Source organism: Hetaerina americana, unplaced genomic scaffold (assembly GCF_022747635.1).
Source record: "Hetaerina americana unplaced genomic scaffold, ioHetAmer1.1.p SCAF_3, whole genome shotgun sequence".
In the NCBI taxonomy this organism is placed as follows: Eukaryota; Metazoa; Arthropoda; class Insecta; order Odonata; family Calopterygidae; genus Hetaerina; species Hetaerina americana.
Window position 1 is genome coordinate 38,589,174 of NW_027286874.1, and position 144,179 is coordinate 38,733,352.

General features: G+C 37.0%; 4 protein-coding genes and 1 long non-coding RNA gene across 9 annotated transcripts in view; 2 read left to right on the forward strand and 3 right to left on the reverse strand.

Annotated features, from left to right (window-relative positions):
- The first annotated feature begins 338 nt into the window (after positions 1–338).
- Positions 339–34,621, forward strand: LOC139689998 (meckelin). The gene is made up of 18 exons (XM_071587163.1): positions 339–408; positions 3,709–3,837; positions 3,911–4,090; positions 12,742–12,881; positions 13,473–13,676; positions 13,755–14,024; positions 16,106–16,417; positions 17,769–17,890; positions 18,499–18,664; positions 19,858–20,193; positions 20,986–21,258; positions 21,793–21,933; positions 26,099–26,229; positions 29,072–29,285; positions 29,579–29,743; positions 31,127–31,229; positions 34,299–34,441; positions 34,525–34,621. The coding sequence occupies exons 1-18, from the start codon at positions 339–341 to the stop codon at positions 34,603–34,605; spliced, it is 3,180 nt and encodes a 1,059-aa protein (XP_071443264.1). The 3' UTR covers positions 34,606–34,621.
- Positions 32,951–59,581, reverse strand: LOC139690026 (uncharacterized oxidoreductase YjmC-like). 2 transcript variants are annotated; one of them, XM_071587207.1, is made up of 11 exons: positions 59,145–59,303; positions 56,521–56,712; positions 55,003–55,191; positions 50,594–50,655; positions 50,221–50,274; positions 47,165–47,260; positions 44,056–44,251; positions 41,249–41,403; positions 39,467–39,577; positions 38,078–38,184; positions 32,951–33,579 (listed from the first exon to the last, which is right to left on the reverse strand). In XM_071587207.1, exons 2-10 carry the CDS (start codon positions 56,681–56,683, stop codon positions 38,134–38,136), a joined length of 1,077 nt encoding a protein of 358 aa, XP_071443308.1. In that variant the 5' UTR covers positions 56,684–56,712; positions 59,145–59,303; the 3' UTR covers positions 32,951–33,579; positions 38,078–38,133. The 2 variants fall into 2 exon arrangements, with proteins under 2 accessions (XP_071443308.1, XP_071443307.1); XM_071587206.1 differs by lacking the exon at positions 59,145–59,303 and adding an exon at positions 59,338–59,581 and having other exon boundaries at positions 32,952–33,579.
- An 11,626-nt stretch (positions 59,582–71,207) lies between these two features.
- On the forward strand, positions 71,208–84,670 carry LOC139690650 (uncharacterized oxidoreductase YjmC-like). 3 transcript variants are annotated; one of them, XM_071588139.1, is made up of 11 exons: positions 71,208–71,349; positions 71,410–71,558; positions 71,788–71,957; positions 72,069–72,257; positions 72,808–72,869; positions 73,861–73,914; positions 75,888–75,983; positions 78,576–78,771; positions 79,596–79,750; positions 80,746–80,856; positions 84,314–84,670. In XM_071588139.1, exons 3-11 carry the CDS (start codon positions 71,795–71,797, stop codon positions 84,374–84,376), a joined length of 1,089 nt encoding a protein of 362 aa, XP_071444240.1. In that variant the 5' UTR covers positions 71,208–71,349; positions 71,410–71,558; positions 71,788–71,794; the 3' UTR covers positions 84,377–84,670. The 3 variants fall into 3 exon arrangements, with proteins under 3 accessions (XP_071444240.1, XP_071444241.1, XP_071444242.1); XM_071588140.1 differs by having other exon boundaries at positions 71,792–71,957; XM_071588141.1 differs by lacking the exons at positions 71,208–71,349; positions 71,410–71,558 and adding an exon at positions 71,559–71,637 and having other exon boundaries at positions 71,792–71,957.
- A 25,136-nt stretch (positions 84,671–109,806) lies between these two features.
- Positions 109,807–115,898, reverse strand: LOC139690768 (uncharacterized). 2 transcript variants are annotated; one of them, XR_011701508.1, is made up of 5 exons: positions 115,811–115,898; positions 114,858–115,104; positions 113,638–113,714; positions 113,015–113,141; positions 109,807–110,146 (listed from the first exon to the last, which is right to left on the reverse strand). It is a non-coding gene; the product is annotated as an uncharacterized lncRNA (long non-coding RNA). The 2 variants fall into 2 exon arrangements; XR_011701507.1 differs by having other exon boundaries at positions 114,858–115,096; positions 115,752–115,893.
- Positions 115,899–121,050: 5,152 nt separating this feature from the next.
- grh (grainy head) overlaps positions 121,051–144,179 on the reverse strand; it is a 448,313-nt gene continuing 425,184 nt past the window's right edge. Inside the window, exons 13-18 of the mRNA XM_071587167.1 lie at positions 132,560–132,612; positions 130,996–131,023; positions 130,823–130,920; positions 129,101–129,470; positions 125,796–125,860; positions 121,051–124,873 (exon numbers count right to left, since the gene is read on the reverse strand). Coding sequence (XP_071443268.1) covers positions 124,744–124,873; positions 125,796–125,860; positions 129,101–129,470; positions 130,823–130,920; positions 130,996–131,023; positions 132,560–132,612 — 744 coding nt within the window. The 3' untranslated portion in view covers positions 121,051–124,743. The remainder of the gene's footprint in view (positions 124,874–125,795; positions 125,861–129,100; positions 129,471–130,822; positions 130,921–130,995; positions 131,024–132,559; positions 132,613–144,179) is intronic.

Genomic DNA, 144,179 nt, shown 5'->3' on the forward strand with positions numbered 1-144,179 from the left:
GTTTAGTGTGTCACATTATTGTAAGGAAAAGAGTTGTATCGCCACATTATTCATATTTCGTTGGACATTACAGAAATATTTTACACACATACATATTTATCGAATTGATTTTGTGTAAAAATTAAAAATCTATTCAATTAACTGCAAATTCATAAAGAAAACCCTGCACACTAAAATAAATTGGGTAGCCTGCCTACTCCCCTGAAGAAAAAAGAATCTTTTGAGCGTCGTGAACAAGTATTAATCTGTAACCTGACACATGAACTTCCATAAGATTTACCAACATTTTTTTTGAATAACATAAATTTATTAATTTTTTAAATGGCAATGGTTCCAGAATGGCCTGGGAGCTCCACGCAAGCTTCTTTCGGATTTTGCTCCAGAGTTTGGGTGACCACATTAATACACGTATGTACGGAAGTTTTGTAAAAAATATACTCCTTGTGCTCTTTAATTTTTTCTAGTTTATCATTTTGTTGGAGTGCCATTACCCATTTGGTTAAGGATAGTCTCAAATCAAAGAGGATATGTATCCCTTGTCAATGACTGTTATAAAAGATGACAAATATAACAAGTTTCGCAAAGAGTTCATTCAAATTTCTCTGAAGAATACATGTAAGCCATGTCTTATAACGCCTCATTAAACTAAGGTTAACTTTAACCCCCAGTGAAGACCAAAACTCAATTTTATGACCACTGGTTAGGTTCAAAACTGACTGCTAAACTGCCCAACAGCTGGCAGAATGTGTTAATAAGGTTATGATGTTCACATTCACAAACGAGCAATATTCTTTGTTTGTATAGTCGGTTTTATCGATAGCCATCAACCTGAGTTAAAGTTCACATTAACTAACGACTAGATTCAACGAGACATCATGAAACGGAGTAGAATAACAAAAGAAAATTGTGCTACATTTTTTAACATTTAGCTAAAAAATAGCTTTATGAATTTGTTTGTAGCTTATCGAACCGAGATAATGTATGTCATTCCTTCATAATCTTTGGGCCTTGTGACAGATCGCATGAAAGCTGATTGAAGATTACTTATACAAAGAGCTGGGTCTCCTATTTCAGATCAGGATGAAAATATGGAAAACTTTTATCTAGTGCCTAAGGTGTGTATAAAATACTTTTACGATATACCGACTCAGCATTTCAAGTTTTTCGAACTCAGGCGCTAAGCGCATGAACATATGCCCAATCGCTTTTGTGGAAAAAAATAAACAGAGTTTTGCATCGCCGAAGAAAGAATTTTTTGCAAATAGCTGCATGCGCAGTATCCTATGACTCTATAGACCCAATGCGCCTTTCGGGGGTTAAAACTTTACTTCCAGTCGTGAGAGCACTTTTACGATGAAATGTTTTAATGTTCGGATATTAACAAACGTGAATTTAATTCACTATTTAAAAACAAATGTGTTCTAGATATAGGTATATCTCATCTTAATTTTTTGCGAACCTTCTAATGCAAGTAGATTGAAAAAATTTAAAAAATATTATGAACAAATAGTTGACTATTAATATTTAGCTTAATAGCTAAGAAAGAAATAAAGAAGGAAACAGGGATTAACAGATTTTGTTGATACATCGTCGTCATACATATTCACGACAATAGCAATGAGTTACTTAAGGACAAAGGTGCGCGTCATAATCAACGCCTATTACATTTATTCAAATGAAAATCCCATTTAAATTCCCAGATCAATGACGTTGATGGCATGAATATATTTTCTTCCTGCTGTGAACTGCGCGCCTCGGCACTATCCATCGAGCACTCTTCAATATCGACCCCCAAGGGGTTATCACCCGTCAACAGCGCCCATTTTCTCTTTTTATCGCCACTTCCCTACCCAGAAGGACGTAGTCGAGTGAAAGGTCGCTCTCCTCACACAAATAAATAGAGTAATAATAAAAATCCAGTGATGCGACCCTTGACACCTGATCTCCCCTTCCATCCCGCCACGCTCCCTTCCCTACGCGCAGAATGTGGCATTGGCCGACCGTCCTGGGAGATCGTACTGATTCCTCAGCAAGGGGCGAGCATCCTAACCGCCGCAGGAAAAATACGATTACGGAAAAGGGCTTGGAAAAAGTCTGTAAAGCTAGCAATTGTGTTCCATGCAACTTGTTTTCTTTGATTTTACTACGAAATAAGTGGTCACGATAACTACACAAAAATTATTGTTGCGAATGAGATCATTTAAAAGTCCCTCTTAGTTTTTTCTCGCAATATCAGAATTGTTACATAATCAGATATTCACGTAATCAAAATGATTTCATGGTAAGGAATGATCACTATCTCATGATCAAAAATAAATATAAGAATGTATTTCTTTCAAAAAGATTTAACTTCGAAGTTTCAATTTGTTATTGTGAACGGGTAGGACCAATGGTAATTTTTAGCATTTTTCAGTGGTACACCGACCCATACTTGGGGTACTGTGTGGTGAGCACTTCAAGCGGAATACACCATCCGTCGGAAGGGACGTTGAACTGTGGACTCATTGGCGTCTTTCGTTTGAAATAGGCTGATGCCAACGCCGGATTTCTTTCCACCCTTTCACTGATCCCTGAATTCCTACTTCTTCCAAATTGCTCCCACCTATCTCCAATGGCGCAATCGACCTTAGCTGCTCATCGTCTCCCCTGATAACAACTACTATTACATTTGCTTAATCCTTAAAAATGTAATTTTTTCATTGTCTTCTCGCAATATTTTTCTCTAACTTCAAAAGTAAATTATTGAGCAACTTCTTCAAGGTGAATGCTGTTAAGGAATCCATCAGTTTTTAAACTCGTGCTTTCCAAAACTTTGAAACTTAAACTTTTAATTCGGAATACTCTGAGTCCATGCATCAACATGTAAAACCATGAGGAATAGCTCAGCAACCTCCGATAGGGAGATCATTTGAATAATATATAATGGGAAAGCTATGGTGCATATCTGGAGACTTCTTATACTGAAATTTTCATTAAATTTTAAAATTTCCCGATACAATTGCGGGTCGCGATAATCCAGGGGTAGAGCGTTGGAAAACTGACCGGAGAGCACGGGCTCGTTTCCCGAGCAAGGCTTTCTTAACACCTTACCCCAAGCGTGATTTTTCCAGATGTAGATCTTCCTGGGAAACCATAACCGGCACTGGGAAAGGAACTTCTCCTACTCCGGTAGGTGTAGGTACCTTCGAATACTCGAGTTTAATATGATTGCACATATTTTTTCCTTCCACCAATATCCCTAAACATTACTTTTTTCGACCTTCATAGGTTAATTATATTCCTGTGGCATTCATTAATATACTATATATTAATTCACATGGATATAGATATAAGGAAAAGGGATAGGAACACATATAAAAGACAAATACAGGAGAGGTGGGGAAGGCGGAATCGAGGGGATCGCAAGTGTAACAATATATCCTTGACTGGGACTTGAACACCTGATCTATCGAGGAAATGTGATTTAAACCGGAATCTCCTGGGGGTTATGAATCAGGGCACTTGGTCGCATAATATGTATAAATGAAGAACCTCATCCTCATTTATAGAACGCGGCTAAATAATTCGGTCAATCGAAGCTATCGATATATTTCACCATGAATCGAAAGATCGACCAATGCGATATAGCAGTTTATTCGTTTGAAATCATGAGAAGACCATTGCGTTATGTGTCATTTTTGTTTATTACTTCCCTTTTTCCCTTTGCAGTTTGCTTTTCAGGCGAAATTGTTGAATTCGTCGTTCCAAGTCAATGTAGTGAACAAGAATATTTTAGTATAATCAAGTTACAATGTGTCCATTGTGATCAGGATGCTTATTTACGACCCGATGCAAATGGTGAGGCAAACATTATATTGATTTTTCTGTTATCTATTATCAGAATTGAAAATAACCGAACTTTCATGTGCAGGACATTCTTGTACGTGTGAGGAAAACGCTATTTTAGTTTCTGATTCGGATGAATTCCCCAAGTGTCGCCTTTGTCCATCAAATCACAGACCCTCTACTGACCGGAAAAAGTGCCTTCCATGTAGTGACAATTCCTCAGTGGAAGCAACCTGTGACTACTGCGAGGTTGGCGAAATTCAAGGTAAATAAATAAAGTCATAAATTAGTAAAGCATGTTTTTGCCTTTTTTTTCACAATCAATTCCAATGGTGTACATTTCTTTTGGGAGTCGTCGCTTCACGCCAAGAGGTTACAAACCTTTTAAAAAATTATGATCTTAAGTTCCATTTTCTTTTGTATTTCATAGTATGGGTGAAGTAAATCCTACTATCCTTCAATCACACACCTTGGAAACCAGTATTTTCAGAATTACATGTACTTATTGTTATTTTTTATATTACATGTATGCATTTGGTTCGGATTAAATAATTGGTGTTGGAGTTATGTCATCCATAAAAACATGTTTTTGCCTTCGCAATTATTTGTAAATTTGGCGTGGTACTGTGAGATTTGATTTGTATATGTTTACCGAATTTTTAGCATAAATAATTTGAATACGAGTGATATGAATTCCCATGACGGCGAAAGATATGATAAATGAACTCCCCACATTAGTGTGAAAAGAAATTGAGGCTAACTGGAGTCCCATGTAGAATTGATTGGTTTTTTCTTCATTGTGTAAGATGGTGTCTTTGTATGTTGATTGATGCCACCTAAAGTTATTTAATACCTGAAGTTGCTGGGAAAGTGAATGGAAGAAATATTGAAAGGTGATGAAATTTGAAGGCTGTTAAAGAAGGTACAAAGCTGGTTCAGTGGGGTAGAGTAAGGAAGAGGATAGGTTTTCTAGACAGCATGAAGGCAGGCAGAAGTTATGAAAAAATGAAGAAAGAAATAATTTTGGTTAAATAAAAGGCAGTTATCGCAATACTTTAAGGTTAATAGTTATTAGGAACCATCCAAAACCTACCTCTAAATATGTAGAATATCTTAAATGAAATACCTCGACTTTTTTTTAGTCTGTGAAATAATCCAAATTAGTCTTCTGGAAGTTTTCCGGTTTTTTTTACCTTCTTAGTTTCCCTGGCTCTTAAATGATATTGTGGTCTGGTGGCCAGAGCATTTATATTCACACTGGGACATTAAAGTTTTGGGTAAAATTTAAATCACAGTGAGAATGTCCTTCTAAACCTGTGAGAAGTTAACAAACTATTGGATTTGTGTACCCTACATATTCTATTAGGAGGAACGCTAGTTGAAGACTTGCTTTGGTGGGTTACAAAAGGATAGTATTATTATTAATGGGAGGATATTAACATATTCCTTATGCTGGCAAAGATTTATTCCTGTTTTGTCATGTGATCTTATTCTTTCAAGTAGAGTTACAAATTGATTTAAATTTCACCTAAAAAGTATCTGTTATTTTGCATTAGTTGGTTGATACCCAAATGCACTATTATGTTCCTTTGGCATAGCCGTGGTCAATAAATGCAATCTTTTATTCATGAGAGATTGTGGAATAATTGAAGTCTTTTACTGTAAATAAGTACTACAGGAGATAATTCACTTAATTAAAATATTCCTGATAGTTGCTGAGGTATTAGTTAACATAAAATCTTTTATATCCTCCCTGTATATAGTAGCAGATAAAATAGCTGAGTATTTAATTGAACTCTGACTCTAGAAACAGGATTTTCAATCCTGTACCAATAAGAGCCTTTATGCATGCAAAATAGTAATAGTATTGGGAGATTAAAAGAACTCGCATGGTATTTTTAACAGAACATTTAGGGTGGTTTTAAAAAGTAAACTGGAAATTTCATGAGAAAAATCTAGTCACCATGAAGAAGTAACTAAAGCATATACAAAAGTTGTATTTGATTGCTTTATATTAAAAGATTTTGTTTGATTTGTTTCACTTCTCTCTGTAAGTATTCTATCTTCTGTTATTGGTTAACAATGCTGGTGTGCAAAATAGCTGTGATAAATATTTAGTTTCAAAGCCATGCTTAAGGAAAGTGGAAAAGCGTTGTGTGAGAAAAATCTTTTAAACTTCTAGTGTAACTCATGGGTTTCATATGAAGTTAAATATAAGCATGGCATTTTTATTTCTTCTTCAATATACCTGCTATAAGTATGTGTATTTTTTTACACTGGAGGTAGCACTAATTATTAAAATTCTAATCTTTCACATGACATAGGAAAACCAAACAGCTAATGGGAATACACTTAGGTGCAACCATTCCAGGAGTATACTATAATTTGTTAATCTCTTTAAGCCTAGGTTTTGTGGCTATCTAAGGGAAGAGAAATCAATAAAAAACTTCCGAGATCTCAGCGCTCACTGGTAATTTATTTTCTAATCTCTGCTGTGGTCCATGAATTTTATTTTTTGTAGGTGGTCTATATTTTGTGCTGATATACTTGGTGTGTACTTTGAAATCTGTTATGCATCATTATGGGCTTTGAAAACACTTTAATGTTACAAAAATGCCTCTTGCCTTCTTTTTTTGTGTCTATTTTATATTCATAGCCATGCCATCAAAATTCTGATTCTATTCCTCCATATTCTCAACAATTGTAAATTTTCAAATATTTTCTAACTCCCCTATCCACTTTCAATGCCTATCATTATTTTCATATTGCCAGTAAATGGTAGAAATAAATCTGGAAGTAATTCCATGCTTCAGAAGATTGAACTCGATAATGATTATGTCTTTCTTACCTTGAAAAGGAACTTTTGTGAAAAGAATAAATGTGGAACGAAATTCCTTCAGGATAATGTTTGCTTAAAGTTGTAACACTGTAAGAACTTGCGGAACATCACACACGCACACACACACGTTACATATAATGGCAAAGGTTAGAGTGGTGCTACTCCTGCACTTCAAGCACAAGGTAAAGGCTATAAAGTGTGGGCACAATGACCTGTGGCATTGCATCACTGAACAGCTCATTCTCGATCATGTGGTTTTTCCCCTCCACTCCTTTCTCCCTACTAAACCTCATCCCTCCCCACTTTACTCCATCCCTCCCTGTCTCTACCATCCACTCCACTGCCCTGCTGCCAGTTTTGACCTTCAACTTACAACTGACTTGCAAGTTTCCCAGCCAAATTTTATGTTGTATGACTTTAGACTAGTTAGGATATTCTAGTTTTGTGTGATAAGGCTATGATTTGTAATATTAATATGACATCTAATGATCTTAGCTTACACAAGTGAAACTTGTATGCTTTGTTTTTTGAACTTTTCTGCTTTATTGAGGTACATATTAGTGTTGAATGTGCAAAAGTATGTGTTGCTAATTTGAGATGATATTGTTAAACCTTCAGTCATTTGTTATTAGTGCTCATTTTTGTAATGCAATCTGTCAGTATTTAATGGTATTTGTATTTTATTAATGTATCTGTAAGTGGTTAAAATTAACCGACTTGCTGTCATTTTGCCATTATTAGATATGATATATACAAAGAGACTCAATTGGTATTATTGTATTGAATTGTCTTAGATAAATACAATCTTCTATTGTTGGAAATTATTTCCATTATAACTGTGTAAGGAAAGTGAATTCATGGGCATCATTTTAAATTGAGCTATGATGTTAATTCAATCGCTCTTGTAAATAATGTTCCATATTATGCAGCTGTCCATTTAATTGATCCTTAAATAACAGGCTTGATTTGTGACATAATTTTGTGAAGTAGTTATTGTGGATATTATTAATTATGAAGAGGAAAAGTAATTACAATTTGCTTGATCAGAATTTTTAATCACCAAAATTAGTTATCTGGCTGTCACCCTATTAGTTAAGTTTGGAATCCAGTAGACATTTTTTTGGTGAAATGCAAACAAATTAATATCCAACATTTTTTCCTTGGTTACTTTTACTGTCTTTGTGTAATCCTTTGAACATTACTTTGTTTATTTGATAAAATAAATGATAAAGATAGGATTGTGTTAAAAACTTTTTGGGAGCAGATTATTTTGCTGAATTTATTTTGTATGTACTTATCTACTCTTATTGAAATTATATTATTCCCATAATTAACGTACACCGTTTTCCATGGACTAATGTTGCAAGATGGCATTAATCGTCGCATTTAAAAATTTCCATTTTTCTATCAGTTTAAAATTTGGCTCCCCAAAAAGTGTTATGGGAGAGGTTGATATCATGAAATTTTCAACGGTTCCTGAGAATCAATTTTACCAGACGTATTGTGTCTGTTGCTGTCGTACGTGGAGCTCAAGATCTGCTGGTACTTATTCACAGATGTGTGGTTGGTAGCGTGAATCTACGACTTTTTAAACCCGAGGGTTGCGGACTCGAATCTTGTGTCGGTCATGTTTCCTTGTTAACTAATGCACGGTCCATGGTACCGTATGACCTCACCCATAGGAGCGATTTCCGATAGTCATTTCATGCACCGCGAGAAAAAGCCGACCCCTTGCGTTTCGTGATTCAAAACGGACGCTTCCTTGAGGGCCCCTCGTCGACAGCGTGACTCGTCCGCATTTGATCTCGAGTGCCTGGGAATATCGGCCCGCAGTACGTGAAGTGCGGCAATTTTCACGATCGCGGTCGTCGGTGGGTTGTTGGGGGAAAGGAATTCGAAAGGAAAATTGCTCCGAAATGTCGCGAGACGCAGTCATCATTCGAGGAACCGGGTGAGAGATATGGGATAGGGATGGTGTAGGGATGTTCTAATAATCAGACTACTTCCTGCTTTACGGCGACCCCCAGTTGGAAGGGGGAGCGAGAGCGGCGGAGAGGGTGCCGGCGGGTGTCGTGGGGGCTTCCGAGGGGAGGTCTTGGGCTCCTGCCCGTCGCCGCGGCGCCGACTCCCTGGTCCTGCGGATTGTTGGCTGAGAGGAAGGGGAGGGGAGCATGATGAATGGCCTCGACTCGGCCGTCAGAAATTTAAATCCTCTGCTCTTCAGATTTAAAGGTCGATGCGAAAGGGTGGATGACAAACGTGCGGCTGCGGGAAGATGCAATCGTCGCTTTTAAGGGACATGTTCATACGCCCGTGATTGCCTGATTTTCCACCCATTCCACCTAAGAAATTGTCTTGCAAAGTTGGGCATGTAATGTATCCATATTAGTCAGTAAGTCCGTAGGGGAGTTTCTTTCCTCACCAAAATACTGAATCGTGCTTTCCTGCTATTGAAGGCTTGAATTTTCTCTGACTGGCTACTCTGCCGTTGTCGTAATATTGATGAAGTGGTGGTTGACTGAAAGTATGGCCTCATGCTCCTTGTTTAAAATACGATAAATAAGCAATTTATTACTACCTGTCAAGTGACGTTAGAATAGGAGCTGTGAAACGTAAAATCTTAAAAACACTGTCGCTTTAAAAGGTAAAAATAAGATTGTATCAACTCGGCACCCGGCGAATGCGTGGGATCACAATTTCGTTATTCGTGTGAAAATAAAAACCGATGCCTGGATAATTCATTGACGTATCGAGTTAATTCCAGTTTTAATGGTGCTTTTCCCCTATTTTATTTAATTGCCGTGTTCTCGTCCACGGCTTTGTACCATGGTACAAAGAAAACCGTTCCAGATAACAAAAGAAAATCAGTTTATATTCGGCATATAGCATTCACCATTGATTTTTTAGCCACGGTTACCATTCAAGAATCACTTCAAAAAAAGTAAAATTTTTATTGAGATTGTATTAAACTTTTTCGCATTATAATTTTTTTAACTGGAGTTTTCGCCAAATGCTACTTAGCAGTTTTTGGTCTAATCTCTATACGCTGAACATTTTCGGTGGAAGTATACTTGTTTTTTTTAAGAAAATCTTTTACTCGTACTGAGAACTTGGCCTCTTTTCTACTGTTTATTGGATTTTTTCATTCAAACTAGGTTTGTTGAATTAGCTCAGTTGAACGAGGAGCAACTCTGGTTTGTAGAAACATCTCATAGACCCGTAAAGTTTCGTCTAGACCTTGTCCCGAAAAATTTCATTATGCATGCGGAAAAAAAGGAACGAAGGGAATACGGAAGACCATGCGTCGGAAAGATAAAAACTGACAGATTTTTATTTGGACGCTAATTTGTATTTACATCGCAAACTTCTGATATCGAGATGATCCCTCATTAATCGTTTAAAAGTTAATCTTACGCGTTTCGGAACATTATCCCCGGGGGGATCCGCGTTAATTTTGCCGAATCGAGTCAATCAATTTCTCGTGTCAGAATAATTTTCTTTCGGTACACCCCACTTCAATTTAAGATTGGCAGTTCGAGCAAAGTTGCGGCCATCTTCAAAGGTCCCCCGACGGAGCTGCATCGTATGAATAGTAAGTGGTCTGGACATTTAAGTAGGCAATCATTTTCTCCTCCCGCCACCTCACGTTAGTCCCAATCTTAGGTGCTGCTTCCGATGACGTAATAACGTAGTTGCACGGCCGCTAAAGGCCTCAAAGATTGCCGCCCGGTCATCTCTATTTATCTGCAATTTTATTGCTACGTGCATCCGTTCGTGATACCATTCGAGCTGTTGCGTGACATAGTTTCATATTTGTCCTCGTGTAATAAATACTCCAACCCGTGACTGGGCGGTAGCGCACTAGAGAAATTCAACTCGATAAATTAATTGACAGTAAAATATCTATTTGTTGGTGTTATCTAAAATTAATCGGTCTTGCAGATAAAATTACGACCTAGAATTCAGATGAAATATAAGTGAATGATGAAGCAGCAGCGCAGTTCCCGGAATGCGCGTTGGTTGTAATCTAAGAGAAACCGAAAATAGATCACAGTCTAACCCAAAGGTGGGTAAAACTCATGGATCTACCTACTTGTTAATCTTAATGTTGTCTTTGTTTAACTCAATCCTTGATGGAGACTGGAAAAGCTGATTGGTGGATAATAAGCTTTTGTAGCCTTAAGTTACGGTTTGGAAGCCTTTGATCACATTGCGTGATTAGGCAGGCATATGTTTTCATTCTGACCTAATGGCAATGAATTGTGTCAGTAGTTGGAATTCCTGGGAGGTATAAAAATTGTCTGCTATCAAGAGAGCCTTATGCACGTTCCCAAAACTTTTCCTTATATTGAATGTACTGATACAGATTTTACTTTGTTATTCATATTGAATTAGGTCTATCTTTAATTTCTAAATATCAACTTTTATGAAAGGGAGCGTTCATGTTTATGGGTGAGTTTGACAACCTCAAGGGCAAATATTTACGGAGTGAACAGAATTTCCTCACAGTTATTGTGAATGAATTTGCAAATTTTTGAACTGTTGTCCATTAGTAGTTTTATGGAATAAACATGCATTATAGTATACAAATTTGCATTCATAGAGTAAAAATAGCATGGCATAAGACAAATGATAGTGAGAAAAATGAACTGCATTTATGTTTATTATTTATTGTCTTCTATTGAGAGGTCTTTGTTCCATAATGTTCCCCAGGGTAATATGAACTGCACCTTATTGGGAGGTGTCCCCATTTAGGAGGTGAACATTTAGGGAGGTTTCACTGCAGTGCTATGGTTGTATGTACCAACAGAAAGAAGCATCCTTAGATTTACTAGACATTTTTCTCCCTATGTTTAGTTGACCCTATCACCTACTAACCCAAAGGTTGGTACAACTCATGGATCTAACTACTCATCATTGTTAATGTTACCTCTGTTTAAATCCCATCCATGACGAGCACTTTGGTACAGCCCATCAGTGGATAATTGCTCTGAGAATTCTCTTTAAATCCAAAAGTCCAAGTCTATTCCTGGACCAGATGACATCTTCTGAAGCATCCAATGAGATATGAAAGGCAATAGTTGATCTGATAGCTTAGGATAGTTTTCTTTACTAAGCAATGTTTGATACCTCATAGTTAGGCTAGAGGGAATCTCACCTTTCCCTTACGAGTTATTTCTCTGGTAAATTTAATTATCAAAATACAGTGCTGCAGTGTTTTGTTGATCAGGAAAAATTACCTCAGTTGTTGTTATGTCTAGGGCCAAGTTACTTTTCCTTTTCTTTTTTCTTGACCCAAAAGATGCTAGTAAATTATAAATTTTCACTGTTTCCATTATAATTTAATCTTAATCAAAACACAGGATGGTAAAAGTATGTTTTCGTGATAAAAGTTAAAATCATTCTATTAATGTTTTTTCTCTTCCCTTTCATTGTTACTTTTGGTATTAAATTAAGTTTTTTTTAGCAATTTGACTGAAAGAAGATGCCTCCCAGGCTGTAATTAATCAGATAATTTACAGGTATCTAATTTTGATTTTTTAATAGTTATGAGTATATTCTTAGAATGGGGCATGGTAGTCTAGGGGTAGAGTTTTGGACTACTGACCAGAGCCCGGGTTAGATTCTCGGGCATGCTTCTCTGGGCATCCTCAGCTTCACCTGAACTGTGTGATTTTTCGGGTACTAGAACTTCCCGGGAAATCTTAGGTAGCATAGGGGAAGGATCTGGCCCCCCAAATCAGATATGTAAATTTCACATGCTGTTGGGCTTGGTATTCAGTGAGCTCTACCGACACCTACCAAACCAACCCTTAGGGTTGATTATTGTGTTTATGGTTTATTCATAGACTATTCATTTCCTAAAAAATAATCTCTCTTAGAATATCATGAACTGTCTTTATATTGTAGAACTAAGATTAGTTGATGATCAGTCATTTTTATAAAGAAACATATAAAGTGAATGTATTTATAACATTCTTGGGGTAATGAAATGAATGCTGGGTGCTAATTTGCTTGCCAACTGCAAATTGTTACCTAAATGCTGGAAACATTAATTCTATTTTGTCTCTTTTCAGTGGACCGTGAAGAAAATGGGGATTGGCTGAAAGTATCCAAATGTGTGGAATGCAACTCGTATACTGTTTCTTCTCCTGACCAAAGGTCATGCATAAAGTGTCCTTTTGAAGTGCCGCTTGATGAAGAATATGATGAAAATGTAAATGCCCTCAAACTTTCTTAACTTATTACTGTAAATGTTATTTAAAGTACCTTATTAATGATTATACATGCCTAAAATTATTTTGCTTACTCATTTCATCCTATTTACAATAGAATGTGGAAGTTATCATGCTGGAATCCATTTTTCTTTGTTGATTTATATACATTCTAACCATGGTAATTGAGGAAATTATAATTTGATGGTTTCTAATTCTTATAATGAATTTTGAAATATGGGAGGAGCCAGCGTATCATCAACTTTTTATGTACCTCTTTGAAGGATATATTGTCTTTGTTGTATTCTGTTAAAGTAGTGAAATTCTAAGCACTCTAATTAGCATCCTTTGAAACCTCTAAAAGCAAAAATGAATATCTTGAGCATTCATTAACATCTTTCTAATCTTAAGACTTGAATTAGAATTAAAATGTGATGAACAATTAAATCATTTCCATGCATTTGTGTGTCAAAGAAATTATGTTCCAGAGTATGAATATTTAGTCATCTGTGTGATTTCATTTCTGAGGGAACATTTTCTTACTTTTTGAAAGTGGTTGTATACATATGCCATCATATTTCCTCTTTTTTTAGATCGATAGTATGAACTGCACCTGCCCTACTGATACTCATGAATTGCTGCAGTATGGCCCATCCAGAATACTCTGTATCCCCCTCAGGGATATTGCCGAGTGGCCAGATGAAATTTCATCCTATACAGTTAAATATGCTTCTGGAAGAACGCAAGTATCTCGTCATTTTCAGGAAAACTTTCGACCTGCAGCATATCTTTGTGTGGTAAGTCTTTAATTACCTTTGTATATTAGATCAATAAAATAAAATTCTAAATGATCGTCGGACAAAATTTTTTTTTAGGTAAAGGGAGAAGAAAAAGCATGTCAAGCCTTAGCAAATATGTGTGCAATGAATAGCTATCATATAGTTACTAGCACAGCCTCTGACATTCGACGGAAGGTTTTTGGTAGCCAACGCTCTACCATTGCTCCTGGCCCTTGTCATCCCTTCCAACCAATGTCTTCATCTCTAGATGGCCTACCTTGGATTTTTTATGGAGAAGGAGAAGCACCTTCTGTAATTGGAAGGAAAAAAATTAGTTCCCAATATGGAATGGGGCGCAAGGCTCAGGTACCAATCTCTTTCATATATAAATACATGCTAAGAAGATAAACAATAAAAAGGAACAAATCCAGTGACTTTTTATTTCAGTTGGATAGAACATTATTTGAATGAAGACATTTAGGTATTTTAGGAAGTAAATAATAATGCTGAAATGACAGGTACACTGATTAATTATTAACAATTACTTTAAACTTCTAAATTGGTGGACCTTCGCTATTATTAGGATATACTAAACAGTACAGAGGAAATTGTCTACATGTCTTACATTTTATGAGGCATTCTGCATTTCACATATTTTTAAAAATCAGAGCAAATTTTTAAGATGTGGTGAAATATGAGCAATGTATTTTTGATTTTATGCTGGCTTATTTAAGGCATTGCAACGCTAAGATTCAAGGGGGTCGGTTGTTAGATGCCCTTGCATCTAACAACAGATGCCCTTGCAGAAGAAAACGTTCTTGAGAAATGATAAGTTGTCAAGTTCAGTGAGAATGGTATTTTTTCTGGTACTCCATTGCTGGTTATGCTGATTCATTTATGCGCATTTATGATAAATGGCTGATGCACTAACACCTCTCCACCATATACCCTTGCAGCAGCTCACTGGGTATTGTGTAACTGTAGGTGAACCATAATCATTTCATTCCTTTCAATAAAAATATTAGTTATTATAAATTTTATTCAAAACATTCATTTGCATTTTTATAGTTTACTCAAGGATATACATGCGGCTGTTTGTCACTGTGATTTTGTATTTGGGAAAATCTTAATGCTATAATTAAGGGGTCTGTCCTTTTTTCACATATCAATCAAATATAAGTATATACATTTATGATCAATGAGGGCTGTCAAGGAAGAACTTACGTTTCAGCCTATCGTGGTGGTGGGTAGGGCTAGAGCCACCATCTTGGTGTTTAAAAGTCTCTACAATCAGTATGATTCCTGGGGTGAAGGCCGTGGTTCCTCTACTTTGCTCACAGCAAATTGTGAAAATGTGTGCTGCAATTGAAAATCCCATGAGTTGCCAGCAAGGGCTGTCCAGAAAGTAACTTACGCTTTGAAATTAAATATGAACCTAATGAAAAGGCAGAAGTTTCAACACACATTTTAACAGTTTGCAGTGAGCAAGGTAGAAGGACCACAGTCTGCACACTACTACAGCAGGATGCGTACTGAGTGTAGGGACGTTTAGACACCAAGATGGTGGCTCTAGCCTTATCCACCGCCACGCTGGGCCAAAATACAAGTTACTTTCTTGTATTTCTGAATTTTTTTAGGAAGTATTGTTAAAAAACATTAAAGCTCAATTGCTTACTTCTTGTTCAAAACATTAATTATTGAAATTTTTGCTAAAAGCAACTATTTTCTGTGCCTGATGAAGAAAAAATACTCAATATCCAGTAATTTTCCCGGGGAATCAGTTAAAGATTTCTAGGATGAAGTCATTCCCACATACCTTTGGTCCATAAGTATTAGGAAATGTATATCATTCTTCTGTACAGCACAAGATATAAACGTATTCACCTTTTATCTTCAATTCTTGATTCTTAGGGAAAAATATTAAAACTATTGGGAAGAAAGTGCGATATAAATGATAACCCCATTGTAAACCTTCCAAGAAAATATAATACTATGTTTATGTAATAAAGAAAACAGCATTTCTCTGAATATCCTGATGTTTGGATATTCTGGCCTATAGAATTACATGTGAATGTTTTTTATGTAATTTATGCACTAAACCATAGCTAATGTCATTGTCAGATGAACAAAGTACAGTACAAGTACAGCATACTATCAAAGGGTTTGGGAAAAATGCAAACTTCATTGGACTTCTTGTTAGAGGCAGTCAGGATCAAAACCTACCCTCTCCTTCTATCCCTGGATCCTATCCTGCTACATTGGTTTATTTATTCTAGTAATCTCCAAAGTAATTTTCTGCTCTCAATAATGGCTTACACAAACTACTCTAATTGTGGTCATTTATTCATATAATTATTATTCAAACTACTTTAATGTTTGTTATGTAAATTGTTAATTGATGCTAAATATGGATTCAACATTTTGAAATTTATATTTACATTTTTCAGAATGCTTGGTTAAACCTAACAGCTGCAACATATGCTCCTGATGGCACATTCATTGACCTGGGTTCAGTTCCTTTATCCAAACTCAGCCTTTGTCCTATGGCTGCAGTGATAAATAATGAAGACTTCTTTAGATTTGGAGCACCTAATAAATTGTCCTGTGAAATACCTCTGAGATATCTAATGAATCATTCAATGGAATTCATGGACCTCTTCCTTAGCTACCAGAACGGAGATGGTGATGGCTCAATGGCTTTGTATGCTCTGCCAATTCTGAGCCATAGTGTTAGAGTAGATGGCAGTCTCATTAACCAGGTGAGCTAGATATTTACGTATTTATTTTATGGAGCTATATTTATTACTCGAAATTGCATCTGTATGTGTAATGAAAAATATATTCTTGTGACCAATTTTCAATTAACAATAGTGGTTTTGCTAATGTTACTGTGGATGAAGAAAGGGAAAGAATAGGCATCACATTCTCACTGCCTAAATTCATCCATTGGCTGCTTTTTAGAATGGCTCTTTTCAATTGGATCTGTGAGAATCTCCAATGATTTGAAAACTATGAAGGATGACTATAATGGTTGCCTTTTTCTGACCGATTGTACATTTCATAAAAGAGTTTGTTGTTCTTAGCATTGCATATTGCATAAAACAGTTTGTAGCTCTCATGATCATGAAAATACAATGTGTTACAAAAAAATGAATAATGATTAGATTGTGTGGGGGGTACTAGTCTATGACTGCCATTGTAATGAATGTTGTTTGTAGGTACCTATTATAAAAGTAGTTAATGAAGCTGGTTGCTCTATAACCTTGGCTAATAGACTGTGTTCCATGATATTATTTTATGTTGATATAGTTGACCTTTGAGTTAATGACCAATAGTTGATCAGTATATATATATATATATAAATATAATCCCCCCTACCCTGATGTGCTGGTTGCTCTATAACCTTGGCTAATAGACTGTGTTCCATGATATTATTATAATATATATATATTATATATATAATATATTATATATATATTATATATATAAATATAATCCCCCCTACCCTGATGTGTGAATTTCACACTCCATAGAGGGCTTAGTACTGGGTGATCTCTATCATCACCTACTAAACCGACCTTCGGGTTGATTACTGTGTTTATGGTTTATATATATATATATATATATATATATATATATATATATATATATATATATATATATATATATATATTCATTTGCTGACTAAATCTGAAACACTAACTTAATTATTTATCAGGAGAGACAGCTACTCTTACCAACTGATATTCAGACAATAATTGCTTGTGCCAACTTAACTGCCTTTGATTTTGAACCCACTGCCAAGCCAAACTCTATCATGCACAATTCAGTGCAGTACAGTACAGTACAGTGCAATAAAATTATAACTCTTATATACTCCTGTGCACTCTCCAAAATTTGATTTTCAATGTGTATCAAGTAGTTTTGATTTATCATTTGGTAATGTGTCTAATATTGAAGATAAATGCAAAAAGCAGGATTTCTTTTTGCTGTTATGCATTGATGCTTCTAATGGTCGTATAATAAATTGAAAAAAATTTCATGACTTAGCAATGAATTTATCTAAATCTGTGATTTACATGAAATATTTTAATATGTATTCATTTTCAGGGGCATGAGGAGTCTCAATGGCAGCTTGTCCGAAGGATGTTTGTTATTGATACAGCTAGTGGCATCAAAGCTGGTTCTAATTTCCCCTCCATAATTCAATATATGAAGTCATGTCACATTAGGTAATTGTAATGCATAATTTTTAATCTTTGCTGTGAAGGACTATTTCAAGAAAGTATTTGTACATATTTAATCCATTATTACAACAAGAAAGTAAAAAATGATTGAATATTAAGAGATGAAATAAGGGTATATACCATTTGTACTGTTGAGAACTTGAATTTTTAATGTTAAAGTGCTTAAAAAATTCCTCTGTTGAGTGTCAAATTTTGTAAATGATGGGCTTCATACATGTTAGCCTGAACATTGTCCTGCTAGTAATAAAAAGGAAACAGATTAAAGCCTTTCATTAATGTAATTTCACATAAAATAGGGCATTATAATTTCTTTTACACAACATCCAGTCTCTCCATGATTAAACTTAATGAATTGGCTTTAGGATCAAGAAGACCAAAATTATTCTTCAGAGGAATATTATAGAGGGAAGTATATAACAATATTATAGTCCAGAAAATAAAATTGTTATTATGATCATTACTTAAAGTCACCGTTTCTGTAAATATGAATAAGAATATCCATCGTGAACTTTAAATTCTTGCTTTCTTCCTAAAGTGTGTATAGGATTCGAAGTTTCGGTGCTCATTTATTTTGTTGCTTAACTTTATCTTAGAGTGAAACTTCGTGGGAGGGAGGAACTGGGACTGATATTCCCACCACTGATTAAGGTGAAATATGAGGAGGTAGATTTGGAAGATGGAAATCTTGATCAAGTGGTGACCACCAGTTTCTCCATTGACTATGAGCAACAAGATGGGGCTTTGATGAAACCAGTGGAGGTAAGATAGTTAAGGTTGCAACAATATGTAGATTGCTACACTTTGGTGGATTTTCATGGGTAATCTGAGAAATAATACCTTTTAATAATTAAACCTGCATGGGATCAAATAAAAATCATTACCTCATCAATGAATTGTAACTGAATGCTAATCCTGATAGCAGGGTAAATGGTGAAAACAAAATTGCATTTTTTTAATCAAGAACCACTGGTAACTATTTGATTCATGACTAATTTCTACTCAAACATATGATTAATGATTTTGGGTGTATTTTTATCAGTGGTTGCTGCATTCATTCAAAGAGAAAATAAGTTCAACAGATTCAGGCTTGAGGTCGTGGAAGTTCATCATAATGAAATAAGGACAATTTGCACTTTTCCACAGTTTATTTAACGTACGACGCGTTTCAACTCACAGAGTCATCATCAGGTACAAGACAAACTAAATAGTAAGGAGACCTTATTTATATGTACAGAAGATGTGGTTGGGGAGGGAGAGTCGTGTAGGGGAGAGGAGGAGGGGGGGGGAGGAGAGGCGGAGAGGTTATAAAGAGCGAAAAATGGGGGGTTAATGACAGGAAAAACCGCAAAGTGGGGGACAAGGGGCTGGAGTATCGGGAGCGGGTTGTTGTATAGCAGGGGGTTAAAGGCTTAAGGACATAGGGAAGGAATTATCAGTAGGAGATAGTGGGGGGGGGGGGAAGATGGGTTAAACAGGTAACTTTCTGGGAAGCAGAGCCCACTGCTGGTTTTAGTGGAAGGGATGATGATGACTCTGTGAGTTGAAACGCGTCGTACGTTAAATAAACTGTGGAAAAGTGCAAATTGTCCTTATTTCATTACAAAGAGAAAATGTTTGATTAGAAAAAATTTTTCTTGACAGTGATAAATGTAAAATTTTCCCCTTCCCCATTGTGAATCCAAACAAAATTGGAAGTTTCCTCTTAAAGGAAATTTTTTTTTGTATATTTAAAAGATTTTCTGAATATCTGTGGAATATCCGTGAGACGATTGAAGTTTTGTGTTAGCTGAAGATCAATGTGGTGCTGTTAAAGCTGCCTATTAACTTTTGTAAATGACTGTACTGCAGTGGAAAATGTGATCTATGCAGTTTTTCAGCTGTAAAGATGACAACCTTGATTTTGAAAACTTTGAAATTCAGCTCATTGGATTTACCTTTGTTTTGCTTCATAGGTGTGGTCTGGAATCCTTGGTGCCCTTGCTGTACTGATAGCCTTACTCCAAGCATGGTCATCCATGAGACGAGATTCGGTCACCTTACCGACTTCAGCTGCTGCACCTATATGGTTCATAAGGTGTCTCTGCCTGCATGCTGCAGGAAGACTGGCTGATGCTGCATTGATTGTTGCAGCTGCTGCTTCACTCAGAACTTTCATACTATATAAGGGACAATCTGTTCCATATATCACTTTACCAGTTGTGCCATCAGAGACTGTGCTAACAGGAGAGGGAGTACCTGAGGAAGATATTCTTATCAAGACCTATATAATTGTATCATTCAGTCTCAAGGTAAGTTAGCTCAAGCAAGTCATGGTAGTCCAGGGGTTAGAGCGTTGGACTGCTGACCGGAGGGGCCCGGGTTCGATTCCCGGGCAAGGCACTTTGGGCACCTGCAGCTCCACCCAAGCTATATGATTTTTCGGGTACCAGATCTTTCTGGGAAACCATAACAGGCACAGTGAAAGTAACTGGCCCCCCTACCCTGATGTGTGAATTTCACACACCGTCGGGCTTAGTACTGGGTGAACTCTACCATCACCTACCAAACCGACCTTAGGGTAGATTTCCGTGGTTATGGTTATATATACACATAGCTTGAATTGTTGGTATAGGTAATGGGTATTCACCTTCTTCCCTTTGGTTTCCATTATGTGATTTTTCAGGAAAAGTATGGTTGTACAGTCATTAATTTTTGTAGGACTAAAATTATCCATATCTTCCTACAATAATTCTCTCAACATCAACTTTATTTCTGGTATGATTATTCTGGTTCAGTCTGATATTAGTATACATCTGTTGCCTAAATTTGTTGGAAATAAATGTTTCAAGTAAAATTATATGGCTCAAATCCTGAAGGCAGAGTTTTTCAATGGTATCCATACTTGGAACACAAGTTTCAATTTTAGTGTATCTCAAAAAGATTAAATCTTTCATGTTATTTGTAATGTTGTATTGGTAGTTTTCTCCTTAGTATTACCATGAGAGACACCAAACTGAATTATGATAATAGCTTAAGGATGTTTGCTAAGAGGAATAAAATTAATTACTAATCATGCATGAAATTTTTATTTTACTTCGCAGTGTGTTGAAATTCTTCATATGCTTAGCATACAGGGGTCTATGGATATATTTTTTTTGGATTGGGAACGACCTCGCCCCATGGGTACAAATTTTTTCAAAGAATCGGATCGTTCAGGGAAAAAATCTTTAATTGGTGGAGGTGATACAAGCTTCATGTCTCATCCTGTGAGTGCTTGGAGGATGTGCTTTGTGGCAAATGAATGGAATGAATTGCAAGCCATAAGAAAGACCAGTACCTTATTTCAAATCATTGGAGCCCTCTTCTTTCTTAAGGTAAGTTATGCTAAGAAACTACAAAGGAAACTCAATTGCATTATTTAAAAATTTATTTATGTATTGTAAACTGAATTTGCTGAAATGTGTAGTCAGTCAAGTAAATTGTGGTAAAGTGCAGTTCTTTCATGGTATCCTTCCACTATCCCTTACTGAATACAGTTACCTCTCTAGGTAATTACAATAGAATTCTATAAAAGTATTTTATTAAGCATTTTTGTTAGTAAATATCCATTATGTTTTTATTTTGTTGAAATAATAAATAATCACAGTAGAACCATGAATGTAATCATGAGACATTGTTTGTATGCTTCCACTTTCTCTTTACATCAAATTTTCTTGGAAATTAAGTGGTATTTGCTAATTTTCACCTACATTCTGTTACAGATACAAGAACACTATTGTTCTTTTCTTTGTAATCATGATTTGGATGCCGTAATGCTTAAGACAGTGTTGTGCTAGAAAATTGTAATAATATATCAACTTTTTCATCATGTTATAACATACAGGTGTATCGCATTTATTTTTGAATAGGTTATTGGACTTGAGAATTGGGCTTCATCTCACCCTGACCTGAGAATATATCCTACCAGCATGATACAAGAGTCACCTGTTAGTCTTTTGTTTCATATAGCTGTTGGAATCATTGTATACATTTCAGTTTATTTATGCCAGGTGAGTAATTTTTATTTTTTAAATAGAAGATTCAATTTAAAAAAAATTTATTATATGGGTAGAAAGTGGGGTGCAAGCAACTCTTGTGCAGCTTGCAAGCTGGATAGCATAAAATGCAATGGAAAGGCTGGAGAGGGTGCTCATGTATTTCTAAAATCCTTAAAAATGTGACTTACAAATAATTTATTTGTTAAATACCATGCATTTCTTGAATACTCTTCAGAAAGTGCTATTACCTCCTGCAAAATGCTGTGGAATTATTTCGTAATTCTTCGGTTAATTATGTATTACATTATTTTGATGTTTATTTTTATGGGATATACCAAACTTTTTCTTTTTGAAAGGAGAGGTTCAAAAAGAAAAAGTTTGGTATATCCCATAAAATTGGAAAAACATTTTGCATTGACCTCTTTAGTCATTACATTACATTGTCCTCTTGAAGAGATTCTATTGCAATAATAGTCTCAACTGATGGCATTAGGTAACTAATGGCCCTGGCTTACTATTGACTTAGTGCCGGGTATCCTCCTTTCAGAAGACAACAGAAGACTCAATGCATTGGAGATCATCCATTATTCCAGGTACAACGTTCCATTGGCTAATGAGGAAGTGCTTTCCTCCTATTTTCCCGTATTCTCCATCCCACCACAGCACCTAAGTCATTAAATGAATACAATTCCTAGATATAGATATACGAGGGTATCACTGTTGTTTCCTTTACTTTCCCCACATTCTTGGGCCTCCTTTCCGGAATTATATCATGATTTTTTCCCACCACCATAAGTTCTCCTTCCCAGGAAAGCTATGCCATAAGTTGAAATTGGGATCGCAGTGGTACCTTTTCAAGAGGATAATGCAATATATTTTTCCAATTTTATGGGATATGCAAAACTTTTTCCCTTTGAACCCCTACACCCTATCTCATTCCAATCCCAAAATACCTCCTTTCGCTCCCATACCATTGCCCCATGACCAAAATGTATGTATTTGGAAGTAAAACTTGAAAATGTTCTTGAAGATGAAACTGTGTATTGAAACCTAGATCGTAAGATTAAGTAAAACATTGAGTGGAGTCAACAAAGTCACAATTTTTCTTTCCTTAATGAATATGTTCCAGTAAGTCAAGCATAAAATTATTGATTTCATACTAATGTGGTGGCTGTTGATATTTCTTTTTGCACAAGGGATAATATATATAGGAAAACCAGAAACTCAATGCTACAAACACTTTTATAGTTCCTTAATCAACTGCCATGTTTTTTGCTCAAGACTAACCAGCTATTTAATTGATAGAGAAGTTTATTTTTTGCAATGTTGCAAAAGAAAAAGCTAAATATGTCACTGCTAATACCAAAGAGGGCATGTAATAGGATTGAATTAAATTTTTATGAAAACCATTATCTTTCAAATTTCAAGCTCAAAAGGAGCACTGGGCACTGATAGAAGAAATAATTTACAAAAAATGAAGTAAATAAATGTCTTGGCCTATCAAAAACCAGATAAACAATTTCGCAGAGATTTATCTGCCTGGGCCCAATGTTGGTGGAGTAACATGCCATGCCTGCTTACCCAGAGGTCAATATGCTCAGTTCCCACCTTGATGGGTTTTCTCTCCATAAGTAGAGCTTGACTATTTGTGATTGCTCTTTTCAGTTGTGCTTCTAAAATGGTTAAATGTAATATGATGGTGATCCCATAAGTACCCTGCCTGACCCAGAGATGGTGGTAGTTGTTTGAAAAATGTAACTATATTAGAAAGTATGCAATCTATAAAGCATATGTTCGAAGTTTGAGGACACCACGCTCTTTATTATCTGTTTGGCAGCCATCAATAGTAAACGTTTTCATTGAACTTGTGAAAATTGAGAAAATTGGTCATCGTTATGTGATACAATACTTTTATTTGAAAGGCCTCAGCCCAACCAATATAAAAGGTGAACTGGATTCTACTCTGTGTGAGTCTACTCATTCGTTTACAACAATAAAATATTGGGTGGCAGAGTTTAACCGAGGCCGTGCGAGCTGTCAAGACGAGCATCACATTGGTCGACCAAATGAGGTGACAACTCCTGAAACACTTAGGAAAATCCACAAATTGATACTGGTCGATCATCGACTGAAAGTGCATGAGCTAGCAGGCATTTCAAAAAGCATGGTACATCACATATTAACTGAAAATTTGGAAGAGAAAGCTGTGTGCAAAATGGGTGCCAGGTTTGCTGAAACTCGAACAAAACCAGCGTCGTGAAGATGTTTCACTTGAGCATTTAGCAAAGTTTCACGGCAACAAAGCAGAATTTTGTGCCTTTTCATAACCATGGATGAAACGTGCATCCATTACTTCACACCCGAGACAAAAGAGCAATTTAACAATGGATTCAAAAGGGAGAACCGACGCCTAAGAAGTCAAAGACCGATTCATCTGCAGGCAAGGTCATGGCATCAGTTTTTTGAGATGCCCATGGGATAATTTTAATTGACTATCATTAAAAAGGACAAACTATCAATGGCGAGTATTATGTGAACTTATTGCAATGTTTGAGCAAAGAAATCGAGCAAAAGTGGCCACATTTGGCTAAGAAAAAAGTGTTGTTTCATCAAGACAATGCACCAGCTCACAAATCCGTAATTGTGATGGCCAAAATTCATGAGTTAAAGTTTGAATTGCTACCTCATGCACCCTCTTCTCCAGATTTAGCCCTCTTGGATTATTTTCTGTTTCTGAACTTGAAAAAATGGCCCGGTGGTCAAAGATTTTCCAACCATGAGGAAATGATGTCGGCAGTTAATGGCTATTTTGAGGAGCAAGACAGTTCTTACTATAAAAAGAGTATCAAACTTATTGAGCATCGCTGGGAAAATCATACAGAACTGAAAGGAGATTATGTTGAAAAATAATTACATTTTTTTCCAAAATTTTTGTTTTCTTTGTTGGGTCCGGTACTTCTGGGGTCATCCTGGTAGAGGGTTGAATTGTTAAAATGTTGCCATAAATAAAGAAAATATTATTATTATACTCCATCAGTATGCTGTTGCCAACATATCAAATAAACTAGCAAAAACATGAAAAAAAATAAATATGCTAGAGAAGGCTGGCATATATTAGGAAAGCCTTGAAATGCTATCCAAAACATCATTTGGTTTAAAGATCAAATGCAAGACTGATAAAAGTGACACCACTTAATTGCAAATTTGAAGGGGCCATAATTTTCTCATGGCCATTGTATGAAGGGAAGATAGGGTTGCATATCTGCAAGGGCTTTCGCAGTTAATAAAATATTTGGTAATATGCTCAGTATAGTGTAAACATGCAAAATACTGTTTCAAAATTAATGTCATACATGCAATGCTTGAAGTTCAGTTGTTTCTTGACTGCCTTCTGCTCCTACTATTTTGAAAATATAGTGCAAGAATATAAGCTGGTAGAACATTACTATGACTGTAAAATGATGATTGGCATTAATGCTCTAGGCTCTAATCTTTGGTTAGATATAATAATTCTAAAGATGTAATAGCAACAAAACAAGATAATGGCTTACTGCATTTATACCTATCAGTGACAATAATGATGCATAATTAACATTTTTAGATAACCTATAAAATGTGGTTTCAGTCTTGATATAAAAATTGGCTTATTTATTTTTACAAGTGCTCCGAAAAAAACAATTATAAAAGAAGAATATATTTAAGACTGGTATTGCTGCACATTTGAAGATGAGGCTAGACAAATTATCTCAGATGTTATTAATTTTTTATAAGTCCATGGCGCGCCATTAATGCAAAAAGGGAATGAAATATTGTAGTACAATATTCTATTTGGTATTTAATTTGCCTAGTAGGCACCATTATAATAAAATCACTTAATATTTCAATTTATATTTCCATTGTTATAAAATTTTCGATTTGAAAATTTGCTGGGTAATGGTCACATATCACAGCATGAAAGATAGAGAACTGATGTACTGCAGGTTAATTATCTCAGATTCAAAGAGACTGATCTCTCATGTGCATAGTTTGAATCAAAACCATTTGAAGAAATGTCATTCTTATAATGGAAAGTTAGATTATCAATTGAAAAATGTGCAGCCAAATTCTTCTACAGGCTTATGGACCCTGCAGTACATATGGCAATGTATCTCTGACCTATTTCTTGATTTCTCTACAGATTCTTTTTGTAGTGGTGTATGAACATTATGGCAAGAATAAAATACAGGATTTTGTGGACTTATGCTCAATGGCCAACATAAGTGTTATAATATTACCTTGGTTACATTTTGGCTTTTATTTGCATGGAAGGTAAGCCTTTATAAAATCAGTTTGCTAGTAGGATTTTTTGTGTATATTTATGATGAAAAAGGGAGCATGCTTTCTTAATCAATTCCTTGCTGAGATAGTATAAAATTGAGCTTAAGTGGTGGTATGAGGCACTGAGTATTCTTATATGCTGCAATTCTACCTGCACTTCTATGCATACATATATCACGAGCACATATACAAGAATAGGTCTCATCTAAAAGTAAAAGAAGAAGAAATGGAATGAATGTAAACCCACATCTGCTTACTCAGGTACAATGAATAGTCAAAGGCTATGAATGATTTGTGTTCTGATATGTATCCATTTCATACAAGAATGAGCTCATAATGTAAACTTATTCATATGTAACCATTACTACTATGGTAACTTCTGTAGATAATTCACCAACATATAATTACAGTAAAAATGTAGTTATATGTGACCCAAGTCTTGTTTTGTTGTTATTGCATGTTTACAATTGAATGAATGGATTATTTTGCCAATGACATAACACTGCACCAGCACTGAGGAGATGAGATTACAATTACTTGTGATTACTTATAAATAAAACATTTAAATGCACTGGGAAGAATGGAAAGCATCAGTGAATTTTTATGTACGAGGTCTGTTCAAAAAGTATCACGACTTCTGTGTTTTTTCAAAAATTATTTATTGATTCATGAATATGTATTTTTTCCTCTTCAAAGTAATCACCATTAGATAAAATATACTTGTGCCAACGTTTTTTCCAATCCTTGAAGCACGTCGAAAAATCATTTTTTGTGATTTTGTTCAGCTCCTTCTTCGAATCTCGTCAATCGTAGCATAGCGTTGTCCTTTCATGGACCTCTCATCAGTTTTAGGAGCAAGAAAAAGTCACCGGGGGCCAGATCTGGGGAAAGGGGTGTCTGCGGCATCAGAAGTGTGTTGTTTTAGGCCAAATTCATGCACAAGTAACGATGTGTGCACAGGGGCTTTGTCATAGTGCAAAAGCCAATTTTTGTTCTTCCACAAATCCGGGCATTTGTGGCGGATTGCTTCGTGCAAATTGTGCATAACTTGCAGGAAATTTCCTTATTTACCGTTCTACCCTGTGGCAAGAACTCATGATGTGCCACGCCCCTGCAATCAAAGAAAACAGTAAGCAAAACTTTCTCATTCGACCGAACTTGGCGCACTTTTTTCGGTCTTGGCTCGTACTGCAACTTCCTTTGGAACGATTGAGCTTTGGTTTCCACGTCATAACCTTAAATCCATGATTCGTCACCAGCTATGACCCTCTGAAGCAAATATGGGTCGTCGTGGACAGAGTACAATACCTCATTAGCAATGTTAATGCGTTGCTGTTTTTGGTCGAAATTGAGCAATTTTGGTATGAATTTTGCGGCGACCTGTGTCATGCCCAAATCATTGGTAATGGCGCAAGCCAATCATTATGTTTAGGTCCTCAGCAACTTCTCTACTGGTAATTTGGCGATTGGCCAATACTATTTTCTTCAATCATCAATGTTTTCGCCTGTCGTTGACGTACTCAGGTGTCTGTCTGGCACGCTCTTTGCCCTTCACATCTTCTCAGCCCTCTGAGAACATTTTGTGCCACCGATAAATGTTGCTTCGGTCCTTATGCCACAGTCAACATTCTAAATGCATCCACGCACTTCATTTCATTTTTCACACAAAATTTGATACAAATTCTTTGATCCATTTTTTGGAACAGCAGAAATCGAAGACAAGCCAAAAATTAACGGAACATTCTAAATGGTCGAACTTTTCGGCATAAGGGAGAGACATAAGTACCATATTTAATGCCATGAAAAAAAAAAATCAAATATACGAGGGTCATCCGGAAAGTAGTACCCGTTCGTGCCGCATGAAGTGCTGACGACGCGAGTAGCCGCTGGACGAGGTCAGATTGCTTCAGTGGCTTGTCTGCCTTCTCTGAGCCAAGTTGCGTGACGCTAGCATTGCCTGTGTTGTTTCTGTGATTGTTTACAATGTTAAAAAAAATTGAGAACGCCGCCAGTTGTGAAGTGAGGGCAGTGATTAAATTCCTCAATGCAAGAAACGTTCGCCCATGTGATATTCATCGCCAATTAAAGGAGGTGTATGGAGACAATGTAATGGACGAGTCGTCTGTTCGGCGGTGGTGTCGCAACTTCAACATGGGGAGGGGGAACACACACGACGATGAGCGTTCGGAGAGACCGTCTGTCATTACAGACCAACTGGTGAGCTCAGTTGACGAATTCGTGAGGAACGATCGGCGCGTCACAATTGATGACATCTGTGAGCATTTTCCCAATGTTTCTCGAACAATTGTTCATGAAATTGTTAAACACCATCTGCATTATGCAAAAATTTGTGCAAGATGGGTCCCTCGCGTATCTCAATGAGCTGGCGGCGAAGGACTATGCAGCAGGAATACAGAAACTTGTCACATGTTATGACAAATGCCTTAATTTGCTTGGAGATTATGTTGAGAAGTAGTTTAAAGTATCCTCTTTCAAATAAAATTTTTTATGTTTGTTAATATTTACTTTTGTGTCTTTATTTCACGAACGGGTACTACTTTCCGGATGACCCTCGTACGTAACCTGCGGAAATTCAAAATTCACGATACTGTTTGGACAGACCTCGTGTGTGTATATATATTTATATATTATATGATGTCTGAAATTATTTTCACATTCTAACATCATTATATGTGAGGAAGTTTTTTTTCTTCTCTCCATTTAATTTTATTCTGGAAAATCAGTCATAACTGGTAATTTAAAAAGTAAAAGCTGTAATTAATATTTGCATTATAATCAATCACTACTGTGTTGTTATGCTTTTTCATATCAGGTCAGCCCATGGATTTGCCGATACTGATTTGGCATCACTAAAAGAATATTTGAGGAAAGAAGCCGAGGATGCATGTGGCACAAGAGGTCTTGTTCCAGATGGAATGGAGCGCCAGACATTTCGTATTGCTGTCCCATCATCCTTTCGTGTCTGTTATGATAGACTTTTAACTTCTTCTTGGTCAAGTCCACCCAATATTTCATCTACAGTTACGGTACTAGTAATTATTCCATACTGGTATTTTCTTTATGCATACATATATATTTTATCTTTCATATTTCTATACTCTTTTTGAGTTTCTACCAAAATTAATATTCCTCTGCTAGAAAACTTTCATTAATTAGTAGTATTATTATATTGTATTGAAATGTACTCATGGAAAGTTAAAATTGATTTTCCTATCTGTTATATTCTAACATTTTTGAAAACTTAATAGTAAACTAAGTTTGCTAATACACTTAATTACTGCTTTTATATTGATGCCAATAACTGTTTACTATTCAACAGGCAGGAACTTATCCATTGGGAAGACGAGCCTCTCCATCAGGGATATGGGGTGGAAGGGTTGGTGGTAATGGGGTGCCTATCCCAGGGCCATCTACTGGATTTATTGATGGAAGCAGCCAAGCCTATGAGGGAATGAACAAATTTTTATCTGCTTTTTTGGAACATGTAAGCTGCCATTAAGTTCAACTTGTAAGATTTGTTTATATTTCCTCTTAGATGAATTACACCTGGAATATGAATTCAACAAAGTTGCACTAGAAACTATTCATCATGGCTGTTTCTCTGACATCTCTTCCTCCAATTGCACTGCAAATTTGTTTGTAATCATGGATGATTCTCTCACAGACAGGATTTCCAATGGATGAAATGTTGAAATTATTCAGCTTATGGTCTCTCCGAAATAAAAAATCTGTATGACATCGAAAGACAGTGACTGATTTCAATGGGTTATCTTATGATGTTGGCGGAAAGTTTAGCTTAATGTGCTGAAAAAGTTATGTTAATTTTACTGCCAAAGTTGCTTCCTCTCCCTGAGTGCCATAATTGTGGACTTCTGTGCTTAGGTGCAGGATAATTCAATATTAATGCCAACATTTTTCAAAATTATCACCGTTAATTATTTTTTTAATGGTTTTCAATAGAAAGTTGTATTGTGGCATGATAATCTATGGCTTAGGAAACCTGAATGGCAATATTACCAACACTTGCACTATTTGTTATCATTAGCAGAAACAGTAGCAAGTCAACTCTGCGGTTGGGTATTAAATTTTCAAGCATGTAAAAACAACACATTTGACATGAAATAAAAAATACAAATAAAATTGAAACTTAATTATATCCATTGAAATTTTAAATTTCATTCAAGAATGTTTATTCATGTGGGTAATGAAAAAATCAAGAGTAAAATTAATTACAAAAAATAAACAATTTTTCGAAATTTTGTGATTTATTGATAGTACAAATTTTTTCAGTAGTCAATATGTAAGCCATGATGTTGAGCATGTTCAATATTTAGTATCAAATATTGATTATTTCAATTCCTCTGCATATTGTTTCTATGTGAAAATGTTCTCCTTTGACATCCCTTAGAATGGATTGTATTTATGAAGTAGCTAGTGTCCTCCCAAGCTAACAGTTATGTTTGATTCCTGGAAATGGCTGATCATGCATTGTTTTTCCCTTTCAAGGTGTAGTTTATCAAGCACTTGAAGTATAGTGCTCTGTGTGTTAGATGGGATGATAAATTGTGAATACTCATAGTATCTTCTCTCAACAATTGAGCTAATTATGGTAATTCCAGTGCTGGGTTTAACTTCTGCCTTCTTCCTTATCTATGATACTCACTTTAATATGCCTATTTATGTAGTTATAAACCTTTCCATTAATTAAGGACTTTAAAAAAGCCATATCACCAGGCCTGCAAAAATTGCATTTGTAATATAAATAATTTGGCATAATTAAAAATATCTGATTATGTTGACCCCATCACTCTGAATGAATTGATTGATTTGGATTGATTAATAGTAATGTGGTATTTATTCTTTACAGGCACTAAAAGATATGGACTATGAAGTACGGGATAAGGTATTCATTGAATCCCTGCTTGATATTGAAATGACTGAACCATTGGAGCATGGTATCTTTTACAATGGTATTTAAATCTTTACTTGTTTAAGTTACGTCATATTAGTTTAGATTTGTGTATGATAACCTTTTATATATTATGACTGCAGAGATAATATGGAAAAAAAGATAGCAAATGTTCCATTCTCTAGAATAGAAATAGACATTGAATGTAATGACGGGGTACATTGAAAATACATTAGGGTTGCTCAGATGTATTTCTTTTTGTGGTCAAGGTGAATGATTTTTACGCTCTGAAATTGTTGCATTCTTGAAGGCTATTGCCTCAGAAGCCTTTTTTTCATGCAGATGAGACATTCTTTTTTGGCTTATTAATCACAAATTCAGATGGAAGTGAGAACCAGCCATTAGTTCTTGGTAAATCAAAGAGTCCTAGGTGCTTCAAATATGTAAAAAGTGTTGCCCACTAGATACACAGTGAATTCTAAAACATGAATAACTTTAGAAATATTTGAGGATTAGCTCTGGGTGCTAAAATTGATCAGTGCCCAAACCCATCCATGGAATGTACAGTTGAGAAATGTAGAGTTACGATTATTTCCTGCTAACTGTACTAGTGAGCTCATACCACTGGATTTAGGTATAATTCACTCATCAAAGGTGAATTATCAAAGAATGATTGCACAGAAATGGATACATCTGCATGATTGTGGTAGGAATATAAAGGCAATCAAATTGTGTGTACTGGACAACTTACACTACATATCATGGGCTTTGAAGCATTCCATTTTGATGGTTTTTCCCTACCTTAATCAATTTTTCCTTGATTTTGTGCTACTAATAACTAGTATTTTATGTGTATGTTCTGTTAAGGAAGGGGAATACAATTTACTTTACATATTTAATGAATCCAAGATATTGTATTTTTGTTATTTTCATTGATGTATAAATAAATGAGGAGAGCTATAGTTTAAGAGATAAACAATAATCCTGCTCTTTTCCAGTTTGTCTGTGTCTTACATTAACCTTTATCTAGTAGTTAAGCATGTAGAAGTGTAAATTCTTCCTTTTTTGCTATTTGTATTTTCATGCAATTTTCACTTTTACCCTGGTGTCCCCAGAAAAGGGTAAATAAGATGCTCTACTGTTTACTGATGTTGTTATGTATTTGCACTAAATCAGGGGTTTTTAATAAGGGGTTTGCATTACCCTGGGGGAATTTCTTATTTTCTAGGTGGGAATGGCGACCATTATTCATGAGTGTGATGCAGAATATGTGCAATCTGTAAAATGGTACTTTATTTTACCCAATTTTTCTGCTTTGCTCAATACAAATGATTGAATTTTGGATAGTGAAATTGATATCTTTGAAATGCACTTTTTGGGTTAAACTATGCAAGTTGGGTAGGAGGGAATGTTATTCTATACTATGATGAAAGGGAGGAATGAAACAAAAAAGCAAGAGAACCACTGTACTAAATTTTAGAGGTTTGTGAGATACCATTTTGATTTTGTTCTGAATTACTTGGAAGCCAATTTGAAATCCCAGAAGTTAAGAACATTGACATTGATGGATGAACCCTACCAAGGGAAATGGTAGGAGAGGATGCAATTTTTAGCACGTGTTGTGTTTCCTTGTTTTTACTTTTGGACATATCCATTGCCTTGAGTGCTCTTGGCTCTTGTCATTCTTCAAGTGTACATTTGTCTTCTTCCTTTCACCACTAAATAACAGACTCAATTCTTTGTTTTATGTATTACGTTTTAATGTTTATTACATGAACGTGACATAATTTAAGTTCACAAATCTTTGATACTGTATAAATATTATATTAATGATTATGGCACATAATGTTTAACAATTAAATTTTTTAAATTTTCTTAATAATCATGTACCATGTATATATTTTACACTTAAGGTATAAAAATTAAATCCATCAAAATGCATAAGGAATGCTCTTAAGTACCCCTGAGAATGTGAAAATATTACAGTTCTTCGTAGATTTTTAGTTGTATACAGATAAAATTCCTATTTTATTTTTGTCAGTGAGGCAGATCAGATATTGCCTTCTTGTGATTTCAAGTAGATGTAACAGTAATTATTCATTATTTTTAAAGGAATTATTGCTATGGGATAAATCAAATTCCATTTTATAACACTTGTAAATTTAATAAAAAAGAATCAGAAAAACTCATATAGAATTGTTCCCTGATCTATCGTCAAATGCACTGAAGCATCATGTTTTAAAAAGACTGGTGCAGGGTCGTGGATCAATGTCTAAGGATTTCATTGTCAGCTTCCTGATGTACCTCAGTCACAGTATCAATGTCTCAGTATGTATGTGCTTAAAAAGTACTTTGGCTCAGTGTAAGGACTATGACAGACCAGTCTTCTCATTAGTTACAGCTGTCATTCCCTAAAATAGAACATCATTTATAAATTATCTTTAGGTCCATATTGTGCAAATAACATTAGATAATATTTTTAAATTTAGAGGCAGGGTATGTTCAAAATTTTAATTTTTATCTCCAGTTTTTATAAAGTATGGCATTAATCTGGTAATTATTTAATATACAGAGTACATACATTCATGAACTTCAATGACAATGAGAACTAAATTAATAGTTGAGATAGAGATTATAAAGGTATATATGCATGATGAAAGCACATTTGAAAACCAAGAGTTGCTAAAGTAATTGCATTGAAATAGTAGTTGGAATTGTGTGGGTCCCTAAATCTGTTAATATTTTACATTGTCAAACAGGCAGAATATTTGCTAAACAATGAAGAAAGTTCAGTACAATTATTGAAACAAAAGAAAGATGTATTTTACATGTGGTAGATTCATGTAAACTAAAATCTCTTACTGTCTAGACTTTTTGTTCAAACTTTTCCTAAATTCTCAAAAAAATAAAGCTTCTTCAGGGTTAAATATTTGTCAATATCTGCAAAGTAATTTTCTGACTCATATTGACCTAACTGGGGAGTTTTTGTGCGTTGATAAAACTTGGAAAAGCCTATTGTCATGTTTTAATACAACTGAAATGCTTGGTATATGTGATTAAGAAAAATACTAGTAAATAATAACTACATACAATTCAAGTGATTTTATTCCAGTGTACGTAACATTTTCAGATAATGGACATTCATTTGATCAAGTTCTTTTATATGGCAATGAAATTACTTTGACCACGTTTAACCTCCTGACTTTCATGTTCATTGATGCCCTTTTCCTGGACTATACCATTGCTGCAATTTCAACTATTGTAATTGATAAGGTATAGATGCTTTTTAAATTTGAACTTTCTTAATATTTTGTACATGCATTATACATTTGTAATTATGTACTCCACAATTTCAGGTTATAATATGGATAAGGAGTACCATTGGAAAGAAGAATATATCTCAGAAAGGATTAATTGATGAGAGGTTCCTGATATAAAAATTGTAAAAATGGGTTTTAAGATATTTCCGAATAAAATCCTGTGCTGTAATGAAATTCCAGTCACTTATGTTTTTTTTTTGCTCTTATAATCTATCTCAAATTACTTTACGTAAGACCTGTTTGATAAAGTGTAATCATTCATTTTTTACTTCCATAATTTACCGTGCAAAAGTTTAGTTATATTTTTAGCTTGATATGTATTGTATATGTGGCATAAGTTTCATTGATTAGAATCCATTGATCAGATTAGATTGGGTGCTACCCTCATGCTGAAACAGAAAAAGTTCTCATGAGACATGTTTGTGCCCAGTGGGTTTCCAGACATCTCATACCTTAGCAACAGGAAGTTCATTTGTGGATTTATTCACTGTTAGATAGCTACAAATAGATGCTACATGAAGATGATTTTATTTTGAAGATTATTACCTCAGGTGAAACTTGTTTACATTATTTTGATCCTCAGTGCAAACAGCAAGCTGTTGGTGGATATCTTTAAAATCACCAAAATATCAAAAGTGGTGGCTTCTGGTGGGAAAGTTATGGTCATATCATTTGTTGATATTAAGAGACTGGTGTATTAACATTTCATATCAGCCCACACGACTGTAAATGGAACATACTACGGATTATGCTGAAAATTTTCCAAGGCCAGATTCATCTTTAAGGGCCAAGTTTCAAACGGGCTGGAGACTGTACTATGATAATGCATGACCACACAGCACAAATGTTTTGTGGATTAATATTTCATGAAAACCTATGTGAAGTGTGTTCATCATTCTCCCTCTACTCCAGACCTAGCTACATGTTGCATTTACCTCTTTCCCAAAGTAAAGGAACACCTTAGAGGAAATATTTTTTCATCATCGGAAGCAGGTGTAGGTTAACTGAATGTATTTCAACATGCAACAACTGGCTACACTAGTGCTGCAATGCATAAAATATTATGCTAACAATTGGACCGAAAATTAAATTTTTGTCCATTAAGTATTTTATGATCGCTCTTTATCATTGTCTTCAAATTAGTATTTTTCTGAAATTTTGAAACATTTCTTGGTGTTATGAGTTGTGTTTTAACAAATCAAATTACTATATAGCAGCCATAGTGGATAAATAGCATTTCAGAATTGAGTAATATTGATGAGTTGAGCAGACTTTTTGTTAATGATGAAATGTCAATGTAACAATTTTGGTGTAACCCTGTGTAATCAAGCTAGGATTGTTCATTGATCTTCATTAAGTTCAATTTTCATCCGAAAAAAAATTATTAATGATTTTACTTAATTGAGAAGTATTTTTAATATTTTTAGTATAATCATTAAGATCATTAATACTACTACAGTGCCAGGTGGGGTTATTCTGTATGCAATTAGTGGTGCATTTATCTCCCCTGGTAAATGGTAACTTGCAGCAGATAGGTAATATTGATTTTACAGGTAATTTGATTGAAAAACAGATGTGGGAAAGTAACATAAACTTTAAAATATTTTCTCAGTGAATATGCTATGCCTCTATCTGTATGCGGTACAAAAACTATATCCAGACAATTTTAATATTTAATTATTCCAAGAGTGCCATGGATGAAAAGTTTTTAAGAAGGTTTTTTTATGGCGCTATCCTAAAAACACATTAATTTGTGATGTGAATCAGAACATTCTTGTTTCACTTAATTTATTTCAGTAAATGTAGTTATTATTTGTGTTTTTAAGTTTTATAATCAATAATATATATGCTGTATTTTTGTGAGATATTTTAATCTAAAAAATATTTGCCGGTAGTTTGATATATTGTTTCATTAATGAACTTTTACCAAGCACACTGCAACCAGTATTTATTAGAAAAATACTTCAAATGTGATTGAAAACTATTATTTATCATAGTGATGAACAGGATTATGAAGGTTTAAATTAGCTAAAATTGGTTGATTAATTTGTTTAATATCCTAACACCATTATTTTATATCTTAAATCTATTTTATTTGAAAAGTACATTTTATCACTTAGAATATGTATGCCTTAGATTAATTATTCTGAGAATCATTAAGTACCATATCATGAAAAAACATGCTGTCCCTAGGTAATTGAACATCACTTTCTTATCTATTCCCAGGATAGAAATTGCTGTATGGTTGAAGTTCTAGCTACAAGGGATGAGTTACATCTGTTTAAATCAACTTCTTCCTGTGCATCTTTCGGGAAGATTTAAACATTTGTATTGTTATGATCATTACTTATGTAATACATACATTCTATGGAAGACCTATTATAATAATACATAATATAAACATTTTAATTCAAGATAACCAGACTATCAGCTGAACAATTCATTTTCCCAAAACCTATAAGTTCTGGGATCAACCCCTGATTTAGCTATGGGTGTTATGTAAATTATGGGTAACTAGACTGCTAGGAAACTTGACGGGCATTAATGGCTTAAGCAAACACCTCTTGGTCATATGGATCATCAAAGCTTATGAAATGCAAAAAATCATCGGAATATATATCTTAATGTATCAAGCAAAGCTTTATTTTTGAACTGCTTGAATGTTTTCACCTTTAATCATAGTGATATTATGATGAGATCATGCATTTATTGTTTCAGGGCTACATTTTCAGGAATAGGCTTTATTAAAAGCTGCATTAGTGTGTGAATAGAAAGAGGAGGTAGTATGATGGATTGAAGAGGAGACAAAATTGGTAAAGATAATCTAGGAAAGATAGGCTAATGGATTATGGCTATGCATGAGGAAAGAGTGCCTGTTGAAGACTGTCAGAGAGGAAGAGAGGCTGAGGGAGAAAGAATTTTATGATATTGGACATAATTAAGATTGGGGGAAGAAATGAAAAAAATGGTTCAAGACAGGAAGGCATGGAGATCAACCATGATTGAACCTCCCATGTGGCAGAGCAACCAGTGATGATGAGTATATAAATAAATTTTATTTCCATATCAATAATCTTTGTTTATTTAAAATGAGTGTAAGAAATTTCGATGCAAATATGTTAATGCGATTCAATATAACTTGTTGCTAGGTATGCATTTACAGAATTGTAACATGTGTAGAAAGTATCATCAAAGTATGGTGAAGATTTTTAAAAACGTTTGCCGCTGAAATTACAAAATTATATTGATGCTTATTTAGTTCATTTATCCATTTTTTACTTATAGTAGAAAAAAATGTTGTATTTATTTATACCTATATTAACCTCTTAAGGATAGATGGCAATTTATAATGCAGCTTACCGCATTCAAGTAATGAAAATGAATATTATGAAATGGAATATTATCTATGGAATGTAAGACACTGTCTATGGCATTCCTTGAAGGAGGTCTTTCATAGTAAATGAATGAAGACTAACTTTGCAATTTCTACTGGACTTTTTATTTTTCACCACCATGGTTTCATTACAATGCAACATTATCACCTCCACAAAGTTAGTCTTCATTCTTTTATTATGGAATGTACACTTACATCTTATCTCCTTGTTAAATGTTCAATTTTTTTAAGCATCTAAATTCTAGTTATTGTCAGTTGACAGCCTTCATTGGTGCTATTTTCAATTTCTGGGCCAGCTGCATCTGTGGAAAGGCATCAAACTTTGTGTTAAAAATTAAAACAGGTTTAATAGGTCGGATAGACATTTCATCTTAATAATGTTAAAAAATAAATATTTCTGCATTAGAAAGCTGAAAATCATAACATGAACAATTGCATTGCCCTTAACAAAATACTAAAAACACAATATATGGCCCTATACTGTAGATTTTGTTGCAAAAACAATTGATTCAGACCTTTATTATAATATATATTGAATAGACAGCCAATGTGAAAACAGGAGAGTGCTTACAGTGGCTCTAAAAGAGGGACAAGATGGCAGGGACCCCCACATAATTAGCTGGTTGATGATTGCTTAGAACTTATATTGGAGGCTAAGTGGTGCACAAAGAGAGGTTAACTCTTTCGTGTTAAATGACATTTAGTGTGTGATATAATAAGCTATGCTATTGAGTGAGAGAGTTGCTTTTAGGCGGGTACAAATGTAATGTACATATGGTGAGTGTAATCAAGAATTGGATATCAAAGTCTATTTACTGGGTTGAAAATTTCCTAAAGGACATATATTAATTTTTTACTAATAATTCACTCCCTATTAATATGTGTCAACTAGCATCAAAACAGGACTCAGTATGTACCACTAAATTAAGGGAATAACTGTTGCATCTCAAATACACTGCTCAACATGCTTAATAACAAATAATGAAAGATGTAATGGCAGCTCCTGTAGAATGTTCTAATTTTCTTCTTGATAATATTAATTAGACTACATGAATTTCATGCAATTTCTTTGGTTTTTAATGATGTTTACTCATGTAATTAGCTTAGCCAGGGTGATATGGAGAATTACCTCCTTAAGTATCAGCTAATGATTTTAATGGCATTAAATTTAGACAAATGGCATGCGCAGTCTCTCAAGAACTTGTTTTATTAGTATTTATAAGCATGTGGATTATTAAATAATCTGTCAATGTTAATAGCAGTCAATTTTCTCAAACTTGCATATAACCTTAGTACTTTTCCTTCTTTTTTGGGATCCATTTTGTTTCCGTATAGAAAGATAAAAATGGTTGACATTTTTTCAACTTTGGACTATTTACAGCATTTTTCTAGCTGATTGTTTGCGTAAATAAATTTTCATGAGAAGAACAATAGTCCTGCGAGTAGACCAGTTATTTCAAACTTCTGCTTTTCCAAAGAAATAGGTTTAAAATTATATGGGTTTGCTTTAGAAGGGCTATTTTTCATAGCATGCACTAGGGATGCATTAGTAAATTTTGAACAAAATCAAGAATTTTCACTTACCGAAGAATCAATTTGGTTTTTGTGATATATAATGCCTCCTTGCTCATCCACAATTTTCATGTGCCATTTTTCTGGATCTCCTGGTACCAATACTTCTTTCTCAGGATTAGCCTTGGAAAAAGTGAGTCAAGTTCTTTTTATTGATTATGTAATGTATAGGGCAGTATCAAATTAGCTTGGGCAATTTAACTAGCAAAAATTAGCATTCAAATGGCAAGTGCATTCTATCCCATCAAAATGTATGATTTTCCATAGCTTATGTTTTGTCAAATTTTATTAGAATGTTTATACTGCATCTTGTGGCCCTTTAAATGCATTACAGTTACTCCTTATTTAGTTCATTCATATGTCTATTGTGAGTTCAAAGTTTTTTCTACCTTGACTTGAGTTCTCATATTTTGTTCTGCAGGTAATTTGCAGTAAATGAGGCATCACTGTAGTCATTTTATCCAATGATTTAAAACTTTAAACTTGTAGAATTAAAGCATCAAGTATTCCATGTTTGTTTTATGAAATTGTTAACATCTAGGAAGCATTTGAATTAAGAGGGCCTATAATTATTTTATAGCATTTCAGAAATGAGAATTTAGACAATTTATAAAATGTGCATCACTCGGATGCATATTCAAAATTGGAAAATGGGCTACAGTTATTAAAAACAAATTAAATTGGTGCTAATTTTTCGTAAAAATATGAAAGAATACAGGCAATGATAACTATAAAGTCCATTTGTATTTTATAAAGCTGTATGAACAATACAGGGGCTATGTTTTGAATCCTATGCACAATGAATCACCTACTGGAATTGAAAGCACATACACCTTGAGAATTGTTATGAGACTAATATGTTTTCCACCTACTTGAATTTCAACTGGGATAGTGATGAATTAACAATACTTGAAAATATCTCTTTATTACAGTATATTTTTTAAAGATTTATTATAAGTTATTTGTATACACAAATAATTCAGGAATGTTTAAAAACAATTTATTTACCCATACTGCGTATCAATTACAGGAAATATTTATTCCTATGAAATATCATTCATGTACACAAGTATTGTAGCGGTACTTGTTCACGTTATTTAATTAGTGAAGCCTCTGAATTAATTTTTTTTATTGTAACTGGAGCATTATTGATGGTACATATATAGAATGCACACTTTACATATTGCAATACTTTGATCACCATTTTTCGAGCATAACCAATAATGTGTGGAGACAACAGCCATTTCAACATTCAATAAGTAATTGCTTGAGCGAGGTGAATGAATACAGGAATATGATTTCTTAATCATTCCATGTTGAGATATTTATTTATTTGCATTATGTTGATAATGCTCCTCAGAATATCCCTCAATATACAAATATATAGGTCCATTCCAATGAATTAATGCTACATGATGAAAAGGTAATGAAACTTAGGACTAAAATGCTCTATACAATCCTAGCAAAAATCACACAATTTAGTTCTTTCATGAGATTCATAGCATAACAAATTTGAAAAATTAGAAAAAGTTTGAACAATGTATCATAAAAATCTTTTTAAAACATTTAATACTTCAAAACTGATCATTTTTTGTCTTTGCACATGAACACATTCTCCTGAAGTGAAGCTAAAAAAATTAATCCATGCCCCAAGAACAGTGTTGAAAATTTTTAAGAAATATGTGCTCAGTGAATTTTGAGAGTTAGTCATTACGCTAAAGTAATTACATTTGAAAACCTTAAATATTAGATAACTCTACATAGAATTCTTAGATATATTTACTGCTGACTTACTGGTTCCATTGCTCTGATGGTTGATAGAAGATGAGAGAGTCTATCTTCAAAACCTGAGTCAAATGCAGAATGGTCGAGGGCAATAAAACATTGACCAAGATTTGCTTCCTCTGAAGTATTTTTCCAACTCCTAATAAATGGTCCATATTTTGATCCTTGAATGAAATGTTAAATATAGGCGATATTAATTTTAAAGGAACTAATATTATTAGACTAGTTCAACGGGAACTAGAATTAGATATATTAAAAAAGAAGGTAATCGACTTATGTGCGATATTTTCTGCATGTACACATTTTATAAACTGCTTATCAGTACAAGTTCAACTTAAGCATCCTTCTTATATTAATGTAATTATCGAAAAGATTGTCCGATGAGCACTTATACATTTCGAATTTTGCACAGAATTTAATTGTAGTGGGACTGGTTTTACCATCTATGGTATCATCAAGTGAGCAATTCCGTATAACTAGCCAGTCACAGACGACCTTAACCAAGTGAAGCCCCCTTCTCACCAACCCTTACCCACCATCTTGACTCAGGTGCTCATAGATTTAACTGTATATTTATTTATATATGCCAGGAGGCTTGAAAAGATATTTTGTTCCTGATGATGCCATAATAGACGAAACTGGATGCCATTGATACAATTAAATTCTGTAAAGTGTTCCTTATACTACCTTTTTAATAAGAAGTTGTTTCACCAAGTTAAAGTCCTTGAAATCCTTTGTTTTGATTAACTTGTGGAAACTACCTATGGAGTACCTACTTGAATTATTTTAATTAATTCATAAATTTGCATGATATAAATCTTGATAGTATCAATCGAGATTGGTCAGTATTGTTTGTCAAGCATTAGTTATTTTTGTGCATATTTGTATGTTATATCGAACATCGATGGACTTAATCATGCATGCGATATTTTAATTGATTACTCATCATCATTTTTGGCCTGTATTTTCTTTTTGATTCTTAGTTTTTGAGAGGTGTTTCTAGAAAGGATTTGGAGGAAATATGATCATATTTGATGGGCTCTCATAATAGTTTTAGTAGGAAGTAATATTAATTCGTCTTTTGATTGCCTGCCGATGTCAAGGTACCTGGGATCAACTGTGTCGATTGATAGTGTATGAAATACAGGGTACAGGTTGCTATGTGCAATTTTTTCTCCATTCATAATTATTCTCCTGTGTCAACACCAGAGGTTGGAGATATTATAGAAAACTAGCAACTCTTGTATGTAGCTATAGGCGATTAGTTTGCTTCAATATTTTATTATATTCTATATATATTATTCAATATTTTACTTCAATTTCCTGCTACCTGCAACGTTGGGTCGCCTTTTACAGACTCTTTGGGGGTAGAGTGTTTCGTGGTGCATTTTCATGTGGTAGTGATGTTTCAATTTCTTGCTTGTTGTGTCCTGGCTTCCGTGTTGTAGGATGGCTTTCGTGCTGCATCACGGGGTGCAGTTTTTTAAGTTGTTTTGCGGTATATGTGTTTGCATGAGTATTGGATGAAGGGATTTTTGCATGAGTGTGCACGCTGCTGTGGGTGTAATTTTCCGTGTTGTTTTTTTTTGCATGTGGTATTTTTCCTTTTTACGGTTGGTGACCTAACACCCCCCGCCACACGCCCTTGCGGCGGCTGATGTAGAGTAGATTATCCTTTTAGTCCCCTCTCTAAACGATCCATTCTTACATATTGCTTAGAAATAGATTTCGCGTAAATTGAACAGGACAGAATTGACGAACAATTCGTTCTCTTTGGAGGAAGAGTTACGTAAATTTAGAGTGTGAATCACAAGGAAAAAATAAGCTCAAAAATTGACGTAAGAAATTGTCAGAGCGAATGCATAACTTTGGGTGAAATCTTTCTCCGTAGATTCCATGTCATTTTGCATCAGATCCACTAGTTATGGACACATCCATCATCAACATTAAAGTAATCCCATTTGGAGTTAATTTAATTGAAATATATTCGCTTGGTTTTACATTGCCGTCGCTCATAATTATAATTGTTCCATTTTGAGGTTCTCTTCATATTCACAAAGACAATCGTCAATCCCAGGATCATTTGAATGGACCCTTAACACTAGTTTCTCTTAGTTTCACCGTCTTAAAACTGTATTTATCTAATTAATTTGGACATTCACCTAATAGAAAACGTGGGACTTGTGTGCCACTTGACACTGTCCATCTAAACACGCATTTTTAATAATATTATAATAATTAGCGGTATAGTTCAGTGATAGAAAAAAAGTCATTCTTTTATTCCCGCGGGCTTACGATTACATTTTCGTGCATAATTTTTCTAGCCATAAACAGTGCGTGGTTTCTCATTTGCGTTCTCGTAAATATATGTTATTTCTATCGGGCAAGCGTGAGGTGATAAATGCCCTGGAAAAATCGTGAATTTGATTTGTGTAGGTTAAGTCAGGTACCGAGGTGGAAACGTAATTCATAAGGAGCCACTTCCAGATTTAAACATGCTTTATAAGAAGTATTTATGCGGATGGAAAGCCATAACGGACATGTTAAGTTCACATTTTTATCCATAACAATTGCACTCATTTTGAAGAACCTAAAACCAAGCGCAGTTACTTTAAGTTGAATGCATCCATCCACCCGATATCATACCGTGAAGATAACGAATATAAGTGTTGGAAGCGTGATAAATGTTATCATATTGGAGGAGCTCGACAAACCATAGCAGCATGTCCATGAACTTCACATGGAGAATGTCATTGTTTGCATTAAGGTTGATGACATACAGAAGGGAGCGTTGAATCCATAGCTTCGATACTCACCCGAGAGAACGCCACAGAAAATCTCGACCATGAGTGCAAGCCCTGTTCCCTTGTATCCACTCGTTTCTTCCGCTCCTCCCAAGGGCATCAAACAGCTCGCTTCCATAGCCTTATCTGCATCAGTTGTTATATGCCCTTCCTTATCCTGTGCCCAACCCGGGGGGAGAGGTTCTCTCTTACGTTGTTGCATTTCAATCTGTTGGGCACGAAAGATAAAAAAGTGCTCTTTGAACTAGAGCTCGGAAAACGTCGAGTGAGCACATAAAAAGGCACCATTCCCATTTCGACATAAATATTTTTTTATTCATTAAAGTTGATTATTTGTATTTAAAATCAAAGCACAAGGAGGGCAACAGAAAAAGTATATGCGCTTTGGTGCAACCAATTATGATGAAAATTTAAATTATTCGAAGTGTATCTGACAATGAGCTATGTGTATCTAACACACGGCTCGGCTCTATTAGGGACGAGGCGTGTGTTTCGTACACTCTCGGAGACGAAATTACGTATTCATGCGCAATAAATCATGCGTCAAGAAGGTGGACCGGCACAATAAGTGCCTTCCAATGGTACTGAAGGCGAAGTAAAAATACGAAGGTGGTCTGAAAAGTTTACGACCTAGCAAAGATACAAGACATTTTTTCTGAAATGTTTGAGGTCGGAAACTTTTCAGACCACCCATGTATAAGAAGCTGTAAAGTCCTATTTTTGAGTGTCGCATTCTCCTCGTTTCCTATATAGTGACGTCATTTCTTTCGACTATTCAAGTAGATTGGCGTCTCTTTCGTTTGTAAGCCAAATGTTCTACATCCGCCAGACTACCGTGGTCAGCTTATATGCAGTAATGCATACATGAACGGCTATTGAATTATTTAACTTAATTTACTTTAGGTAGTTTATGAGAAAGTTCAGTACTTCGCAACAACACGATTAGATATGTGGAGCTGTTACGGCCATACTAGGATTTTGTTCTCTTAATATTCTCTATTATTTCAAAGCCGAAAAGATACGTTGGCACCTTCTTCGTATTTTGATGCTTTTAGGGCGCCAGCGGTTTTAATTCCTAGTCCAAGTAGTTCAATGATATGATTATTTTCTTTCATAAATGATTTTTTACTATCATTCGAAGGATTTCTTAGGAAAACTTATCGCTTAAATCACCCCTCTAACTTTATATTAATTTAATAAAGACAAGGAAAGAAAAGTTTAAGCTAAAATAGAATGAAAACTTAGATGGTCAATTATTTAGGATTTCAATTGTTAACTCCAGTTAGATCTATGATGAGACATTAATAAAAGATTAAATGAAACAATTTAATGACGAGCTATCAAAAGCTAATGTTTCTGGAATTGCATATTTTCTTAAAAAGATACCAAAATCCTTTTGAATATGTCTTCCAGCTGGGGAGTCTAAGGCAATATGAGAGAATCAGGCAACTGGGATAGCCCTCTTTTGTATACATACCTAGAATTTCTTGCACAATCGAGATACGCTTATGCACATTAATAATTGTTCTCTTAGTGACTGATTAAGGAAAAATACCTAAAATATTTCAGGTAAATGTTTGAGACATGCCAGCGTTATTTCATCTGTATTATGCTCAGATAAAATCATTCATATGCTGAAAAAATCCTCAATAATTCGACTAGGACTTCTATAACGTGACGTGAATTTTAGGAGCGCTCGTTTCCCTAGCATAAGGTTATTCTTTTTATTTAATTTCGTCGGAAAGTACACCTCCACGACTCTTTTCCAAATCCAACTCTCTCTCTTCATGTTCGTCTGTAGCTGTTGTAGAGCCATCAATACATGTAGATTTGGTTGATCTGCTCCGGCCCTAGCAATACAGAACGAGGGAGTTTAAGTCAGATGGCCATACATAATTATTCGTAAGATTTTCCAATTGTTCGCCATAGGATTTAAAAATTCCTTATTCCAAATTGTGTAACTAGAGCTAGTTTACAGACATCGCAACCTCGTTAATATTCATAGGACATATGATTTGATAAAATAAAATTATAGTTATATTTTACGGTCTGTATGCGGTGCGATTTTCGTTTTCGCTGGTTTCCATCTTTTTTTCTACCTTTCGTTTTCGCTGCCTGCCCAAATTTCATCGATCCTCTGAAAAAGGCTCAATAAACTGCAGGGCCGCATAACATGACCTCTTACAACCTAATAGATGTTAGGGGTGAATCTCACAGGAAAATTTACCGTTCCTCAGAAGCATCCAACCTCTTTTCTGTTAGTCTTCGCTCTTTTTACAAGAATGTTATTTTTTCTTCTTATTGTTTTTTATTTATCAGTGATGTTTCAGTGGTAGTGATTATCATGGTGGGAACAATCAAAGGACAAGATTATTATGAATAAGAGCCATTTAGCTTAGGAGAAAATGGTAAATCGATTTGGGTTCAATAAATTTGATTAATCATTTGCCCTTAATTTTAATATGAAAGTTAACCAAGTTTGATCGACAGTGCAAATTAAATACTTAATGGCCATTATAATAGGTGACCCACATGATTATATGGCTATTTTTTTATAGGTGTTAGTTAGATTCATTATCACGTTGGAGATAACTTACATTATCACTCTATTGATAGCAAGTGAGGGCAGAGTTTTTTATCGCAATACGAACCGGAGCGGACTGGGATTTGACGCTTATTTCCATTAAACCCTTGGGCTTTGCCAAAATCACCTTAATCGAATCTCTTTGACTTGATTGGCTTTCATATATCATCTCGACATCTTGGTAAGTAAAATTACCACATGAAAATGTTATCTTCTTTTCACGTTTTTATTATACCGGGCGTGTATTCACACATTTATTGCAACGAAAACATTTGAACATGTGTTTTTTAAGTTTTAGAAACATTTCAAATTTACATGAAAAGGATAAGTAATTTTCCAAATTTTTAATGCAAGAGAGTAAACGCGAACACGCCCAAAAAGAACCGCAACACGGAGTATGTTAATTTAATGCTACATTTACTCTGAGTAGATGTGTCATTGGAAACACAAGTTCCGTGTTAGTATGGTATTTGATTTTACTATTTCTGTGGAATTATACACCTAATTTTGCTTGACTGTAAACCACTGATGTCATACCTTGCCAACCGCCACTGTAGATGTTGCCATATCCAAGACGAAGGAATCCCCTTTGGCAGGAGCTGCTAGGGTTATAGGATTGGTGCCAAGTGCCGCCTAAAAACGCGAACGTTAGAAAATTAATGCATGAATTTTTACTGTGAAAGCAAATATTACATAGCTAAATGGACTGCTATGGTGAGTAATCATTAATACACGAATACAACGCAATACAATTGGTATGGCGATAGCAAATCACTTGATGCCATTAAGACGCTGATTTGAATAAAATTCAAAACGCTAAAACACAACACTCATAAATAGTTGTATATACCAGACATATTCCGGAGTAAGTTGCATTTTCCTCATATGAAATCAGCTGTAGCATCCAAATACATAATCCTCTTCCCTGTTTTATTCTTTCGAGTATGATATTTCTACAGGTATGCCGTTTCAGTTATTGGAGCTTGAAAGAACGACTAGTATTTGGATCAAATTTTAAAGATACACCTAATCATAGTCTGCCCCGAATTTTATACTTTATTGCAATGGCGGGAAAAACTGAGTGAAAATAAATGAGTCCCCGGAGACGATTACTTTTTTTAGATGCTTTGTACTCTTATTCACGGTTTTCAGGAAATAACGATAAAATCGAGAAATTTCTCGTTACTTTTTTATTTACCTCGCATTATTAATTCAAATTAAGTTTTTGCATAATCCTTTCCCATTTTTTTTAGGTGAAGTACTATCGATTTCGAAGCCCTAAGTTTTAAAACGAGCCCTCTCCAAAACTTTAAAATAGCATGGCCTGTAAAATTTAAGCAGATCATAAATTAATCTTCGAATCCGTACCTGTAGTTTGATTAAACAGCTAAAGAAGTTTCTTGTATCATGCATCTGAATGTTTTAACCCAAGTAACTATATTTGAAAACAGTACACATAACATTTCTTTTCCTATGGAACTCATCTCCTAGACCAGATTTTAATCAAAGCAACTGTAATATACTCGTAACTAGTTAAATTATGGAAATGTAATTTATGCGGGTGCATATGATTACAACTTTAGTAGCGGAATTGAAATTGAGCCTAGTTAATTTTCCCATTTCTGTGTTACACTAGTTAATTGATGGCGTCATTGGATATCGTTTCGTTGTCACTCCATGGGAGCAACTGGCCACGTTTTAGTATGGAGTTTCAGATTTCTCAGGAAGTCTACACGTTTTAATCGTAATTTATATCGTTAATCTTTTCAACCAATACTTGCTGACTTGCGTGCTGCCTAAGTTTTGAACAATGTTCATTGAATAACACGAGAATCGAATTTCTTATCTTTGAATTACCTGGATGGTAGACGGGATCATTTTCTTTAATAACTACCAACTATGTTTCATTATTTTTCCTGTACAGACAAATTCACTCGCAGAAATCAACAGATTTAAATGTCATTATTTTAAAAATACTAACATCTCACCAGGAAAATAGTTTATTTGCCAGTATTTCGATAAATAGGTGGCAGGAGATAATAAAAAATCAGCCAACATCCAGAAATCTAAATTGGGCGTTCGGCTACTGTCTGAACCCTCCGGCGTTTAATTATCGGATTAATACGAAATCGTACGAAGTAATACTCGTAGTTTGTGGCTATCTGGAGGTAACGTCCAGGCGTTATTATCTCTGGTTACTAAGGTGTCATCACGAAACTCAGTGATCTTACGTTTATGGTGAAATGGCCTTTCCCCATGGCATATAGGGAAAGTCCATCTCATTTCTACCTTTCATATTGAAATGCTCCTCAAACCGACGGCCACGAGGTGCCAGATTTGACCAATAAATAAATTTGGTTATTCTCTAGAAACGTGAAGATCGAGAAGTTTCGTAATAGACGGGCTAAGCCTATGGAAAACCACCCCATGAGCAATTGTATTATCCCATTGAATGCCTCTTCATTAATAAAACCACCATAAAATTCAATTCAGATATAAGCTCCATTATATCTCCCCTCTTTAAAGTATATCCTGCCAGTTATCCATTTGAACCCCATAACAAAAGAGGCTCGCGCATGCTCGCTCACTCCACTCACACTCCCACACACATTAACGGCCTTCACACACACCACTTTCACATACACTAATACCCTCTGCTCTCCATAGCTACACCTTGAACCTTCCGTTCTCCCCTAAGTTCTCCTTCCTCGGCTCACCAGAGCCCTCGCTCGAGTAGTGAACAACATCCAGTGAAAACCTTTGGCTCAGGTAGCCTTGTCGTCGCGTTTTTCTCAACATTTTTATTTCCAACTTTCCCGTTGATTACTATACCACTTCATCAACTCGTATAACCCTACCTAGGAGCCATCATCAACCCATCATAATTCAGTAACAATCACCTACACGAGTGTATGACTTCTCCGTCGAGCATCTGTTGACGAATTTCCAAATAATCAAATCTGTTCCTCATCACTTCAAGGAATAACCTCGTCCGATATTACTACCAAGAGGCAAGTGGATTTTTGCTTTTATCTTACCAAATTCCTCAATGCTTTAGAAAGGGGGTGTGGTATTCCAGTGGGTAGAGTGCTGGGCTACTGATTTACTGAGCTGGGAGGCCACTGCATCGATTCTGGGAAAAACATCTGAGCACACACAGCTTTGCGCAAACTGTAATTTTTCACTAAAAAATCTTTCTGGGAAACCATAGGTGGCACAGGGAAAGGAACTGGTCTCCCTACCTTGATGTGTGCAATTCACACACTACCAGGCTTAGTGTACGGTGAACTCTATCATCACCAATCAAAGCATCGTATAGATTATCGTGGTTTTCATAGAAATCGGTCCATTTCATTCATGAAGGTACCTGGACATTAACTGACCGACCACAGAGTTTTAGTCTTGCCAGGAGCATGAATGTTGCCTCACGTTCGACGACTTGACGGGTTTTTATAGTGCGATCAATTACCTCAACTGCCAGAGCACCGTGCATTCAAATACTGAACTGATGCGATGGTCTATCATTCAATAATGATGCTATCCGTGAATTAGAATGAATGTTGTATTAAAAATTATAAAAAATGTTTACTCACTGCTTTAGATCTTGTAGGGCTGAGAAGTGGAGACGAGTTGGTGAATGATAGACCCTGAAATTGAATTGTTCAATAAAGTTCAGTGATGTGGTTAAGTTGTTCCTTTTGATGATTTATTTGATAAATAGAGCTACCATAATTTCATATTTTGTATTTACCAGTAAACGTCATTTTCCCTTGTACTTAAGCTTTAATGGAAAAATCAAGGAATACGTTTGTAAAATATTTCTTCCATTGCTGATATATGGCAAATGTTGACCAGTGTTTCAAATTCATTAGGAAAAAAACCGCGATTTCTGCTAAATTTTCAGGAGAAGTTATAGATTTAACGATGAATTTTTTTATCTCTTGACGTTGTAAACCTATGTCTTACCACGAAACCCTTGGCCATTGCTCGTAAACTGTACCACCCAGCGATTCCATAATGATTCGTACCTGAAATAGCAATATTTTTCATAAAAAACAGTAATTTTTCAATTATCAAACCTATTTACTTAAGTGGCTTACTAACAAGATATTATCGATAATTAATTCCTAAAAACAGTACTTTTTGGTCCATCATAAGTTCGTTTCAATTCACTGTTGTCTATGAGAGGACATTCGGACCATGAGGCTCAACTGGATGCTTCAAAACCCAACCACAGGAGCTCTAAAATAAACTACATAAGCTTATTGATATGCATCTTGTTGTGAGACCGAATAGTCATTTCTTTTGGATTATCAGTGATTTTTTGAAGGAACCCACGCACATGTAATCGTGATTTATTTGAATTATACTTAGTCCATTAGTCCTTAAGTACCGTGGGTTTAAATTTAGAACGAACAAATTTTGATGTATGTTTGTCTTCCATTAGGACAAATTCAATTATATTCAAGGTGCTCCGATTCCACGAAGCATTAGTTTCCCATACTAATTGCGAGGCAACATAACGTTCATTAAGGCAGGATTCGAGCCCTTAGGTTGACTGATGTGCCAGTAGTAAAATTAGCAAGTTACTTCGTGTATCAACATAATTTTATTCCCAACTGAATGAAAATTTGCGTAGGAACGAGAAAAAGCAAGAGTGTTCAATTGGCAGGAAACATAAAAATAATATTTATTGACTTCCAGGTGAAGATTGCTGAAGTTTTTGTAATTTTTAAGTCTTGCAACCATCCTCTTGGCGGTGAGGACAAGAAAAGGTTTCATCTGACAGAGAAATGTACTCCCGAACATTTATTCTTAATAAATAGGTGGCCCTACGTATTTCTATTTAATGAAAGGAGGGTTTTTGGATGAATAATGGCTCAGCTTGTGGCTATGGTCACTATTAGACAATACCTGGGAGAACGATATAAAGACCTTGTGTTTTAGCTTGTTTTGCTAATACACCTTAATTGACAACCAGCCTTCATCATGCTAGTGTCTTCCAACTGCTGAATTTGCTCTCTGATTCCATTGGTAACGTCAGTGAATGCGAAAGATATTTGCCTTTAAGGGATGTTGGGGCAAAAGTTAGGCTATTATTCCGAGGGTTTGTGTAGCCCCTAAAGTTATTGCCAGATCAAGTTATGAACGTACTACATGCTTTAATGAGTGTGGTAGACTATCAAAACTGTTTACGCTACCAAATATGTCGATTCCATGCTTAAACGGTACAATGAATTTTACGCGCAGTGTGATAAACGTCTCGAATAGAAAGTATGTTTATTTGTACGGCTGAAATCAATACCGATAGCTCGAACTCCTTGCTCATCGATCGATTCTGGAGAGCTGTTCATAGATTTATCCGAAAAATATTGCGCCTTAGATTTGAGTATAGAATTTTAGTCCCGGTCGTACACGTCAAGCACCATATTAATATAAAGCATCCATGTCTATTGCTAGAATCACCGCAAAGAAAATACAGGGGGTTTCAAAGAGTGACAAGGTAGACGTTCCGGAGTAATGTCTCCCTCTGCTATATCATTCTAATTTTATTTGTTATATCACTAGAGCGTAGCTATGTACGGTGCGGAAACGTGGTCATTGAAGCAGGAGGATAGACGTAGATTGGAGGCTTTTGAAATGTGGGTGTGGAGAAGAATGGAGAAGGTGAAATGGACAGGGAAGAAAACAAATGAGGAAGTACTTGGTATGGTGGGCGAAGAGAGGGGTTTGTTGGGAGCAATCCTATGGAGGCAGGAAAAGTGGATGAAGAGGGTGTTGACCGGCAGTGGGATGTTGAAGACTGATAGAGGGGAGAATGTTGGGCAAAAGAGGAAAGGGAAGGAACAGGATAGGGATGTTGGACGGGATGAAGGGAGGAAGAAAGTAATCAGAGATGAAGAGGGGTCTGATGTAGAGTAGGATGCTGGATTTTGTATTTTGTTAGGAGTCACAAAATATTTATTTAATAGCTGTGTCCATCCAGAAACCTACCTTAACCGGTAGATTACCTAATAAATTAAAAAAAAATATCACTGGCACTATTTTTGTATTTTATACGACTCTCCGAAAAGTAAAGAGTAAGACACTCCGAAAAGGCGAATCACCACAATTTCCTATTGGATTCACTATAAGTAGGGATGGCGAGTATAGGCACCAACTTCTATTCTTTCCCCTTCATGCACTCGCTGACAGCAGAATGTTTCTCTGGATCTGGCTTGACTAATTGAATAAATTAAAAATAATTTTGCTCAGCATTCAGATAGAAGAAATAAATTAACACTTGCTACCTTTATATTTTAATCGAATGCTTTCATATACGTACGTGGAGGTGGGGATAAATGCCTCCTAACATTGATTTGTTTGCAAGCTAATGTTATCTACCGAATCGAGGCGGATCTTATCACTTTCAAAGACGTCTGCGCTTCCTCGGCGATTACGTATTTTCAACTTTGACTTACGTAAACCTCCCGTGGTGTAATTCTCGACACCAGCTGTGGTGATATAATCGTTTAATCTAACATCGCCAGCGTAGAGCGCTGTACATGTATATGCTCAGTCTTAAAATATGTTAGGCCTTAAATTAGCGATTATATAATGCTCGGTGACCATTATGTTTAAGCTTCTTAATGAGGAGCCGGGAAAAGCTTGGTTGAGATTATTTGTTAAGTTGCCCAGTAATTTAATTAAGAACTTTTACAAGCGGAAATTATAGCATGTTAAAATTGCTAACAGGATTTAGGGGCAATCTCAAAGCTACAGATATTTCTCCAGTTGGAGGCTTCTATGCAATGCTCACTGCCAGATTTCATACGAAACTATGACTGTTATGTAAGGAGAATGGCTTGAGATTTCGTTGCTGATGACACTTCCGTATTTACAAAATAAATTTGGACTAGATTCAACTTTGTACCCGATCGAAACTGCTTAGTAAAATCTATCATTTGAAACGAATGTGCGTAACATACAAACTATATTTCGTGTATAATCCGTTATCAGTCAGGAAATTGACCGTACTTGATGGGTGTGTGTGAAATACAGAATAAAAACTCCACTATCCAAGTGATTTGATGGGACTATGTAAGAGCCAAAGTTCAGCACCATATTAAGATATGTGTTAGGAAGATTTGAAAAGTTTTATGGGAAAAAACTCTATTGATTAACGGTCCATTACTTTTATTATACGGAATTTATTCATTCATTTTTTTACATTGTGGGAAAAGGAAGTTCAGGCAAGAGCTATATCTATGGCTATTCACAAACACTGTATTGAGAATTTTTCGCTTTTTAATATTTTTTGTTTCTCAATTGAATATACACCCACAAATTTCATTTTCACGGTACAGCGACTTATTCTGAGTGGGTCACATATATTCATATTTATTTTACTAATCAATTGTGAATACTTGTTGTAGTTACATCTTTTAAAATTTAATCATTTCGTTTATAATTTGGATCTAGAGTTTTCTCTGTTGATTGATGAAATTTTCTCTCTCTGTGAGAAAATTTCAATGAGTATCGTCTGGTACTTAATCTCGAGGTTACCCTCCGAAATTTATTCTTCATTTAAAACGAAAAACACTTATTTCTATTTACATACGCTACGCCATTACAGCAGGTTTTGATTTGGACTGAATTAAAATATATATTTCTCAATGGTGTATTGAACGACATTGAGAAGGGAATTTCCGTAATTATGGGATAAAACTTCTAAACCTTATGCACATTTATTTGTTGATTCTCATGCGTAAATATTGCCCAGATACAAATTTGTGGACATTAAATTGTAAATTAGTGCTTTCGCTCTTTATAGTCTTTTTGTATTTTTGCATTTTCTTATTTATAAGGATTCTCCATTCACTCGTAAGAAAATTTTTGGACTACATTCTTTTACACCAATGCTTTGTAGCATTTTGTTCTACAGAGCCTGCCAGAAATGTATTATATTATTGCAAAGAAATATCTAAAAGCCTAGTATAACCTCACATACGTCTCTATATTTCAGTCCCAAAGAAACTCCATACCTTGTTCATTTTAAGATTTCCACAGGGCATTTCTTTCTCTTTCTCTACTTCATATTTTTCTATGTATTTAGCTTCAATTTTGAATATTATTTTTTATAGTAATAATTCGATCAAGCAAGCTCTCTTTAGAAATAAATAAGAACGCAATTTCCATGGGAACTACGACATCTATCGATGGATTTCCATGAGAAATATGTAGATTTCCAGGAGGGAGCATGCATCAAACTGTGTTCCAAAACTTTTAAATGAACGCCATTAAATAAAGACAATTCCCAAGGTTCTCCTTCCGCTAATAGTACCGGGGTCAACAAAAATCCCTTGAATGTGAACGGAAATATTATGATCACTTACCCCGGGCGGAGACCCATCCCACCCCGGTTTCTGCGGCTTTTTTCATGGCGAGGTCCATGCAGAAGTTTCCAACGACGGGGCCCAAGCCATTCCTACCGTCCACCAGTGCTATAGATGCTTTTTCGGAGACTATCACCGGTGTGGCATGTGCATCTGTCGATTTGGTCATCACGTCCTTCACGTACATCTCTGTAATGAGAGAAGTCAAACGATGGGAGCTGGTAAATTCCATATTATTCAAAGAGTAACGATCGTATTTCATCGGAAGTATAGCAGAGGAAGGTAGGCAAGTGCATCGTATAGTATCTGGTATAGGACAGAGCATGGGAAAAGACGAATACGGGCACTGTGAAATGTTACAAATAAATTAAAAGTTTTTTCCTTCAACCGTGAGTTTATTTTTCGTTAGCGATGCGTTAGGAATTAGACCAGCATCTTCGAGGAGGTGCAAATACCCATGGGTTTCATTGAGTGATGTAATTTCTTTTTGGACCTTCCTTTAAAAATAATATTGCCGTCACTCCAAACGTTTTATTTGTCTTTCTAATGCTGGACAGGAATATGTCTACAGATATTGTTTGATTCGCTTAAATATTTGAATGTATTTATTTACTTTTATTTAAATTTAAACCTAATTAAAAAACTGAGTTTCCCCAATGAGTAGCCAAAAAATACTATTTCTCAGCACATCATGTCTGGATATTGAAATAATTATATATAAAGATGTCCTCCTGCATTGCATAAATTAACGCAACGGGAACACACTAATGTTTAATGGAAGAAAATTCAAGCTCATTGTTGACGTTGGTTTTCAAACCGCAGCTTTTTTGAACGATTCGACTGCAAAAATCCCAGCAATTACTCAAAGATTTATTTTTCTAGCCACAGAAATATAAAAATATGAAAAAACAGACTCTTAGCCGATAATTTGGATAACCTTTTCTCTTTATTGTCTCTAGGGACGAAAGAAAACCCTCACCGTTATTGGGGCTTACGACAAAATGTACTACATCATCTTAGGACAGTGATATGTATTCACGCAACGCATTCTCGTTTAGAAAATTTTTGCCGCAGATCAAATTACGAAAACACAAAACTGTTAATACTCAAGATAACAGTAAAGGGATTCTTGAAAACATATAGATTACTTTCAGAGACATTCAATGGATTTTGCGACAAAAATCAGCGTAGGAGTAGTAGAGCACAGCAATGCAGGGAAAATTCGCTAGGAAAATAACCAACACTTCAGTAGGATGTTGCCGAGGAGGTCAGTGTTTCCACTAAAAATACTTCCGATAACCATTTTCTCAATCAAAAGTGCTAGGAGAAAAAAAATCAATGAGTAATCAATGAGTGTATAGAAATGATAAGGGTGGAAAATCCCGAAACTATTTTTCAGTGAAAACTGATAATGTATTGGCGTGGAGAACAATGTAATAGGAGAATAAGCTGCTACTGCAGGTGCTGAAAAAGCAATTATCAAGGCGGCTTAAAATTGAGGAGATGAGATCGCTTTACCTAGTCTATTTAATCCATGGCTGAAATGCCCTCTATAGTCGGCCGCTGAGAGGACTTCCGCCATCATAGCAGCATGGGATTCAGGGCTGCCAGCGCTGATCATCGAATCATTGATGAAGCGGCGAATCTCGGGGAGAGGTATTAGACATCCTTTCGAAGCCATATTTCCAATGTTCTCCGTTTATGGTACGACTGAAAATTGAACGGGCCAATTGATAAGAAATATGTACACATACATGTATTTGAACTATTTCTCCCGTGGGACTTATAAAAGTAGACATTTTTCTATGCATATTTTTCAATTGCCAGCCTATATTTGAGCTGTACATCAAAGAGGATTGTAGAGCAGAGCAAAAGAGTTACATTCACCAAGCAAACTTTTACAACTTAGATAATGTAAAATGAAAATTTAAATTTATCTAGTTCAATTTGATCATTTTTCAATTCATGAATCTAAAAAGTATACGTACATAGGGTTTACGCATCATCAAACCTTTCGGAGCTTTTAAAAATGTCGTTTCTTAAAATCAGGATATTATTGCGGAGTAAGAATCGGATATTACATCAGAAAAGTATATCATTCAATCGTTATAACAGGTATTTGCGGGATTATATCGAAGTGTTTTTTTTCAATTTGGTATCAAATGCAATTTTTAAATTATTAAATACATATCTTGGCGTTCTCAGTAGTTATATTCATCCTGGGGCATCTTCTAAGAATATTTAAATAAGAAATGGGTATGCCCACAATGATTTTTTCCGGTGGTAATCTATATGAATTAAATAATATGACAATGGATTGGAAAACGCGAATAATTGATGACATTCGTTGCCCAGAATTGCTGCAGGCAGGCAACATTCCTGGAAATTTCTGAACTCTCATTCAGAACCTTTGAACTCCGGCTAGTGCTATCTGTTGCTATATGTTTAACAATCTTAAACTTAGATTATTAGCGTCATCAAAGGATTGTGGATGGAAGTAAGGTTCTTAAAGGGGATTCGATCATTAATTCCACTCGCTCATGAATTTACGCAACACCTTGGGAGCAAAGAGATGAAAAGAGTAAAACTCCTTAGGTGTACAGGTTGAGGAAAAGGGAGTCCGGCAGCTTGCTCGATATCTTTCGGCGTATTTTTCTCATCGTGGCTGCTATTCAAAACGAAGAGGACCAACTTTATGTTGCTTGCGACCTTCTACTGCTCTTTTGAGAAAAATCTAGCGTGGCACCACCTAAAATAGAACATGCCTAGCTTTTAGGATAACAGCCGTGGTCCGCTCGACCTTGCCCTACATTTGAAATCCTTTTTCAAGGCCATCTTGCTGTCCCGCTTCCTGGCCGGATTCATCGATTAGTAAGCATGCCAACGTACCCCGCTCTCGCGATGGCGAGCCCTGGAGTGAACGTACGACTTCATTCATAGATCGCCCTCCCCCCTCCCCATTTCGAATGCTCCATGGAGGATAATATTAGGTTTGAAGAGATATTTTTGAAACTGAAAGACCCACTGAACGCGATACTCTGAAAAACATATTATCAGGTTGATTAAATCTGAAAATCGCGGAGAAAGTTATTAAATGGAACATGGAAAAAATATTCCTCGTGTACAAATTTTGAAAAGTCCATCACAACGGTAGACATGATAAAAGTTTATACGATAATAATTTTATTCATATGGACGGAAGGCTATGAATTCAGCCCTTCGACTAATTTTTTGTTTAATTTTCGATGCTTTGTTTAATTGACGATTGATTGATGATTGTTTTATTGGGAGAAGGTAAGTCCTGCAAGGTTGTTGAGAAATTCAGTCGACATATCCCCTTAACATATTTAATATACGGAGTAATTATTATCGACGTGTTTACTCTTTCTGTCCTCGGCTGCAAAATCGATCTTGCTGTTCTTGGGCATCACCGTGAAAACCTCAAGGGAAAAATTAATTTCAAGGGCTCTTATGCGAGTGGTTACTTCATAGTTGTTTTGTTTATTGTTTTGATGACCTCATCGCTGGCCGTTTCTCCTTATGAAGCTTTGATACACCATGGAATATATTTCCATAAATTCGTCATTTAAACGTATCCCACGGTTACGTTCTGGAATTAAATGACAACCGCGTAAAATTTGGGGTGGAAAAGTGAAGGTTAAGTTTAATCAAGGAGCTACGTTTGTCTGCCTCCAGCCTTGATTGCAACCTGCAGGCGTTAATGGCAGACGCACTAATTTTCAAACAGTAGCCTTACATAAATACTTCTCTTGAGAAACTATGTTTTATGTCCTTTCTGATATTCCTGTAGAAACTACGAGAAACAATGCTTCTTAACCCACTCTTTTGGAATGTTGAAATATTTACATAGGTTACTCCTTTGGAGGTGGCGTATATACAGTTCACATCCCCAACCAGGTTTTAAGCAATACAAAAAAATAATTACATTCCTGTAATTATGCCGTCAGTTGTTATCCTTGCCCCTGAAATGCGTCATATCCAAATTAGATACGAATCAAGTTCTTGCATCACGAATCGCCAAACCCATTCACACTTCGTATTGATACCCACACTTGTAGATTTGGATTACAATGTTTACGACTCTGGCGATTTTCTAGGCATTTTTAAAAGCTAAACCTCGCCTTTGGCCCTCCTCCCTGGCGCGAATCGAAAGAGAAAGCGCAGCGGCGAACGGGATGGATGCGGCCCACGCGTGCAAAGAAAGCCGTCGCCGTCAAGGCCGCGTCGTTCGCACGGGCGGGGGAGTTGTGGCAGTCCGCCGGTGCTCGATCTTGAGGCTCACTCACTGCACGGCGAAACAAGAAGCACACTCACGATTGACGGGAGCTCAGTTGTGTTATCGGCCCACGGCGGCGTCTCCCTTTCCTGCGACTTTGTCGCCTCTTACAATCGCTCGCTCTTCTTCTCGACCGGCCTCTCTTCGCTGAGCGTTGCGTCCTGGATGGTGTCTCGGTGTCGAATATTGTTGGTGGTTCTGGCGACGAGGGAGCCGAGTGCCAAATTCCCCTCCCCTCCGCCGCGCGATTCACGATAGCGGGGGTAAGGAGTGAGGGTTGGCGACGGCCGATGCGAGTGGAGTGCGAGGTGGTAGAAGGGGGGGGGTGGGGTGAGGGAGAGATTGAGGAGGTGGGGAAGGGGGGAGAGTGTGCCTTGTGCGCAGCATCGACTCTGCTTTGAACGTCCACAGATGGAGTGAGACTCGAATAAGCGGACAGGTACAGTGGTCTCAACGGGGATTTTGTTCCCAAGACTGGAACAGATATTTTTGCACTCGCTTCTCATTCGAGGGGGGGGATAGCATCTGATCGGAAATTAAGAGTAGGAAAATATTTTGAGCTTGCGAATCTTTGAGATACGGGACTGATGCGCGCAAACCGAAAGATTAAGATCGTTTTTAATTTCCTTAATTCTATTCTAGGCAAACGTTGAATTACAGTAACATAATCGTTATTGCATCCAGTCAGTCCTAAGATTGGTTGAACACAGCTCTGAAGTCTTTATCCGCCAACCTATTCCTGTAAATTTAGCTGTTATTTCTTGATTGTCTTCAATGGGAAAACATATACCTACATAATTTGGAATATTGATTACAAGTAAAGTAGTCAGGAAATTATGTTTCAGAAATCGTAAGTCCAATTGAACACCTGTTTATGCATAAGATCATTCTCACAAGGTATTCGATATAGAATTTATCATCAACGAAACATCTCTTTTCTAAGGGTTGTGTACATATGAAGATGTTTTAGATTATCCTCGGTCTGTAGTTTGATATAAATGTTATATTTTCCACCCATGCTAGGATGTGAAAGGTTTACAAATTAAGAGCATGCTCGAGAGGGGCGGGGAGAAAGCCGATATCGAGAAATAAAAATCAGCGATTTCATTTCCCAAAGTAAAGGAGGGTATTGGTGAGACAAGAGAACGAGCATAAATTGAAGGATTATACGTTGTGAGTTTTGGGAAGGGTGAATAAAATAAGCTGGGACTCAATATTCAATGAAATTACACTTCTTGAAATTTTCAGGACTTTTTGGAGACAGATTTCTAACTCTGTGAAAAAAATAGTGGAGTCGGTCACTTAAGTTGAACTCGTATCGCTGCGTGTCATTTAAAATATTATTTGTTCGATAAACATATTTATGGGAGAAAATGTATGATATTCATAAAAATTTATATATAGCATAACCACTTATGGTTTATGGTGCAGGAATATGATGTGCTTTAAGGGATTCCCTGTGTCTACTTGCCACTCAAAGAGCCTGTGATAAACGTGGGAAATTTTGTGAGCTTCTAAATATATACGTAGTGAGGAAGTGTGATGCTCCCCGACATTTTCACCTGCCTACATAAGTTTCGAAATTAAAACGCTCTTGCCAGTTGAAATAGGAAGTTAAGTCATACTTCCTTTTCATATTATGTGCTCACGCACCGAGCCAACACTTGACTATACAAATAATATGTGTGTGTGTATAAATAAATAAATATATATATAGGCACGCACACACACATATATAATAACACATATAACTTTGATTTGATCTTGGGACAAAGTATTTTCAAGTATTTACTACACTACTGTTGTCACCCCTTAAGGATTTTGGAGACGTCAGAGAAAGTCACTAAGGAACATTTGAATTTCACTCGTCATGGCTTAATAATAGAGAGATATTAATTGCAGATACCGTGAGTTAATTTGAAAGAAAAACTTTTCTGCGAGGGATTACGCTCGTGGAGTTAAGTTTATCAATATGAGTTAGGAAAAATGCCTGGGAAAAGCTATACTTCGGCTATCAGTGTCGCATTTGGTTTCCATTACTAGAGTTCGATTGTAGAAGCCTCTTGAGCTATCGTGCTTCCTTCCATTCTCAACATTTCTTCACCCCTTCCACTTCAATTTATTTTTTGAGTATCGTGCTCCTCTCCTCTATTTATTTTTCCTGTGGTTCTTTTGAAATGGAATGGTAGGTAATGGAATGATATTTTGTAGTTGGTAATCAACGTAGAATAGTGAAATAAAAAGTGATTATTATTTGATATTGTTAAGTATCTAGTTAAATGCCTTTTTTATCAAGGCATTTTCCTTATTGACTAAAACTGTAATAATAATAATATTAAATGTTAACAAAAAAGAAAATTACATATATGTCATTGAAAAATCTATACATAAAGTTAAAAATTGGGAAATATTTATGTTAAGTAAGACAACATTATCATGCAATAGATGGGAATGCATAATATTATATATATATAATTAATAATCAGAGAAAGTATGATACTTCTCAAAACACTGGCAAATGTAAAGGTACCTGGCAGTGCTTACACTGCCAAGTTGCCTCACTTCTGACATTATTTTTGAAGCATACATGGCATCTTTTTCTTGAATGTTATTTCTTTGCTAATGATGGTTTATGTTCAGGAAAATGAGTCCAATTTTTAGCTTGCAATTGGGCAGGTATGTCACCAGGTATGTCGTCCACGAACATTGTAATTTGGCAGAGTGACCTTTGCCAATAACGCTTCTACAACATCCAAACGAAAACTAGTCATACTTTTCTTCTTTTTTTTGTTTGCTTTCGATTATAATGTGTAAGCATTAAACAGTGCAATATCAAACATATGAAAGAACATTATTTTATATCCTTTCATGAACTTTCTCATCAACGGGAAGCATGCCAGCTGCTGGTCTTGTTTGTCCACTCCTCCCATTCCTCGATTATAATCAATCACAAAAGGTGGTTTTGAAACACTTTCTTTGCTACCATCTCTCCTTCTTCTCTTCTTTTCAATGCTCTCATCGTCACTTTCACAATTCACAATTTATAATTCTTTTATACATTGAAGGGTAGTTTTCACCACGTGGACATGTGGACAAAAACCGAAACGATCACCTGTAACACACTCCGTCTAACCACATGAATGATCGCATTCCAACTAAAGTTATCGTGAAGTAACTGCGTAGGAACCGCAAAAAATGCTGGGAAATGACTCAACGTGTTATAGGAACACTTTTCCGAGAAGGCAAAATCTGTACAAACTGTAGTAGAAACTTGATAGTCAAAACTTGCAACTCTGTGGTAGAAACTTGATACTTATAGGTATACACCCAATACGAAAATGAAAGAAAATAATACTGCGGAAGGATGGCTAAAGTAACAGTTTGTCAAAGATTCCAAATTGTAACTTCGTTTCACAAATAATCTTACCAATAGTATACTGATGAAAAACTGTCTTTAAATTTGTGTGTTAAAATAGCATATATCCTTCGAATTCGTAATATCTGAAGATAACTCAATTTATTTCATGACGACCGAGGCAATAGTTCCTGAGCAAGTGCGATTTCAAATCTGCTGCCAAAAAGTAGGATTTTAAAAAGTTGACGAACGAACCCTCTTCCCGTAAGAACATCGAGAACCTATCGCTACTCGTAGAAAATCATTTTATTACTTCCAATGCATCATATTTCATGAAATATGAGTTCTTTACGTTTATTGGTGATGTTTTAATATTGTTATACTTTCAAAATAATTATATTGTTCCCTTAAATAGTGCTAAAATTATGAAAATCTGATGACGAGCTACACTCGTCATTGCGCGATTTGGCATCGGAAGTACATGGCGAGATAGACTCTTAATTTCAGCGCAAGGGATAGATCTTTGCATTTGCCAAAATCTTTTCGTGATAGACCCTTGTCTTCCTTTGTTATTATCCCTTCTTCCATTACATCTCTGAAAAAAACATTTTTGCCTAAGAATGAAAGAAAGATTACAGGAAAGTACCTTTCACTGAGCTGAAAAGAAGGCATGCTCACTGAAACTGCATATAGTTATCATTCGTATTCGTAGAATCGTTTAGAAAAAAAATCCCAAGGTTTAGGATATGCTAAACCCGGCGTTATTCGAGACACGCTAGACTTTTTGTTTGGGCGAAGCGGAAGATCACGCGTTGAAATGTGAGCGTATTGTTGTACCTGTCGACGCAGATGTTATTTAAGTGTGAGCAGTCTTGGCAGTAATTAGAAAAACTTTAATAGTTCATCTGAAAAATCACTCACTTTACCCGGAATGGAGGAAAAAAAGGATGGCTGTCGACTGGTGTTGTAACAGATATAATATGGTGTTCTTTGCTCTGCACTGGGCCAAGGTCAGGAGGAAGAGTTGATTAAGAGTAGGGGTAGGGACAGTAAAAGCGGAGAAGAGTTCGGCAGCAAGTCAGCAAGCATTCTAGTAACTCCTCAGCAGACGTGCGTGGCGACGGATATTTACTTGCTTGAGTTGCCGATGGTATTACAAGCTTTCCAACCCATGGTAGCCATCCCTACCTCCTTATTGGTAGTCGAAACTTTTCCGTCAATTGGATAAATAAAAAATAAGATTAAAAACCGTTTTTCTCATGCCTTAACCAGACTGATGGTGGAATAACAAGCAGCCCGATTATAACAAATTTTCACTTTGATGGGATATACACTTATTTAAAATATATCACAAAAACGTGCCCACAGTAATGAAACTGAAAAATCACACATTTCGGGTGAAGTTGAGGATACCTAGAAGTGTCAACTGGAATTGAAACAGGTCTTCATGAAAAGCTAACATCACTCTAGCAACTGAAATACCATGCTCATACTACATTGCGTTCTTTCTACATACACTTTTCCGAAATAAAAAATAATGATACTGATAAATTTTACCACACTTGTGATTTTGATAAGTCACAATTATTATAAAGCATACCTTATAGGGATTTTAGAAAGTCACACAACGCTAAGATATTTGACGGAGAAACACAGAGATTATTAGAACTCGTCTTTTTGACCAATATAGGTGACGATCCCGAATTTTCCTACAGATGAGATGGCTTATAGGTCACGGACATGAAATTAGCTGTTCTCACAATATCGTATTTTTTCTCTGCTTTCTTTTACCAGGCTGAAGGTCTTCCAGTTTCGTTAACGAAGGCAGCTTATGCAGGAGCGTGTAAGGCTAACACAGAAACTACAGATAAAGATTGAGGAGTCGTTTCTCAAAGCTAGAACTCAAATTACAAGTACGAGCTTCTGCTTATCGTATTTATATTTTGCTTATAGAGAGCCTCCTCATGGCATTTATCAAGTTTATATTACTCGGGATCGTCATGATGATTGGTATTCCACTACTTAAGTTAGGTATTGAATGGACACAAACTGTGAATGGTACAGCGAAAATTCTCTTGCCTCTCCTAACAAAGCACAACCCAGCATATCACATTGCAATGAGCCCCACTTCAATATCCTGCATGTACTTCCTTCCTCCCTTCATTCCGTCCAACATACCTATCCTATTCCAATCCCTTTCTCGTTTGCCTAACGCCTAGACCTCCATCACAGTTCTCAACATACCGTCACCAATCAAAATACTCTGCACCCATCTGTCTGGCCTCCTTTGAATTTCTCCCTTCCCATCGAAGAGGACCGTCCCCATGGTCTACAACCTTGACATGCTGCAAGGGCTTGTGCGTTCAGATGACCCCTACAGCTGGCAGTAGCAATAGCTGTGACGGTCTTGAAATCTTGTGACCTTTAGAGTGATGGTTTCACGTTAAAACCCCTATTGAGGAAGGCAACGGAAGAGCATCTCTATCAATTATCTGTGAAACAATATCACGGAATATGAGATTTCATATTCCTGTGTTCGTCTTTCATATTTGTTCCTATCCCTTTTCCTTATATCTGTATCCAGGTGAATGAATATGTTTTCGCCATGTGGCGGGTTTTCCGGTTTGAATGTGTGCATATGCATTTTATAAACAAACCATGAACGCAGTAATCAACCTGAAGGTCAGTTTGGTTGGCGATGATAGTTCACCCGGCCCGACGCGTGTGAAATGCACACATTAGGGTCGGGGGGTCAGTTCCTTTCCCTGTGCCAGTTATGGTTTCCTAGGAAGGTTTGGTACCCGAAAAATCACACAGTTTGGGTAGAGCTGAGGGTTCCCAGAGAGACTTGCCCGGGAATCGAACCCGGGACCTACGTTCAGTAGTTACATATATTTACACATACATTATTATTGGTAATCTAATGGTGAAGGTAGGTTTTTGCATGGATACAAGCCACCAAACGGTACAGTAACAATTCCCTTCTCTCTCATACATCCTCTCTTCATTCCGTCCAACATTGCGATCCTATTCCTACCGCTTCCTCGTTTGTAGAACATTCTCCCTTCCATCACAGTCTTCAATCAAAATGCTCTGCATCCATATTTCTTGCCTCCTTTGGATTCCCCAAAAAAATCATCTCTTCTCCCCCACCATGACTTAGCACTTCTTCGTTTATTTACTTTTCATTCCACTTCACCTTTTCCATCCTTCTCCAAAAACGCATTTCAAAAGCCTCCAATCTATGTCTATCATCCCGCTCCAATGGCCATATCATCAGTTTCCTCCTTGAGAAAGCATCTTTGCCCTACATATATAGGTGTCTGTACCTTCTTCTTATGTCCCTGCTACTTTGACAATTTTGGTCTAGAACACTTTAGAGATAGGTAAACTGTCCCACCTGCTCAAATTTATGAGATCCTTTTTTGATATTTATTTATCTAGGACTTTCTGTTTCTGTAAAACTGCTTAACCCTTGTTTTTTTTAATTATCCCATATCATATTATACATAAATTCCACATCCTTCGCACCGACTTTCCAATGCACTCAGAAAAGCTTGCAACCCCTTGGCTGACAGACGAACTAAAGCTTTATTATTTGCGAGCCTAACTGATTTTATAAATTCCCCACTGACTTCCATTCCTGTGTTCAATTCTTCCCATGCCTCTTTAATAATGTCCTCCACATATGCGTTGAAAAGAACGGGTGACAATGGACGCCCCTATCATACGCCTCTTCATAGCATTGCCCATTCGGACTCTCCATCCGCCTATTGTACCAGAGCAGTCTGAGATAAGTAACGTATAGGATGCGGATAAGTCTCCTATCCCTCTAATCTCTTCCTATCTCCAGCAATGCATTCATTATCCTCCATTATCCACTATCCAGTTCGCTGTATCAAACACCTTTTCGATATCTACGAAACAGACAAATACATTCTGATTGCATGCTATATTCCTCTCGATGAAGGATCTCATTATTGCAATGGCATCACGCGTGCCTCTCCTCTTCCGAAACACTAACCGATATCCCCTGAGTAATCATTTTCCCTGATCTCCATTCTCTTTTTGATGATTCTATGCACCCCTTCAGCTGCGTGCGAAATCAAACTTATTGCTCCCAAGTCCTCACATCTTCCTTTTCCTTTTTTGGAATAGGAACTAACACTGTTCAGACGAAATCTATCGGCCATATTCTTCCCTCATAAATACTAAGAATTAGTCTATCAAAATTCTTTCTCGCAACTTTCCCTAGCCCCTTAAGTATGATGTAGTTACGAGGGAATGATACGCATCTTCCGCCACGACCTAATTTGATTTTAATTGCCTTAAAGCTCTTTCTATATTACCATCAAGTATACCTGAACCTATAATTTCCTCATCTACGTCATATAATCTTTCGATGTATATGGTCTAATGTCTTTACCATGTTCTTGTAGTTTCTCCATGTATCGTACAGTACATACACAAGCACATATACATGCACACTCACACAGTTAATGAGCACCCACAAAAGAAAAAACTGCCCACTTTTGAGCTAATTCGATGGTTTCAATGTGAGAGGAGTTAACGATGAAAGTGACTGGGACCAATGAAATATTTCAGAATTGTGCCATATATTTGGGTGTTTCTTTTATGTGATTTTTCAATGCGTTTTTAACATAAACGTTCTACCTCGCCACGTTGGTGAAATTTCTTTGAATATTTCCGATTGATTCTATATCCCTTGTTTGCACGCTATTTCACACTTTGAAGTTGTCGAAATCTTTCATTCTAAATCCAATTGGCTGAGAGGTTAATGTTAAAATTTTTTTATTGCCTCTCTGTTTTACCAATTGAGACTACAAAGTAATATTTAATGGAAATTCATGGATTTTTTATATTAGGGCGTGAAAATGTTATCAACCCTCGTCGTCATCGTAAGTTATCAATCCAACAATCAAAGGCTTTTAGCGGCTCGTCAAGCTGTTACTGGCCAATCATTTCCGTCCTTAATTGTTTTTTGTGCTGATAATTTCTAATAGTTATTTGCAATAAATCTTCCCCGGCTTTTTTCTGTGATTATCCTTCCCCCCAGCGGTTCCTTCGCTTATGGACTTCCTTGCCCAGCCATGATACAAATATAATCATTAATATCATTATAGCTATAAGTACTTATCCTATGAACAAATAAGTTAGTTTGAATCAAGAAAGATTGGGAATGATATCCTTCTTATTTGATTAGGTTCAAGGGAAATCCATTGTATGGTGCACGGTACGAATGAAGGATAATACTTTGGGCCGTTCAATAACCCTTTAGAAAATCCAATAGATGGCGCTCATAGTATCGATAAAGGATTATTTTTAGTAAGCCTCATCTATCACTAGAATACTGCTTCAGCAATGAATACTTCAGCTATATCCATTGCGTGGTTTCATTTTCATAATAGATGGAAGCAATGATTTTTTTAATTTAGAAAATTGGACAAAAATGAGTTTTGTGTGTTGATTAAGCATTTCTATTGAAAAGGATTTATACTGAAAGAGATCAAAGCCGTGTTGAATGAAGTTCATGGCACATCTGCTCCTGTGTTTGCGATTGTTTACATTGTGGTAAATGAGTTTAAATGTGGCCGTATGCCCACAAATGATGAACATTGTTCGGGACACCCTGTGGGAGTGACTTCTTCCGAAATGATTGGCAAAAGCTATGATATAGTTTTCAGTGATCGGTAAACTAAGGTTCGCTAAATAATTGAGGCCACAGGCATATCACAAGGTACAGTGTTTTCAATTTTGCAAGAAAAATTGGGTGTGAAAAAATTTCGGAAGATGGGTGCCGCGTTTACACTCAGCAGAGAATGAACGCAATCGTGTGGTCGATTCGGAGGCTGGTTTGGTGCTTTTCCGTCACAATATTATATGTGTATATATATATAATATATATATATATATATATATATATATATATATATATACATATCTGTGGACGTAACATGAATGAAATGAGCAGTCAAAACAATGCGTGTCTAAAGGCGATCCAGCTCCGAAGAAGGCGAATACGGTGAAATAAGCCGGCGTGGTGATTTAAAATAGTTATATAAAATTGTGTGAATTGTGACTACCGCAGAAAATTACCAACTTTCACTTGCCTACTATGGGGAGCATTCAAGGTGCTTGAAAAATTTCAGACGAACTCTTTTAATCTCAGGTCACCTTTTTTCAACTCGGTTGTGGCTCACTCATCCTGCAACCCAAAGAAAGAGCGGTCTCAGCAAAAATAGAATCAGTTTGTGCCCAGTGCGGTCTCAGCGCCAGGGACAATCATGATTGATGCATGGAATTTCTGAGTTGATATTTGATTGATAGTGTTTCTTCGTTTCACCTGTTTTTTCCCTAAAATGAATGACTCAAACTAAATGAAAAATAGATACCTCTCCAACATTTCAGCAACCAGAGATATGACTGACATGGAAGAAGAAGCACGAATCTATTTCTCTCTCTCTTTTTACATTGTCATGGTTTGAGGATGGGTTCTATTTTTTCACGCTCGATAATCTCACGGCCACAGTCTTCGGCATTCCTTCAATTATGAAACTATATTTTGCATTTGCTACATCTTTTGCTCCAAAATGGTTGAAGTTTATACATGCGAAGTGAAATAATGAATATTGAGAGCAGTGAAATGAAACACAGAGGAGGAAATGAAGCGGCGAGAAGTCGGAAGGGAAGCGCGGGAAGGTGTGGCCAGCGTTCGGTGAAAGACAATGAGTTATTTCCATAGAACTCTGTTTATACGTTATATTATCAGGAAAAGTTTCACCCTCTATGCGAAAGTACTGATGATCAGTTGTTCATTTCATTTCTTTGAAAATTCAAAACCTTGAAAACTTCGCATCACAAAAAGGGATCCGAATTATCTCCTAAAGGATTAACTTGATCCCATCCATTCATTTCATGCGTGATGAGGTCCAATTCCATGACCCCAGCGTAGCTGGGCTCTTAAGATTGAAGTCCCATCTCTGTTTAAACAAGCCTCGTGAGATGAAGCCTATCACAATGATTCTCTTACCAAATCAAGCACTTCAGTTTGATTTACTATTAAGTGGGTGGTAGGTATGAACTCCGCACGTCAATACCCTGCTCAAGTGTGATTGATTTTTCGCGTGATTATCATCAAGTGATTTGTGTATTTTTCCGATTAACTCCTTGATGATTCCTTTGTCATATTTCTTAATAAAAAATCGGTGAGATGACCTTTTCATACATCAGTCATCCCATCAGTCCCATTATCAATATTTTCGAAGGCAATTTGTGTTGATTTGTGATATGTAAACGCAATTTTGGAATCCATTTCTTCAGTATGTGTGCGGAGCATTTCTTTCCTATTCAATTTAAGCAATATTTCAATGATGGGAGAATCCGAGAAGAATTAAATGACAATTTTACTTAATTTACTAAACTACGTAGCGTCTTGCTTTAATTACAGGTATACTGTCTTAAATATCTAGCGACAGTTGAGTGAAAACAGTGAGAATTATCGATGATAACTATGATGTAATGAAGATCTATGATGGTGACTTTATCGTGGACACGGAAACAAATACATTTTGCCGATTTTGCCATTGCTGTTCTGATGTCATAGTTTCATTCACGGCCATTCACTTTGGTTTATGGAAATGTTATAACAGGTAAATATATGTCATTACTGAAGTTGCCATGCCAGCTATCCCAGGAATTTATTTACAAATGGAGCCGTGTAGACTGCGTCGCATGGGTGAATGCTAATGAATTTATTGTTTCATTATTTACAAATATTGGGCCCTATCAACGTGGCGTAAACAAAGAAACTATTAGCTTCCTGAATCCTAACCCAAATATTTTTCTATTTCTAATATGTCCTGTAATTTTCCAAAATGAAGACATATTGCAATAAATAACAGTGAGTAAAAGTTAATGCAATGACTGAATATACAATGAACTTTCTAATTTGCATGTGTATATATTGTGTATTGTGTGTATGCATATATATATATATATGCATTATATATATATATATATATATATATATATATATATATATATATATATATATATTCATATGGAAATAGATAAAAGGAAAAAGGGATAGAAACATATATAAAAGACGGACAAAGGAGAGGTGGGGAAGGCGGAATCGAGCAGATCACAAGCTTGTATTTTTCCATTTTCCAATCCCTTTTCCTTATATCTATTTCCATGTGAATGAATATTTGTTCGCCATATGGCGGGTTTTCATATATATATATATATATATATATATATATATATATATATATATACCCGCAGAAGTGCCATGCCTTAAATTATGCAGAGGGTTTGGGACGAGCTATCTTTCCTGTCATTGGTTACCAGCGTTAACTGATGGGGAAAGTTCCTCGGAGCCCCATAGCATTGAATGATTCAATTGACCCTACGCTACACTCATTTAGGGTTCTACGCTAATCTCTAGTGACTTTTGAGTGCCCTTAGATAACTAGCAGCGGATGAATCAGTGCTGCTGCTATTCCTGCTTGAGTTCTTCAGTGGAAAGCTAGTCCGAGTAGGACGACAGATATCTCTCATGTATTCAACCTTCTCTACGAGAAGAGAATGAGCTTTAAATATTATCGTATGCGATAAATTCCGAAAGTATTTTCACCGAACCAAGGACTGATACGTCGACAGGTCTTTGCAGGTAATCTTGCATTGTCGGTATGCTAAAACTTTTGACTCGATTACCTTTTCAATTTGGTAGAATTTGTTATTTACAGAGATTGTCTTCGTCGTCGACCGTGTGTATTCTGTTTGATTCGACCGGTGACGAGCGATGAGCCTGTCGCTCTGAGATTCAATACGTGATTAGCTGCCACCAGGCAATCGCTGCCCCTCTGCCAAAGGTAGCAGGTAAATTTCAGTCTACAATAGTCAGTCATACAACATGAATTATCCGCGAGAGACCTCATAAGAATATTGAAGAAACTTGGTGAATTTCGTTCAAAAATGTAACCCCTTTAGCTTACTCTTATAGATGGCGATAATTGGGAGATATTTGTGGGAATCCACCGATTATTTAACATAAATCAATTGTTCCTTTTTATTACTTCATATCTTGCTAACTGATATTGTTTCTTAGGAAGACAATGGCCGCCAAAAAGTTATTCGCCCCTCTGCCTGAGATATGCCGCTTCGTCACCGACGTAATGACCGCTGTCGGGACCCCAGCAGAACATGCATACGCCATGTCAGAACTTCTGGTGGCTGCGGATTACCGAGGACACTTGAGCCACGGACTCAATCGACTAAGTACTCCTTTATTCACTTAGTGGATGGAATGGTTTATTTCGGCGAATGTGCGGTATGAAACATTAGACAATCGCCTGGGCTCGTTAAATTGAAATTCATATATCACTTCAGGCATGTACGTGGAGGACGTGAGGAATGGGACAACAGATCCATGTGCGACACCAGAAGTAATCAAAGAGAAGAGTGCCGTAGCCCTAGTAGATGGAAAAAATGGACTTGGGCCTGTAGTTGGAAATTTTTGCATGGACCTCGCAATGGAAAAGGCTAAAGAGACGGGTGTGGGGTGGATATCAGCTCGAGGTAAGACATTTCAAATCGCTTCCAGCAAGCTATTTTGTCTCGATATGTATGTTCTATGAGTTAATTCCATTTTCTTTACTTCCTTCAATCACCTTGGAATAATCGTTAGTCATTAGATCAGCTCATTTGACTTTCATCATTCTCCTATAGCGCCATTTTTCCATTGCTTTAAATGGAGCTCTGTCTACCCTTGTCGCCTTGTGCGTTTCGCATTCTAAAGGAAGTATATTTCACATGGCACCTCCCAAGGAGAGAAATCGTGTGTGATTAATTGTAACTGTATAGGAAGGCATAAAATTAGGATTGAGTACTACTTCCAAAAGACAAACCTCGAGACTTTGAGTGACTCATTTCACATTTGAGCTGCCTTCCGTGCCTATGCCATAGAAGATTATATTTGCTCTCATATTTTCTCCATTCTAATTTTAATTTTTAACCACCTTCTTAATATCTCGTCTGTCATCATAAGACACTCTTGACAAATACCTAAGTATGTCAACTACAGCGAATGTAATTATAACAATTGATGAATATATCATTTCACTTTCAGGAACCAATCATTACGGGATAGCTGGGTGGTATTCTATGCGCGCTGCAAATCAAGGATTTGTGGTGAGTCCCCTCAAATGCAACGCCTAGTATTTAACTTACAACGTGAATTAAACTCAAGTTGACAAGAACTCGTGAAAATGCTGAATATTTAGATAATAATTTTGATGTACATATGATGTAAGTCAAAATTTTAAATCATCTTCTCACTTTGAGAATGATATAATGTTCTAGATATGCGTCGGAAAATAGTTCTGTGTATGCGAAATATTATGTATTTTTCCTCCATTGAATATGAAAGTCTACAAAAACTAACTTTTTAAATATAGTGTCTTTACTAAGTACAGAGTTCAAATGTTTCTAAAAATAAACCTTCAGGTAAAACCCGGCTAATACTTGTGCATTATTTTTTTAATGCTAGGCTGTCATTACTTTAATTTGCGACTTTAGAGTGGTTAAGGAATTTACAATGGGGAATTAGTTTGTATGATTTTGTTCTAGTATCAATCATCATTGGTCGTTCAAGCCTAAGATTGGTTGACTGCAGCCCTCCATTCTACCCTATCTGATCCTAATTGGCTTACATCCTGGTATTTTTTTCAATATACTTTCTTCTTTATCAGTCCCATGTATTTATCTCGTGGCTTCCCTCTATTTTTCCTTCTATTTTATTCTTCGCGAATCCATCGTGCCTCAGGGTGTGGCTGTCACCACTGGTCCACATCGGTCCTCTTGATCTCGAACCTGCGACCCTCGGTATGAGATTCGAACACGCTACCACTGGTCAACCCCGGTCCCCTTGATCTAATATATTGTGCGATATCTGTGACATTCCACCGTTTATGCCCTTAACATCTCTGTACTTCCTTGTTTTTATTATAGAATCAACAATTTGCGAATAATATAATTTAAGTTTTTGCACTCGGTATCACGATAAATATGAAATCTAATTCGGAAATGCATGGTGGTTTTAACTGAAACAATAGTAAACATCAAATGTAAATATAAAATTATCAAAATTGATCTTTTTCATATTTCCTCTTATATTTATCAGGGAATAACATGCAGCAATACATCACCAGTGACAGCTCCTCTTAGAAGCAAAAAAGTAAGTTCTGTACAAAGTCATTTTTCACGTCAATTTCAAATACTCTACATTCAAATAATTTACTTGCCATTTCATTATTTCGTAAGTAATATACTACCTTGATCAAAAATTTCCCGGAATTTATTCAGAAAATTAAAAATACAAGTTTATTCATCTAAATCTATATTGTCCCCTTCAAAGTAATCCCCATCGACTGCAACACACTTATGCCAGCGCTTGATCCAATCCTCGAAACATTTTTTATATTCGGTTTTCGGTATGTCCATCAGTGCTTCCTGCGATTTTTCCATTACTTCCTCTCGGCTGCTAAAACGCGTTCCCCGTAATGGTTTTTTAACTCGATTGAACAGAAAGAAGTCACAGGGAGCCAAATCAGGTGAATTCGGTGGCTGTTGGATGGTATTTGTTGCATTTTTCGTCAAAAAATTACGAATAATGATAGCACTGTGCGACGGTGCGTTATCATGGTGCAAAATCCACGAGTTTTCTGCCCACATTTCTGGTCTCTTTCGGCGAATTGCTTCACGCAAACGTCTCATAACGCCCAAATAATACTCTTTGTTTACTGTCTGGCCTTCTGGCAAAAATTCATGATGCACTACACCGTTGTAATCCATGAAAACCGTCAGCATTGCCTTCTTTTTTGACTGAAAACGACGTGGTTTTTTTGGTCTCGGCTCATTTGGTGAACGCCATTCACTTGCCTGTCTGGATTGCGTGTCGTACTCATAAACCCACGTCTCGTCTCCAGTAATGATCCTTTTGATGAATGTGGGATCGGATTCAGCCTCGCAAATCATGTCTTTTGCGACGTCAACACGGTCTCTTTTTTGCATGAAATTGAGGTCTTTTGGCACCAACTTTGCTGCTACACGACGGAAACCCAAATCATTAACCACAATGTCTTGGGCGGATCCATAGGCAATGTTCAAGTCCTCCGCTATTTCTCTGATGGTTAATTTGCGGTTATTGACCAACATTTCTTTTACTTTATCAATTTTTTCACCGACTTTCGATGTCGATGGTCTGCCACTGCGTTCATCATCTTCGATTGACTCACGACCACTTCTGAACCGCTCGTGCCACTGGTAAACGACCGTTTTTTTTAGAGAATCGTTGCCGAAACACTTTTCCAACATTTCCAACGTCCGTGCGCCACTAAATCCGTTTTTTACGCAAAATTTAATACAAGTTCGTTGTTGCAAATTTAAATCCATTTCTGAAATTGTAAAAAATCGCCAACACACACAGAGATAGATGTACTCTTGGCTACGTAACTTTTGCAAATGTCAAGTTATGACACTAAGATTTAAAGGGAATATCAACAACAGATGTACCACTTTAACAAAAAAAACAGAACTCAAATCGGAACGATGGGAGCGCCACACGGTGGTTATTCCGGGAACCTTTTGATCAAGGTAGTATATTGCATTTACGACGAGCTTCATACTTCTAAATGCTTTGTTGATCTCGAGGGTATTAAAAATTATTGCCAGGTTTCGGTTGGTTTTCGACCCAAGTATGCCTCATCGTCGAAATACGTAATTAGTGTTTGCGTATTAAATCATATACATGTGGTGTAGTATTATATTTGGCAAATCCGAAATTTTAATTCACCCTAGGTTCATTATCAAATCCCTGGACTGGGAATCGAGTTTATCATAAATGTATATGCAATAATTTCGAAGAGTAAAAATCATTCACTTAGAACGGGATTCGAACCCGGACCCCTCGATGTTCGGCCGAGTGCTTTAGCCTGTTGAGCTACCGTCTTCTTACAATCCGAAATGATTTTTACACGATACGAAATTGTTGCATTGTAATTCGCATTCAACGGATGACTACGTTTCAAGTTACTGTTGCGGTATTTCCTGTAGTTTCTTAGAAATTTACTTATTGATTTGCCGTATGTGTTTTGTATTACTCCCGTGGAGGAATGTCTAAATTCACGCACGTCATTTTCCCATTGTCAGGCGGCGGTTGGAACCAATCCAATTAGTGTAGCAGCACCGGCGAAGAATGATAGCTTTGTATTGGATATGGCCACAAGTACAGCGGCCTTGGGAAAGGTAAGTCTAAAGAACACTCGAAGTTTATCTTCATCATGTTAATTCAATACTTAACTGTGCTAGTGGCTCAGGTGTTACGATAGATCAGGACTGCGGTGGTTTAGGCGGTACATCTAAATCAACATAATACCCCGCAAGGGCTTGTGGCGGGTGGGGGGGGTGTTAGGTCGCCACCCGTAGAAAGGAACAACATCACGTGCAAAATCAACTCATGCATGCAAAACTATTCCCGCAGTGGCGTATAAATTCATGCAAAAATCCATTCATTCTACACGCATGCAAATACGAGGGCGATTCGAAAACTAAGGTCTCCTATTTTTTTCATGAAAAATCAAATTTATTCTCAACTTTGTGAGCATCGTAGGAAAGGCTGAGCATTTAGCTATTTTTCTACATAGTTGCCTTGATGATCAATCATTTTTTGCATCCTTGTAAGCAGCTTTTTAATACCGGCGTCGTACCTTTCTCCCGCCGCGTCACGAAGCCAACTGACGACTGCTTCTTGCACTTCCTCGTCTGACTTGAATTTCTGTCCCCCAAGGTGTTTCTTGAGACCGGGAAACAAGTGATGGTCGCTTGGGGCAACGTCCGGGCTGTAAGGAGGGCGATCGATGATATTCCAGCCGAATTCATTGAGTAGGGTGGTCGTTTGATGTGACACAAGTCGATATTGTCATGATGCAAACCTTTGGTGAGACACCTTGCTGTAACCAAGGACCTCCGAAACAATATTCTGCACGGAGAAGTAGCCACCCTCGTCATTAAGGCCTTCCTTTATCTCATGAAAAGTAATTTTCCGGTTATTGTGCTCCATCTCGTCAAAGGGAGCCACCGTTGATCCCGGCAAACTCGGGCGCCCCGACCGCTGCTCATCGTGGACGTTTTCCCGGCCATCAAAAAACTCCCTGCACCACTTCCGCCTGTTTTTGATGTCCATACACTTCTCACCGTATACTTCCACTAAATGGCGATGAATTTATATGGGAGAAGCAGTCGTCAGTTAGCTTCGCGACGCGGCGGGAGAAAGATACAACGCCGGTTTTAAAAAGCTGCTTACAAGGATGCAAAAAGTGATTGATTTTCAAGGTGACCATGTTGAAAAATAGCTATATGCTCAACCTATTCAACGATGTACGCAAAGTTGAGAATAAATTTGATTTTTCATTAAAAAAATAGGAGACCTTACTTTTCGAATCGCCCTCATACATATACTATCATCTAACAAAGAATTGCACCTTAGAATGCAGAAAGAAATTTATCCTATTACGTACCAACCATCAATGGAAATTTTCTAACATGGGCATGCACTCAGAAGTCATAAATGTTTTGTTTCCTTTTGAAATAGGGCTACGGTGCCACTTGCCGTCATGGAAAAAAGCCTTCTCTTCCTTGAAGAGCGGTGTATTCTTTGATTATGAGCGTTGAGAAGATGCTTGATGGTTTTTTAATTGGTGAATATGAAGCGAAGTCAAGGTTATTCCCATTTTAATTGATATTTTCAATTTGAGTTAAGACACGAAATGTGGCAGAGAATTAATGTTACTCTATCGTCCGCGTTTGCGCACATATTATTCCATTTTAGTGTGCATAAATAGAACCATCATTAGAGACATTGAGTACTCTTATGATGCATTCCTAGAGGTCCCCTGTGTAGGACATTACTTGACTCCGAATTCGGTCAGCAGCTACCTTGTTCGTTTCTTCTGCTCCATTTCCGCGAAAAAAATATTTTCGGCGTTAACTATTTCATTTGTTGTTTGAACATTGTTTGTATGGTTAAGAATCTATTCTATCCTACGCGGTACCCTGCAAGCCACCGCTAGGGTTTCTGACAGGTAATGATTGCACACCAGGCATGCAGCATCAAAAATTGAGTTTTTCATAATTTTTAGTTAAAATAATTCTCCATAAAATAATTCTAACTAGGAAGATCATGATATCTACAGTTATATACTCCAGCGTATCTGAGTAAGATATACGTCTCAACGTAAACGATAGGAGCTGTAGGTAACAGAAAGGACAATAACTAAAGCTAGACGAGTTAAAGATAATACATTTGGCCACTAGAAATGAAAAAATAAAAATACTTTAAAAATTTACGGCCCTAGCGCGGTCAGATAATGTTTATCTTGTCCCTTATCGTCCGAGGGAAAAATTACAAGTAAAATCTATCTGTTCTACTATCAATCTCTCTAATTTTATTGGCATGACCTCTCCTACCGGAGTGCAATGGGACTCATAATACATTTTCAACATCATCGCTAAATATAATGTTTATTGTCCCTGTTACATTGTCTGCTCTCTTTGCAAAAATGTAAACCTATTCTTCCCATCTCTGTGAAGAGACATTTCCAAAGTGGTGTTGCACATACTGGTGTGATGTCTGACACATACTACCACTGCCAGAAATAAATAGTATCTTACTTAGGTAAACGGTTCAGTGTCCGCTCTTGCATCACATAAAGTCCAGACAATATGATAATGACCAACGGAATTAAATTGAGTAGTTCAAACATGTGATCTTTGAAAGAATAATTTTGTTAAAAATACATGTCAAACCATTGACAGAATAAATGATCAATTTGTCCACAGATAGAATTGAAGCGGAGTAGGAATGAAGACATTCCTTTGGGATGGGCCCAAGATATAGACGGCAATATGACCACCAATCCCGACAAAGCACTGTTAGCAAACTGTCTGATGCCACTTGGAGGAGCCGAAGAAACGAGTGGGTATAAGGGCACTGGAATCGCTTTGATGGTAGACATTTTCAGCGGAATACTTTCCGGTAAGTCCATATGATTATTTAAAGACATGCTGCTGTTAATTCGTGTAACTCCGCTACAAGATTCACTCTGTCCCGAAATTGAGATAAAAATAAACCGCTGCCGTAATTCCCGCCGCGTGTTATTGGGAGCCTACTTCAATTGAATCACGAAAACGGGCAATCTCAACATTGAAATTGGAAGACATTCATGACGCCTTATCGTAAATACGAACGTATTAATTAGTGTGATTTTCGACGTAAAATTATGTAAATATTTGTCATATGTTACAGTTATGTTTTCACTTTGTTAATGTTCTCTTTTCCTAATAGTTGTTTATCCAATAAGCACCATGTGTAGCGCATTTTGCATCAAAGTCAGGTCATCTATTTAGGCCATAGAGCATCAATGCAAATAATATTTTCATAATGAAGCACAAACACTTTAAGTCTACAAAATCAAGAATAGAGGAAATTTTGTTTGTCGTTACGACAAGGAATAAAAAATTACTAAATTTTGGAAAACTTTGGTTTATCAAGTTTTCGACGTCTTACCAAAGAGCCTATTTTACTGCAAATGCCAATTGCATTCACCATTTATTCGTCATCAATTAATGAACAAAAACACTTAGTCCATACGACGGTGTATAAAGCTTTTATTAATATTCTATTGCACATTCGGTAGATGAACATTTCTCTGATACTGTTTCTGATCATGTCTTTTGATGTACGTATCTATTGTATACTGGTGTTTTTTGTTTAGTATTTATTGTCTTGACGAGATCCATTGTATTTTATAAACTTAGCAACCAATAAATATTATCATTAATGTTCCCATTTATTTGCAGGTGCCAACTATGGACCTTTCATACGAAACTGGAAGAATGCTTCAGAGAAAGCTAACCTTGGTCAGTGTTTCATAGCCTTGGACCCCTCAGCATTTGCGCCATGCTTTGAAGAGAGACTGTCGAACTTCCTGGACGTCATTAGAGCATTAGAACCAGTAAGGAAATTTCTATTTCCTTTATTTCTTTGAAATAAATCGTAACATAATGTCATGCAGCTCACCCTTTTATCTCAACAAATTTAGGTTATACCATAATTGATTAAAAATAAATATCTTGTGTTATTTATTATTTTTTCTCCCGCTCGTTGCAATGAATGACTCTTGAAATGGTTTTCGGTAAGACAGAAATATTCGTGTCTTGCTTCCGTTGATGCAGTAAGATTTCCTTGCTTACCATTATTTCTTGTCATTAGCAGCAATAATGAAGACACACTTAAATTTGAGTTTTTAAACCTAGGACTCGGTTAGTCTTGTGGTTAACGAGCTCGCCTGCTAACCTGAAGGCATTGGGTACGAATATAGACATTTTATTTTCATGTTACAGCTTTATTTTGAATAATATTTAGTCTCCTCCATTAAAATACTAAAAGTCACGTCATGTATTCAACATCTGACCACACTAATAAATTATAGGATATGATTCATAGTTACCTACATACGTAGTCTGGTGGGTAATCACCCCCTGCCAAAACCCTTAGCTGTGGCTTTCGGGTTACCATTTAGATCAATTCAGCTAAAGGTTTATCATTTATTGCATTCTTTAGAGTATTCAGTTGTGCTGAAAGGAAAAATTAGGACTAAATGATATTTATTGTGTATATCGTAATTTTTCTTGCAGTAAATAGTCAGCTTTGGTTTAAACAATAACTTTAAGCCCCTCCGAGGAGCTGGCCCTGAGAATTGATCAGTAACAAATGTAATTTTCCAAGGGATATTCTTTTTTACCAGTAGCTTCAGGATTGAATCAAATCGATCCCTCCTTTAAATCAATGACCATAAAACTAAGTTGGATGAATTTTTTTCCGAAGGTGGTTATAATATAACAACGATGCGTTCCATTTGTGCAATGCATTTAATGTGAAAGCATGATGCAATAATGTAGAAAACTGAAAGTGGAAATGTATAAAGGCTTTCTTTTCTCTAATTTATAGGTTGATCCTAATAAACCTGTTTTGGTTGCTGGAGATCCAGAAAAGATTCATATGAAGGAGGTGAGCTATAGAGGAGGAATTCTATATCACCAAGGCCTGATTGATGCAATGGTATGTACTCGTATCATTCTTTAACTCTAAAATAATGCTAAGTTCTTTGATTTAAACTAATATATTGATGCCGGTTTATGATTCTTGCTGGAGAACACGAGCTCAGCTCTCTTCAATGTCAAAAAATTAATTTCTTATAGATTACATAATTCCTAATTTGTTATTGACTATTTTTGTAATAATTAAACAAATTAGAATTTATTACAAGATTACTCGGGAAATATGACTTCAAGGTTTAGGAGCAATGCTATATTTCGCTATTTATGCCTAATTTAGAATATACTCCTAGTATATGGGATCTTCATGAAGTTGGATTGATTGTCGAATTAGTTCGCGTGCAGCATAATCTAGATTTGCAAAACGTTATAATGGTAAGCTGAGAAGCGTGTCAAGATTATTTGTGGAACTGCGTTGGGAATAACTTACGGAGCGAGTGTTAACTTACAGATGACATAAATTGAAACGAGGGATCTTTAGCGATGATGTTGGAAATGTATTATGAATCCCATCGCACTAAGGTAGGCGAGATGATGTCAATAAAATTAGAGAGATTAAGTGTAGAGCAGATAATAAATAGATAAAGAACGTACTACGGCCGAGTGCGTGGAAAGAAAGTAAAACCCAAAGCCGTACACTTAAGGGCACTTATAGGTGGAATATAGAAGGGGGTGGGAAAGTTATTGTTTGCCAGGCCTGCTTAGCAGGCGAAACACCTGGTGTCAGGTTTTTCGGCACTTTCCCCTCCAGCACTGTACTTTTGTGTCGTCCGAGTTTGAGTGACGGGTCACTGGCGCCGGGTTTCCAACCCCGTAAACCCTGTGTGTGTGTGTGTTTGTGACTTGCGAAGGTCAATTTGTTTGCAAATACCTGAGCGAGGGAGTAAGTGTTATATAATTTTTATTTTATTTTTTCATTTGTTTGAGTGACGGGTCACTGGCGTCGGGCTTCCCGCCCCGTAAACCCTGCGTGTGTGTGTGGTTGCGACTTGTGAAGGTCAATTTGTGGTGCAAATACCTGATCAAGGGAGTAATTGTTTGAACTATTTATTTTATTTTTTCATTTGTTTGAGTGACGGGTCACTGGCGTCGGGCTTCCCGCCCCGTAAACCCTGTGTGGGTGTGTGGTTGCGACTTGTGAAGGTCAATTTGTTGTGCAAATACCTGATCAAGGGAGTAATTGTTTGAACTATTTATTTTATTTTACATTTGTTTGAGTGACGGGTCACTGGCGTCGGGCTTCCCGCCCCGTAAACCCTGCGTGTGTGTGTGGTTGCGACTTGTGAAGGTCAATTTGGTGTGCAAATACCTGATCAAGGGAGTAATTGTTTGAACTATTTATTTTAATTTTCATTTGTTTGAGTGACGGGTCACGGGCCTCTGGCTTCCCGCCAAACAATAACTTTCCCACCCCCTTCTATATTCCACCTATAAGTGCCCTTAAGTGTACGGCTTTGGGTTTTACTTTCCTTTCTAGAGCAGATAAATTTAAGATAACATTTCCCCTCGAACGATAAGGGATCAGAATAACTATCCGACCTCGAAAAGTAATTCCCTTTTTACCTTCGAAGTAGCGTAGTATGTTTTCATTGTACGAGTATAATTTACCCGTAGGTATTGTTGCTAAAAGCTCTTCTCGAAAGTTTTGAGAAGTGTATCTCACTTGTTTACCGTAGTGTATGCACATTTAGTTATCATGAACCACATCATTTGTTTTTGTTTGCATGAATACATTGCAACTAAAATAAAATAATTATGTTTCTTATTGCATGCCTGGTGTGTAATCACTCCCTGCCACACACCCTAGAGATAACTTGCAGGGTACGATGTAGACCGATAGATAGGCAGATTATATAGGAGACGTAAGATATTCTATAAATGCGAGTACTTTGTGCTTTAAATATTTTGACCAGAGTGGATTATTTGCCCAGAATATACTATTAAAGTCATCATACCCTATTCTAACTGCCGCTTAATTCAAAAAAGCTTTAATTACATACCTTCAGTGTTATAAATTTTCAATTATTATTTGTAATAGTTCTCCTAGTCAACTCTGACTGATGTAAATGAGCAATTATAAAATAAAAATACTAGCATGATTAACTACTATAAATATTTACATCACATTAATTATTAGTGGTAAGGCCATTTTAGAGACCATTAATAAACCAGAATGTTAGGCCAATTAAAGTGAATTCATAATTATCATTACTTGATGTTAAACCTGTGGTACCTTCCTAAGTCTTAAAATATAATTCTTTTGTGAAGGGGTATTGCATCACTTCTGGGTTATTCGTACTTTCAGCGAAGCTATAGGCGGACAAGCAAAATAGCCAGGACTTACTCATGAGGGGAACACGTTCGGTATTATTTTGAAGCTGTGCTAAATTGAGCTTAGTTTGATGAAATCAATGGCTTGAAAACATTCGAATGTTCAAGGTAGAGGGAGGTAACTCTCGTATTAGTTAGACTTCATCTCGAATATATTTAGCTTATTAGTTTTTTAAATTATACAAAATAAGGTCACCCAAGTCGTCATAAGCACGAATGAAACTGTCAGGATTTCGGAAAATTCTATTATTGAGTCACTAGATGCAACAATATTGCATGCATTACTTAAAATATTGCACAAATACAGATAATACTAAATCGAGTGAGTGCAGCCGTTACTTTGTGGAAATAATTAATACTAGGATTAAATAACTTTGTATCCATATCCACACGCTTTTTTTAACGCAAGAAATTTCTACGTTACGACGTTAAAATAGGGTGCCAATTTACCATCATTTAATTATAACGTTGTAACGTCGAAACTTGAGTTAAAGAACAAAGCGTGTAGAAATAGATACAAAGTTATAATTGATGGTTTCCGGCGTAACTTTATGGAATCGATTCATATTGGAAGTGAAAAAATAGTAAATTTGTTATTCCACAGAAAATTAATTACGATACGATCCGGGTTTCGATGTTCAACGTCATCTTCAGGCCGGATGACGTTGAACGTCGAAACCCGGATCGTATCGTAATAAATTTTCTGTGGAATCACAAAGTCACTATTTTCTCATTTCGGATACAAAGTTGCTAATGGAAATCATACGGCTTTTTCTTCGAAACCATGGGGAAATTCTAATCCCATATCTTATTGATTGTTGAAATTAGAATGAAAAGAGATGGGACAAGATAACAAGGCCTATTCCCACGTAACACTAATACTAAAAATATTTTGCGCAGCTATTCAGACTACTTCTTCTATTATCTTTTTTCCTTTAAATTTTCATGGTTAAAGATTCCATTTTCACTCAGTTTTGTCCAGTGTTTTCCATACTCCTCTTGGACAGTTTGGTGGATAATTTGATAATTCACGAATTTATTCTTTTCTCGATGTGTGAAAAAATATTTGTTATCTTTATAAGTATGGTTAAAAATATTATCACCAAGACAAAACTTTTTTTTTTCAACAGTCCAAATTAGCTGAGGAACTGAATATATGCCCATTGCGATCCACGGTTGTGGGTACTTGCTGAAAGATCCTAACGACGCAGAGAAAAACTAAGCAGTAACTGAACTACATAGTCTGTATCCTTGGGATTATTTTTTTGCTAGAATGGCGTGGTAAATTCCTCTCTACCACTTCACATTTTGGAAATTTATGTGTTTTCAGTTTTCTTTTGAGATGAGGACATCATGATTCATTACCGCATAAAACTATTTTTGGAGGTGGAGCAGGTATTTATAAAGCATTGTTACGTTCTTTTTGTAAAAAATATTACCCATTGAGGAAATATGTTATTTCATACCGCATTTGTTTGTACATATCAAGTGGGTGTCTTCCTTGTTCGAATATTTTACATCTGTGGGTAACTTATGTATAAGAATAAAATTTTTCCAGCGCACTTGAGATTTATTTATATCCAACCCTTTTTTACATACCCTATAATTTACGACAGTTCCTACCACTGTCTCCTCGGATAATTTAGAGGTGCGTTTTTGGCTAATGCCCATACCAATGTCCTGCGTTTGTTTCTCATGGATGGCAGGATATAATACTCTGGTGGACCGTTCTTTGGTGTCTTTTGGAGGTCATTTTCATTGGATCAGGCTATCCATCTGGCGGAACAGTAAACTAGGCTGTTGGGTTGATAATGCGCCGGTCTGGTCGCCGCCTAAGGTCGCGTGTAACAGATGTGCCAACCCATTAAGGCTCTTGCTCGAACTTGGGTGTACGTCGCTCGTTTTTTTGTGCTGGTAGCTGCTGTTATACTTACGGAGAACGGGGCGAAGAGGTATCGATAGTAAAACGATCCTGTGATCAAATGAAAGAAATGGAACAAACAAATAGAGCCCTAGCTCCGAAGTCCTTGCGTGCAAAATAAAAGACGTGTACATACTTCCGAACATTGTATGTATTTTTGGAGATTTCCGTCACAGATGTAAATATTTGTCCATCCAGGTAGGAGCGGTAGTGGTCCTTCTATTTATCTATATCTACATACAGGTAATACCCCGCAAATTGCCGCAAGGGCGCGTGGTGTTAGATCACCCATCACCCGTAAAAGAGAAGAGCGCATTGAGCGAATACTCGCATTTTTTATGGTTGAATTATGGATTATATCCTTTACTTAAATTGGAAAGAGATCCCTCTGGCAATGGTATTTGCATTATAAGCTCCATCGTACTAAGATATGAGGCCACGTGCAAAAATGAGAGAGATTAATTGTAGAGTAGATAATTGTAAGATCTTATTTTTCTCACGAACGATAAGAGATCAGCATAATATTATCCAACCTCGCTAGGGGGAAAATTATTTTTGTGTAACGTAATATGGTGTGTAGTCACCCCCTGCGACACACCCTAGCGGTGGCTTGCAGGGTATCATGTAGATAGGTCTCAAAATCCACGCTTCCCGCTTTACCCTAATCACGATTTCTTCGTCCTTCCACAGTTGGCCTATCTCAGACAATTTTGTCATGACTCGACTGGTTTCTAGTCATTTTTGTTATGCAGAAACGTAAAAATAGTGGTCACCAAATCAAAATCTGTTGAGAATTTCCGCGGTGTGTGACTTTATGTACGATTCATTTCTCTGGCTAACCTGTGATTCTCAATCCTGCAAACACAAAATTAATGATGAAAATGAAGTGAAAGTCAATGCAACAATTTCAGAGTGTAAAAATCATTCGCCTTGTATCCCAGTCAATTTTACTCTCTGAAATTGTTGCATTGAAATGTACATTAGCGGATAACTCCGTTAAAAGTTACTGTTGCGGCATCTCCCGCTGTTTCTATGAAATGAAGTGAAAGTTTTATTTGTATGCTTCCTTTACGTCTTATATGGAAATAGGTCGGGCAGCATAGGTATGGCAGGTCTGGGTAATGGTCATATTTATTCAGAATATTAAATGAGAATCCATGAATTAGATGGGCCTGTTCTTATCAAAATTGCCAGTTGAGTAACTTCGCTTAATATATACTCGTACCTCTGCCATTCTGTTCATGATCACATGCGATTCTTCTTCGTCAGTCAGTAACGATGCTGACTAAAATGGTTTTGCAAAATGGGGAGCTAAATCTTACACAAATATATTCACTTTAGGTTGTTTGTCTGAGGAAATAAAGTTTTGACAACTTACAAATTTTCTTCATAACCGACTGAATGAATGCCTCGCACGGATTAAGATTATGGCAAGATCAAAGTTACAACTTCCACCAGTTTTGAATGATGAAATTGTTAATCGGACTTTGTTCTTTTGATCACATTTTTCGACCATTTGATGACCTTGAGTTCGGAGAGAAGTAAATAGTGTCAGGGAGCAGCAATGCATGGTGTGAAGTAATATTTTTGATTACTAAGATCTAGTGCTCTCCCGTCATATCTGCTTAGTGAAGTTTTCTCCGGTCTTCCGCCGGGTCAGGGGTCAACCATGATCCGGTGAAAGACCCGAGAAAACTTGGATCAATATTTTTATGGGTTTCAGTTAGACCTGCAGAGGCTTCAATGTGACTAAACCTTGCCCGATATCAAAATGAGAGCAGGTTGTTAAACCTTCAATCGGCACATGCATTGAGAAAAAAAATCTAGATCGGGAATACTGGCTAAAGAAACAACTTGCTCAGTTAAGTTAACCGAGTATCCATCTCTCAAAATTTCAATTTAACAGTAATCTAAAAGTAGAATTAAGCCTAATATCGAAACGGAGGACAAACAAAAAAATATGCGAAATAAATTAAGATATCCAAGCTGATGAAGATCAATCCGTCCTTCCAAAAGGAGAGGATTCGACTTGAACTCGCTTCCTTGTTAAACCCATTAAAAAAATATAGCCTCCAATTTGACTTTTCGTTTATTACTCCGCATTCCTATGGCTTAAAATTTAGGGCGTCGGATGCAATTAGAAAGCGCCGCCTTCCACATTCGTGACGAAACACACTTGTTTGTCTGATACGAGTGTATGTGCGTCTCGGCCTGGCAAAAAAGCAGGAGTGTGCAGGAGGATTATGCAGAGGAGAAAGGATCTCGAAGGTAAGACCTGGATTTGAAAAAAAACTCATGTGGAATACTTTGGCTTCCACTGACATGTTTAATATTTTTTTTCTGCGAGTGATATTTCGTGAAACGAATGGAAATTTACTGACTATTTACTAGTTTCCCAAGTTATTTGTTGGTTCTCTTTTTGATTCTAGGTAAATCAGAGAAAAATTCTTACGGTCATCGAATGATAACGTTTTCAGTGGAACAGAAACAACCAAATACAAGAGCCTGGGGTGAGTGGAACAATTCTTCTTTATTAATTAGTTATAAGACATTTAAAGATATTTTTAATGAAAACACTTAATGCATTCTCTTTCCCTAATCTTTTCTTGATGCATACTTTTTTCCCATTTATTGCTCGCCTTTTGCTATGGATTAAATGGAAGAAGACACCATTAGGTCTCAATTTCGCCCAAATAAAGATCCCTATCCATCTCACCGATTCAAATCTTGCTCGTCAATGTTTTGCAAGGACAAAGTATAGTTTTAGTAAATGGGAAAGTCGCGCTTGTGTGGCTGGGCGAGCGGATGTGGTTGGGTTATAGGGACGGAACGGGGAAGGGTGGGAGAGTGAGCCACTCATTCGATGGATTTTGAGCTGTTTGAGTGGGGCTTAGTGTAAGGGCGGAGAGACTCTCTTCGGGTGGTTTGGGACGAGGTTTGAGTCAATGGGTGAGGGAGAGCAGGTGTTATTTACAGACGGGACTACTTCATGTTTTGCATTCTAAAAAAATCAAGTCCATGGTCACTCCTTTTGAAAATGTAGGACCTGCGCACGAACGATCTGTGTGGTGAAGGCAATGATTGGAAAGTAGGGAAAGCACTTACTCGAACCAGGAACCACCTATTATTAATATTCGTGGAGTTGATTTAGGAGGCTCAGAGCAGTTAGGCTATGGAAAACACCTTTTCTAGCATGATGATATATGAAGTTTACATTTTCCATTAAGTAGAGTGATGAATTTGGTATTGCAACTTTGATTGTTTTAGAGCTAAAAGGGGTTGATAAGAAGTTGGGCCACATAATTCTATTTCGCATCCTCACTATGGAGACAACGGTGATAGAAATACGTTTCGTACTAAATATTTAAAACCGTTGGTAAGCAACTGATGGTTACGTGAAACTTTGGTTCTTAGGCCCATCACCAACCAAAAATTTGTTTCCCTAACATTATATCAGAATATATCCCACTGTATTATTCAATCATTAACTGCGTGCAAAAGGTCTGTTCATTTTTTCCTTATGAAAATCGAAAACATTCCCCTAATCTGAGAAAATTATGCTTGCATTAATTTTATGACGCTCCGCACATTACTGGCTGCACGAAACTTGGGGATCCCACCAACAAACGTCGAATGTAATCTAATTGCACGTTAGTCAGTTGCCAGAAAGCGATGAATTGTCTTAAGCCGACCCAGGAGGACCAGAAAAAAAACTCCCATTTAATTTTAAAGCCTATTCTGTGGATCTCGTCCCAACAGAAAAACATTGTTTTAAGGGTCTCCCGAATCCCGGAAACTACGTGTGGGTCAAAGGTCCTTTGGACGCACTTATACCGACATTTGATCCCTTATGTTTACCAAATAAATGACGAGGGATGGATAAGTTGAGGTGGAAAGAGACATTCTGAGACCACATGCATACGACAACACCTCCCAGGGATTGTGACGGCATCATTAAAGAGACTGGTAGTTGGAGAGGATCGATTGCTGGAAAACCACCATCGCTCATCTCAATTGAGCCTTCTCCAGTACATTGAAGGGCCCCATTTCAATAGCTCTACACTTTTTGCTCTTATCCTCTCTTTCCTCCCAGAAGCAACGCTCGCGGGCGATGAACGTCTGAGCTGTTTGATTAGCCAATTCATTGACTTGGATAACGCACTAAGAGGGTACGGGAGGGTATTTTGTTATAATCCCATGGCTCAACATGGTAGTATAACCGCCTACAGCATGCCAACCCATCTAATATAGTCGGCAGACTTCTGTTATGATGAAAATTCAATTGAAGCGGTTGATCAAAAGCCGAGGTATTCATAAGAAGTCTGTCATAATATCTGTTTTTTCTCTTTGGCGTTTGGTTTTTTATACTAAGTTCGATTGATCAGGGGAGTCTTTTGAGCGACGAGGGATAACGATGTTCAAATATTGGAATAATCAGACGTTCTTCGGTAATTTCCTTCTAAATGATCCGTAGTTATTGCTTTTCACATTTCGAACTTATTGTACGACCGTAATATTTATGGCAGTTCATGACGTCACCATCAGCAATTTTTAGTTCTGGGTCCCATGTCATTTATTAAATTTGTTAAAATTTGCACTGAAGCGAAATAATATTCAATAAATATGTCAATAATAATATTAATTAAAGAAAATATAGAAAAATACCATTTCGATTATTTCGTTTTTTAAACGTGGAGACTAGGCAGACAAGTTTTCGACGGTCAATGACTGTGAAGCGGGACGAACGAGGAGTTGGATGAGGTAAGGTAAGGGCCACAAACGGAAACAGTGACTCACGGAGCTCTATATCTCACCTGAAGAATCCATAGACGATGGGAACTTGCAGGACCAGCCAAATGGTGGTGGCATTTTTCCCTTTCAACATTTTTTTCGCTTCTTTCGCTTTTCTATCCATTCTTAATCAGCTACCTTTTTTCCGCACAAACTGCCCTTACTTTCCGTTACAACGCATTCTTGCCCGGGTGGACACCCATTATCTCCTGTAGAGAAAAGAGTAAATTGTGAGGGACACAAGGTAACTAAGGAATCATGTTCTCTAATATCTTTCTCTCGCCAGCGCCCATTTCCATAGGTTCTTCCAACGAGCAATCGAGCCCCGAAAGTCACCATTTCCCTTTGTAATCCTTGCCTTTCCCTCATCCTACACATAATCTCTACCCTCATCGTAATCATTAGCCATCGACAACCTGCCTACTTAATCTTATTCTCGTTTCGCCTCATCCGAGTTTTCACATTCTTTAATGTCAATTGCTTTTGTCCAGTTATTTAAAGGTCCTTGAACTGCAGTTACAAAGAAATTGAGGTACATAGAATATACTCTCATTCAATTTGTGTTCATTAAGTTGAATTTCAATAATGTGAATAAGGAAATGATTGTTTTTGAAAAAATCGCTCTGATTTTGTAATTCATTTAGCGGAACATCATGCAGATGTGGTTCCCATTCATTTGGCATACGGTGTCCTTTTTCAAGCATCGCAGTTATGTAAAATAAGTATATGAGTTTTAATTAATTGATTACTATGAAATAATTTGCACCACAACAAGCTTACACTTTACTATATAACCGAAATGGTCTTCTGCTAGCTTTAATAGAGGCTTGATAATGGACATTTTAGAAGTTAAACTATTGTTTTTAAAACATAAATTTTAATTGCGATGGCATAATTCTCAGGATAATCGTAGAATATATCTAAATTATGAAATATATTATTGACAGATCAATTTCTTAGAGTATTAATGAGATTCAGAATGCACATTTATTTCAATATTTTGCGGTCGTTACTATTCTTTCATCTCAAAGATACTCTATCCATGCTTCAAGTTTATTTAATCAAATATATTAAAATAAAATTTTAGCTATAGATACATACTTTCCTAAATATAATAGACAGTTTTTTTTCTTTCTTTCGCCGATTTTTAAAATGTTCGAACGATTTTCGTTGTTTTAAAAAGTCATGTACACGGAAATGACAGTTAAAAGAATGCAAGGATCATCATCATCAGCAGTCATCATCCCAAAAATGGTTTTTCTATAGCCGTTCATGATAGTTGCCTGAGATGCTTATTTTAAAAATTTTACAGAAATATATTGTAACTAAAAATCAAGATAAAATGATTTTTGATGTTACATGCTCCACCAAAACCCATCGTGATTTCATCCCAATAGGCACACGGTTTAGCAGGGTACAATGTTAAATAAAAATAGAATGTTATAGCCTCTCAGCCTATTTCTTCATCCCTTCAAAGGTGTGATATTTACATCACCTATCATTTGCTTAATTTTCCATTCTTGGCATCACTCATTAGTTCACAGAATTTAGTCTTAGTTCTATGTGTCGAATTAGGAGATGGCATCCAGACTACCGAGTTTGTGTTTGACCCGAGAAGGGATAATAATGCACCTCGACAAGTAGGATTAAAATATCGCGAAAAATTTCGGCTTTGCCAGCGGCTTTTCCACGACTCGAAGCCTCCCTGGTAGGCGGATTCCTGGAGGTCCTTAAGCGTACCCGAGCAAGCTTCTTCGACGGCACTTAAGGTCCCATGGCGATTTCCTTTGAGGGAGAATTTCACTTTTGGGAATAGGAAATAGTCTGCGGGTGGCAAGTCGGTATTGTAAGAGGGTTGGTGAATCGTCGCGTCGCCTTGCAGGTCTTCTCAAACAGACGCTTGATTCTGTTTTTGGTCGTACGTCAAGACCTTTGGGACGAGTTTAGTGAAGACCTTTAGCATCGCTAACTGTTATCTTATTAATTCAAATACGATCTTCGATCATCACCTAACCGACGGTCTGAATGAAGCACTTCACGCACACATTACACGTTGTCGGTTCTTTAAGTCGACGGCCACCCAGCGAGGTGCTCATCCTCCACACTCTCTTGGCCATCTTTGAAGAGCTTTGGTCTCTTAACAACTGCAATTTGTGACATTCTTTCATCTTTGAACACTTGGCGAATCATGCCCAAAGTCTCCGTACCCGATTTACCCAGGCCAACACAAAATATGATGGCGTACCGCTGATCAATCGTTCGCTACATTTTGCGCTTGCACAGTCACTCGACAGTGGTCCACTAAAAACTCGTTCTAGCCTGAACGAACGCTCGCAGACGATTGTTGCGTGTTAAAGGTCAGGCCTCTCACCGAGCCATTGTGGTTCGAGCGCGCTGCGACGTTGAGTCACTTCAGGAAAAAATTGTTCCTGATACTTTTAACTGTACAATGTATTATTCTGTAAGTTGTTATGGTATTTAAACTGTGACATATTAATTGTTTGATGTCCACAAATAAGGAATTGCATACATTATAATTTCAGTGCGATATACATTATACTGCGCTAAAGAACGAGTTAATGTAAGATGTAATATGGGTTTAAGAAATTTCGTGCTATATTAGTCAGGTCTTAGAAGAGCAGAGCAGTGATTTTAACATAGGCCTGATTAAGAATATACTTCTAGTGCATGGGGTTGTCACAAAATCGGTTTGAATGTCAAATTATAGCGTGTGCAGCAAAGATGAAGCTAGAACTGTGAAACGTTATTGTGATAAACGCAGTAGCGTATCTAGATCATAAGAGGAACTAGGTTGGGAATCACTCACGGATCGAATGTTAACTGAAAGAGAAATATTTTCATGAAGTGGAGGCTGGTCTCTTCAGAGATGATTTTGAAAATGTTTTATTAGGTCCATTAAACAGCGGTTAGAGAGATCATGGAAATAAGATTGAAAAGGTTAAGGGTAGGAATGGCAGATTTAAGATGTACTCGTAATATTTCTTGCGACCGGTAAGGGATGAGTAAACTTCAAACGACTGATCAATAGGAATGAAGTACAATTTTTATTCCAAGTAACCGAATGTGTGTTATCATTATATTATCTGTTATAAGATATCTTGAGTGAATGCTAGGAAGGAATATCGGAAAGCTTCAAACAAATTGAAAAAGAGAAGATCAAATGAAAATTAAGTGAAGAATTCAAAACTGTTGTGGCCGTAGGTCAGAGAGTTTAAGAGAAATAAGTCTACCATCAATTCACTCAAAAACTGTGAAGGCGAAAGATTATTAGCAGTTTGTAAAAGGCCAACTTATTAAATTCCTTCTTTTAAATATTTTTCGCCAATGTATCACCGAATGTCTCCGATAGCTCACCGAACCCTTTTCCCCAACCGATAAGTTTTGATGTTGCATGTCTGGCGTTGAATCATCCCCCACCACACATCCTGGTGGTGTCTTGAAGGATGCAATGAAGTAAACTTCTAAGACTCGCATAATCATTTAACTCCATATTGTTAGACCATTCCCTTGAAAAAAGGTTTTGACTAAGTACCTCTAAGTAAACTACTCGCAAAGCCAGAAGTCTATGGCAGAGATAAAAATATCTATGGCTGGAGTAAAGACTTTTTGAATAGTCGCATACAAAGAGTAGTAGTAGATGGAGTTAGTAAAAATGCAGTGGAAGTCACTTCCGGTGTTCCCCAAGGAAATATTATGGGAACTCTTTCATTCCATCTTTACGTTAATGACATTAACTCCGTGTGCAACAGTGGTATACGTTTATTTACCAACAATGCAGTTATTTACAGAGGTTGGTGGCAGTCCCTTGCATCTGTGTGTCGTTTTTAAGCGGTGATTTCGCAGTCGAGAGTGCCCAATACTGACTTCGACGAGAATCACAGTGGGCTATCGAATGTGGTTTTGAGGCCCCTCACGATCAATGATCTCATTCAAAGACCTGTCTCATTTTACCTCGACGATTTTCCTTCTAGATTTCCAAGACCTTAGCAGAAGGCGTGAGTCCAAGGGACTGAGCGTTCGGGTACCGAATGGAAGGTCTCGATTTTGAATTCCAATGGTGCCTCTCGAATATCCCATATTACTGAATCTTTGATTTTTCGGGCAATAGAACTTACTGGGTTCAGGAAAAGTAGCTGGTACCTTTTTTTCTCTATTGAAAGGCCCTCCACGTTGTTCCATGCACCTCCCCTTGCGACGGCCCTCCTCACCCCCAGCTCCTCAATACTACTCGAACGATAACCCCACCCTCCATCTGGCGTCATCACCAATCACTGCACCGCCCTATCACGTGGCTACGTCAGTCACCTATTTTTCTCCGTGTGGTGTGGTCGTAGACAGCTGTTTACATTCAACCAACTCTCGTACGCAGGTGAAATAAAAGCAGGTAGGATAACGTCGTCTTTCGAATGAACGTGAATGTTTCCAAGCGAATGGCTTAAATGCGAGAATTATATCAATATTGTGGTGACATACTCTCAATTGTGTTGTACTTTATGGGAGAAAGTTTTCACATATGGGTTCCGACCGTCGGGAGTAGCTGGTGATTTGGCATCTACATCAACACAAGAGGAGTGAATCCGCCTCATTGAATTTCGACGCTTCTGTTTGCGGATAGTGGACTAAGCAGTGAGAGATTTTCCGTGGCAAGGTAAATATTTTCGATTGTCAACATCCTCCAGTATTAATTTAGTGATAGGTTGACGGGCGACTGCACTGGGGGAGTAGATATTCTCAAGATAGGAGCGTGGTGTGTGGAACGTAGCATGGATTTCCGTGGCAACGGAACGAACCCGACCGGGAAAAGCGTAACGGGTCGGTTGAGTAATTTCACTGGTGAAAAGGATGGGAGAAGAAATCTGAGTTTAAAGTTGTGGAATAATTTGAAATGTTCGACTCGAGTTTTTTATGCCATTTTCATCCTACGTCTTGGTGTCATTTCGTTTTTAATTTTAAGTTGTAGCTGTTTTAATATACGTGTGGTTGACCGGTGCTGTTTTATTTTTCTGTATTTTTCAAGTATTTTAAAAATTGGCATTTTCCGACTGATGTAAGTTTCAGCGCAGGTAATGACATCCATTGATAATTGGAAGTAGTCATCAGCTGATACCGGTAAGTGTAGCTTCTTGACTCACCCTAGCACTACACACTGCTGTATTCGTAAACTCCAACTTACAAACTGCTAGTAAATCCCGCACTTTATGTTACAGCAACTCGTTATTTAGCTCTGCATACTTTCTACATCCTGTAATTCCATCAAAAATGTCCATTCTATTCATTAATAAACTCAACCTCTCATTCCCAGCATTCCCCTCTCTTTTACTGCTTGCAGCATCCCATTGCTGATCAGTATCTTTTGTATCCACTTGTCTTGCCTTCTTTGGATTTCTCCCATCAACACCCACACGATACCCTCCACAGGCCACCTCTAGGGTTAACGGCATGTGGCAATTCCACACGAGAAAAGCAACATAAAACCTAAACCTAAGATTCGCTTAGATGTTAGTTACCAATAAAAATGAAAAATATATCTAATAGTGTAAGTAATTTTCATTGTAGCTACACGTACTTCGGTATTTACGAGGGTAAGGTGAAATGTTCTCGGCCTGACGCAGAGATGGCGTTCCAATCAGTGAAAATTAATGATTCCTGCCTGGGTTTGCGTGTCATCAGTTCGTAAGACAAGTTTCAACTTGTTTTCTCGAGTATTTTGTTTACAAATAATGTTGCAGTAGATGTCTCTCGTGTTTTTCGTTAAAATGGAAAAACTTGAATTTCGTGCGGTCATAAAATTCTTCGTTTTGGATGGATTAACCCCTAAGGAAATTCATCCAGAGTTGTCAAAAGTGTACGGGGACTCTGCTAGTTCATTATTAACCGTTAAAAAGTGGGCAGCTGGATTTAAACGTGATCGCTAGTCCCTCGAAGACGACACAAGTGAAGGACGGCCAAAAACCAGAACCACACCGGAAACCATCGAAAAGGTGCGCAACATCGTATTGGACGATAGGCGGGTGAAGGTGAATGAGATAGCTAAGGCCGTGGGATTATCGGAAGAAAGGGTGCGAAACATCTTGCTCAGATAATTAGGGATGCGAAGCTCTAGGCAAGGTGGGTGCCACATTTGCTGAATCCCGGTCAAAAGCAAGTGCGCAAACGATTTTCGCAGCAATGTTTGGACCGATTCAAGAAGGAACCGACCGATTTCTTGCGTCAATTTGTCACATGGGTCCACATCTACACGCCAGAAACGAAAAAGCAGTCGGAGCAGTGGGTGGAAGCCGGTGGCTCAGCGCTAAAGACAGCGAAGTCGATCGCATCTGCCGGAAAGGTCATGGCGAATGTGTTTTGGGATGCGAAAGGGATCCTGTTTATTGACTATCGTAAAAAAGGCAGAACGATTATAGGCAAATTTTACTCCAATCTTCATGACCAGCTGTATGACAAAATTCACGAGAAGAGACCTGGCTTGAAGAAGAAAAACATTATCTTTCACCAGGTCAACCTGCTGTCACCAGCTCACAAAGGTGCGTTGGCGATGGGAGAACAACGGGATTTTGGGTACGACTCGCTCAGCCAATCCCCCTATTCTGCTAATTTAGCACCCTCAGACTTCCACCCGTTCCCAAACTCAAAGAAATAGTTTCTGGGAAGCGCTTCGCATCCAATGAAGAAACTGAGAGAGCCGTAGATGGATATTTTCTCAGCCTTCCAGACTATCTCTTCCGGGAAGGAATAATGATGTTGGAGAAACCCTGGATCAAGTGTGTTGAAGTCATGAGAGATTACGTAGAAAAATATAATAATATTTCAACTGAAAATCGTAGTCTTTCATTTTCAGGCCGTACACGTTTCACCTTACCCTCGGAAGAGTGAAATAGTTGTACACGCATGTAAGGCGAGGTACTAGTAACTAGGAGAAGATTAAAATAAGAGTTAGATAAAAATATGCATCACCCTAGGTCATTTTGAATTGAAAAAAAACAATGTATTCCCCTAGCACGGTCGCTTGCAGTTATCTTACCATATCGCTCGCAGGAAAAATGACATGTTAAATTAGTCGATCCAAAATTTAGTCGCTCTAATCATATTTTCATAATCCTTCCCACCACAGTAGCGCTATGGGTTCAACAAATGCATCCGCAACATCATCGCTGGAGACATCACATCCCTAAAACTTGGTCTTTTCCACTTCCATGACCAGAAATTCATTCTTTCTTTCCCTTCCCCTCCGTTTCATTTTTTCCATTATCTACGCATCTCAATAGCCTACAATGTACGTACGCTTAATCTCATGGGTCAACGACCGAATTTCCGAGCTATACAAAACTACTCTCCACTTGAACTTTTTGTTAGTCTTTTCTTTACATCTCTACTAAAGGTGTCTGTCATCCACTCCCACCTCTTTATAAATACTTAAACCCCTCACTCATTTTTCCTAATAAAAGAATGAGAGAAAGAGATAGGTTTCTGTAAAAGGGATGAATAACTTTTAGAGCTGGGTTTTATTTAGTGCATTCTACTTCGAAATGGGACCATGTCAGCCACCGCTAAGGTTAAGAGCCGAGGGATATTCAACCTTCGGCATGCAGTAGGAAAAATGAAATGTTGTCTTGTTAGTTTCCTGTAAATATTTAAATGAATGAAGATACTATTAACTACAGGTAAATGCGACACGGTAGGTATCTAATTTTGAAGTACTCTACCCATTTGAAACGAGCTTGACAACAATGTAATTACATGAAGAAAAATAGAATGGGATTAGATGAAATGACAACCTACTAGGCTACTTAGAATGAAAAATATAGTTCTATCGTGGGACCTCAAGTATATTTTTGGGGAGAGCTCCTCCTAGCCAGCTTTATATGTATCTGGAGTCGACGAGTTTTCGGACGGGAAAAGCTTTTTAAACGTTTAGACGCGAAACACTTCGTATTTGCGTAGCACCCTGCAAACCGATGCTACGGTGTGCGGAAGGAACATGGTGGCAACATCAAAACTTAAGTTTTGCTCAATGGTTATTCACCGATAAATATGCAAACATGTCAATAAATAGATATTATATTAAATACAGCCACATGCACTGCGGTATCTATCGGTGAAACACTTCTCTACGCCTGCGAGACAGCCTCCTAGTAAGGGCAATAAAGTAAAGGTTATATCATTCTATTCGTGGTACCCTGCTAGTTACCCCTAGGGTGCGTTGCGGGGTGTGATTCCTCACAAGATTACTTTTGAAACAAAGTATTATCCCCCCTTACGCGGTTGGATTACGTTATTCTGATCCCTTATCATCTTGCCACTTAAAAGTGGGAAAAATGACATCTTAAAAATATCTGTTCTCCGCCTAATCTCTCTAACTAGGATATTTTTAGTCAATTAAATAGATTTTCAACTGCGCAAATTATCCTTTGTTCAATTTTTTATTTCCAGGGGACTAGTGGAAATTCGAGTTCGGAACATCGCATTCTACGAAATGCAAGTGACGGCCAAGCTAGGACGACCGAAAGATTGAGATGTTTTGTCATAGCAACCGCAACGTGCCACGTTCCTGTATGTTCCTGTTCAATTAGACATTTAAATAAATGTATTGGATAAAATTTGTTATATAATCTAATAATAACCTAGGAAGAATATTTCAATTTTAAATAACATATTGTGAGATGCCAAACCTGTCAAAAATTGTGCAATATTTTAATATTAGTCCCATTACTTTTATCGCAGGTGAATCAAAATATTCTATCACAGGCCTTATCAATGGAATGGTTGAAATTTACCAGCGGAAGAAGGGACATTCAAGAAGGCAGGGCGCGACGCTGATGCCCCTTGCTCCGGTCCTTGGAAGTGGCGACGTCGTTCACAGCGTGGGACTTGTTTTCTGATGACTATTCATTCGGACAACTCCCCGAAAGGATGAATAACTTTTAATCAGCATTGCAACACTCCCCGAATGAAACCGTTACGTTGTGAGCGAAATTTAAAAATGACATGGAAGTGCGACTGCCTCATCTTCATCACTACAAATTCATAGCTCTCGATAATGTAAGTACTGCTGTAGAATTTTGGAATATGTGCTTTTTAAGACATAAATATAATTTGAATATAATTTTAATCATTACTTTAGTTCTTTTAAGGCCCTGAAAGCCACCGTTAGGGTGTGTGGCAAGTGGTGATTACATCCCAGGCTACTTTTGATCCTAAATACTTTAGCCTCATAGCACTGTCGGACGACGTTATTCTCATCCCTAATCGCTTGTGGGAAAAATGACATGTTGAATCTATCTGTTCTGTACTTATCTACTTATTAGCAAAATTGGAGAAATTTGCTAGTTGTGATTATTCTAATCTCGTGTTTATTTCTGCTAATTTGTGCTACGAGAGTATTATTTACAATTGAACAGTTGTCTACTTCGCGTTACTTTTAATGTTTATAGAAATTGAATTGATTTTTTCCTCTTTTTGCCCATAGTTTTTGTAGAATATACTGGTATGGAAAAAGATCTGTTAACATTTATTTATGTTTTCCAGTTAAAATATTTCTGTTTAATAAAATAACAATTGCATATTCTGTGTATAATCTTTGCTGTGAGGTGATTCACTGAACGATAAGGGATCAGAATAAAATAGCGTTTATCTGACCGCGCTGGGAGGGAAAGGTGTTTAGGGTCAAGGATAGGATCTGGCGTGTAATCAGCCCCTGCCCCACACCCTAGTCGTGGCTCGCCTTGTAGTAAATACAACTCAAACTAAAAGATTCTCATATAAATACAGGGTTTCCATAAATAATGTTTTCCTAAAATGTTGATGTTTGATTATTAGGTTACATTTAAAGTGACACTCATAAAAAACATACCAGCTGAAAGGTTAATTCAATTAGTTTCATGTAAGTAACGAAAGTCTTCATTGGTGAAAATATTTTATTGGTAAAAATCGATCTGGGAACCCGCAGCAATTGCTCGATGCTCAATCTCAATGTAAAGAGTTTTACCACAGGCCACTGTGATTGGTGCCTTCATCTGTTGTATGCATAATTGGCACCAGAGGATTTTACAACACGCTGTCCATCACAAAGTGCTTGAAAAAGAAGTACTTTGATATAAATTAGGGAAGCTATAAGTTGTTGTTGTTGTTGATATGTGTTAAGGGAAGCCTCCATTCCATTGTTTGCCCGCCCAAACCAACGCTACGAGGATTTTGCCTTCGGGCAATAAATCCAATCTAAAATGTTCTCATTCATCTGCAGCATTCATTACCAAATCATTTTGCATGGTCAAGTAAACCCTGTCGTCTTCGATTTCCCATGATTCCCTACAGTTTTCTCTCGACAGCATGACGAAAATATTGACAATCTTGTGCTAATTTAATGCTGTGTACTGAAAAATTTCTAACTTTCTAACTCCTGTGTACTAAACTTCTAGAAAAGTGACAAATTTAATAAAACTTGTTGAATTGATATTTCATCTAGAATGCATTCCATAGCGTACTCAAAGTTAGCTGGGTTATAAAATACCAGCATCGTAAACTTGTTGCGTACTTACTATGTATTCGATGAATAATAAAACAAGGCAAAATAAAATATCACGTAATGCATAATAAATATAATTTTTGTCCATATGTAATGTTTCTGTCAGTTATATATTCCGTATGCTTATGAGAGTGTTTGAATCATTGTTAATCGATCTAAATTGTTTTCGGCATATTCGATTTTCGACGTTTTTCCCTTAGATACATTAGTCCAAACCTCCCCATTCGTCATTCGCATCAATGTCAATCTTTCCTAGGACTAGAGTCGGCTTTTCCGTTATTATCATTAAAACGCACATGTGCAGATAGACAATGTCGAGTGGCACACAAACCTCAAGTATTACAATTAAACTTGCCTTGGAAAAATGAAATCTCAAACCCAATCAATTTCACGAAAGATACAGGTAATAACTGAAATCTGTCAGAAAAAAAAACAATGCACTTAAAGGAAACTTCCAAACACGAATCTCACACAGGAAAAAAAAGAAAATCCTCATCTCATTAATATCAGCTTCCCAGCCAATAAGAAAAAAATCAAAACTAAGCTATTAGACCACGTTAACACTAAGCTGTTACATCAAGTTAGGTCACCATGCGATGGAATCGTCCGATTCTACGAGGGTTGCTATTTATATTTTGAGCCTAATAATGAAAAGACATTAATTTTTTGTTGAAAATGGTTTTATTGTTTTTCGAAGTATTCTTTATGATAATCAATACGCTTTTGCATGCGCTCGAACCAATTTTCGTAAAACGTTTTCCATTCCAATTGAGGTATCTCCAAAATATGGTTTTTGAATACATCAACGGCTTCTTCAGGCGCCGAAAAACGCTGGCCACGCAATTTTTTCTTGATAAATGGGAATAAAAAGAAGTCATTTGGTGCTAAATTAGGGCTGTACGGAGGATGACCCATCTATTCGACGTTTTGGCCAGTCAAATAGGTAGTTGTTTCAGCCGATCTGTGAGAGCTTGCATTGTCATGATGAAAAAAGATCCTTCGGTGTCACATCTTTTTCCGTATTTCACCAAGCACTTTCGGACAAAAAATGCTCGTGTAACGTTCAGAATTCACAGTTCTACGTTGTTATAACGGTACAGTTGCCTCATACCCAGTTATTCCAAAGAAACAGGCGATCATTTGCCTCGATGTGCTGAATGCACGAATCACTTTTGTCGGATTTGGCTCGTCTTGGAAGACCCATACAGTGGATTGCTGTTTTGTTTCGGGCTCTTACGCATATAACTAAGATTCGTCACCTGTGTAGACGTTATACATAGCTTTTGATGCACCGCGATTGTATATGTTGAGCATGCCTTTGCACCAATTTGATGCGAGCATCTTTTTGAGCTTTTGTCAAATTATGCGGGATCCAACGCGAACAAATGGGATAATTCACAATACGATCTATTTTTACTAGTTCTTGCACAGCATCAATGTTCTCTGACACAACTCATTTTGAACGACCTTCACGACTTTCGTCGCTGAGCGAACGGCGGCCATGATGGAATTCGTTATATCAGCGTTTTACAGTGGCAAAGGATGGGGCTTCATCGCAAAAAGTGGAAGGAAGTTGATCGATGTACTCCTGTCTTGATAATCCAAGTCGGAAGCACTTAGTGTTGTTAAATTTCAAAATATAAATAGCAACCCTCATATTTTGTCTTTCTGTATGCCTGTGTTTAAAATTTAATGTTTAAAAATTCATTTATTTCTTTAATAGGCTCTGTCTGAAGAAGAAGAAAAAACAAACCAGCATCGAAGAATTAAATATTCTCTGTCAACGAAGATCACGAAACTGGTAACGAGTTTCCAGGCGGAGTAACCAATATCTAGCTACACGGAAGTTATTGCCAATATAGCAGATGGACGAGACTGTAACAAGTAAGGAGGCTTTTACTGAATTAGATTTTCAATCCATGTTTTTCTGATGACGCCTCACCAAAGACTTCTTGTAAAATTAGCACCAGTGAAATTTACATTGAGGAAATAATTCGTATTTTGGGAATCGCTTTATTTTCCTGCACTAAGTATATTTCGTTAAATAAAACTGATTTCTGAAGACTCCTGGTGATAACGGTATTTACCTTCAATTTTGATTAAGTACTTTGGCTGATTGTCATTAACCATTGAGTAGTTAATGTTCTGAATAATCGCCATTAGTCTGTTAAATTGTATGGCTATTTAATACACTTTTATCCTTAGATGTCAAGAGATAACCGAATTTTCCGTACCTTCCTATTATTACTTTCCCTCCGAGGCATCATGAGCCACTATATCATTGTTTTCTATTCGGCTGTTGAACAATCGAGATTGCAAATATTTGTGACCTGTGGCCGTGGATTTGAATTGACCGATCAGATGGCAAGCCTGTTTTAGCTGTGTAATTTTTAAGTTCGCCATTACTAACAATACGATTGTAGACTAAATTTACTAGTTGATTAGCAAGTAAATGTATTGTTTAGAAAGACTATAACGATGATGTAGTTACATTGAAACTGGTCGTATTAAATTTGATTTTGTGGAAAATTGTTAATTAATTAATAAATTTATTGTAATTGAAGTCTGATATTATCCACGTGAATTCCCTAATGTCAAAGTATTTATTTATTTTACAATCATAACACCAAAGGCTGGGAGTCTGAACTGCTTGTTTCTGGAAATGTTTTATTTTAAAGGATGCATTTTTAAAATTTTGTTATACTCAAATTGATTTTATTTCTATCTTAACAATTTATTTAACACCCAATCAAAATCGATTTAAAGGGTCATAGTTGGGATCATTTTACTCCAAGTAAGTGATATCATTCCTAATACATTTAATATATTCAATGGGCTTACTGATAAAATAAATTAAAAAAACAAACAACACATATGATCAATGAAATCAAATTCTGTCTGAAAGCCTTGTCATATTATTACTAATAAAATATATATTTCATCTTTCATTTGATGAAATCTGCTACGGGTCTTGAAAAAATATTTTTCCTTCAATTTTCGAACCAACTAAGGAGTTATTTCAGCAAGTGCGTTAACATTTATACCAATCGTTGATAAATTAAAAAAAATTAAAAAACGTACAACTGCAAGGAATATTTATTTTTGAAAAAAAAAATACTTTTCACGGCCTATTTTTTTCGCAGCCTTTACAACCTTGGTATTCCAAGCATCAGATCAAAACGAAATTATAATGCAGCACTATTTGAATACAGACCTACTCATGAATATACAGTTGTTAATTGTTAGAAAAAAACGAACGAGTGAATTTGGAAATTAAAGTAAAAATAAAACTAGCACGTTTAATTTAGTTTGAAGAATATTTCACGGCTGATTATAATTTGACCATACTAAAACCCCCCAGTGACAATGTCCGTTACTAGATTCTATTAATCACGCTATGCATATTATGACGTTCCTTTTCTTGTGATGAGATGCATTGTCACTGCTGTGTACTTGTCTGGAGTGCGTAGTTATCCATCCCGCGACCTATGCAAAATATGATAGTTCAGCCTACCTCGAACAAAACGTTGGCGAGTTTCCTAATATTACCATTGCAAATGGAATACAATTGCATATTCTAAGGTGAAAATTCACTTCGGTTGCTAGATATTAAAAATTAACTCAAACCCAAAATAGACAAGAAGGCATCCACTTAAATTCCACTATGTAGACTGATGTGGTGGATGCTGAAGTTGAGAAAGCTAAATTTCACAGCAGCGCGCAAATTTTGGTACATTTCGTCTTGCGCATAAATAAGAGCGGGCCATCTATTGAAGATCTACCTCAGTTCTATTTGCATGGACCCGTACTAATTTTTTATCCAACATTTGAGGCTCTGTACCGTGTTCTCAATAGGAATACACTGTTTCAGCCAACCTTGTTTTATCTTTAATCCAACGCTTCCAGGCGAGGAAAAAGTATTCGCACTAACCACGTGGAATTAACTACGCCAGACTGTCATTGTAGTTAACTTTCTTTGGTGATGAACGCATGGAAATCAATTTGCAATCTATTCCCACACGCAGTGAGGCTTTCGCCCACGTAAGACGTGGGAGAATGATACGTCCGGTAAGGGTTTCGCCCTGTATATATACGATCGTGATCCAAAAGAATTGTCAGCCATAAAATAGGGACGGATCGGTATTCAATCCCGTCTAGGGTTACATACCTTACCAACCTTAGATAAATATCTTCGATAGGAAATAGTAATGCATTCAGATACTTCAAAAAGTATTTCGTCTTTGTGAAAAGAAACTCAATGTTTGGTGTATTCCTTCTCTCCTCCCCCCTCTCTTCGGCACAGACTTAAGAAGGAAATATATGGAAAGCCTCTATCCTCCTGTAAATATTTCTCCTCCCATATTCTCTTCTAATTGAATCAATTGTAATTCACCATAATTTCAACCCCTGTATCCAAATGCTCCTGTGGTCTTGCAAAGTTGAAGATGACTGCGTAATGTGATATATTTTCCGTATATTTTCCTTTCATTCGTTCCCTTGCTTTATATTTCAATGTTTAAATCCGATTCATAAAAATGAAAGTTTCTTTCATTCATTCAAATCTGAGATTTATTTTTATCAATTTGATCGAACTCTGTTATATTTATTGTAAAGTCTTTTGATATTTCCTTGTGTTTTCTTTCACTTCCTCCCTCATAAAAAGTGTAACTGAGAAATAAAGATTTTCTGATAAGTTTTCCCATCCATTTCTTTCGTCTTGCAACGTCATGTGGAGCAGATAAAAAGCGGATAGATGGGTATTTATAAGGTAAGTGTATTAATTTCCACAAATTAAGCTAAAATCTAACAGTACAAGCCAGCGCTTAGGATTTCATGTATAATGCAGCTGTCTTTTCCTGATTCAGGATATCCTGTCTAATCTTTCTAATGGTTGTGAACGTGCACACAATCTTGGTCCTAAATTACTTGTAAGCGATCAAACCTCAATACAAGTATGGCTTGTTATATTTTGCGTAGCTACATTTCGGATTATAAAAAAAACACTCGGGTAACACGCAACTATTTCAATTTCAACGTTTTTTTTCCGATTCGAACACGAGCACTCCCTGCACCTTAAAAAGGTTAATTCATATTTAACTTTGGGGGAACACTCGATAGTAAAGTTCAGGCCACAGGCGAACAACAACGAATTATTTCGCTTAAGTTTTCTGAACAACGGAGACCGCGTATCGTTGCAATTGAAGGGTTCACAGGTCGGTCGGTAAGGAATTGCCATAAAGCGTGCACTTATGCACGAAAAAGAATGTTAACATCGAAGTATTTGTTTTTTCCATTCGGGTTGGGTGGGACTTGTGATTTTTTCTGCCATGAGATAGTTAAGAATTGTACTTGTAATTGCACACTTTCATAAAATTTCAAATAAACGAACAAAACTTCATCAAATTTCATAACTTCCGAATGCAAATAATTTAACTAACGTATTGTTTAATACGACTCGTAAATCGCCCATCTATTTATATTGTGCTTTACCCTCGTCAGCACTAGACTGTAAATTTTGAGTATTTATACTTTCGTTTATTATTTAAGAATTATAGCTCGGTGGGATATGTGAAAGGAAAATGTTGCAAAATTGTAAAGAAACCTTACGAACTTTGGTGATGTATTTACCATTTTATTTAACTCTTACATTCCTCGCCATTCGTGTAAGGTACTTCATTCGCTATTTAATCACAATTTTTCTTCATGGAGGCACATTTTATTGGGAATGAATAAACTAATGAAAGATATATAAGAAAATCAGTAATTTTATCTTTGTGATCACTTTTGCGGATGTTTCATGCTTAATGCATTAATGAATGATGTTCAATCGTCACATATCTTAAATGAGTTCTCGTACATGCACGCTGGGCCGCTAGCACATCCCCAACCTAAATTTCAATTGCCAACAAAGTTAAGATTGGGGGCGGCGTGATATGATACTGCCCATGATTCATTCTTTATGATTTCTGAGATTATTTCCCAAATATTTTAACTTGAGTGTTCATTGAAGGTACCGAGTGTTTGTTTAGTCAGAACTTCAAGCGTTCTCAGAACTGTTTAACTGGCTAAAGCACCCAGCCGGACATCGAGGGATCCGGGATCGAATACCTGTCAAGGCGAATTATTTTCACAATCTGAAACTGTTGCATTGTAATGCACGTTTATCTGATAACTTCCGCAGTTTTTGGAAGTAGAACTGTTTGAATTCAAATGTAAAGTTCTCTCTGCATGTCCATGCAATCACTCTTCGATTGTCCAACCGATACGAGTATAGGTATATCGTTTCTACCTGGGGACTAGGTGCGCAAGATTAGTTCTGCTTCGTCAGGTGGCAGGATTTGTGTTGTTTTCCATTGGTTTTCAGGAAGTTCATTTGAGATTTTTCTCAAAATACCAGGTACTTGAGAGCTAAATTTATCTTTTCCAAAACAGTCTCCTGCATGGTGCGCTGCAAGGGTCATTTTATTCCAATTTCCATCGGGCTCCGAACCAAAGCTGCCATCCATTCGTCGAGCTGTCGGATGCTTTGAAAATATCTCGCTGACACTTCCTTTGCATTAAGTGAGAATGTGGAGCGTTTTAGATTTACGGTGTATTCAAATAGGACAAGAATTTAATTAAATCTGAAGGATGTGTGCATCTCCAAAGTAGGGATAAAATTAAATGGGGCGTTGCATAGGTACTTAAATTTTCGAAGAATTTTTGTAGACACGCCCATATTGAATTTTGCTAAGATTCCTTCGAGGCTAAATTAGATGTATCCAAAGGCCTTTGTGATAAAATAGTTGGCTGCTTGTGCAAGTCCGTATGGCAGTGTAACTCGCTCTCTCGGGATACATATTTTATAGTTATTACCACTGGAAATAGTTATCGTGATGCTTTCTATATCAATCTATATTATCTATATTTCATTTCAGTGGTTTCACGTGTGGTTTTCGCTAAAAAATCGTTCATTGACAAAGTTGAAAGCATGCAGAAATTGAAGAGGCTTGAGAAGGATGCTGGTGCCAGGAACCTGGACGAGATAATCCACCCGAGCAGCATGGTTGGACCATGCCGAACCTGTTAAAATACATATATACCATACGCTATCATCGATATAATATCACAAACTCTTCAAAGAGGTATTTTAAGTGACATTTTTACAATCTGTATTTCTAATTGGTTCAATAAAGAGGAAATCAAAGGTTTAAAAGCAACTATTTATGTTGGAGGACATGCACTGTCATTCATTTACAAACATTTATTTTCCATTTTTATCTAATTTTTGGAGAAGTTATTTCAGCTGGTTTATTAAATTAGATTGTTGATCTTGTATAAGTTATTTTAGCAAATATGATTAAAATTGACAGTTACTCGTCAAATCTAAAAATAAATTGGCGGTTTTTCAATGTCTACAATCTGCGTGCCAATCGTATATAGCCACAAGGGTGGCATTCACAAGAACAAAACATGCAACACCAGTTCCTATTACAATGCGAACAAATTTTTGCGAAATTTTATTGTAAAGCTCATTTTTTTATATTTTCGCCAGTCATTTTTCCGATAGGAGGTGAGAACCGTCACATCCCAGGTTCGCGTGTGGACTTCAGAAGTGAAGACTTACGCCATCTATCAGTCAAAATACATACTAACCCCTATAGATTTTTTCGCTCGTAATTTGCAATAAAGTATTGATTAAAAATAGTGCAGTTGCTTTAGAACGACGCGAGAGCTTAGGAAAAACTTTTAATTTGGTTCATTTTTGCAGGATGGGCCGGATTTTTTTTCCGGGCCCCAGCCGGCGGGGCTGGAAAAAATTAGCGATTTGAAGAAAAATGTGCTATAAATTAATGATTTCTCGACCTACCGCGACGTCCTAAACACAATACATAAGTCTCTGGTGAAATTGTTCCGCATATTGACAATCCAGAAAATAATTCGCAAAAATAAAATTCGCAAAAAAAATCGCCACCAAAAGCAGTCGAAGTAAGACCAGTTATAGACTGAACACTAGATGCTTCCCCTTATCCCCCCGGCTACCGGGATTCTTGCTTTTTACTAAACAAAACCTTTAGATGAGAGGCAAAACTCGGTACTTAATCGTTTTTTCGGAAATCCTCGTGCGGCGAGCCGAGAAGCCGGATCCGAGGGTCTAGGCCTTGCTTTCGATGCGGGCTGCCCTTGTGAGGGAGGCGCTCGGGACTTAGAATATTTTTGGCGAGACAGCCGACCCCATTTTAGCGAAGGGAGACTTACTGTTCCAGGAAAGTCGCTCGATGCATTATCTCCATCTATTAGTCGCGCTGTGGGGTTGCAGCAGAGCGAAGGGGCGGTCGCGCCATATTATCGAGACTGCCTCGGTGGTGTATTGGTGGAAAGGATCATTAGATGGCAGGGGCGGTCCCCCGTTTGACAGGAACAGCTATTAGAGACTGGTCGTAACTTAACGGGCAGGAGCTAATGACCAGGGGTGGGCGTGTAATGAAAGAAGTCGACCCTGAGAGCAGCGTCGACTGGCTGAGAAGGTACAGGGACCGGCACCCGTAAACAGGGCCGGCTGTAGAGCAAGAGGGTATAATATTGCCTATGACCAGGGTCGGCAAATCGATGACCGTTAAGGAAACTGTTGCGGGTTGACGCCAACGTTCAGGGCCCTAAGAACGATATTGTAGCTCCATTAAAATGTGAGGGGCATCTTAGATGACCAGGGCCGGCAAATCGATGGCCGAGACAGAAAATTCTGTGGGTTGACGCCAACGTCCAGGGCCCCCAAAATGGTCCCATTAAAATACGAGGAACATCTTCGTTTCCCAGGGCCGGTGGTGACGATAATAGAAGAGGAACACTAGGACCAGGAGTGGATCTCAGTGATCAAGGCCTGATGAATAGGGATATGGGGCCAATCAAGAGATGAGGAGCAGTTGACAATGAAGTGTTTGCTAATTGAAAATAGTGGTGGAATGTGAGCACTAATGTTGGACAGCGGAGCCGGCTGTATGGCACATTAGTTTAATTGGATTATAGGGACTAAATTGAGTTCATATTTATTTTGAAAAAATAGCTTTATTTTAGTGGTCCCAATATTAAATTTATGTATTTATTCATTATTTATCCTAAAATGTCAATAACCACGGCAAATCGATTTCATTCAGCCCAAGAGACATTTTCGGTGAAGTAGGTATCTAATATGAATAAATTTCATTCATACAACAATTGAGTAACTTCTGGGTTTTAGTAAACAGCAAAAATTTGATTTTGTTTTAACTGTAATTCTCAGGCTCTCCATTTATAAAAATCTTGAGAGTATCCATCAGGATTTTAGTATGTAATAATAAAAGAATTTCCATTCAGACTTTATTTTCGCAAAATAAAAAATTTTGGATTTACATAAGTTTTTAGTTTTACAGGTTCCATTCACATTAAAATGGTGTGGAGTGCATTATTAACAGCACCACTGTAGAGCAAAGCATCTTGTTGCAATTCATTTCGACCTTGATTCTCATTTCAGAACATGTAGGTTGATACTTGGGCCGATAGTAGCTTAGAGCTCCTACATAAGTTGTTACACTCGTCAGTGCAGCTGTAGTTCCTTCCATCTGCTCATGTGCAGACAGTTGCTTTCTGGGACATTCTCCACCAACACAAAATGAAGTCCAACTCGACATCCTGGAACCTTGCAGCATTATTCACCTTCCACGGCCGCTTGAGTTCTAGCTTGAGTGAATGCTGGAACAAACAATGTATGTATAACTGACAAGGTATTTCTTTGACTATTGGGAAACTATACTGTGAAAGTTAATTTCTTTAGCCTTTAGAAGGTAATGGGTATATTTTAAGATGCTGCTGCAAAATTAATTTGGAAATGAAAGTGAAGCTATCAATTTATTGGCAATGCTAGTAGATTACAAAAGGATCTAGATTAAATTTCAAATATGATAAAAGAATAAAATAATGAATAAAACTATTTTACATTTCTGTCATGAATATTACATGTCATTTAAAACATCAAAACTGAAATAAAAGTTAAATATGAAATGAATGTCATGAAATCACATCACAAGATTTAAAAGAATTAATAAATCCAATGGTTATAATACGATTTGGTAAAAGAAAAATTTGCTTTTCCGAATTTTAAAATTCAACAGTTTAAATATGCAAAACTTTTTCAGGATATTTTTTCACAGCTAATAAAAAATAAATATTTTATATTTTATCATATTGCTACATTAACCACAATAACTCAGAGGAACTTTGTGAGCTTCAAAGAATGAATAAGTGTATAATTCTTTTTAAATCAAGAACTTATTTGTAAATGTTTGTCAAGTTACACCTGCTAAATGTATCAACTATTGCTCATACAGGCTGACAGTGTTTTATGTCAGGTAAACCATACAGCCAGAAAACACCATGTCATGTTACCTAACAATTTTACCAATGAAATGTGAACTTCTAAAGCTTACATTTCCACAAACTTTTGTCATGAAACTCTGGCATTTCCAACCCATATTTATGTTGGTAATTTTGATTGACCAATTTTGCATAATTATTGACGAAGCACACTATGGAAAGGGCTGCTCCAAGGATCTTTAAGCTTTCTCTGCAAGTAGAAAATAGTATTAAAATATAAAAACTACATAGTATTACTGGTTATACCTTTCACTTCTCTGCATAACTAATGTACCTAAAGAGGTTTTGGACAAAACTTTTTACTTTCAAAGCAGTCAATCTACGAAAATGTGTGTACAGGAAAAAATACCTTATAGTAACCATAACATCTCAAGTGGCGAGGGGCACTGGAAACAATCTTAATGATTATGCAATATGTTAGATTAGAAGTTAGTTAATTTGCAGAAAGATTTTACACACGAGTTTAGTTAGGCTTCTAAAGAATAGTAATATTAGACAATATGAAAATCTAGGAGAAAGAGGAATATAAATGAGAAAAAATTGGATTTTGTGCGTTCAGAAAATGAATTGCATAATAAAACTCTCATACTAAATTGCAAGAGAGTCCCTCAAAAAAATTCAAGAAAAGCAAGTTAAGAGGAATAATTGCAGATTCTAGCAAACCTATTTAATTACAAAAAGAATGTTGAAGGAGTTGATGTAGCAGGCCTTTATATGCCAAGCTAGTCTTGCACTCAAGTAAAAAATAGGGGCAAAAAATGAAGCTGATTTCTCTGATTAACCTTTTTTCAATGGTTTTGGTTTCAAGAAATAGATGAAGCATGAACAGGAGCAACAGTGGAAGGAAATATTACCTGCAAGTGAAAAATCTGGAACCAACTACTTGCCATAGCTGACAAAACAGCTTCATTCAAGTCCCAGTCTCACTACCAGAGAAGAAATTGAACTAGTTGCTGAATTGATTTTTGATATTACATTCATTGGAAGTTAATACCAATTTATAAATAATTGTTAAATAAGGATATTTATAATAAATTAAGCTTTCTCCAAGAACTAAAACCTTGTTCTTTTAACCTGCAAAGCTGATCTAGCAGGAGTGATGACAATTACTACTAGTTGGGCAACGCATGCCATAGAGTAAGAGGAGCCCTACAGCATCTGTTTATCAGTGAGATGGCCATTCCATTGGGATCAGATACCTACGAAGCATGATGGAAGCAGATGCCTTCATAGGCACCTGATCCCAACGGGATGGCCATGAACTATTGAGAAAGTTAATGGGAAACCATCTTAATTTACCTAATTGCAGTAGTGAACACAAATATGAATAATAAAACCTAGAAACCACAGGAAACTGCCCACTGGGCTGGATGTTGTGACTGGCAAGAGTAATGCAAGGTCTTAGAGCCTGTCATCACTTGATAGGCTCCAAGGCCTCGTATGACAAACTTGACATGCAAGTTAACAGAGCACAATTTGACAGTGGCAGAGAAGACAAAAGGATCAACTGTTAGGATAAGTATCTGTACATTGTTTTTACTTCAACTTCCTGATCATAATACCAACTATTCAATTAAATAATAGCACTGAGAGCTACATTTAGGAATGCTATTCAACCCTCTGTGTGATGTCAAAATGTTGGATGGTCCCCCTTTCCAAATCAGCTATTACAACTCACTATGATCAGTACCTATCATAATTGCAATTCTCTGCAAGAGAGCATTGAAAGTTTTTTAGTTTACATATAGCAATATGGGACTTATACCCTAATACCAAGGAGATAATTTTAATGTAAGATTTAAGTGCAATTTGTTGCATTGTTGAAGTATTTATTTTTCAATAAATTATCAAGTGTTTTAATCTGTTACACACCAAGGAAAGGAATTTGCTGGTGGAAGCCATTGATAATTCAGTAAGACAATGTTTAACCCAGTTTTGGAAATTGGTGTGATCGTCAAAATGTCTTGGCTAAACATATTCCATAACAAGAATTTTTTCATTCACTCTGAAGATTAATGGGTTGATTACCATAGCTTTGTTTGACTCCTCAATTCAAAATCAGTTTGTCTTTACTAAAAATGAGATGTTCAATTTATTTTTTGACAGTGGTTTGAAAGGCATGCTAAAATACTAAGTATATTTTATGCAGGGCTCAAAATGTAATGTTTTGAGTGCCCCCACTTTTACCTTTGAATTAACAAAATACACCAATTGGTACATCCAAAAGTTTCTGCATTCCCAATCACAATTTCACAGGAGTGTCACATTCCTTCAATTTTTTCCTGTTTGATGGTGTATATAATATCTCCTTTTTCTGCAAATGATTTTAATGAACAATTAACGAGTGACCAGTCAAGTTACTCTGATATTTTAACCCTCAAAATATCTAAAACTAGCCAATCACCAAGGAAAAACATGAATCAATCCCATCTTTCACAAAAATAAGTAAAGTATGAAGAAGGTTGAATGAAATGAAATTTAAGATTTCCAAGTTACAGCAGGTATGTTGTATGTTATTAGAACTTGAAATGCATTTCATTAAAATTTAACAATGGAAAATTTGGGAAAATCAAGGGACTGGGAGAATGAGTAGTTGAATAAATAGGTACCCATAGTTTGCTGTAAGATTTACTTTCATCATATCATGCCTGTCTCTCTAATGCATTTAGAAGGTTCAATGGCAAATTTTTCTGGGATATCAAACTAATTACGAGAGAAAAAATTAGATTCTGGAAATAGTTAAAATGCAGGGATAACATAAGACAGTTACATGAAATTGAATAAGAAAACTTGCGATAAAATTGCTTTACCTATTACACCAAACAACGGCAAAATTTAGACTTGAACTGCTAAAGGTCTAAAGAAGCCACTTGGTCTCCAGTGATATCTGTATAAAGAAAATAGATTTTCAGTGAACAATCTCAAAGGAATCAAGCACTGGTAGTAATAGGCAACTTGTCTTTAATGTACTCCAACAACTGGGTTCATTTCACGACAAATACAATGTTGGAAAACTATTACATGATGACAATAGACTAGGGAGGATTCTTAACAGTGACAAAATCAGCCGGGAATACAATACTGAGTTCCTTCCCATGTCCATCAGGTGCACATGTAGCTAGTCACCACAGGATGCAATGAATGATTACAAAAATTCCAAAAAATGCAAGATGCCACCTACAAATTAGCTGTTTTTTATCCCTTAGAGCTAACTTTAAAGTTTCTCCAAGGGGTCCAATACTAAGAAAAAATAATGGAGCCTCCTGTGAATAATAAATTTAATATATTATATATGACAAACTTATTAGGCACATTGTATAATATGAAATTATACCCAATGTGAAGCGAAACTATTCCATAATAATTTTTGCTCTACCAAAGTTTATCAAGACTTTTTGATACATTGTTTCATTTTAAGGCATTACTTTACTTTAAGTGCAAGGATTTTATTCGTCATTTTATTACTATACTTAGTTGCACGCCCCGGTGGAGGCGAGGTAAGGTCGTTACCTACCAACCCATAGGCCGCGGGTTCGATTTCAGTCTAGGTGGGTTTTTCTTAGAGAGGGTTTTGGTCCACCCAAGGCTTGGGTGTTGTCTTCAATGTAATTTATGAGCGTTAGGTGGAAGAAGGGACTTTCAATTAATTCGTTGACTAAAAACGTTTTAAAGGCTTTAGAACTAACTCATTTTCAGTAGAGGGTAATCACGATGCGGTTAATCCACAATTAAATCGAGGAGAATAACGGCGGTTGGATAGAAATTTGAGGGCATAGCCCCTCTTTTTAATAAAATTACCCAGTGGTTGACAGTTCAATCTTTGCATTCCACGAACTGATGAATGGGATGGACACTCAATACATTTAAAATGGAAAGGCATGCCAATACAACGGCACAGACAGTATTATGAGTGACTAAATTAGTTTGACCCTTTAAAAAGAAAAAAACCATGATGAGCGTAAATAATTACTTCAATAAGAATATTTTGACACAATTCCCAAAAATGGGATCGAGGAAAAAATATTTTTACCTCTATGAGAAGAGGGAGAAACGGGCATGTTGAAGGCAGGCGATGTTCACAATTTATCAGGTAGCCCAGTCTTTTCACGTCCCTGCTGTCGACTTATGCCTGATGATGGCCAGCAGAATTTTATGTTTCTCGGGGTGAAGGCGATCACCCGTCGGCGGAAGTAAATGCATGCACAATTGTGAATTTTTCCTCCTCTTTGGGATACGGGCAGTTGGCGCAGCAAAGCAAATAACTCCAGTCTGTAAATCTTAAAAATCACATTTATTAAAATTTACTTATCTATCGACGGTAGATGAAATTCACCAGAAACATTTTGCATGAAAAACGTTAGTTATTGCACTCATGCCAACAATTTCGCAATCTAACTGAAAAAAGATTGATGCACATCGCTCACTGCGGAAATCAATGCTGAGGTAAGTAGACCTTCCCGCATCCAGGAAAAAGCTCTACCTCTGTAAGATAATCACAAACCAGTACGTATGCGCCAATAAACTTTGCAAAGCTTCTGAAAGGTGAAACGAATGAGCCTCCGAAATTAAAACTTATCCAAGTGAAAAACACACAAACTAATTTGGAATATTTATTCATCCGTTTTTTACGGTCTGCTTGGTAATTATATTCGCCACACCTGATTAAAGTAAAATGAAACAATTTTGACCTCGTCATTTCAGCCAAATCGCGTGATTTGGGTATGAAATACCTTGTGAAGACGACATTTAACTGGGATTTTTTCAAGAGAAAACGTCACGAATAATCTCATTAATGAGCACAGAAAATACGTGTTTCGTGCTAATGGCTGTAATTTAAGTCAACCCACGAGACATTCCGAACATTAATTAAATGCACGTGAATAATTACGTGACGGATATGCAAACGGAAGAATGTTTCCTTCACCTGAAATATTCGAAGCTCCCCGGCAAACTTCTTTTTCGGTTCCGCATGGTCGCACGCACCTTTCAGCACGCACTCGTTCTGAATTAACGGAGGGGCGCGGTCTGCAAGAGTGGCCGCCCGGAAGAGATACGTCCGACGATGACAACGGTTGGACAGGAAGTGAAGCGGCGCGGGCGAGAGTGATGGCGTTGGTGTCTTGGTGGGTGGGTGGGGGATGAGGGGAAGTTGAGCGTTTTAAGCGGGGAAAGGGCCGAAGTCGACGGTGGTTTGTCTACGCACAGCAGAAGGGGTTGCAGGGCTAGACATGGTAGAGTGGGGCCTTAAAACTCTCTCCTCTAGATTAGTCCGACGGGATTCAGAAAAGCCATTTCACTAGAATGGGTAAAATTGTGGTACCGGCTTCGGCGACCTTGTACGTACCCCATCGGCAATTTGATTGCATATGATTTGCTGGAAGAAGCGAACCCCCAATTCGATGCCCTTATACGAGAATATCCCGCTCTGGATCAGGGTAACAAAAAGTTGCTTCTGTCACTCAGCAAAGGTTATTTTCAACCGCGAAGGATAGCTATGACAGTGAAATCGCTTGGGACGGGAGTAATCAATCATTTTTTTCTGGAAGTGGATTATAAGTGCGCATAAAAAAATGAGAATTTTCCTCATTCTGTATGAAGCCACGTCCTAATCGAATATGTTGTGTTTAATTTAAATGTCTGAGTTTAGAATAAATTTTTATTCTCCATTTATTCGAACGATGTGCATCTGAGTAGCAGTGTCGGTTCAGGGATGCACCCAACTACTCAAGTCTTATCACATCACGAGGTAGAGGTGGGCTATTAAGAAATGAAGACTTCATCTTCGGAAATGAGTTGACATTTCGCTCTAAGATGATAATGACGCCACACAATGTTCTTATATTGCATTGCCATTGAATCTTCCTCTTCCAATTGATCTCAATTGCCCTCAACGCGTTTGAAAGACTAGGGAATGCTAAATTCGGGCTATTTCTATCTTAGAAATATAAACGTAACATGATAATGTCATCCATGAGGTCATTTTTGCCATAGGGTGAACTGATTATATGCTTCAGGATGAGATTAATGCAGTGAATTTGAAGCTGTTTGAGCCGTTACTTGGTGGAATTTTACCATCGTCCAGACAAATAAGAACACTTCAATTCCACAGGAGGAGTTGTGATGTTCACTTCTAAGACCATGGTTTCACCACTATGTGGCGGCAGCATCAGGTGTTGGTGACACCTGATGTCACCTGATGGAAAACACCCGATGAAGCCACACAATGATGAAACCATGGTGATGGATGTGGAAAATATAAATAAATTAGTGGATTTTTAATGTTTTTATTCCTCTCTACGGTTCATATGGTGGATGTTGGTGAAACCAAAATCATTTTCCTTAATTAAAAGGGAGCTCGATAGGAACCTCGAAGCCAAGCCTTCCTTGGATTTCGAACGTCCTCAAGGCGTGTGGGAGAAAACTTAAAGAGGCTACACAGTAGTGCACCCCAAGGTGAGAACTCACCACAGGCTGAATCCCTATGGCATATGAAATCCAAACATTCAAGATAAGAGGGATAGTTCCATTTCAGTGTCACTTGCGGTTTCTCGGGAACATTTGGTTTCCAGAAAAAATCACTAAGCTTGTGGTTTAACTGTGAGTTTTCGGAGTCATGCTATAGAACGCTCATATACGCAGCCGAACGTCCTAACCACTTCTCTGACGAGAGAGAAAAATCTAGTAAACTTTAAAGGGACCAAGGAAAAACCAATGTGACATCACTATTGCCATTTCTCAGAGCTGAAAAATTGGGCTAAAAAATAGTCAACGAAATACCTCAAGAACCCCATGGTATATGTACATATCGCCTGACAAAAATTTTATCTAACTCCTGTATTTAACAGAATACAATTAAAATAGACTGAAATTTTCGAGATTCGAATTCGGAACTTTGAGGTGGTAAGTTAGCACATCTGACAACCCGTCAATTCGATCTCACCGGTGTCGGATTGGGTGAAATTCGTTCTGCAGTCAACAACGTCACTGAGCAACAAAACAGTCAGAAACCAGTTAATTTGAATTCATTATAGGGCAATCGGATAAACGAATGCTAAATTTTAATAGGTATCATTTCAGCAGTGGTTTGGTATAAATTAAAATATCCTATATCATTTCATTTTAATTGCTTCCTACCTCATGCCCATGAATAGGGAATCAGATTTATCTTCAAGGGGATTCTAAATCACACAGTTGAAGAGCGGTGATTGCACCTTTCTGAAACGAGACTAATCACGTGCAAACCGGTGAGACTCCCCAGCTGGTAAGAGTCCAATTTCCCCAGACCTTTGACCTCCCCTTTCAGCTGTCGCCTATGCTTCGTCGGTGAGAAACGATTTCCTCTCGCACACTGAAACAGCGGATTTCAATTAGGTAACTATACGTTTTCGAGTGGCACATCTCCAACAGCTGTAATCGTAATGAGAAGTGAGAACGGGGGCGGGGACGGTCCGTTTGCACCTTGGAGTCAACCGTTGCATACGGTTGATCGGATTGATGTGATGGCTGGAATTCTCGTTTTTCGCTCATAGGGGCACGAGTTCAAATCCCGGCGGTTGCGGATTATTTTCAATTGTATCCCTAATTCTATTTGAGCACGGGTTGAAGAGCACATGAAGTGTAAGTATATCGGACGTCGGAAGGGACGTTCAACTACCCGACCCACCGGCGACTTCAGTGGATAAAGTAGGCTGATGCCAGCCTAGAGTTTCTCTCCATCCTTCATTCCCTCCATTAAAACCCCACACACGTATATCAAATTACCAACCAATGTGAATAAAATGACGCAAATGAACTCGTTTTATCGGTCACCTCTGGCATTTCCAACAATTATAGCAACACACAAGTTGGCCCTCGATAATTTTTTAACATTGCTTTGGTTTTATCTTCCCTCCAGTCTAATTCCGCTAAAATGGAAATAATTCAATGTTAACAGAGATTAAGAGTACTACAATTTTCCGCTAAATAAAATATTAGGGGGCCAGTTCCTTCCCCTGTGCCGGATATATTATATATATATATATATATATATATATATATATATATATATATATATATATATATATATATATAATATATCTATATATATATACCTGTATATATATATATATAAATATATATATATATATATAGATATAAAATGTCCATTAGATATAGAAGGTGGGGACACCAGGGTGTCACCACGTGTAGGGGGGGGGGGGGGGGGTTAGGCGAGTGGAAAAAACCGTAGCTCTGCGGATGGGAGAAAAAAGCGGGTAAAATTGGGGGTGGAGTTTAAGGGTTTGTAGAGGAAGAGGGAAAGACAAAGGAATACGAAGACTCCAGTTGGCTGCGATGAGATGGTCCCTTTTCCCATCTGCTTTTCTTACGGCGTCCATCGTCCCGTCTCCCCACGGTGTGCGGGAAAGGAGCGGCGGCGGGGTCCCTTGGGTGCCGAGAGTGGACTCACTTCGCGGCTGCAACCAGTGGGTGGCCGATGTCCACTTGCGTCGGGTTGGGACCAATCCGTCCAGTAGGGGGGAGGAAGTAGGGGGAAAGAAGAGTCCGTCCTCCGCCGGGGAAAACCCCTGTTGTTCAACTGATAGTCTTGTAAGCAATGCTTTGGTTTGGGATGGGGTGAGGCAAGAAGATGGAGGGAGATATAGGTTCCTTGTGGCGACAGATGAGAAATGGCTTAATTGAATGTTATTGCAAGTTAGGTGGATTGAGACTGAAATTAATTTTCATTTAACAACAGGTCATTTTGGATCTTGTGTTGAATTTCTAATTGATCTAGGGCGTCTAATTTCTTCCCTTTCCATTTAACGTGTAGAATTTTGGGGTTGAAGTTGTATTTGTGATCGGTTTCAATTATGTGATCGCGACCATTGAATATTCATCTCCTTTCTGGAGACAATCTCGGTGCTCATTTGCTCTTGTTTTGAAGTCCCTGCCTGTTTGACCTATGCATTTCGCGTGGTGGGAGTTACACGTCTGTTCACTCCACTTTTCCAAATTCTATCCAGTTTGTCTTTTGGATTGCTCACTGGTTTGGGTAGGTTTAAAGGGGTGTTAAAGAAACCTCTGTATTTAGCTTTGAGGAATCTATTGGCTATTTTACTTGACAGGTGGCCGATAGGGGATCCTGCACCAACGTTGTGAGTTCCCTGCATGTGGTGACACCCAGGTTTCCCACCTCCTATATCTAATGTGTATATATATATATATATATATATATATATATATATATATATATATATATATATATATATATATATATATATGACCTGTACAGTAAGAGCTTTACTTAAAAATGATGCAGTGCATCAAAACTGGTCGCGAATAAAATTTTTATTTAATGAAAAATTGTTGTAGTCTTCATCTCTGTTAGCATGGAACAGTTCCACTACATCACACTTGATTCTGTAATTTAATTCAATGCTAATTTGCATTCGAGTTCCGATTGATGTAAAAAATTATTCATACAATGGACTACGCAATCGTTAAAGAATATAAAGAGGCATACATGCATAAATTATTGGCGCTTAAGTAGTTAGTACTGGCACACTCTTGTACTTATCATTAACCTGATAGATTGAGATAGATGCCACCCTCATATTAAGCCCTACTGCGTAAGGAATTGGCATATTCAGGGTACATAAGGGGGTTAGCTCTTTCCATAGATGCCAGAGATTTTCCATAAAAAAGCTTGTGAATGAATGAAGATGATTCATTTTCACTGACTGAAAAAATATTTTGATTTAAATATCCATGCTAATTGTTTTTTAATAATTTTTAATTTTGATTAGCCAATGAACTCACGGCCATGCATAACCACGTTAAAAAATTGTTAAACACCACATTTCACCTTGACTAGAACTTAAGCAGAACTAAAAATTAAAACTTGCATTTGCTAATTATATGGCGACGTTACCACATTTTTTTTAAGTAAATTTTTAACAAATGGACATTGAGAGCCTTAGTGAAATTGATTTTTTATAACTTTGTTCACTTTTATGAATCTTCGGCTTTTTTAGTATTGTATGAAAAAATTCTATTTTTTTGCAAGATATTAGCAGTCAAGTATTTAGGTGCTTATTATTCGTGTCTCAGAATGTAAAAATGTAAGGGTAAGGTGCTAATGGAGGAATAAAAATAAACTAAAAGAAAATACCATGGTTTAATATATATTTTTATTTTGCACCTAAATTTGGTACAAAAATAACTATAATATGTATTAATATGAACAAAAGCAACCAAGGGTTTCCACAATACCATAACATATAATTACATTTGATATACATTTAAATTTTCCTTCCATTGTGACCACCAGGGATGTTTGAATCTCAAAAATATTAAAATGGGTGGTCAAGTTTCTCTTTAGGGGTATAGGGGGGCATTCTTACAACTATTATCTATATATTCCATGATTACTAATTTGTATTATGCATCAATGAAAGAGTGAGGCACAGAGTTTGTTAGGATGAATAAAAGCACAGTCAAAAGCAGCATAAAATTAAATATAGGGGTATATGACAGCAGATAACATTAAAATTCACAGCACAATATTTTCACATTTAAACTTTACCATACAAATTCCAGTATGATGGAATGGGAAAATCCAAAATCCAATGTATTTTTACATATAACCTTTTCTTGGTTAAACTTTGATGAAGCCATTTTCAATTATGATGGAAAACTACAAAGGTTGTCTACCTCTAAACACTGGTGTATTTGACATTTCCTTAAGGCATTAATGATATATGATGAAGCATGCTGCTTGGCAGCTAACCAACTCTATTTAAATAAATGACACAATTATTGCATCAATTTTTGAAAAGTAAGTCTGACTTAATGCTCAATCATAATCTAACACCTTTAAAAAATATCTCATCACAAAACATATTTTGAAATGCTATTCACATAAGTACCTCTGATTTCATCAATTATGTATGTACAGTTTTGGAAATTTTGAAAATTTAATCAAACAAATAATATATTAAGGTGCTTAGTGTTGTTTTACATCTATTGTACTGACATTAATATTCCTTATTGCTATTTTTGGAGCAGTATAGTGGGAAAGTGAATATAAAGGCATTTTATAGTTATAGCATCATGAGGGTATCTTTCAAAATGCAATTTAAATATTTAAGAAAAATTTTATGATACTATGTAATTTAAACACTTCAAAACATTTTTGATTTAGTACTTTTATAGAAGTTAATGGTTTGATCACAGATTATGTGAACATCAATAGTAATTTAAGCATAACAAACTAAATAATGGGCCACTACTTAGAGGCAAACATTTTTGGCAGAAAGTTCTAATAATGATTATTCGTTAACTTCCTGTTTCAACTGGCGAAATATACTTCCAAAGGAAAGATACCCATGTTAGACTACATGAGTAAAAATGATAAAGAAAGATACCCTTATGATATTTAAGAATTACAAGTGTGTATGATTTTCCACCCACTCTTCTAATCAGTATTTATGATAGCAGGCAGAAAATATTTGATTTGACACACAATCACTCACATGCAGTACTTTTAAGTAATTAAAGTTTGAACAACATACAGAACTAAATATCAATAAATTAGGCACAAAACAAAACAAATATACAATGTTGAGTATTCACTATGATATAATTAGTGAAAACTCCCATCTATTAAAATTGTACAATGTTGGGGGATGATACGGATAAAAATCACAATATTTGAGGGGGTAGGATTAATAGCCTTCCAACACCTCTGATATATAAATAAAATTAAAAAGATCAATCTCTGTTTGAGTAAGCATGTCATATAAAATATATAACTTGAGAAAAATAGGAGGAGGCCAAAAGAAAGGTAAAGGTAAAAAAGCTATGGAATATTGTATTTGAAAGCTAGATATTTGGCATTTTGGTAGGAAGTCACCTCTCTGACCTAAAGAGATACAAAAATACTTGATTACATTAAACAATAGAGAATAATATTAATAATATAAAACAAAATTCCAATTTTGCATTTTGGAATGTCAGGTACTTAGTTGCCAGACATAAGGGACTTCACTAACCATGAATGCCTTAAATGGAGAATGGCCAAAGCAACTAATGACGGCTGAAATCTAAAAATAGGCTTACCCATAATAATATCATTTAGGTGATTGGAAAATTATTCCTCCCCCTATTTTCAACTTTCTTTTGATACAATATTTGGAATTGATTTGCTGCTTAACCTATTTCTATCTTCTTTTATATTGCAAATGCTTATCAGAAGTTCAATCAGCAAACATTTAGACAAAAATACCTCCCCCAATCAAAATTAAACTTAAAATATAAAGAGACCTTTGATTAAATTATAACAATGCTGGCTGGACATCCAACCACATTTCAAATCTTCAGTGTCATAGCTCTTCAGCATTCTCTATTGAGCTTATAAAATTGAGATCTGGGATGGGAATCATTCTTCCATTGCCCACTTAAGTATTTTTATCCAATCATTGATCCTCTCTCAAGAAAAAAATGAGCATTGCCTTCTGTAATAGTACTGTAAAATGCACTTCCTCCTAACATACATCAGTTTTTCCCATATTAATTTTTATACAAAATATCACAAATGCTATCCTTTCAACACCATCAAAATTGCAGTCTTTTGGATAAATGACAAATTCTCACAAACATGCTTTTTGCTAAAATATTAATTTACAAGTTTTTCTAGCATAAATTTAGGGTCAAACTTGTCTTCTATCAGTGTCCATAATACAACATTGCATAAGCTTCATCCTTTTCACACATTCATCAGGGTAAATTGATATAACAACTTTGTGTATAGCACAAATAAATGTTCATAATAATACAGTTTTATTGAAGCAATGGCAAGGATTTACTACGGAGTAGAATATGGCAGTAAATGATGACTGAATTAATGCATTGATGTAATGAAGGGTAGATTCAAGTCACACATTTATTTTGACTTGACATCAAGCACACAGGAGAAACTATTCAATGATCAAATGATGATGCAATGCTCCCTGTTTTTTTCACCAATGATTGTCAGGTCTCAAAATTTTCTGCAAACATATATAAATTGGAATGGCTAATCCATTCATGAGTTGAAATCTTGGTCAAATACTCTAACATCAAAATACATACAACCATAATGATTAAAAAGAGAAACGTAACGTATATTTAGTGCAGGATTTCAACCAAATCTCCTGCAAGCACTCATATTTATCATTTGAGAAACATGAATGAAAACACTTAACATTGTTGTACTTACTCATTTGATGAAATGATTAACTTACATAAGCACACATTTACATTCATTCATAAAGATATTTTTAACTATACACACTGTGACTTCAGGATACAAGTTAAACCAAATCAATGATACAAAGGACTTAATCTTTAAATTGGCCGCTGAGCCCCCTTATGCTTCTCATGTCTGTATTAGTTTGAAACAAGGATGAAGATGAATTAATGCACAATGACTAAGAATATAGGATATTCTTAGCCTCTTCACTACATGGTCATCATAGTTTTTGAAAGACGAAGCTGGCCTTAGACAATACACTAAGTACTGTGTTTAACACTCACTCTCCCTGATCAGACTTCCTAGATTTTGAGTCCTTAGGCTTAGCTCAAACACACACACACACTTATTCAGCATCTGAATTCCTATTTGAATCAGTGCATAATGTCAAAAATTGCACTGTTTGACACTAAACCTTAGCTCTATGCTGATTAATAGCTAAAAAAACTTTTAGCAGGTGGGAATTAAAGTGTGACACACTGAGTATCTTGGACTGTAAATGGAAATATTGTAATTTTATGCATTGACAGGCAGGTTTGCTTGCATGCTTTCATTTCCATCTCCAGGTCCAGCAAAACGTTTTATGCAACTGCTATCACTGGCAGTATAGTCCATGCCTAGTTTTCACAGAAATGCTGAAATCCTTTTAATCCATGAGTTCTGTCAGCGTAATATCAAATGTGTCCTCTCCATCGGGTGATGGTTTGATGTCCAAAATAAACAGATCTTCATTGCAATAGTACTTGAGCATGTCATCATCAATTTTGGCCATAATCCTGTAGATAAAAAGAGGGGACAAAATGATATTTTTGGTAATGTCAACACCCATCATTGAAGAAAGATTATCATTTTTGTACCATTAAATCTAACATGCTGATTAATTTTATTAATAAGATTTTCAAGAAAACTGAAATGTTTGTAACACTAATTTACTTTATATTGCTAGAGCAAATTTTCCACTTTATTCTCCAAAGCAATTTATTTCTGTTACATTTCTCACTGGAATAATATCGGCAGAATGCTGTTATATATCACTAAGATCACACATTCATCTAGTGCTTTAGAACAGTGATTCATTTTGTAATATTAAAGGTTAAGTGTATTCTTCTACTAATTCCTCCTTTTTGAAACCATATTTGAATTAATACCTAGTTTATTGCCAAAATATTAGGTTCCTAACCAAAAATCAGTGTGGCTAAGTAAATCTATTTTAGTGCAATGGATGTATATGAATTTGCAAATTTCATAGAATAAAATGCATCCATGTTTTGACCATGCAGATAAAAATTGGTGAAATATTGGTTAATTTTTTAGTAGCATTATGCTATTCATGCTTGTTAAACTTGTAACATTTAATGAAGTTTTACCTTCCCCAAGATTAAAAGCAAATTATTATTAAGGACACTATATTGCCAAAAAAATACACAACACCAGATTAAACCTTATCCACACAGACATGACATTTCTTTACACACATAGGCCAAGCACATTGTACATAGAAAACCTATATCACCAAATTTTATTCCAATTGTTTTAGTTTGTTGTAATACAGTTCAAAATTTCTACTTAAAGATTTTCTATTCTGAGAGTAGAGAGACTTCTATGTGATGCTGATTGCACGGAGGTAGTTAATTTGAGGCATTCTGACTACCATAAGAAGATTACGTAATTTCTGTGAATGGGGAAAAGTTAACTTACCCTTTTTTGTTTTTTCGATACAAGTTACTAATGCTTGAAGTAGAAATTTTGTACTTATTCTCAATCTGGAAAGCAAGGAAAATAAAATAAATTAATCATGATCTATCACCAGTCTTAGTTCATTGAAACAATATCACAAGTGATTGAGGAATTCTCCTAACAAATTTACCTGGCAATCATTAAAATTGCCCTAAGAATAAACCTTGATGTAAACTCACTTAATTGACAAAAAATGTTTTTCTCTATTAATACTTATGCCTGTTAAAGGGAATCCACATTTTTTTCCAAAATAGTTCTGGCTAAAGTATTGTGACATCTCAGGTAGAAATTCCTTATTTTATTCAACACTAATTTCCAGAGCACAATATGTATGCTATCCACTTAAAGAGTTTCTCTTTTCTTTTGCTGCAAAATTTCATTTGGTACCTATATTATCGGAATATTATGTAGAGATAAAAAATACTTGGCATATTCAGGAGTGAGAGAGACCTGGTGAATCTAAAATTGATTATAACTCTCTTATATTGTAAATAATACCATAGATGGACTCTCATAAATATTGCTCACCAGCAAAATCAAGGAGGCCACAACTCAGTCCCTTAAAAAATTAGCTAGCAAGTCTTGGAAGTCCTTACCTCAACTACATACTAGCATTCATTCACAATGGTTATTTTTGAAACTCTGATTACTCTATATATTGGGCATATTAGAAGGCTATTATTTTATTTGTTTCACACTCTTGCTTTAAATGCTCTTCTATGTACCTAAGAATTAAATTATAGTCAATAGGTATCTATTCAGTACCTAAAGTACGACTAATTATGGTTCTTATTTCGGAATGGAATACAATTCTATTATTTCATAAGTGTCCATTTACTGAGCTATTTATTCATTTTCATTGCATATATGCCAAAAATTTAAACTGGGTGATGGCTGCATATTACGATCACTTTTTAAACCATCATTGCCCTTTGCCATAAAGCAAATAGTCAAGCATGCAAGCTTCAAATATTAGTAGACTCAAATTCACCTGTGCATTAAAATTTTTGTCAACCTCTGGCAACCATCAGGCAAATGAATGGTCATATTACAGTATTTGATAAGCCATGCAAAAATATTTATGGAGACTGTGTATCTATGTACATTCCTCAAATCAGCAATGGAACCATGAATAGTATAATTAATGATTTACAAATTTTAATTTATTCACACAAATGTTATATGCACCGCAATTATATGGGCTACTAGGATTTTATATTTTAATAGTTTTATTATAAAATCAGCATAAGAAATCAATTTAAAATCAAGAATATAACCTAAAATTCAGGAAATCTATGCATATAGGTACCTATGGTTATGAGTTCAAGGGATGAATCATTGACATCTAAGTAACATGTATTTGTTGGTAAGTAACATTGTTTTAAATGAAATTGGTTTATACGAGGGTCATCCGGAAAGTAGTACCCGTTCGTGCCGCATGAAGTGCTGACGACGCGAGTAGCCGCTGGACGAGGTCAGATAGCTTCAGTGGCTTGTCTGCCTTCTCTGAGCCAAGTTGCGTGACGCTAGCATTGCCTGTGTTGTTTCTGTGATTGTTTACAATGTTTAAAAAAATTGAGAACGCCGCCAGTTGTGAAGTGAGGGCAGTGATTAAATTCCTCAATGCAAGAAACGTTCGCCCATGTGATATTCATCGCCAATTAAAGGAGGTGTATGGAGACAATGTAATGGACGAGTCGTCTGTTCGGCGGTGGTGTCGCAACTTCAACATGGGGAGGGGGAACACACACGACGATGAGCGTTCGGAGAGACCGTCTGTCATTACAGACCAACTGGTGAGCTCAGTTGACGAATTCGTGAGGAACGATCGGCGCGTCACAATTGATGACATCTGTGAGCATTTTCCCAATGTTTCTCGAACAATTGTTCATGAAATTGTTAAACACCATCTGCATTATGCAAAAATTTGTGCAAGATGGGTCCCTCGCGTATCTCAATGAGCTGGCGGCGAAGGACTATGCAGCAGGAATACAGAAACTTGTCACACGTTATGACAAATGCCTTAATTTGCTTGGAGATTATGTTGAGAAGTAGTTTAAAGTATCCTCTTTCAAATAAAATTTTTTATGTTTGTTAATATTTACTTTTGTGTCTTTATTTCACGAACGGGTACTACTTTCCGGATGACCCTCGTACATGATAGCTTCAAAGGGAAAATAAATATATTCCTATTGAAAAATACTTAATATTGACAAAATCTTATATCAGCCTTGAAAATATGTGAAAAATATCACTTGTGACTGTAAAGGAAAATTTTAAAAATGCCTTTATTACCATTCATGTAATGTGATTAGTAGCATCATTTATGGTCCTATCATAATTATTGAAGTGGATATTTGGGAAAGTACTGAATATTTCCATGATGAGATAACAGTATTCAATTTAATATATACGAACTGATGACTGAATAATTTGGTGGAACAACTAGGCACAAATTGATTTTCAACATTCTCATTATTTGGGTCTAAAAATAAGCTAAATTGAATACTAGAGTGAGAATATAATTCAAGCTCTACAATATCTTCCTCCTGCTTCAATAGCTGCTGAAAATTTATTAATTGCTATTAAAGTGCTTCCATCAATGGTGCTCAAAATTTTTCATACAAATTTTAAGTAAGTGAATATTCATTAGACAATGGAGATAAAAATCCAGATATGAAAAGGTACCCTTAAAACCCTAAGGCATTACCCTTCTGTGGTACAATTTGAATTTCATTTAAAAGATAAAATATATTGGCAAAATTGAACAATGAAAATTTTATGGAAGCTAATAATGTGAACTCCTCTGATCAAAAACTACCTATTAATAATTTGACAATTGCCAATCTCATAGACACATAGGGCATGAGAATAAAAAAAACTAACATGTATAATGCTGTTAAAAGGTTCACACATGGCCAGATTCTAAAAGAATGATGCTATAATTTGCATTTCAAGGAAATTTGCACGTAGATTCAGATTCATCCATAAACCACATAAAGTTGGACACACAAACATTTAACAGGCACCAATTATTACAGGTAACTCAACACGTATTTACATGTTATTAATTCTTATGGACCAAACATTTAAGATATTATTAAAGTCAATAATATGCAGAGGGAAGTGATGAAGCAGTGATAAAGGTAGAAACTTGAACTGCTTTCATATGTATTATTTTTACCATTCTCTAGAAGCACACAAAACCCAAAAATCTCTTTCACCAAAACAGAATAAATTTCATAAAGAGAGTTTGGCTGACTTACTGCATTAAGGAGGCCTGCTGCACTCGGTGGCACCACATGGAGCGGCGTATACACATTGTCTGTTTCCTGCCGGACATACAGCATGACTCTTTCACTGAGCGGTGGCTGCATGGGTGGCGGTGGCAATGGTGGGGGGAGGGCAGGGGATCCACCCCCTGAGGGTGGTGGTGGAGGGCCTAGGGGAGTGTGTTGACCAAGATGGTGGGGGTGCAGGTGTAGGTGGTGGTGGTGTGGAGAGGTGACGTGGCTCACATGATGGGGACTGTTCGGGTGCAGGTGAGGTGAGTGTGCTCCCATCTTAGGCCTCTTTATTGCCGGGAAAACTACTCCATCTGGACCTGTGAGGCTTTCTAATGAATCTTTTTTGTCACTGTAAAAAGAAAATAGTAAGAATCCATAAGTTCACTTCCCTCACAAAGTGTCCATGGTTGACTGCATACTTCTCCATAGGGATGCAGCCAATGCCACAAACATTTAATAAAATATCAATTAAAATACAGGAAAAGAATAAGAATTACCCAAACAGTTTGACAAGAGTTTAAAACAAGCCTTGTTAAAGACATTATACAGTATGATGAAGGCCAATGCATAGAATAAATCCCCTTAATAATAATTTGCCCATTATTAATATGTAATCTTTTCAATAAAAAGATAAGTGCTACCTTAAATAAGCAAAAATAATTTGATTAAAGTAGCCAATTAGATACCTAATTAAGTCTGTTTGATATAGTTGGTGCTTTATTTGCAAAATATGACATTAATTAGGAAATAATCTCACAACATAAAATCATGTAAACCTTACAAAAAACTCCTCTACTATATGGAGATCAGGGACCACTATGGTATGGACTTATCCATGGATATTGGCAATACTGATACAGCCTCATTATAATACCTGGATCACCACAGTCCTAAATATTCCCATAGTAGTGTCCTTGCAGGAAGGCAATATAACAGATAAGTGGATATAAATGAATGTAGTTGCATTCTACACCACTGTACACACTGTTCTCTCTACTTCTCATCTCCTTGTGAGAAACAATTTGTTGATCATTAATAAATTGTCTTCCAATTTACTGTGTTTCCTGTGGATGTCATGGGACTAAGATGCATCCAAATTTTGGCTATAATTTTACATTGGTGTGCAAGACTTAGTTAAGTTATTAAGTAGTTTGTCTATTTCAAGTACACATTCCATTAATTTTTTCTAAATATTCCCCTGGTTCTAACTACATTTATTAAAATTTGAAAATATTTCATATGTGTGATGAAGGGGCTTCTTGCGGTGCTCCTGACACAAATTTACATTTTTTTAAATTACAAGCTATTGTTCTGACCACGCACATTTTGCTCGAAATGAGATTAATTTCATTTTATGTTTTCATTGCTCATTCTCATTTCTATGAGCCAAATGAAATTCTAATAAGTTATAAACAAACTCTAGCATTCATTTTCTGTCAGTACCTATTTCATTGCTCCTTAAGCCAACATTTAACTGAAACGCAACAACTTACATGAGCAACCCTGGCTGACCTACCTTCATCAAATACTTATATTAAAATTATGAAATCATCGTTGTGGAATCTCAAATCTTCAAAAGAAATACTTTAACATTCAGTTTCAGTGTTGGCAAAACAAATGTTTCAAGGTAGAAAGAAGAGTGAGAAAGGGTAAAGTGCAATTAGGCTGTCCTATTAGCAATGGATGAAAGGATAATCTTACCCTGACCCTTCCGGAGGGAAGTGGTTATGGAATTTGAGCGTTGTTCCAGGTTGTTTGTTGTTGGAGTGAAGGAGGAAGGAGGAGGATGGGGCAGTGACCTGAGCTAATCCTCCTCCTCCTCCACCAACCCCTCCTCCACCCAGCCTCCCAGGGGTGCCAACATGATGAAGGACATTCGATCCTGCCTCCCCATTGGACAAACTGTCAGGTTTAAGGGTATGAAGGTGTTGAATAGGTTCAAAGAGAGGGCAAGGAATCAATGACCCCAATAGAGTAGGAAGGTGTCATTTATTATTTTAGTTATGTAAATATCCAATGGTAACAGATTGACATATTGTTATTTTTAAAAGTTAATTTATTTTTGGAAATAGTGAATGTTTAAAAATAAGGGATAGTCAAATCAGTGATTGTTGCAGTTTGCAATTATGTTATATGATTTTTATTAAGAAAATTGAAATATGAGCATTTGACAGCCAAGAAGAACCATTACAGATCAAGTGAAAATTGAAGAAAGCATAAATGTATTTGTAAGTGGAGAGTGTAATGATATGGATATTTGGGGTTGTGGAATGGAATGAGGTAGAGGTGATGTTATTTTGAGAAAAAGAGAAAGAAAGAGGAAAGAAGGGCAAAGTGGAATCATTAATGATTATCATGGTCACAACAAATGAAACACTTTCTAATATTTTAAACAAGAAAATAAATTGATTTATATGAATTATAATTTCTATCAATCTGGGTGAATTTTTTACTCAAAAGCTATTGTTGTCCAACAAATTACATTTGTGAGTAAGATATTAAATTCAAAGAGCAGTCTTAATCTTATTATTAAGTAGGTACATCAGTTTTATTCTATTATTTTACAGTGCACAAAATTTATTAGATTTCTTGGTTTAGTTTAGAGAACATTAGATAATATACATTGCATTCTAGTATGCATTTATTACACAAGGGTTCACTTTACTTGCTTTGTCTTAATGGTTCCACTTAACCCATTTATGTAACTTTGTTAGTGTTGTCAATTAGCATCAGTCAGAGTGAGTGAAGGCTGTTACTGTTTCTACAGTGAGGTTGTTTTAAAATGTGAAATTAATTCAGGAATGAACAACAAGGTTAATGTGTGAGTACAACTTGGAATTAGGCACCATAAGTTAAGAAATATATAATAATTTGGAAATGGGATGTAAAGGGAACTTAATAGAAATTGCTGTGCTTATTAACTGATCATTAATGTTTAAATTCATTTCAATTTTTCATTAATGAATTTTTAATATTACTGAAGGTGTTATTTTATAATCAATAATGAGGTTCATGTACTGTTATGATTTGTGCCATTAAAATTGATAAAAAGAACATTTAAAGACGAGATGTTGTTGCGTAGGAAAACAGGAAGTAGGAGTAGCAGACAGGATATATGAATTAAGCACCAATGAGTAACTATTTCATAGTTTCTCAGAGCAATGACATGAGTGGAATTTTTTATTTTTATTAAACCCCATGGTTATGCGACTAAGTGGTCAAGTCTTACCTTTGGTGAGATTTCCTTTTTAATGAGTATTGATGCATTAGTAATAATGATTATGTTAAGACATTTCAATCAGAACATAATTTGTTATGTTATCATATTAAATTTTGTTAAACTATGAAGAGAATAAGCATGTTAATGAAAATAATAGGGTGGGAGAAATGTGATCACGGCTAAATGAAAAATTAATAAATTGGAAAGAGATTACTAACCTTGAGTTGTCTGGGTCATGACCATAAAATCCTTGGAGCTCCATTGAAGTCAACTGGAAATAAGAACAAAAGTATGGGTATATACATAAATGTAAATTGACTACACAATTATATTTTTCATCAATGAATATTAAAGTTAAATTTAAAAAAAACGCATTTAGAGCGTCATGTTTACACTTGAGGTGACCGCGTTTACACAGATGCTTTTTTAAACATAATTGCTCACCTAGTTGAGCTAATCGGAGGAGGTTGTATGCGAATTCGTTTATCTCAACCTTTGAAACTTAATCCCAGGCGAGTCGAAACCAGCAACGAATTGCTATAGAATGGGACAGCATACAAAAGGTGGTCAAATATTATTTCATGCTCTACTTTCCAGAGCTACGTCGTGTTAAAATTCCAAATTATTACACGAAAGACACGTTTTGAGGATGAAACTTGAACTTGTGACTTCCTCACAACGAATTTACTGAAATGTGTCATCTAAGAACCCGAATTACCTCCGAATAGGTCGTAATGGCTGATCGGGCGCTACTTGTGGGATTTTAAGAAGTTTCCACATCAAGACAGGAACTAAACTGCTCGAGCGGCTAATAAACTTGATCATACTATACCATTCGGATCGTTCATAGCGCGTAATATTACAGTTGCCAACAGGGAGCGCGCATGTACCAAAATCCATTTAATTTCGGAGACTGCCGAGGAATTAAACGTGTCATGAGGGAGGTGGAGGAAGTGAGAAAATGGGAGGAGCACGCGAAAGTGAGGAAGCGAGGGGGGGGAGGGGGGCTAAGCTTGTGTGAGAGCGAGAGAGAGAGAGGTCTGAGGTCATAGACCTCTCCTCGCATTGCCCTGTCCTCCGAACCTCTGCAGCATCTTTTCCCAAACCAACGTTCTCCCTTCCCATCTCGATATCTCCCTCCAACCCCCTCTCCCCCCACCGTTTCCCTCCTACTCCTCCTTGACCCCGCCGTTTGGCCGTGGGATGCCCTAAAATAATGGGCGGACGCCGGTGTCCAGCGCCATGAGATGGCGAGGCGGGAGGGGAGAAGGTCGAGGCGAAGGATGCCAGGGGGAGAGAGTTCGGCGAGTGGAGGGAGAAAGGGGAGACGAGGGGTTGGGGGCAGTGGCGGGCGATTTCGGACGAGGTGCAGGAGGTGGGATGGGGAAAGAGGCGAGGGGGGTGGGGTGGGAAAGTGAGAGGGGGGTTGTCGCGATGGAACAGGCAATGGATGGCTGGCCACATTGGGCGAAGGGGTATGGGGCCAATGGGCTCACCGGGTTGGGGAGAGAGTGGGAAGGTATTGAGGGTTTGAGTGAGGGTGGGGGTCGGGAGTGCTGTGGGTGAGTGAGTGCTGTTGGCCAATGCAACCGCAAGGATTGGAGGGAAGGAAGGGTGTGCAGGAGGGGGAGGCGGGATGGAAAGTTTTCTAAAGGAAGAAACATGTATCCAGAAGTTTATTGGCTTGGACGTCAATTATGGACGGACGGCACTCTTCTCCGTTTTAAACCAAAACGACGGGAGGGCGGATGCAAAGGTTAAACGTATTGGAAATGGTGTGAAAAAATGTGAACAAATTTTACTCCGTACTTGGGGAAAAAACGGAAAGGGAAAAGATGCGGGTGTTCGGAGGAGAATTTCACCAAACGAAATTGAGAGAATTTTGAGGGAAAGACATATCCAGAAAGCTAGAAAGAAAGAAGGGTGATGAGTTGTAACTTCAACTGCGGACAAAGGTTGGCGACTCTGGTACTCTTTCAGCATTACTTTCCTTCAAGGTTGCTAAAAAAATTTACATTAAGGAGTATTACTGTAGCAAACGTGACGCATAATAAGACTACATTTTCGCCCATTTATGATCGTGTTTTGGAAGCCATCAATTAGTCATTTAACACTTACACTCGTCTTTTGAAGCGGGTGCGGCATTTTCTATGCGTACGTATCACATGAAGGCGGAGGTTTACCTTTCCGAGGCATTTACGGTGACTAAAACAGAATGTCATTTTTTTTGTTCGTACTACTCCTCTGATAAATTACATTTTTGAACGGGCTCCCTGCTCGATTTGCTTAATTTAAGGACTGAAATGAATTTAAAAACTTGAAATTCACTACTGGTCTAACTTCGCACCGTCGGGTGCATTTGGATCTACGTATAGCTGATTGTTTCGTCTATCATTTGAATTAGAATCATACTCGTAGAACCTACCAAAGTACTTATGGACAATTGGATTTTATCATTTGAAAACTTAGTATTTCAGTAATCAAGCATCTTCATATACTTACAATAGGCTGCATCAAAAACAGAATTGACTCAATGTAGCTTTCTGCAAAAATCAGAAAACTATGAACTTCTATACGAAGAATCTGTGCACGATCGACGTAGAGGAAAATTGATAACGAAGGAAAATATCTTAAGACACATTAAAACGGTGAATGACCATTAAAATTAGGGAAGCACAACGGAACAGTACAACTTAGGTGATGGATGAGAAGACTATGAGGAAAGGTTTCAGCATGAGACGAAGATTCAACTTTATATAGCAGGTGTAAGTGAAGCTGAATGAATAATTTACACGCGGCAGAAAGGATTTGGGTAGATTCGGAAGAGAATGAGCAAGGAGAAAAATATCGGTGGCATTAACCAAGGGAAAGAACCTGAATTAAGGTCAGACGGAGAGAAAGGGTCATGGGTGCGTAGGCGTCAAATCCCCGGGACAATTTTGAAAATATTCAGCCCACTGGAAGACCAGGGAATGGTGGAAATGAATTAATGAAATGGGTGAGGGTGTTTGGAGGCGTGAGTTCCAATTATCCTCCAAAATATTATTTTTGTAGTGTTCACCAAAATGTTCGAATTCGCTATCAACAATTTGCAGATATCTGAAGACAGATTTTATTTCGAAATCTTTTGAAAGATTATATTGGGAACAAATACGTTTGCAGTATTGCTGGAAGGCTTATCAACCAGGCCATGGATTCTTCATAGGTGGATTAGCTAGGATGCACATATGGCCTCTTATGTTGTGGATATCGTATTATCCATTCAGGAAACTGCAGCAGCACCGATACTCTTCAAAAGTCTCATTTCACGCTTATACCACATTTATATCTCGATATCGTTTAGTTTTAATTAATAATTTAAATAAATGGCAAAAGTGTAAAATGATTACATTTTCACGTATCCATATAAAAAGTCATTTAAATTCTCAAAAGGACTTTTTAAAATGAGCGAATAGCGGATGTTCGCATTTACAACGAACTAGGTACACTATCAGTCAGGTAAAGAGAATGGCGAGTCGTGGACGAACAGGGTGACATTCCGAGGGGACTTACGTGCATCGGTTGAATTAATTGTTGGCATTGTTGCTTCGGTTAAGCTCAAATGTATGGCTGCGCCATCTGCATAAGAAGGCATTTCTACAAGAAGGCATTATCAGAAATATCTATAAATTCAATGAGGATTATAATTTTTAATCGATATCTATATTTCATTTGATCACTAAATGATTTAATTTATCCAGAACTGTCACTTTTCACGCAGAGAGATGGCATGGTTAAAATGTCAGTGGATATGGAAGTGTCACGTAAGTGTTTGAAAACATTAGTCATTATTTGAATTTAACAGAGAGTAAATGATGTGCTCTTGATTTTAACCACACATCGTTGATACACTTATTCGAGTACTCATCAATATTGGAAAGATACTAATATAATATAATGCCATTCCTCCTCAATGAAAATCTAGTTGTACCACAATGAGAGCAGTTTACGCATGAAACGCTTGAAGGATCGATAATACTGGAGATGGGACTAGGAGATGACAGACAAACACATAGAAGACATGTTCGCGGCTCGCTATTGTAATCTTTAACTTTACACCTTTTGTCTCAGTGAGTGTGGTAAAAATAAAGCTTTGTACCTAAATGCCCACTACTATTTTTATACCGCTGGAATTGGCAATAACGAGACCATTACAATTTAATCGTATCTGGGCTCCACGAGAAAGCGATCTGAAGCTTTAGTTCAATCAGACTTTCCCAAATCTTTAGATCTTTTCCCAACAAGGCTGATGCTCTGATTTCTCCACCGTCTAAGTGGAAAACTCAGAATGCACACTTCGCCTGACGTCGACTCTTTTCTATTTCATGCCGGCCAGACCTCTGATAGGACAAAGACTTATTGCGTTCGAAAATATTAGAAATGCAGGTGCTGAATAAAAAATTATAAAAGCAGAAATGATTGGCCTACATTAATAACAGGAAGTGAAAGCACAACTAATGCCTACCTAAGTCTGGCCCCATGAAATTCACGAGTGTGGGGGGGGGGAACTGTGTTCAACAACAGTGCTGCATTAAAAATTTTGAGTATATAGTATGTAGGTGATTAGAGAACAAAATATTTGAGGTCACGGTCGTTTCGGAAAAGAGGCAGGTACGTAAGTAATTAATGCGCGAAGAAAAAGATGCGCACACCCGAGGAAAGAGTAAAACCAGGTCGAGGGTGGGTGTGGGTGAATGGATCGCAAAGAGGAAGGTCGGAGAAGAGGCGGAACGAGATCGAGCGAGTGAATGGAAAGAACTCGCGTTATATTTATTAATGGCTAGAGCAATGGGAGCCAGTTTTCAGATTAAACGGAGTGTATTCCCATTTCAGAATGCCTATAAGAGATTGCCATCATCACGAAGAGCCCCTCTTTATCCATCCATCTCCCTCTTTCAGAAGTATTTATGTACCTAAAAGGATTACAAGGCGAAAACTGTTACACATGGAGGATAATTTAGCATTTAACCACTCCTCAACAGGGATTCCTAAGCATTGTGAAAATATCAGGGCAGTGTTTTTATTATTTTCCAGTCAATAAAAATTGCCTGAAAGTTACCGTAAATCATACATGCCATAACCCTTGTGCTATAAGTTAATATACAAAGCAAAGCAATTTTTCCCCTGCGATCGTGCCTTCATCCCTTTCGGAGGGAGAAGTCAAGATGCGTCGAGCGTCGACCTTCGCAGACACGGATGTTTTCGCGAGCGGTTGCCCCGGGGCCGAGAAGTGACCCATCGCAAAAATGGGAATCCCAGCGGAGGGCATTAAGAAAGAGGATTATAGGGTGAAATAGTGCTTCGGTGGGAAGTTATCGGGGAGGCAAGAGAGGTGACACCGTTAATGATAGAGAATTTCGAGAGAGGAAGGGAGGGAGCGAGGTAGTGGAAAGTTGGCGGCAGGGAGAGAGAGGTGGTTTGAGGAGGAGGAGAGGGGGTGGAAGAGGGAAGGGGAGAGGGCTGAAGAGAAAATGAGGAGTTTTTTTCTCTTTAAATTTGGGAATAGGAGGAGGACAGAAGGAAGGAGGGTTGGATGGGTGAAACACAAGAACGCCCTCCTTCAAGCCTACTCGCTCACTCTGTGCCTTCCTAGTCGGTGCTCTCAAATTAGCGACCTGTGGCCTGTAATTTTTCCGTGAGGCCGAGATTTATTGCTCGCCGATAAACGGATACCACGTCAGGGAAAACGATTTGACGGTAGAGCATGGAGTGGTGGGCAGACTATACTGCCGAGGTCGTGTGTCAGTAATGATATAAACATTGCCACTCATTTAGGTTATCAATCAAGAACGTTTGATTCGAAACTTGAAAGGCATGCTCTATAAACATACACGAGGGCGGTTCGCTTGTGTTTTTAACTTCCAGAGTCTCCGAGATAGAAAATTCCACGTGAGAAAAAATCCCTGCTTTTTTCAATCGGTTTCATAATGCGGGAGATAATTGAACCGTTTTTGATTATTAAGGACCCAAGAACGCAAGCTTTGTTTGAAATTCTTTGTTGGTTCAATTAGCCAAAAATCCCTCCTCGAGCGCACCAATTTTCCTCCACAAATTACCGAGAGGATTGGATATTGACCCAAGGCGAAACAGTCATTAGCCTAGTTTCATAAGTTATGCTGATCATGATTTCGGACTCTCCTCACCCCTTTGGGCATCTGTTTCCAGTGAATAATGGCTACACATTTAATGTATTCCTTCAATGGACGCGACCCAAATTTTTGGCCTGTAAATTTTTATCCGTACTTTGAAAATGACCGATGAATTTCCGAGATTACTCTGGGGACACACCTCTTTCATTTCTTCTCTCATCTCTCCCCAATTCCTTCAGTTATGTTGCATTAACGACTTTCTCTTAAAGATTCCCGTCAGCGGAAACTTTCTCCCCGTCCACACTCATTCGGGTTTCCCCCTCACGGAGTCACTTGACCAATTGGTTTCCTGACGCATCATATGGCTTGCGTCTGGAGGCGTGAGTTTTTTAAATCTTGACGCAGGCGCGAGCGGTCCGTTGAAAAGGAGAATGCTCGAAGTCCGGAAGGTGAGATTAATGTATGCAAGGAGTCTGGTCATTTGAAGAATTACAAGATTACAAAATTTGATTCGGATCCATCAAGCGGGAATGTTGGCGTCCTTCATCATTTTCCTCTTCATCCTCCGAGTGAAATGGGGGAATTGCGGCCCCGCCGAGCTATTTACTCCGACCTGACAAGCTGACACGAAATGATCCACCTGACGAAAGATACTTTTACAGGCCCATTTACATTCCCCCCCCCTTACACCTGTTCCGCCTGCCAAGATGTATATATAGAGTTAAGAAATTGGCTCAAATGACAAAAGCTTTTCCCACCCTTGCTCCAGGTTACTGCGATACTCATCGGATAAGTTAAGGCAGTCATGGAACGCGAATAATTATTAATTTGTATTTCGTGGCTGGAGTACTTTGTTGTTTTGATTGCTGTAACAAAGTCCATGCTAAAAAAAACGTCTCTAGCATAACTTCCACATGGATCAGATAACGATTAGCCGACGTTGAGTATAAAAGAAAACCAATTATCTTGTGTAAACCATTTAAATATTTGAGAGAGAAGTATCCGAGGTGAATGGCTACAGACTGTAGATTTCTCAAATGAATTGTTTTCTGCCGTGGCCTTCCTTAGCAGACAACTGCAGTATGATGATCGGGAGAAGACCTTTGTCCTAGTCGTTATATTACAAAAATAGATCCTTCAATACTGTTCCACCAGCATTTCATTAATATCAAATCATTTTGTTAACAATCTAATTAACACCATTAGGCGTCACTTAGTGGAATTGCTTCATGTTAAATATGCAAAATAATTCACTTGGTTTTCCGATAGTCTGGTGTGTAATTACCCCCCTGCCACACAACCTAGTGGTGGCTCGCAGGGTACCAAATTAAACTAAAAAAAACTGAAACTAGTACTAACATTTAATTTTGTTGGGCCAAGGATTTGTTGCGATGCTACATCATCATTTATGTAAACACGGTGTGCTTATTTAATTGATTATAATTCCTTCAGATTATCAGTTATTGATTATAATATGTCTGTGGTGAACACAATATTCATTGATTCTTCTTTGAATCGTCAAGATTATTGTTGGTCATCAATCTGACATCTTAATTACGGATGACTAAAAAAACAGGGACATTGGTCGTTAGATAAACTAAGTATTAGATTAATCAGAGAACAGGATGGAATTCTACCTTGACGGTAAAAAATACTTTTCTAGAATCTTCGCTCAAGGGGCATAATTTCATATTCACTACTATAAAAAACGGCGATCCAAGTTAAGAGGGTTTGATGAAGGCCATTAAAACTATCTCCTAGCACTATCACCACAGTACCAAAATTCTTGAAAACTAACCATAACAGATTGAATGCTTGAAAAACACTTCCCATGATAATGTAGACGGGACTTATCAAAGGAGTGCAGGGCATGATGCAACAGGATGATGCACAGGAAGTATGCAGAGGAAACGGGAGATAGACGACAATCATTAAATTATTTGCTTGCCGATACTACCAAATAAATTCTAGGGAGGAACCCTGAGGCGAAACGAAAAAAAAACAACGCAACGTCCGGCGGAAGCAACATCGTCTTTCATTTTGCGAAATCTTCGCTCCACCTCCCCGCAACCGCCCCCTTCCTCCATCCCAGGCAGCATCCTCCACTCCTTCCCCCACGTTCCTCAGACCCTCCCCTCCCCTTTAACCTCCCCGCCCCTCCACCCTCTCAACTCCCCTCGAACCACCACCGCCCACTCCCACATCCTCCCATCGACACCGGATGTACTCTCTAGCAAACACCTGCGACAGCCACTCCCGGCGACTCTACCCTGTATAAAACGTTCCTCCCCTCCTTTATAACACCCCCCCCCCTCTGCTCCTCCGATCCCCCACTCAAGATGTCCTGAAAGCCTCCTCCCATCTACCCGGCAATTGGACGATCGAACGCGCAACTCTTCTTTCCTCCCTCTCTCTCTCATCCTCTTTCTCCGTCCACTTATTTTTTCTACTCTCCACACCGCATATGCGTCTCCTACCTCTCCCCCCCTCGAGAGGGTTTGGGTGAGGGAAGGTGGTAGGGGAAGAGAGGAGATGGGCGGACCCTTCCCATTGGTTGCCTCTCTCACGGCCTCCCGTCATTTGTCACCATTATTGCCGAGCCGTTCGCGTCCCGCAGGTGAATTCAATGTTTCCAACCTCTCTCTCTCCTCCCGGCCTGCCTCCCTCTCTGATCCGCCCCTCCGCTAGAACAAAAGACCCGGGATGATTCCCGTCACGCTCGCCCCTTTTGTCCTCTCCTCCAACTCCCCCCACATCTCCTCCTCCTCAGATCCCCGGGGGGAGGGAATAGGGTGGGAGTGCGTGGTGAGCGATATCGCCTCCTCCCGTTTCTCAAGACTCGGGCCGCCAACCGGGGCTCCACCCACCCCGAGGAATATCATCATTCTTCGGGTGGGGGCTCTCGATAGACCAGTGCCCCCGGGGATGACTACATTCGCGCGCGGGCTTGAATCCACCCCCCCTTCTGTACATTCACCCCTTCTCTTGTTCCCCTCCCCCACCTGCAACCTCTGCGCCTATTTCCCACAAGCCTCGTAATACATAACGCCGCTCGCGAAAATTTCAAAATTCCTACCGACCTGGGTATGAGGACTGACCTCAAAGGCCATCTCCCTTGTATACAATGTTATACTTACAGGTTGTATGCCTGGAGTATGTTTCGTGAGGCTATAAGTTGCGAGTGGCATGACTGCAACTTTTAGCTTGGCAACAGATGCGTGATACTTGTCAAATGAAAAACATGAACACGTATGTTTCCAGTCGTAACGGATGAAACGACCTTCAACTCAGTAATAATAAATCGGTGAGTTATATACGTGACTGGGAAAGTGTGATTGGGTTGAATTGGTGAACTTTAAACCTGATCCCTTATCGGAATACAGCCCCATTCAATTCCAGCCGAAATTATATTGAGGAAAGAAAAAATATGGGAATGAAGTATATAATTAGGGAAACTCAGCTAAAAGGAGACATAAGATTAATTGCGATGATAATCAGGCGATTTGGATAGTAGTGCAAAAACTGGGAATGGAGGGAATGGACGTGAAGATTTTGCACTACAAAATGATAATCGAACAGACGCCTCCAAAGTTGCGGAGCAGATTTGAGTTAGGGACATGTGTAGGAGAGTAACATTCAAAATGAAATATCCCAGTGTTTGCCCCGAAACCAATTTTGAACGAACTGATGTCTCATAAATTTGATTACCGGCCACAAGAAACGGAAATACATGGGCAATATTTTATTGATGGGAGAAAAACGCTCTGAATCGATTCCCTCACAAATCTCAAGGAACATATTAATCACGAGGAAAATCGTTATCAGCTATGAGTGGTGTGCGGGAACACTTCCTAAAGATTGGATGCAGCGCACTGGAGACAGTGGTGCTCCTTTCGTTGATGAAGAATGAAAAGTCGTACGCCATAGGGGATAACTTGTCCGGCGGTGTAACAAGACAATTCAGAGGAGGATGGAGGGTTGGAAGGTGGATGGTGGGAGGTGAGTGCGGCTCGATGAGGGGACGGCCCGCGCGCGAATGGCGGAGATGTTAATGTGCTTTTCCGCTCCCCGCCGGGAGAAAGCGGTCCCACCGCCCCCCCCGAATAAAGGCGCACGCACGAGAGACAGGGGGTCGCGCAGCATCGTCCCTTGGAAGGCGGCACCGGAAGACGTGGATACGTAATCCATCGTGCGTTTGTGCGTGGAGGGGGGCCGAAATGAGAAAGAGACCCCCGGGTGAGGGAAGAGCGAGGGTACACAGAATAGGGAACACGGCACGCGTGCCTCAGAAAATGAGATTTGTCGCGTGGGCGGCGGGGGAGAGAGGGGAGATTCCGATTGGGGGATGGAGAGGAAGTTCCCGGAGCGGGATCCGGGACGGGCGATCGGAAACGCACCTACGCTTACGCGACGCGGTGGTCAGGTTTCCTCGGGAAATAGCACAAGGGGGAAGAGGCGCATGCATAACTAGAGGATGGGAAGGAGATCGTCGGAGGGATTATCGTAATTTCGCCTTCGACGGAGTCAATGCAAGTCTCGAGCGTCGGATATCCGAGACGGTCTCCGTTCTTGGGGAGGGAGTGCGATTGGGAGGATGCATTTATATACTTCGCAGAGGGATTTAATGATCAACTCCCAGCCATGAGGAAACGAGCCTCCGTGCCTCCATGCTGAGATGCACACACCGCAGAGGGACGGTTACTGTCCATGCCGGATGGCAAGAGCTCTCATCACTTCGTCTTCGATGGTCTTAAATCCTTTTAGAATCGGGAGATGAATAAATTACTCTCAAAGATTACTCGCTACAAGATGAGGTCGATATTTTAGACTTTTCAGCTGTAAACACTTTTCATAGTCGAGAGATAAATATTTAATACTTCTTTTGGAATATGCCCATAGTAGTGTCTACATTTATTCATAAATCATCTTTAAAAAAATTCAAATATATTAACAATATACATTTTTAGGTCTTATATTGTCATATTGATATAAAAAATTTATAATAGTACTATATGTGTGTGTGTGTATATATATATATATATATATATATATATATATATATATATATATATATATATATATATATATAGCGGTTAAGAGCATCCGTCCGGCAAGTGGAAAGATCCGAGGTTCGAGTCCCGGTCAAGGAAATATTTTTACTCTTGTGATCCGTTCGATTCCGCCTTCCCCACCTTTATTGTGTTCGTCCTTTATATGTGTTCCTATCCCTTTTCCTTATATCTGTTTCTGTATATATGAGTATTTATTCGCCGTTTGGCGGGATTTCGTGTTTGAATATATATATATATATATATATATATATATATATATATATATATATATATATATATATATATATATGGTAATCACTCATTAAATGGTGATGGTTGTAAATGCAAGCATCAAGAACGTGATATTTCCTCCCGTGTAATGCAAATGTAATGCCTCTAATCTGCTTCCCTTTCAAATGCGATAGGGATATTATTGATCGACATGTTATAAATATATATTCAAAGTTAAATTATAATTTTTAACACAAGTTTATTATCGTTGATTAATTAAATTACTGGGACTTATTAAATAACTGATTTACACTTAACAAATCATGTAACGATGGATTAGGTTGAGATGTAGATGTAGATGAAGGTTAAGATGCCTGTTATTAAATAATTTCGTGTTTACTCATTCACAAATTCTATTATCTAAAAGC

Bases quoted from the DNA above. Each gene is read 5' to 3' on its own strand.
- LOC139690026 (XM_071587207.1), bottom strand. From the start codon at position 56,683: ATGGCTTCGAAAGGATGTCTAATACCTCTCCCCGAGATTCGCCGCTTC. The intron at 50,656-55,002 runs GTAAGTGATCAT...TTGCTATTTCAG, and splicing joins GGGATGGGTCTCCGCCCGGG to GTACGAATCATTATGGAATC. The intron at 41,404-44,055 runs GTGAGTATCGAA...ATTTCATTCAAG, and splicing joins TTTCTGTGGCGTTCTCTCGG to GATCAAAATATGGACCATTT.
- LOC139689998 (XM_071587163.1), top strand. From the start codon at position 339: ATGGCCTGGGAGCTCCACGCAAGCTTCTTTCGGATTTTGCTCCAGAGT. The intron at 29,286-29,578 runs GTACTAGTAATT...ACTATTCAACAG, and splicing joins ATATTTCATCTACAGTTACG to GCAGGAACTTATCCATTGGG. The intron at 34,442-34,524 runs GTATAGATGCTT...CCACAATTTCAG, and splicing joins CAACTATTGTAATTGATAAG to GTTATAATATGGATAAGGAG.
- LOC139690650 (XM_071588139.1), top strand. From the start codon at position 71,795: ATGGCCGCCAAAAAGTTATTCGCCCCTCTGCCTGAGATATGCCGCTTC. The intron at 72,258-72,807 runs GTAAGACATTTC...TTTCACTTTCAG, and splicing joins GGGGTGGATATCAGCTCGAG to GAACCAATCATTACGGGATA. The intron at 72,870-73,860 runs GTGAGTCCCCTC...TATATTTATCAG, and splicing joins CTGCAAATCAAGGATTTGTG to GGAATAACATGCAGCAATAC.